The 102,698-nt window shown below is 44.7% G+C and overlaps 2 long non-coding RNA genes across 5 annotated transcripts; both read right to left on the minus strand.

Moving 5' to 3' along the window:
• Window positions 1-42,106: 42,106 nt before the first annotated feature.
• On the minus strand, window positions 42,107-73,463 carry LOC140695480 (uncharacterized). Its single transcript, XR_012071160.1, has 6 exons — window positions 73,339-73,463; window positions 65,747-65,899; window positions 64,882-64,989; window positions 45,712-45,771; window positions 43,739-43,811; window positions 42,107-42,363 (listed from the first exon to the last, which is right to left on the minus strand). It is a non-coding gene; the product is annotated as an uncharacterized lncRNA (long non-coding RNA).
• Window positions 73,464-75,427: 1,964 nt separating this feature from the next.
• LOC140695479 (uncharacterized) lies at window positions 75,428-98,536 on the minus strand. Of its 4 annotated transcripts, XR_012071157.1 has the most exons (13): window positions 98,439-98,536; window positions 96,872-96,957; window positions 96,285-96,405; window positions 95,591-95,629; window positions 94,922-94,987; window positions 94,061-94,124; window positions 92,646-92,712; window positions 90,561-90,692; window positions 89,077-89,184; window positions 87,112-87,222; window positions 86,668-86,730; window positions 84,361-84,445; window positions 75,428-75,677 (listed from the first exon to the last, which is right to left on the minus strand). It is a non-coding gene; the product is annotated as an uncharacterized lncRNA (long non-coding RNA). The 4 variants fall into 4 exon arrangements; XR_012071156.1 differs by lacking the exon at window positions 75,428-75,677 and having other exon boundaries at window positions 84,289-84,445; XR_012071159.1 differs by lacking the exon at window positions 75,428-75,677 and having other exon boundaries at window positions 84,289-84,445; window positions 96,285-96,401; window positions 98,439-98,527.
• Between the last annotated feature and the right edge of the window lie 4,162 nt (window positions 98,537-102,698).

Below are 102,698 nucleotides of genomic sequence, written 5' to 3' on the forward strand. Positions count from 1 at the left end.
CCACACTCAGAATAGAAGAACACATCTTCGTGTGTGTGCTGGATGTAGGGAAACAGTCAAAGCATCTTTCAGGGGGCACATTTATTCCATGGTTGTGGGTTGTAGGTTAAAAACCCACATCCCATGGATAGGCTCTCGCTTATACTTGGTTTAGAGCCCAACCCCCACTTTCCCCCACTCTCCAGCCTAGGCATGCCATCAGGGAAGACAAGCTAAGGGATTCTTTTAGAACCCAGGCGCTGCTGTCATTTGGAGGAGCCTCCCCACAATCAGGATACCTGAGCACGTCTCCGTGTGTGTGCTGGAGGTGGGGAAACAGATTCCACGCATCTTTATGGGGCACAGGTGTTCCAAGGTTGGGGAAGTAGTTTAAAACCCTCCACTCCCCACAGAGATGCACTCGCTAATACTTGGCTTTAGAGCCCATCCCCCACCATCGCTTACTGCTAGGCCTAGGAACACACTTAGGGAAGTCAAGCGAAGGGATTCTATTACAACCCAGGTGCTGCTGTCTGTTGGAGGAACCTCCCCACACTCACAACCCCAGAACACTTCTTCCTGTGTGTGCTGGACGTGGGGAAGCATAGCACACGCATTTTTCAGGGGTCACAGTAATTCCCAAGTTGTGGGTTGTAGTTTAAACATCTCCACTACCCATGGAGAGGCACACGCTAATACTTAGTTTTAGATCCCAAATCCCACTTTCAACCACACACTGGCCTAGGCAAACCATCAGGGAAGACAAGCAAAGGGATTCTATTCAAACCAAGACGCTGATGTCAGTTGGAGGAACTACCCCACCCTCAGGATACTGGAACCCAACCTTGTGTGGTGGGGAGATTTGAAGCCCCACTCCACGCAGATGAATGGGTGCTCAGGTGTTTCCCTTTATGGAGAATTCATCTAAATACTTCCTCAGTCCATCGGGGACACTCGCTACTATTTGGCCTCAAAGCCCAACCCCCAGGTTTCTCTCAGAGTCAGTCCTAGGGAAACACTCAGGGATTACAAGCTAAGGGATTCTATTAGAACCCAGCCGCTTCTGTCACCTGAAATTGCCAGCCCACACTCAGGATAGCAGAAAACTTCTTCATGTGTGTTCTGGTGGTGGGGATACAGAGTCCACGCTTTTTTCAAGGAGCACAGGTATTCCCATGTTGTGGGCTTTTGGTTAATAACCTCCAAATCCCATGGAGAAGCACTCGCTAATACTTGGATTTAGAGCCCAACCCACCCTTTCCCCAGCACTCCGTATCAGGCAACCAAACAGGGTAGACAAGTTAAGCGATTTTATAAGAACCAAGGCCCTGCTCTCAGTTGGAGGAGGCTGCCCACTCTCAGGATAACTGTGCAAGTGTTCGTGTGTGTGCTGGAGGTGTGGAAACAGACTCCACGGATCTTTATGGGGGCACAGGTGTTCCCAGGTTAGGGATGTAGTTTAAACACCTCCACAAACCATAGAGAGGTCATCGCCAATACTTGGTTTTGGAGCCCAAACCACACTTTCCCCCGCACTCCCGCCTAGGCTTTCCATCAGGGAAGACAAGCAAAGGGATTCAATTAGAACCCAGGCGCTGCTGTCAGTTGGAGGAACTTCCCTGCACTCAGAATTCCAGAACACATTCTTAGGTGTGGGAGAGTTGTGCAGCCCCACTGCACCCAGATGAATGCAGGAAAAGGTGTTCCCTTTAGGGACAAGTCCTCTAAGTACTTCCTCAATGGATCAGGGGGCACTCACTGCTACGTGGCCTCCAAACCCAACCCCCAGCTTTCCCTCATGGCCTGGCCTAAAAGAACACTCAGGGAACAGAAGCTAAGGGATACTACTAGAATCCAGGTGCTGCTGTCAGTTTGAGGAACTTCCCCACACTCAGAATAGAAGAACACATCTTCGTGTGTGTGCTGGATGTAGGGAAACAGTCAAAGCATCTTTCAGGGGGCACATTTATTCCATGGTTGTGGGTTGTAGGTTAAAAACCCACATCCCATGGATAGGCTCTCGCTTATACTTGGTTTAGAGCCCAACCCCCACTTTCCCCCACTCTCCAGCCTAGGCATGCCATCAGGGAAGACAAGCTAAGGGATTCTTTTAGAACCCAGGCGCTGCTGTCATTTGGAGGAGCCTCCCCACAATCAGGATACCTGAGCACGTCTCCGTGTGTGTGCTGGAGGTGGGGAAACAGATTCCACGCATCTTTATGGGGCACAGGTGTTCCAAGGTTGGGGAAGTAGTTTAAAACCCTCCACTCCCCACAGAGATGCACTCGCTAATACTTGGCTTTAGAGCCCATCCCCCACCATCGCTTACTGCTAGGCCTAGGAACACACTTAGGGAAGTCAAGCTAAGGGATTCTATTACAACCCAGGTGCTGCTGTCTGTTGGAGGAACCTCCCCACACTCAGAACCCCAGAACACTTCTTCCTGTGTGTGCTGGACGTGGGGAAGCAGAGCACACGCATTTTTCAGGGGTCACAGTAATTCCCAAGTTGTGGGTTGTAGTTTAAACATCTCCACTACCCATGGAGAGGCACACGCTAATACTTAGTTTTAGATCCCAAATCCCACTTTCAAGCACACACTGGCCTAGGCAAACCATCAGGGAAGACAAGCAAAGGGATTCTATTAAAACCAAGACGCTGATGTCAGTTGGAGGTACTACCCCACCCTCAGGACACTGGAACCCAACCTTGTGTGGTGGGGAGATTTGAAGCCCCACTCCACGCAGATGAATGGGTGCTCAGGTGTTTCCCTTTATGGAGAATTCATCTAAATACTTCCTCCGTCCATCGGGGCACTCGCTACTATTTGGCCTCAAAGCCCAACCCCCAGGTTTCTCTCAGAGTCAGTCCTAGGGAAACACTCAGGGATTACAAGCTAAGGGATTCTATTAGAACCCAGCCGCTTCTGTCACCTGAAATTGCCAGCCCACACTCAGGATAGCAGAAAACTTCTTCATGTGTGTTCTGGTGGTGGGGATACAGAGTCCACGCTTTTTTCAAGGAGCACAGGTATTCCCATGTTGTGGGCTTTTGGTTAATAACCTCCAAATCCCATGGAGAAGCACTCGCTAATACTTGGATTTAGAGCCCAACCCACCCTTTCCCCAGCACTCCGTATCAGGCAACCAAACAGGGTAGACAAGTTAAGCGATTTTATAAGAACCAAGGCCCTGCTCTCAGTTGGAGGAGGCTGCCCACTCTCAGGATAACTGTGCAAGTGTTCGTGTGTGTGCTGGAGGTGTGGAAACAGACTCCACGGATCTTTATGGGGGCACAGGTGTTCCCAGGTTAGGGATGTAGTTTAAACACCTCCACAAACCATAGAGAGGTCATCGCCAATACTTGGTTTTGGAGCCCAAACCACACTTTCCCCCGCACTCCCGCCTAGGCTTTCCATCAGGGAAGACAAGCAAAGGGATTCAATTAGAACCCAGGCGCTGCTGTCAGTTGGAGGAACTTCCCTGCACTCAGAATTCCAGAACACATTCTTAGGTGTGGGAGAGTTGTGCAGCCCCACTGCACCCAGATGAATGCAGGAAAAGGTGTTCCCTTTAGGGACAAGTCCTCTAAGTACTTCCTCAATGGATCAGGGGGCACTCACTGCTACGTGGCCTCCAAAACCAACCCCCAGCTTTCCCTCATGGCCTGGCCTAAAAGAACACTCAGGGAACAGAAGCTAAGGGATACTACTAGAATCCAGGTGCTGCTGTCAGTTTGAGGAACTTCCCCACACTCAGAATACAAGAACACATATTCGTGTGTGTGCTGGATGTAGGGAAACAGTCAAAGCATCTTTCAGGGGGCACATTTATTCCATGGTTGTGGGTTGTAGGTTAAAAACCCACATCCCATGGATAGGCTCTCGCTTATACTTGGTTTAGAGCCCAACCCCCACTTTCCCCCACTCTCCAGCCTAGGCATGCCATCAGGGAAGACAAGCTAAGGGATTCTTTTAGAACCCAGGCGCTGCTGTCATTTGGAGGAGCCTCCCCACAATCAGCATACCTGAGCACGTCTCCGTGTGTGTGCTGGAGGTGGGGAAACAGATTCCACGCATCTTTATGGGGCACAGGTGTTCCAAGGTTGGGGAAGTAGTTTAAAACCCTCCACTACCCACAGAGATGCACTCGCTAATACTTGGCTTTAGAGCCCATCCCCCACCATCGCTTACTGCTAGGCCTAGGAACACACTTAGGGAAGTCAAGCTAAGGGATTCTATTACAACCCAGGTGCTGCTGTCTGTTGGAGGAACCTCCCCACACTCAGAACCCCAGAACACTTCTTCCTGTGTGTGCTGGACGTGGGAAGCATAGCACACGCATTTTTCAGGGGTCACAGTAATTCCCAAGTTGTGGGTTGTAGTTTAAACATCTCCACTACCCATGGAGAGGCACACGCTAATACTTAGTTTTAGATCCCAAATCCCACTTTCAAGCACACACTGGCCTAGGCAAACCATCAGGGAAGACAAGCAAAGGGATTCTATTCAAACCAAGACGATGATGTTAGTTGGAGGAACTACCCCACCCTCAGGACACTGGAACCCAACCTTGTGTGGTGGGGAGATTTGAAGCCCCACTCCACGCAGATGAATGGGTGCTCAGGTGTTTCCCTTTATGGAGAATTCATCTAAATACTTCCTCAGTCCATCGGGGACACTCGCTACTATTTGGCCTCAAAGCCCAACCCCCAGGTTTCTCTCAGAGTCAGTCCTAGGGAAACACTCAGGGATTACAAGCTAAGGGATTCTATTAGAACCCAGCCGCTTCTGTCACCTGAAATTGCCAGCCCACACTCAGGATAGCAGAAAACTTCTTCATGTGTGTTCTGGTGGTGGGGATACAGAGTCCACGCTTTTTTCAAGGAGCACAGGTATTCCCATGTTGTGGGCTTTTGGTTAATAACCTCCAAATCCCATGGAGAAGCACTCGCTAATACTTGGATTTAGAGCCCAACCCACCCTTTCCCCAGCACTCCGTATCAGGCAACCAAACAGGGTAGACAAGTTAAGCGATTTTATAAGAACCAAGGCCCTGCTCTCAGTTGGAGGAGGCTGCCCACTCTCAGGATAACTGTGCAAGTGTTCGTGTGTGTGCTGGAGGTGTGGAAACAGACTCCACGGATCTTTATGGGGGCACAGGTGTTCCCAGGTTAGGGATGTAGTTTAAACACCTCCACAAACCATAGAGAGGTCATCGCCAATACTTGGTTTTGGAGCCCAAACCACACTTTCCCCCGCACTCCCGCCTAGGCTTTCCATCAGGGAAGACAAGCAAAGGGATTCAATTAGAACCCAGGCGCTGCTGTCAGTTGGAGGAACTTCCCTGCACTCAGAATTCCAGAACACATTCTTAGGTGTGGGAGAGTTGTGCAGCCCCACTGCACCCAGATGAATGCAGGAAAAGGTGTTCCCTTTAGGGACAAGTCCTCTAAGTACTTCCTCAATGGATCAGGGGGCACTCACTGCTACGTGGCCTCCAAACCCAACCCCCAGCTTTCCCTCATGGCCTGGCCTAAAAGAACACTCAGGGAACAGAATCTAAGGGATACTACTAGAATCCAGGTGCTGCTGCCAGTTTGAGGAACTTCCCCACACTCAGAATACAAGAACACATCTTCGTGTGTGTGCTGGATGTAGGGAAACAGTCAAAGCATCTTTCAGGGGGCACATTTATTCCATGGTTGTGGGTTGTAGGTTAAAAACCCACATCCCATGGATAGGCTCTCGCTTATACTTGGTTTAGAGCCCAACCCCCACTTTCCCCCACTCTCCAGCCTAGGCATGCCATCAGGGAAGACAAGCTAAGGGATTCTTTTAGAACCCAGGCGCTGCTGTCATTTGGAGGAGCCTCCCCACAATCAGGATACCTGAGCACGTCTCCGTGTGTGTGCTGGAGGTGGGGAAACAGATTCCACGCATCTTTATGGGGCACAGGTGTTCCAAGGTTGGGGAAGTAGTTTAAAACCCTCCACTACCCACAGAGATGCACTCGCTAATACTTGGCTTTAGAGCCCATCCCCCACCATCGCTTACTGCTAGGCCTAGGAACACACTTAGGGAAGTCAAGCTAAGGGATTCTATTACAACCCAGGTGCTGCTGTCTGTTGGAGGAACCTCCCCACACTCAGAACCCCAGAACAATTCTTCCTGTGTGTGCTGGACGTGGGGAAGCATAGCACACGCATTTTTCAGGGGTCACAGTAATTCCCAAGTTGTGGGTTGTAGTTTAAACATCTCCACTACCCATGGAGAGGCACACGCTAATACTTAGTTTTAGATCCCAAATCCCACTTTCAACCACACACTGGCCTAGGCAAACCATCAGGGAAGACAAGCAAATGGATTCTATTCAAACCAAGACGCTGATGTCAGTTGGAGGAACTACCCCACCCTCAGGATACTGGAACCCAACCTTGTGTGGTGGGGAGATTTGAAGCCCCACTCCACGCAGATGAATGGGTGCTCAGGTGTTTCCCTTTATGGAGAATTCATCTAAATACTTCCTCAGTCCATCGGGGACACTCGCTACTATTTGGCCTCAAAGCCCAACCCCCAGGTTTCTCTCAGAGTCAGTCCTAGGGAAACACTCAGGGATTACAAGCTAAGGGATTCTATTAGAACCCAGCCGCTTCTGTCACCTGAAATTGCCAGCCCACACTCAGGATAGCAGAAAACTTCTTCATGTGTGTTCTGGTGGTGGGGATACAGAGTCCACGCTTTTTTCAAGGAGCACAGGTATTCCCATGTTGTGGGCTTTTGGTTAATAACCTCCAAATCCCATGGAGAAGCACTCGCTAATACTTGGATTTAGAGCCCAACCCACCCTTTCCCCAGCACTCCGTATCAGGCAACCAAACAGGGTAGACAAGTTAAGCGATTTTATAAGAACCAAGGCCCTGCTCTCAGTTGGAGGAGGCTGCCCACTCTCAGGATAACTGTGCAAGTGTTCGTGTGTGTGCTGGAGGTGTGGAAACAGACTCCACGGATCTTTATGGGGGCACAGGTGTTCCCAGGTTAGGGATGTAGTTTAAACACCTCCACAAACCATAGAGAGGTCATCGCCAATACTTGGTTTTGGAGCCCAAACCACACTTTCCCCCGCACTCCCGCCTAGGCTTTCCATCAGGGAAGACAAGCAAAGGGATTCAATTAGAACCCAGGCGCTGCTGTCAGTTGGAGGAACTTCCCTGCACTCAGAATTCCAGAACACATTCTTAGGTGTGGGAGAGTTGTGCAGCCCCACTGCACCCAGATGAATGCAGGAAAAGGTGTTCCCTTTAGGGACAAGTCCTCTAAGTACTTCCTCAATGGATCAGGGGGCACTCACTGCTACGTGGCCTCCAAACCCAACCCCCAGCTTTCCCTCATGGCCTGGCCTAAAAGAACACTCAGGGAACAGAAGCTAAGGGATACTAATAGAATCCAGGTGCTGCTGTCAGTTTGAGGAACTTCCCCACACTCAGAATACAAGAACACATCTTCGTGTGTGTGCTGGATGTAGGGAAACAGTCAAAGCATCTTTCATGGGGCACATTTATTCCATGGTTGTGGGTTGTAGGTTAAAAACCCACATCCCATGGATAGGCTCTCGCTTATACTTGGTTTAGAGCCCAACCCCCACTTTCCCCCACTCTCCAGCCTAGGCACGCCATCAGGGAAGACAAGCTAAGGGATTCTTTTAGAACCCAGGCGCTGCTGTCATTTGGAGGAGCCTCCCCACAATCAGGATACCTGAGCACGTCTCCGTGTGTGTGCTGGAGGTGGGGAAACAGATTCCACGCATCTTTATGGGGCACAGGTGTTCCAAGGTTGGGGAAGTAGTTTAAAACCCTCCACTCCCCACAGAGATGCACTCGCTAATACTTGGCTTTAGAGCCCATCCCCCACCATCGCTTACTGCTAGGCCTAGGAACACACTTAGGGAAGTCAAGCGAAGGGATTCTATTACAACCCAGGTGCTGCTGTCTGTTGGAGGAACCTCCCCACACTCACAATCCCAGAACACTTCTTCCTGTGTGTGCTGGACGTGGGGAAGCATAGCACACGCATTTTTCAGGGGTCACAGTAATTCCCAAGTTGTGGGTTGTAGTTTAAACATCTCCACTACCCATGGAGAGGCACACGCTAATACTTAGTTTTAGATCCCAAATCCCACTTTCAACCACACACTGGCCTAGGCAAACCATCAGGGAAGACAAGCAAAGGGATTCTATTCAAACCAAGACGCTGATGTCAGTTGGAGGAACTACCCCACCCTCAGGATACTGGAACCCAACCTTGTGTGGTGGGGAGATTTGAAGCCCCACTCCACGCAGATGAATGGGTGCTCAGGTGTTTCCCTTTATGGAGAATTCATCTAAATACTTCCTCAGTCCATCGGGGACACTCGCTACTATTTGGCCTCAAAGCCCAACCCCCAGGTTTCTCTCAGAGTCAGTCCTAGGGAAACACTCAGGGATTACAAGCTAAGGGATTCTATTAGAACCCAGCCGCTTCTGTCACCTGAAATTGCCAGCCCACACTCAGGATAGCAGAAAACTTCTTCATGTGTGTTCTGGTGGTGGGGATACAGAGTCCACGCTTTTTTCAAGGAGCACAGGTATTCCCATGTTGTGGGCTTTTGGTTAATAACCTCCAAATCCCATGGAGAAGCACTCGCTAATACTTGGATTTAGAGCCCAACCCACCCTTTCCCCAGCACTCCGTATCAGGCAACCAAACAGGGTAGACAAGTTAAGCGATTTTATAAGAACCAAGGCCCTGCTCTCAGTTGGAGGAGGCTGCCCACTCTCAGGATAACTGTGCAAGTGTTCGTGTGTGTGCTGGAGGTGTGGAAACAGACTCCACGGATCTTTATGGGGGCACAGGTGTTCCCAGGTTAGGGATGTAGTTTAAACACCTCCACAAACCATAGAGAGGTCATCGCCAATACTTAGTTTTGGAGCCCAAACCACACTTTCCCCCGCACTCCCGCCTAGGCTTTCCATCAGGGAAGACAAGCAAAGGGATTCAATTAGAACCCAGGCGCTGCTGTCAGTTGGAGGAACTTCCCTGCACTCAGAATTCCAGAACACATTCTTAGGTGTGGGAGAGTTGTGCAGCCCCACTGCACCCAGATGAATGCAGGAAAAGGTGTTCCCTTTAGGGACAAGTCCTCTAAGTACTTCCTCAATGGATCAGGGGGCACTCACTGCTACGTGGCCTCCAAACCCAACCCCCAGCTTTCCCTCATGGCCTGGCCTAAAAGAACACTCAGGGAACAGAAGCTAAGGGATACTACTAGAATCCAGGTGCTGCTGTCAGTTTGAGGAACTTCCCCACACTCAGAATACAAGAACACATCTTCGTGTGTGTGCTGGATGTAGGGAAACAGTCAAAGCATCTTTCAGGGGGCACATTTATTACATGGTTGTGGGTTGTAAGTTTAAAACCCACATCCCATGGATAGGCTCTCGCTTATACTTGGTTTAGAGCCCAACCCCCACTTTCCCCCACTCTCCAGCCTAGGCATGCCATCAGGGAAGACAAGCTAAGGGATTCTTTTAGAACCCAGGCCCTGCTGTCATTTGGAGGAGCCTCCCCACAATCAGGATACCTGAGCACGTCTCCGTGTGTGTGCTGGAGGTGGGGAAACAGATTCCACGCATCTTTATGGGGCACAGGTATTCCAAGGTTGGGGAAGTAGTTTAAAACCCTCCACTACCCACAGAGATGCACTCGCTAATACTTGGCTTTAGAGCCCATCCCCCACCATCGCTTACTGCTAGGCCTAGGAACACACTTAGGGAAGTCAAGCTAAGGGATTCTATTACAACCCAGGTGCTGCTGTCTGTTGGAGGAACCTCCCCACACTCAGAACCCCAGAACAATTCTTCCTGTGTGTGCTGGACGTGGGGAAGCATAGCACACGCATTTTTCAGGGGTCACAGTAATTCCCAAGTTGTGGGTTGTAGTTTAAACATCTCCACTACCCATGGAGAGGCACACGCTAATACTTAGTTTTAGATCCCAAATCCCACTTTCAACCACACACTGGCCTAGGCAAACCATCAGGGAAGACAAGCAAAGGGATTCTATTCAAACCAAGACGCTGATGTCAGTTGGAGGTTCTACCCCACCCTCAGGATACTGGAACCCAACCTTGTGTGGTGGGGAGATTTGAAGCCCCACTCCACGCAGATGAATGGGTGCTCAGGTGTTTCCCTTTATGGAGAATTCATCTAAATACTTCCTCAGTCCATCGGGGACACTCGCTACTATTTGGCCTCAAAGCCCAACCCCCAGGTTTCTCTCAGAGTCAGTCCTAGGGAAACACTCAGGGATTACAAGCTAAGGGATTCTATTAGAACCCAGCCGCTCTGTCACCTGAAATTGCCAGCCCACACTCAGGATAGCAGAAAACTTCTTCATGTGTGTTCTGGTGGTGGGGATACAGAGTCCATGCTTTTATCAAGGAGCACAGGTATTCCCATGTTGTGGGCTTTTGGTTAATAACCTCCAAATCCCATGGAGAAGCACTCGCTAATACTTGGATTTAGAGCCCAACCCACCCTTTCCCCAGCACTCCGTAACAGGCAACCAAACAGGGTAGACAAGTTAAGCGATTTTATAAGAACCAAGGCCCTGCTCTCAGTTGGAGGAGGCTGCCCACTCTCAGGATAACTGTGCAAGTGTTCGTGTGTGTGCTGGAGGTGTGGAAACAGACTCCACGGATCGTTATGGGGGCACAGTGTTCCCAGGTTAGGGATGTAGTTTAAACACCTCCACAAACCGTAGAGAGGTCATCGCCAATACTTAGTTTTGGAGCCCAAACCACACTTTCCCCCGCACTCCCGCCTAGGCTTTCCATCAGGGAAGACAAGCAAAGGGATTCAATTAGAAACCAGGCGCTGCTGTCAGTTGGAGGAACTTCCCTGCACTCAGAATTCCAGAACACATTCTTAGGTGTGGGAGAGTTGTGCAGCCCCACTGCACCCAGATGAATGCAGGAAAAGGTGTTCGCTTTAGGGACAAGTCCTCTAAGTACTTCCTCAATGGATCAGGGGGCACTCACTGCTACGTGGCCTCCAAGCCCAACCCCCAGCTTTCCCTCATGGCCTGGCCTAAAAGAACACTCAGGGAACAGAAGCTAAGGGATACTACTAGAATCCAGGTGCTGCTGTCAGTTTGAGGAACTTCCCCACACTCAGAATAGAAGAACACATCTTCGTGTGTGTGCTGGATGTAGGGAAACAGTCAAAGCATCTTTCAGGGGGCACATTTATTCCATGGTTGTGGGTTGTAGGTTAAAAACCCACATCCCATGGATAGGCTCTCGCTTATACTTGGTTTAGAGCCCAACCCCCACTTTCCCCCACTCTCCAGCCTAGGCATGCCATCAGGGAAGACAAGCTAAGGGATTCTTTTAGAACCCAGGCGCTGCTGTCATTTGGAGGAGCCTCCCCACAATCAGGATACCTGAGCACGTCTCCGTGTGTGTGCTGGAGGTGGGGAAACAGATTCCACGCATCTTTATGGGGCACAGGTGTTCCAAGGTTGGGGAAGTAGTTTAAAACCCTCCACTCCCCACAGAGATGCACTCGCTAATACTTGGCTTTAGAGCCCATCCCCCACCATCGCTTACTGCTAGGCCTAGGAACACACTTAGGGAAGTCAAGCTAAGGGATTCTATTACAACCCAGGTGCTGCTGTCTGTTGGAGGAACCTCCCCACACTCAGAACCCCAGAACACTTCTTCCTGTGTGTGCTGGACGTGGGGAAGCATAGCACACGCATTTTTCAGGGGTCACAGTAATTCCCAAGTTGTGGGTTGTAGTTTAAACATCTCCACTACCCATGGAGAGGCACACGCTAATACTTAGTTTTAGATCCCAAATCCCACTTTCAACCACACACTGGCCTAGGCAAACCATCAGGGAAGACAAGCAAAGGGATTCTATTCAAACCAAGACGCTGATGTCAGTTGGAGGAACTACCCCACCCTCAGGATACTGGAACCCAACCTTGTGTGGTGGGGAGATTTGAAGCCCCACTCCACGCAGATGAATGGGTGCTCAGGTGTTTCCCTTTATGGAGAATTCATCTAAATACTTCCTCAGTCCATCGGGGACACTCGCTACTATTTGGCCTCAAAGCCCAACCCCCAGGTTTCTCTCAGAGTCAGTCCTAGGGAAACACTCAGGGATTACAAGCTAAGGGATTCTATTAGAACCCAGCCGCTTCTGTCACCTGAAATTGCCAGCCCACACTCAGGATAGCAGAAAACTTCTTCATGTGTGTTCTGGTGGTGGGGATACAGAGTCCACGCTTTTTTCAAGGAGCACAGGTATTCCCATGTTGTGGGCTTTTGGTTAATAACCTCCAAATCCCATGGAGAAGCACTCGCTAATACTTGGATTTAGAGCCCAACCCACCCTTTCCCCAGCACTCCGTATCAGGCAACCAAACAGGGTAGACAAGTTAAGCGATTTTATAAGAACCAAGGCCCTGCTCTCAGTTGGAGGAGGCTGCCCACTCTCAGGATAACTGTGCAAGTGTTCGTGTGTGTGCTGGAGGTGTGGAAACAGACTCCACGGATCTTTATGGGGGCACAGGTGTTCCCAGGTTAGGGATGTAGTTTAAACACCTCCACAAACCATAGAGAGGTCATCGCCAATACTTAGTTTTGGAGCCCAAACCACACTTTCCCCCGCACTCCCGCCTAGGCTTTCCATCAGGGAAGACAAGCAAAGGGATTCAATTAGAACCCAGGCGCTGCTGTCAGTTGGAGGAACTTCCCTGCACTCAGAATTCCAGAACACATTCTTAGGTGTGGGAGAGTTGTGCAGCCCCACTGCACCCAGATGAATGCAGGAAAAGGTGTTCCCTTTAGGGACAAGTCCTCTAAGTACTTCCTCAATGGATCAGGGGGCACTCACTGCTACGTGGCCTCCAAACCCAACCCCCAGCTTTCCCTCATGGCCTGGCCTAAAAGAACACTCAGGGAACAGAAGCTAAGGGATACTACTAGAATCCAGGTGCTGCTGTCAGTTTGAGGAACTTCCCCACACTCAGAATACAAGAACACATCTTCGTGTGTGTGCTGGATGTAGGGAAACAGTCAAAGCATCTTTCAGGGGGCACATTTATTACATGGTTGTGGGTTGTAAGTTTAAAACCCACATCCCATGGATAGGCTCTCGCTTATACTTGGTTTAGAGCCCAACCCCCACTTTCCCCCACTCTCCAGCCTAGGCATGCCATCAGGGAAGACAAGCTAAGGGATTCTTTTAGAACCCAGGCCCTGCTGTCATTTGGAGGAGCCTCCCCACAATCAGGATACCTGAGCACGTCTCCGTGTGTGTGCTGGAGGTGGGGAAACAGATTCCACGCATCTTTATGGGGCACAGGTATTCCAAGGTTGGGGAAGTAGTTTAAAACCCTCCACTACCCACAGAGATGCACTCGCTAATACTTGGCTTTAGAGCCCATCCCCCACCATCGCTTACTGCTAGGCCTAGGAACACACTTAGGGAAGTCAAGCTAAGGGATTCTATTACAACCCAGGTGCTGCTGTCTGTTGGAGGAACCTCCCCACACTCAGAACCCCAGAACAATTCTTCCTGTGTGTGCTGGACGTGGGGAAGCATAGCACACGCATTTTTCAGGGGTCACAGTAATTCCCAAGTTGTGGGTTGTAGTTTAAACATCTCCACTACCCATGGAGAGGCACACGCTAATACTTAGTTTTAGATCCCAAATCCCACTTTCAACCACACACTGGCCTAGGCAAACCATCAGGGAAGACAAGCAAAGGGATTCTATTCAAACCAAGACGCTGATGTCAGTTGGAGGTTCTACCCCACCCTCAGGATACTGGAACCCAACCTTGTGTGGTGGGGAGATTTGAAGCCCCACTCCACGCAGATGAATGGGTGCTCAGGTGTTTCCCTTTATGGAGAATTCATCTAAATACTTCCTCAGTCCATCGGGGACACTCGCTACTATTTGGCCTCAAAGCCCAACCCCCAGGTTTCTCTCAGAGTCAGTCCTAGGGAAACACTCAGGGATTACAAGCTAAGGGATTCTATTAGAACCCAGCCGCTCTGTCACCTGAAATTGCCAGCCCACACTCAGGATAGCAGAAAACTTCTTCATGTGTGTTCTGGTGGTGGGGATACAGAGTCCATGCTTTTATCAAGGAGCACAGGTATTCCCATGTTGTGGGCTTTTGGTTAATAACCTCCAAATCCCATGGAGAAGCACTCGCTAATACTTGGATTTAGAGCCCAACCCACCCTTTCCCCAGCACTCCGTAACAGGCAACCAAACAGGGTAGACAAGTTAAGCGATTTTATAAGAACCAAGGCCCTGCTCTCAGTTGGAGGAGGCTGCCCACTCTCAGGATAACTGTGCAAGTGTTCGTGTGTGTGCTGGAGGTGTGGAAACAGACTCCACGGATCGTTATGGGGGCACAGTGTTCCCAGGTTAGGGATGTAGTTTAAACACCTCCACAAACCGTAGAGAGGTCATCGCCAATACTTAGTTTTGGAGCCCAAACCACACTTTCCCCCGCACTCCCGCCTAGGCTTTCCATCAGGGAAGACAAGCAAAGGGATTCAATTAGAAACCAGGCGCTGCTGTCAGTTGGAGGAACTTCCCTGCACTCAGAATTCCAGAACACATTCTTAGGTGTGGGAGAGTTGTGCAGCCCCACTGCACCCAGATGAATGCAGGAAAAGGTGTTCGCTTTAGGGACAAGTCCTCTAAGTACTTCCTCAATGGATCAGGGGGCACTCACTGCTACGTGGCCTCCAAGCCCAACCCCCAGCTTTCCCTCATGGCCTGGCCTAAAAGAACACTCAGGGAACAGAAGCTAAGGGATACTACTAGAATCCAGGTGCTGCTGTCAGTTTGAGGAACTTCCCCACACTCAGAATAGAAGAACACATCTTCGTGTGTGTGCTGGATGTAGGGAAACAGTCAAAGCATCTTTCAGGGGGCACATTTATTCCATGGTTGTGGGTTGTAGGTTAAAAACCCACATCCCATGGATAGGCTCTCGCTTATACTTGGTTTAGAGCCCAACCCCCACTTTCCCCCACTCTCCAGCCTAGGCATGCCATCAGGGAAGACAAGCTAAGGGATTCTTTTAGAACCCAGGCACTGCTGTCATTTGGAGGAGCCTCCCCACAATCAGGATACCTGAGCACGTCTCCGTGTGTGTGCTGGAGGTGGGGAAACAGATTCCACGCATCTTTATGGGGCACAGGTGTTCCAAGGTTGGGGAAGTAGTTTAAAACCCTCCACTCCCCACAGAGATGCACTCGCTAATACTTGGCTTTAGAGCCCATCCCCCACCATCGCTTACTGCTAGGCCTAGGAACACACTTAGGGAAGTCAAGCTAAGGGATTCTATTACAACCCAGGTGCTGCTGTCTGTTGGAGGAACCTCCCCACACTCAGAACCCCAGAACACTTCTTCCTGTGTGTGCTGGACGTGGGGAAGCATAGCACACGCATTTTTCAGGGGTCACAGTAATTCCCAAGTTGTGGGTTGTAGTTTAAACATCTCCACTACCCATGGAGAGGCACACGCTAATACTTAGTTTTAGATCCCAAATCCCACTTTCAACCACACACTGGCCTAGGCAAACCATCAGGGAAGACAAGCAAAGGGATTCTATTAAAACCAAGACGCTGATGTCAGTTGGAGGAACTACCCCACCCTCAGGATACTGGAACCCAACCTTGTGTGGTGGGGAGATTTGAAGCCCCACTCCACGCAGATGAATGGGTGCTCAGGTGTTTCCCTTTATGGAGAATTCATCTAAATACTTCCTCAGTCCATCGGGGACACTCGCTACTATTTGGCCTCAAAGCCCAACCCCCAGGTTTCTCTCAGAGTCAGTCCTAGGGAAACACTCAGGGATTAAAAGCTAAGGGATTCTATTAGAACCCAGCCGCTCTGTCACCTGAAATTGCCAGCCCACACTCAGGATAGCAGAAAACTTCTTCATGTGTGTTCTGGTGGTGGGGATACAGAGTCCATGCTTTTATCAAGGAGCACAGGTATTCCCATGTTGTGGGCTTTTGGTTAATAACCTCCAAATCCCATGGAGAAGCACTCGCTAATACTTGGATTTAGAGCCCAACCCACCCTTTCCCCAGCACTCCGTATCAGGCAACCAAACAGGGTAGACAAGTTAAGCGATTTTATAAGAACCAAGGCCCTGCTCTCAGTTGGAGGAGGCTGCCCACTCTCAGGATAACTGTGCAAGTGTTCGTGTGTGTGCTGGAGGTGTGGAAACAGACTCCACGGATCTTTATGGGGGCACAGTGTTCCCAGGTTAGGGATGTAGTTTAAACACCTCCACAAACCATAGAGAGGTCATCGCAAATACTTGGTTTTGGAGCCCAAACCACACTTTCCCCCGCACTCCCGCCTAGGCTTTCCATCAGGGAAGACAAGCAAAGGGATTCAATTAGAACCCAGGCGCTGCTGTCAGTTGGAGGAACTTCCCTGCACTCAGAATTCCAGAACACATTCTTAGGTGTGGGAGAGTTGTGCAGCCCCACTGCACCCAGATGAATGCAGGAAAAGGTGTTCGCTTTAGGGAGAAGTCCTCTAAGTACTTCCTCAATGGATCAGGGGGCACTCACTGCTACGTGGCCTCCAAGCCCAACCCCCAGCTTTCCCTCATGGCCTGGCCTAAAAGAACACTCAGGGAACAGAAGCTAAGGGATACTACTAGAATCCAGGTGCTGCTGTCAGTTTGAGGAACTTCCCCACACTCAGAATAGAAGAACACATCTTCGTGTGTGTGCTGGATGTAGGGAAACAGTCAAAGCATCTTTCAGGGGGCACATTTATTCCATGGTTGTGGGTTGTAGGTTAAAAACCCACATCCCATGGATAGGCTCTCGCTTATACTTGGTTTAGAGCCCAACCCCCACTTTCCCCCACTCTCCAGCCTAGGCATGCCATCAGGGAAGACAAGCTAAGGGATTCTTTTAGAACCCAGGCGCTGCTGTCATTTGGAGGAGCCTCCCCACAATCAGCATACCTGAGCACGTCTCCGTGTGTGTGCTGGAGGTGGGGAAACAGATTCCACGCATCTTTATGGGGCACAGGTGTTCCAAGGTTGGGGAAGTAGTTTAAAACCCTCCACTCCCCACAGAGATGCACTCGCTAATACTTGGCTTTAGAGCCCATCCCCCACCATCGCTTACTGCTAGGCCTAGGAACACACTTAGGGAAGTCAAGCTAAGGGATTCTATTACAACCCAGGTGCTGCTGTCTGTTGGAGGAACCTCCCCACACTCAGAACCCCAGAACACTTCTTCCTGTGTGTGCTGGACGTGGGGAAGCATAGCACACGCATTTTTCAGGGGTCACAGTAATTCCCAAGTTGTGGGTTGTAGTTTAAACATCTCCACTACCCATGGAGAGGCACACGCTAATACTTAGTTTTAGATCCCAAATCCCACTTTCAAGCACACACTGGCCTAGGCAAACCATCAGGGAAGACAAGCAAAGGGATTCTATTAAAACCAAGACGCTGATGTCAGTTGGAGGAACTACCCCACCCTCAGGACACTGGAACCCAACCTTGTGTGGTGGGGAGATTTGAAGCCCCACTCCACGCAGATGAATGGGTGCTCAGGTGTTTCCCTTTATGGAGAATTCATCTAAATACTTCCTCAGTCCATCGGGGACACTCGCTACTATTTGGCCTCAAAGCCCAACCCCCAGGTTTCTCTCAGAGTCAGTCCTAGGGAAACACTCAGGGATTACAAGCTAAGGGATTCTATTAGAACCCAGCCGCTTCTGTCACCTGAAATTGCCAGCCCACACTCAGGATAGCAGAAAACTTCTTCATGTGTGTTCTGGTGGTGGGGATACAGAGTCCACGCTTTTTTCAAGGAGCACAGGTATTCCCATGTTGTGGGCTTTTGGTTAATAACCTCCAAATCCCATGGAGAAGCACTCGCTAATACTTGGATTTAGAGCCCAACCCACCCTTTCCCCAGCACTCCGTATCAGGCAACCAAACAGGGTAGACAAGTTAAGCGATTTTATAAGAACCAAGGCCCTGCTCTCAGTTGGAGGAGGCTGCCCACTCTCAGGATAACTGTGCAAGTGTTCGTGTGTGTGCTGGAGGTGTGGAAACAGACTCCACGGATCTTTATGGGGGCACAGGTGTTCCCAGGTTAGGGATGTAGTTTAAACACCTCCACAAACCATAGAGAGGTCATCGCAAATACTTGGTTTTGGAGCCCAAACCACACTTTCCCCCGCACTCCCGCCTAGGCTTTCCATCAGGGAAGACAAGCAAAGGGATTCAATTAGAACCCAGGCGCTGCTGTCAGTTGGAGGAACTTCCCTGCACTCAGAATTCCAGAACACATTCTTAGGTGTGGGAGAGATGTGCAGCCCCACTGCACCCAGATGAATGCAGGAAAAGGTGTTCCCTTTAGGGACAAGTCCTCTAAGTACTTCCTCAATGGATCAGGGGGCACTCACTGCTACGTGGCCTCCAAGCCCAACCCCCAGCTTTCCCTCATGGCCTGGCCTAAAAGAACACTCAGGGAACAGAAGCTAAGGGATACTACTAGAATCCAGGTGCTGCTGTCAGTTTGAGGAACTTCCCCACACTCAGAATACAAGAACACATCTTCGTGTGTGTGCTGGATGTAGGGAAACAGTCAAAGCATCTTTCAGGGGGCACATTTATTCCATGGTTGTGGGTTGTAGGTTAAAAACCCACATCCCATGGATAGGCTCTCGCTTATACTTGGTTTAGAGCCCAACCCCCACTTTCCCCCACTCTCCAGCCTAGGCATTCCATCAGGGAAGACAAGCTAAGGGATTCTTTTAGAACCCAGGCACTGCTGTCATTTGGAGGAGCCTCCCCACAATCAGGATACCTGAGCACGTCTCCGTGTGTGTGCTGGAGGTGGGGAAACAGATTCCACGCATCTTTATGGGGCACAGGTGTTCCAAGGTTGGGGAAGTAGTTTAAAACCCTCCACTACCCACAGAGATGCACTCGCTAATACTTGGCTTTAGAGCCCATCCCCCACCATCGCTTACTGCTAGGCCTAGGAACACACTTAGGGAAGTCAAGCGAAGGGATTCTATTACAACCCAGGTGCTGCTGTCTGTTGGAGGAACCTCCCCACACTCAGAACCCCAGAACACTTCTTCCTGTGTGTGCTGGACGTGGGGAAGCATAGCACACGCATTTGTCAGGGGTCACAGTAATTCCCAAGTTGTGGGTTGTAGTTTAAACATCTCCACTACCCATGGAGAGGCACACGCTAATACTTAGTTTTAGATCCCAAATCCCACTTTCAACCACACACTGGCCTAGGCAAACCATCAGGGAAGACAAGCAAAGGGATTCTATTCAAACCAAGACGCTGATGTCAGTTGGAGGAACTACCCCACCCTCAGGACACTGGAACCCAACCTTGTGTGGTGGGGAGATTTGAAGCCCCACTCCACGCAGATGAATGGGTGCTCAGGTGTTTCCCTTTATGGAGAATTCATCTAAATACTTCCTCAGTCCATCGGGGACACTCGCTACTATTTGGCCTCAAAGCCCAACCCCCAGGTTTCTCTCAGAGTCAGTCCTAGGGAAACACTCAGGGATTACAAGCTAAGGGATTCTATTAGAACCCAGCCGCTTCTGTCACCTGAAATTGCCAGCCCACACTCAGGATAGCAGAAAACTTCTTCATGTGTGTTCTGGTGGTGGGGATACAGAGTCCACGCTTTTTTCAAGGAGCACAGGTATTCCCATGTTGTGGGCTTTTGGTTAATAACCTCCAAATCCCATGGAGAAGCACTCGCTAATACTTGGATTTAGAGCCCAACCCACCCTTTCCCCAGCACTCCGTATCAGGCAACCAAACAGGGTAGACAAGTTAAGCGATTTTATAAGAACCAAGGCCCTGCTCTCAGTTGGAGGAGGCTGCCCACTCTCAGGATAACTGTGCAAGTGTTCGTGTGTGTGCTGGAGGTGTGGAAACAGACTCCACGGATCTTTATGGGGGCACAGGTGTTCCCAGGTTAGGGATGTAGTTTAAACACCTCCACAAACCATAGAGAGGTCATCGCCAATACTTGGTTTTGGAGCCCAAACCACACTTTCCCCCGCACTCCCGCCTAGGCTTTCCATCAGGGAAGACAAGCAAAGGGATTCAATTAGAACCCAGGCGCTGCTGTCAGTTGGAGGAACTTCCCTGCACTCAGAATTCCAGAACACATTCTTAGGTGTGGGAGAGTTGTGCAGCCCCACTGCACCCAGATGAATGCAGGAAAAGGTGTTCCCTTTAGGGACAAGTCCTCTAAGTACTTCCTCAATGGATCAGGGGGCACTCACTGCTACGTGGCCTCCAAACCCAACCCCCAGCTTTCCCTCATGGCCTGGCCTAAAAGAACACTCAGGGAACAGAAGCTAAGGGATACTACTAGAATCCAGGTGCTGCTGTCAGTTTGAGGAACTTCCCCACACTCAAAATACAAGAACACATCTTCGTGTGTGTGCTGGATGTAGGGAAACAGTCAAAGCATCTTTCAGGGGGCACATTTATTCCATGGTTGTGGGTTGTAGGTTAAAAACCCACATCCCATGGATAGGCTCTCGCTTATACTTGGTTTAGAGCCCAACCCCCACTTTCCCCCACTCTCCAGCCTAGGCATGCCATCAGGGAAGACAAGCTAAGGGATTCTTTTAGAACCCAGGCGCTGCTGTCATTTGGAGGAGCCTCCCCACAATCAGGATACCTGAGCACGTCTCCGTGTGTGTGCTGGAGGTGGGGAAACAGATTCCACGCATCTTTATGGGGCACAGGTGTTCCAAGGTTGGGGAAGTAGTTTAAAACCCTCCACTCCCCACAGAGATGCACTCGCTAATACTTGGCTTTAGAGCCCATCCCCCACCATCGCTTACTGCTAGGCCTAGGAACACACTTAGGGAAGTCAAGCGAAGGGATTCTATTACAACCCAGGTGCTGCTGTCTGTTGGAGGAACCTCCCCACACTCAGAACCCCAGAACACTTCTTCCTGTGTGTGCTGGACGTGGGGAAGCATAGCACACGCATTTTTCAGGGGTCACAGTAATTCCCAAGTTGTGGGTTGTAGTTTAAACATCTCCACTACCCATGGAGAGGCACACGCTAATACTTAGTTTTAGATCCCAAATCCCACTTTCAAGCACACACTGGCCTAGGCAAACCATCAGGGAAGACAAGCAAAGGGATTCTATTAAAACCAAGACGCTGATGTCAGTTGGAGGAACTACCCCACCCTCAGGACACTGGAACCCAACCTTGTGTGGTGGGGAGATTTGAAGCCCCACTCCACGCAGATGAATGGGTGCTCAGGTGTTTCCCTTTATGGAGAATTCATCTAAATACTTCCTCAGTCCATCGGGGACACTCGCTACTATTTGGCCTCAAAGCCCAACCCCCAGGTTTCTCTCAGAGTCAGTCCTAGGGAAACACTCAGGGATTACAAGCTAAGGGATTCTATTAGAACCCAGCCGCTTCTGTCACCTGAAATTGCCAGCCCACACTCAGGATAGCAGAAAACTTCTTCATGTGTGTTCTGGTGGTGGGGATACAGAGTCCACGCTTTTTTCAAGGAGCACAGGTATTCCCATATTGTGGGCTTTTGGTTAATAACCTCCAAATCCCATGGAGAAGCACTCGCTAATACTTGGATTTAGAGCCCAACCCACCCTTTCCCCAGCACTCCGTATCAGGCAACCAAACAGGGTAGACAAGTTAAGCGATTTTATAAGAACCAAGGCCCTGCTCTCAGTTGGAGGAGGCTGCCCACTCTCAGGATAACTGTGCAAGTGTTCGTGTGTGTGCTGGAGGTGTGGAAACAGACTCCACGGATCTTTATGGGGGCACAGGTGTTCCCAGGTTAGGGATGTAGTTTAAACACCTCCACAAACCATAGAGAGGTCATCGCAAATACTTGGTTTTGGAGCCCAAACCACACTTTCCCCCGCACTCCCGCCTAGGCTTTCCATCAGGGAAGACAAGCAAAGGGATTCAATTAGAACCCAGGCGCTGCTGTCAGTTGGAGGAACTTCCCTGCACTCAGAATTCCAGAACACATTCTTAGGTGTGGGAGAGATGTGCAGCCCCACTGCACCCAGATGAATGCAGGAAAAGGTGTTCCCTTTAGGGACAAGTCCTCTAAGTACTTCCTCAATGGATCAGGGGGCACTCACTGCTACGTGGCCTCCAAACCCAACCCCCAGCTTTCCCTCATGGCCTGGCCTAAAAGAACACTCAGGGAACAGAAGTTAAGGGATACTACTAGAATCCAGGTGCTGCTGTCAGTTTGAGGAACTTCCCCACACTCAGAATACAAGAACACATCTTCGTGTGTGTGCTGGATGTAGGGAAACAGTCAAAGCATCTTTCAGGGGGCACATTTATTCCATGGTTGTGGGTTGTAGGTTAAAAACCCACATCCCATGGATAGGCTCTCGCTTATACTTGGTTTAGAGCCCAACCCCCACTTTCCCCCACTCTCCAGCCTAGGCATGCCATCAGGGAAGACAAGCTAAGGGATTCTTTTAGAACCCAGGCGCTGCTGTCATTTGGAGGAGCCTCCCCACAATCAGGATACCTGAGCACGTCTCCGTGTGTGTGCTGGAGGTGGGGAAACAGATTCCACGCATCTTTATGGGGCACAGGTGTTCCAAGGTTGGGGAAGTAGTTTAAAACCCTCCACTACCCACAGAGATGCACTCGCTAATACTTGGCTTTAGAGCACATCCCCCACCATCGCTTACTGCTAGGCCTAGGAACACACTTAGGGAAGTCAAGCGAAGGGATTCTATTACAACCCAGGTGCTGCTGTCTGTTGGAGGAAACTCCCCACACTCAGAACCCCAGAACACTTCTTCCTGTGTGTGCTGGACGTGGGGAAGCATAGCACACGCATTTGTCAGGGGTCACAGTAATTCCCAAGTTGTGGGTTGTAGTTTAAACATCTCCACTACCCATGGAGAGGCACACGCTAATACTTAGTTTTAGATCCCAAATCCCACTTTCAACCACACACTGGCCTAGGCAAACCATCAGGGAAGACAAGCAAAGGGATTCTATTCAAACCAAGACGCTGATGTCAGTTGGAGGAACTACCCCACCCTCAGGACACTGGAACCCAACCTTGTGTGGTGGGGAGATTTGAAGCCCCACTCCACGCAGATGAATGGGTGCTCAGGTGTTTCCCTTTATGGAGAATTCATCTAAATACTTCCTCAGTCCATCGGGGACACTCGCTACTATTTGGCCTCAAAGCCCAACCCCCAGGTTTCTCTCAGAGTCAGTCCTAGGGAAACACTCAGGGATTACAAGCTAAGGGATTCTATTAGAACCCAGCCGCTTCTGTCACCTGAAATTGCCAGCCCACACTCAGGATAGCAGAAAACTTCTTCATGTGTGTTCTGGTGGTGGGGATACAGAGTCCACGCTTTTTTCAAGGAGCACAGGTATTCCCATGTTGTGGGCTTTTGGTTAATAACCTCCAAATCCCATGGAGAAGCACTCGCTAATACTTGGATTTAGAGCCCAACCCACCCTTTCCCCAGCACTCCGTATCAGGCAACCAAACAGGGTAGACAAGTTAAGCGATTTTATAAGAACCAAGGCCCTGCTCTCAGTTGGAGGAGGCTGCCCACTCTCAGGATAACTGTGCAAGTGTTCGTGTGTGTGCTGGAGGTGTGGAAACAGACTCCACGGATCTTTATGGGGGCACAGGTGTTCCCAGGTTAGGGATGTAGTTTAAACACCTCCACAAACCATAGAGAGGTCATCGCCAATACTTGGTTTTGGAGCCCAAACCACACTTTCCCCCGCACTCCCGCCTAGGCTTTCCATCAGGGAAGACAAGCAAAGGGATTCAATTAGAACCCAGGCGCTGCTGTCAGTTGGAGGAACTTCCCTGCACTCAGAATTCCAGAACACATTCTTAGGTGTGGGAGAGTTGTGCAGCCCCACTGCACCCAGATGAATGCAGGAAAAGGTGTTCCCTTTAGGGACAAGTCCTCTAAGTACTTCCTCAATGGATCAGGGGGCACTCACTGCTACGTGGCCTCCATACCCAACCCCCAGCTTTCCCTCATGGCCTGGCCTAAAAGAACACTCAGGGAACAGAAGCTAAGGGATACTACTAGAATCCAGGTGCTGCTGTCAGTTTGAGGAACTTCCCCACACTCAGAATACAAGAACACATCTTCGTGTGTGTGCTGGATGTAGGGAAACAGTCAAAGCATCTTTCAGGGGGCACATTTATTCCATGGTTGTGGGTTGTAGGTTAAAAACCCACATCCCATGGATAGGCTCTCGCTTATACTTGGTTTAGAGCCCAACCCCCACTTTCCCCCACTCTCCAGCCTAGGCATGCCATCAGGGAAGACAAGCTTAGGGATTCTTTTAGAACCCAGGCGCTGCTGTCATTTGGAGGAGCCTCCCCACAATCAGGATACCTGAGCACGTCTCCGTGTGTGTGCTGGAGGTGGGGAAACAGATTCCACGCATCTTTATGGGGCACAGGTGTTCCAAGGTTGGGGAAGTAGTTTAAAACCCTCCACTCCCCACAGAGATGCACTCGCTAATACTTGGCTTTAGAGCCCATCCCCCACCATCGCTTACTGCTAGGCCTAGGAACACACTTAGGGAAGTCAAGCTAAGGGATTCTATTACAACCCAGGTGCTGCTGTCTGTTGGAGGAACCTCCCCACACTCAGAACCCCAGAACAATTCTTCCTGTGTGTGCTGGACGTGGGGAAGCATAGCACACGCATTTTTCAGGGGTCACAGTAATTCCCAAGTTGTGGGTTGTAGTTTAAACATCTCCACTACCCATGGAGAGGCACACGCTAATACTTAGTTTTAGATCCCAAATCCCACTTTCAACCACACACTGGCCTAGGCAAACCATCAGGGAAGACAAGCAAAGGGATTCTATTCAAACCAAGACGCTGATGTCAGTTGGAGGAACTACCCCACCCTCAGGATACTGGAACCCAACCTTGTGTGGTGGGGAGATTTGAAGCCCCACTCCACGCAGATGAATGGGTGCTCAGGTGTTTCCCTTTATGGAGAATTCATCTAAATACTTCCTCAGTCCATCGGGGACACTCGCTACTATTTGGCCTCAAAGCCCAACCCCCAGGTTTCTCTCAGAGTCAGTCCTAGGGAAACACTCAGGGATTACAAGCTAAGGGATTCTATTAGAACCCAGCCGCTTCTGTCACCTGAAATTGCCAGCCCACACTCAGGATAGCAGAAAACTTCTTCATGTGTGTTCTGGTGGTGGGGATATAGAGTCCACGCTTTTTTCAAGGAGCACAGGTATTCCCATGTTGTGGGCTTTTGGTTAATAACCTCCAAATCCCATGGAGAAGCACTCGCTAATACTTGGATTTAGAGCCCAACCCACCCTTTCCCCAGCACTCCGTATCAGGCAACCAAACAGGGTAGACAAGTTAAGCGATTTTATAAGAACCAAGGCCCTGCTCTCAGTTGGAGGAGGCTGCCCACTCTCAGGATAACTGTGCAAGTGTTCGTGTGTGTGCTGGAGGTGTGGAAACAGACTCCACGGATCTTTATGGGGGCACAGGTGTTCCCAGGTTAGGGATGTAGTTTAAACACCTCCACAAACCATAGAGAGGTCATCGCCAATACTTGGTTTTGGAGCCCAAACCACACTTTCCCCCGCACTCCCGCCTAGGCTTTCCATCAGGGAAGACAAGCAAAGGGATTCAATTAGAACCCAGGCGCTGCTGTCAGTTGGAGGAACTTCCCTGCACTCAGAATTCCAGAACACATTCTTAGGTGTGGGAGAGTTGTGCAGCCCCACTGCACCCAGATGAATGCAGGAAAAGGTGTTCCCTTTAGGGACAAGTCCTCTAAGTACTTCCTCAATGGATCAGGGGGCACTCACTGCTACGTGGCCTCCAAACCCAACCCCCAGCTTTCCCTCATGGCCTGGCCTAAAAGAACACTCAGGGAACAGAAGCTAAGGGATACTACTAGAATCCAGGTGCTGCTGTCAGTTTGAGGAACTTCCCCACACTCAGAATAGAAGAACACATCTTCGTGTGTGTGCTGGATGTAGGGAAACAGTCAAAGCATCTTTCAGGGGGCACATTTATTCCATGGTTGTGGGTTGTAGGTTAAAAACCCACATCCCATGGATAGGCTCTCGCTTATACTTGGTTTAGAGCCCAACCCCCACTTTCCCCCACTCTCCAGCCTAGGCATGCCATCAGGGAAGACAAGCTAAGGGATTCTTTTAGAACCCAGGCGCTGCTGTCATTTGGAGGAGCCTCCCCACAATCAGCATACCTGAGCACGTCTCCGTGTGTGTGCTGGAGGTGGGGAAACAGATTCCACGCATCTTTATGGGGCACAGGTGTTCCAAGGTTGGGGAAGTAGTTTAAAACCCTCCACTCCCCACAGAGATGCACTCGCTAATACTTGGCTTTAGAGCCCATCCCCCACCATCGCTTACTGCTAGGCCAAGGAACACACTTAGGGAAGTCAAGCGAAGGGATTCTATTACAACCCAGGTGCTGCTGTCTGTTGGAGGAACCTCCCCACACTCACAACACCAGAACACTTCTTCCTGTGTGTGCTGGACGTGGGGAAGCATAGCACACGCATTTTTCAGGGGTCACAGTAATTCCCAAGTTGTGGGTTGTAGTTTAAACATCTCCACTACCCATGGAGAGGCACACGCTAATACTTAGTTTTAGATCCCAAATCCCACTTTCAAGCACACACTGGCCTAGGCAAACCATCAGGGAAGACAAGCAAAGGGATTCTATTCAAACCAAGACGCTGATGTCAGCTGGAGGAACTACCCCACCCTCAGGATACTGGAACCCAACCTTGTGTGGTGGGTAGATTTGAAGCCCCACTCCACGCAGATGAATGGGTGCTCAGGTGTTTCCCTTTATGGAGAATTCATCTAAATACTTCCTCAGTCCATCGGGGACACTCGCTACTATTTGGCCTCAAAGCCCAACCCCCAGGTTTCTCTCAGAGTCAGTCCTAGGGAAACACTCAGGGATTACAAGCTAAGGGATTCTATTAGAACCCAGCCGCTTCTGTCACCTGAAATTGCCAGCCCACACTCAGGATAGCAGAAAACTTCTTCATGTGTGTTCTGGTGGTGGGGATACAGAGTCCACGCTTTTTTCAAGGAGCACAGGTATTCCCATGTTGTGGGCTTTTGGTTAATAACCTCCAAATCCCATGGAGAAGCACTCGCTAATACTTGGATTTAGAGCCCAACCCACCCTTTCCCCAGCACTCCGTATCAGGCAACCTAACAGGGTAGACAACTTAAGCGATTTTATAAGAACCAAGGCCCTGCTCTCAGTTGGAGGAGGCTGCCCACTCTCAGGATAACTGTGCAAGTGTTCGTGTGTGTGCTGGAGGTGTGGAAACAGACTCCACGGATCTTTATGGGGGCACAGGTGTTCCCAGGTTAGGGATGTAGTTTAAACACCTCCACAAACCATAGAGAGGTCATCGCCAATACTTGGTTTTGGAGCCCAAACCACACTTTCCCCCGCACTCCCGCCTAGGATTTCCATCAGGAAAGACAAGCAAACGGATTCAATTAGAACCCAGGCGCTGCTGTCAGTTGGAGGAACTTCCCTGCACTCAGAATTCCAGGACACATTCTTAGGTGTGGGAGAGGTGTGCAGCCCCACTCCATCCAGATGAATTGAGGAAAAGGTGTTCCGTTTAGGGAGAAGTCCTCTATGTGCTTCCTCAGTGGATCAGGGGGCACTCACTGCTACTTGGCCTCCAAGCCCACCCCCCAGCTTTCCCTCATGGCCTGTTCTAAGAGAACACTCAGGGAACAGAAGCTAAGGGATACTAATAGAACCCAGGTGCTGCTGTCAGTTTGAGGAACCTCCCCATACTCAGAATACCAGAAAACTTCTTCGCGTGTGTGCTGGATGTAGGGCAACGGTCAAAGCATCTTTCAGGGGGCACATTTATTCCATGGTTGTGGGTTGGAGGTTAAAAACCCACATCCCATGGATAGGCTCTCGCTAATACTTGGTTTAGAGCCCAACCCCCACTTTCCCCCACTCTCCAGCCTAGGCATGCCATCAGGGAAGACAAGCTAAGGGATTCTATAAGAACCCAGGCGCTGCTGTCATTTGGAGGAGCCTCCCCACAATCAGGATACCTGAGCACGTCTCCGTGTGTGTGCTGGAGGTGGGGAAACTGATTCCACGCATCTTTATGGGGCACAGGTGTTCCAAGGTTGGGGAAGAAGTTTAAAACCCTCCACTATCCACAGAGATGCACTCGCTAATACTTGGCTTTAGAGCCCATCCCCCACCATCGCTTACTGCTACGCCTAGGAAAACACTTAGGGAAGTCAAACTATGGGATTCTATTAAAACCCAGGTGCTGCTGTCTGTTGGAGGAACCTCCCCACACTCAGAACCCCAGAACACTTCTTCCTGTGTGTGCTGGACGTAGGGAAATATAGCACACACATTTTTCAGGGGTCACAGTAATTCCCAAGTTGTGGGTTGTAGTTTAAACATCTCCACTGCTCATGGGGAGGAACACGCTAATACTTAGTTTTAGATCCCAAATCCCACTTTCAACCACACACTGGCCTAGGCAAACCATCAGGGAAGACAAGCAAAGGGATTCTATTCAAACCAAGACGCTGATGTCAGTTGGAGGAACTACCCCACCCTCAGGATACTGGAACCCAACCTTGTGTGGTGGGGAGATTTGAAGCCCCACTCCACGCAGATGAATGGGTGCTCAGGTGTTTCCCTTTATGGAGAATTCATCTAAATACTTCCTCAGTCCATCGGGGACACTCGCTACTATTTGGCCTCAAAGCCCAACCCCCAGGTTTCTCTCAGAGTCAGTCCTAGGGAAACACTCAGGGATTACAAGCTAAGGGATTCTATTAAAACCCAGCCGCTTCTGTCACCTGAAATTGCCAGCCCACACTCAGGATAGCAGAAAACTTCTTCATGTGTGTTCTGGTGGTGGGGATACAGAGTCCATGCTTTTTTCAAGGAGCACAGGAATTACCATGTTGTGGGGTTTTGGTTAATAACCTCCAAATCCCATGGAGAAGCACTCGCTAATACTTGGATTTAGAGCCCAACCCACACTTTCCCCAGCACTCCGTATCAGGCAACCAAACAGGGTAGACAAGTTAAGCGATTCTATAAGAACCAAGGCCCTGCTCTCAGTTGGAGGAGGCTGCCCACTCTCAGGATAACTGTGCAAGTGTTCGTGTGTGTGCTGGGGGTGTGGAAACACACTCCACGGATCTTTATGGGGGCACAGGTGTTCCCAGGTTAGGGATGTAGTTTAAACAACTCCACAAACCATAGAGAGGTCATCGCAAATACTTGGTTTCGGAGCCCTAAGCACACTTTCCCCCTCACTCCCGCCTAGGCTTTCCATCAGGGAAGACAAGCAAAGGGATTCAATTCGAACCCAGGCGCTGCTGTCAGTTGGAGGAACTTCCCTGCCCTCAGAATTCCAGAACACATTCTAAGGTGTGGGAGAGATGTGCAGCCCCACTCCACCCAGATGAATGGAGGAAAAGGTGTTCCGTTTAGGGAGAAGTCCTCTAAATACTTCCTCAGTGCATCAGGGGGCACTCACTGCCACTTGGATTCCAAGCCCAACCCCCAGCTTTCCCTCATGGCCTGGCCTAAAGGAACACTCAGGGAACAAAAGCTAAGGGATACTAATAGAACCCAGGTGCTGCTGTCAGTTTGAGGAACCTCCCCACACTCAGAATACCAGAACACTTCTTCGCGTGTGTGCTGGATGTAGGGCAAAGATCAAAGCATCTTTCAGGGGGCACATTTATTCCATGGTTGTGGGTTGGAGGTTAAAAACCCACATCTCATGGATAGGCTCTCGGTAATACTTGGTTTAGAGCCCAACCCCCACTTTCCCCCACTCTCCAGCCTAGGCATGCCATCAGGGAAGACAAGCTAAGGGATTCTATAAGAACCCAGGCGCTGCTGTCATTTGGAGGAGCCTCCCCACAATCAGGATACCTGAGCACGTCTCCGTGTGTGTGCTGGAGGTGGGGAAACAGATTCCACGCATCTTTATGGGGCATAGGTGTTCCAAGTTTGGGGAAGTAGTTTAAAACCCTCCACTATCCACAGAGATGCACTCGCTAATACTTGGCTTTAGAGCCCATCCCCCACCATCGCTTACTGCTATGCCTAGGAAAACACTTAGGGAAGTCAAGCTATGGGATTCTATTAAAACCCAGGTGCTGCTGTCTGTTGGAGGAACCTCCCCACACTCAGAACCCTAGAACACTTCTTCCTGTGTGTGCTGGTCGTGGGGAAACTTAGCACATGCATTTTTCAGGGGTCACAGTAATTCCCAAGTTGTGGGTTGTAGTTTTAACATCTCCACTACCCATGGAGAGGCACACGCTAATACTTAGATTTAGATCCCAAATCCCACTTTCAACCACACACTGGCCTAGGCAAACCATCAGGGAAGACAAGCAAAGGGATTCTATTCAAACCAAGACGCTGATGTCAGTTGGAGGAACTACCCCACCCTCAGGATACTGGAACCCAGCCTTGTGTGGTGGGGATATTTGAAGCCCCACTCCACACAGATGAATGGGTGCTCAGGTGTTTCCCTTTATGGAGAATTCATCTAAATACTTCCTCAGTCCATCGGGGACACTCGCTACTATTTGGCCTCAAAGTCCAACCCCCAGGTATCTCTCAGAATCAGTCCTAGGGAAACACTCAGGGATTTCAAGCTAAGGGATTCTATTAGAACCCAGCCGCTTCTGTCACCTGAAATTGCCAGCCCACACTCAGGATAGCAGAAAACTTCTTCATGTGTGTTCTGGTGGTGGGGATATACAGTCCATGCTTTTTTCAAGGAGCACAGGTATTCCCATGTTGTGGGGTTTTGGTTAATAACCTCCAAATCCCATGGAGAAGCACTCGCTAATACTTGGATTTAGTGCACAACCCACCCTTTCCCCAGCACTCCGTATCAGGCAACCAAACAGGGTAGACAAGTTAAGCGATTTTATAAGAACCAAGGCCCTTCTCTCAGTTGGAGGAGGCTGCCCACTCTCAGGATAACTGTGCAAGTGTTCGTGTGTGTGCTGGAGGTGTGGAAACAGACTCCACGGAACTTTATGTGGCACAGGTGTTCCAAGGTTGGGGAAGAAGTTTCAAATTCTCCACTGCCCACAGAGATGCACTCGCTTATTCTTGGCTTTAGATCCCATTCCCCACCATCGCTCACTGCTAGGTCTAGGAAAAAACTTAGGGAACTCAAGCTGAGTTATTCTATTAGAACGCAGGCGCTGCTGTCAGTTGGAGGATCTTCCACACACTCAGGATTCCGGATCCCACCCTTGTGTGTGGGGGAGGTGTGGATACCCATTCCACACAGATGAATGGGGGCACAGGTGTTCCACATTAACGTGAAATCCTCTAAGTACTTCCTCAGTAAATCGGGGGGCACTCGTTGCTACTTGGACTTCAAACCCAACCCCCACTTTCCCCCATTCTCCAGCCTAGGCATGCCATCAGGTAAGACAAGGTAAGGGTTTCTATTAGAACCCAGGGGCTGCTGTCATTTGGAGGAGCCTCCCCACAATCAGGATACCTGAGCTCGTCTCCGTGTGTGTGCTGGAGGTGGGGAAACAGATTCCACGCATCTTTATGGGGCACAGGTGTTCCAAGGTTGGGGAAGTAGTTTAAAACCCTCCACTGCCCACAGAGATGCACTCGCTAATACTTGGCTTTAGAGCCCATCCCCCACCATCGCTTACTGCTAGGCCTAGGAAAACACTTAGGGAATTCAAGCTAAGGGATTCTATTAAAAGCCAGGTGCTGCTGTCTGTTGGAGGAACCTCCCCACACTCAGAACCCCAGAACACTTCTTCCTGTGTGTGCTGGATGTGGGGAAACATAGCACACGCATTTTTCAGGGGGCACAGTTATTCCATGGTTGTGGGTTGTAGGTCAGACACCCACATCCCATGGATAGGCTCTCGCTAATACTTGGTTTAGAGCCAATTCCCAACTTTCCCCTGCACACCGGCCTTTTCAATTCATCATGGAAGACAAGTTAAAGTATTGTATTAGAACCCAGGCGCTGCTGTTAGTGGGAAGAACCTCCCCACACTCAAGACATCTGAACCCAATGCCTTGTGTGTGCTGGAGGAGGGAAACAGAGTCCACGCATCTTTCTGGGGGCACAAGTGGTCCCAGGTTGGGGATGTAGTTAAACACTTCCACTGCTCATAGAGAGGCACTCGCTAATACTTTGGTTTAGTGTCCAACCACACCTTCGCTCACAGCCAGGCTTATGGAAACACTCAGGGAAGTCAAGCCAAGTGATTCTATGAGATCCCAGGTGCTGCTGTCAGTTGGAGGAGCCTCCCCACACTCAGGATACCAGAAAAGTTCTTCATGTGTGTCCTGGAGTTGGGGAAACAAAGTCCACGTTTATTTATTGGATCACAGGTGTTCCCAGGTTGGGGATGTAGGTAAACACTTCCACTGCTCATAGAGAGGCACTCGCTATTACTTTGGTTTAGTGCCCAACCCCACCTTAACTCACATCGCGGCCAAAGGAAACAATCAGGGATGTCAATCCAAGAGATTCTATTAGATCCCAGGTGCTGCCGTCAGTTTGAGGAGCCTCCCCACACTTAGGATAGCCGAAGAGTTCTTCGTGTGTGTGCTGGAGTTGGGGAAACAGATCTACACATCTTGCAAGGGGCACAGGTATTCACAGGTTGTGGATTGCAGTTTAAAGACCTCCACATCCCGTGGAGAGGCACTCGATTGTACTTGTTTGTCGAGGCTGAACCCCACATTCCCCCGCACTCTGGCATAGACAAGTCATCAGGGAAGGCAAACTTAGGGATTGTATTAGAACCCAGTCGCTGTTGTCAGTTGGAGAATCTTCCCCACACTCAGGATCCGGAATCCAGCCTTTAGTGTGGGGGATGTGTGGAGACCCACCCCACGCAGAAGAATGGGGGCACAGGTGTTCCACGTTAGGGAGAATTCCTCAAAATATTTCCTCAGTCCATTGGAGGCACTCGATGCTACTTGGCCTCCAATCCCAACCCCCAGCTTTCCCTCGCAGTCCGGCATAGGGAAACACACAGGAAATACAAGCTAAGGGGTTTTATTGGAACCCAGGCACTGCTGTCATTTGGAAGATCTTCCCCACTCTCAGGATACCTGAACACATATTCGTGTGTGTGCTGGAGGTGGTGAAAGAGTGTCCACGCATCTTCATGAGGGCACAGGTGTTCCCAGGTTTGGATGTAGTTTAAACACCTCCACTGAACATAGAGAGGCACACGATAATAATTGGCTTTAGAGCCCAACCCCCACCTAGGCTCAGAGCCCGTCTTAGGGAAACACTGAAGTATGCCAAACGTAGGGATTATATTAGATCCCAGGTGCTGCTGTCAGTTGGAGGAGTCTCCCCACACTCAGGATACCAGAACACCACATCGTGTGTGTGCTGAAGGTGGGGAAACAGTGTGCTTGCAACTTTCACGGGGCACAGGTATTCCCAAATATTTGGTTGTAGGTTAAACCACTTCAAATCTCGTGGAGAGGCACTCAATAATAATTGGTTTTAGAGCCCAACCCTCACATTCCCCCGCACTCCCGCCTAGGCTAGCCATCAGTGAAGACAAGTTAATGGATTGTATTAGAACCCAGGCCCTGCTGTCAGTTGTAGGTGCCTCCCCACACTCAGGAAACCTCAACCCGTCTTCGTGTGTGTGCTGGAGGTGGGGAAACAGAGTCGACGCATTTCTTGGGGGGCACAGCTGTTCCAAGTTTGGGGATGTATTTTAAACACCTCCAATGCCCATAGAGAGGCACTCGCTCTTACTTTGGTTTAGTGCCCAACCCCACTTTAACTCACATCACGGCCAAAGGAAATAATCAGGGATGTCTATCCAAGAGATTCTGTTAGATCCCAGGTGCTGCCGTAAGTTTGAGGAGCCTCCGCACAGTTATTATAGCCTAAGAGTTCTTCGTGTGTGTGCTGGAGTTGGGGAAACAGGGTCGACGCATTTTTGGGGGGGCACAGTTGTTCCAAGTTTGGGGATGTATTTTAAACACCTCCACTGCCCAGAGAGAGGCACTCGCTATTTCTAGTCTTTAGTGCCCAACACCCAACTTCGCTCACAGCCTGGCCAATGGATACACTCAGGGGAATCAAGCCAAATGATATTATAAGTTCCCAGTTGCTGCTGTCATTTGGAGGTGCCTACCCACACTCAGTATACCAGAACTATTCTTCGAGGGTGTGCTGGAGGTGGGGAAAGAGAGACCACGCATTTATATGGGGGGCAGGTGTTTAAAGGTTAGGGATGTAGTTTTAAAAACCTCCATGCCCATAGAGAGGCACTCGCTAAAACCTAGCTATAGAGACCAAACCCCACATTAGATCAAAGCCTGGCCTATGTAAACACTCAGGGAACACAAGCTAAGGGATTCTAATAGAACCCAGGTGCTGCTGTCATTTGGAGTAGCCTCCCCATTCTCAGGATTCCAGAAAACTTCTTCGTGTGTGTGCTGTTGGTGGAGAAACAGTGTCCACGCATATTCCAGGGGGCAAAGGTATTCCCTTGTTGGGGGTTGTTGGTTAAACACCTCAACTTCCCATGGAGAGGCACTCACTAATACTTGGATTTAGAGCCCAAATCCCACTTTGAACCGCACTCCAGCTTATGCAATCCATCAGGGAAGAGAAGCTTAAGGATTCTACTAGAACACTGGCACTGCTCTCAGTTGGAGGAACTTTCCAACTCTCAGAATTCCGGAAGCCAACCTTGTGTGGCGGGGAGATGTGGAGCCACAATCCAAGTAGATGAATGGGGTCACACTTGTTTCCCATTAGGGAGAAGTCCTCTGTATAATTCCATATTCCATCGGGGGGCAGTTGCTGCTACTTGGCCTCCAAGCCAAACTCCCAGATTTCCCTCTCAGCCCGGCATATGGAAACACTCAAGGAATACAAGCTAAGGGATTCTATTAGAACCCAGGCGCTGCTGTCATTTGGAGGAGCCTCCCCAAAATCAGGATACCTGAGCACGTCTCCGTGTGTGTGCTGGAGGTGGGGAATCAGAGTCCACGCATCTTTATGGGGGCACAGGTGTTCTAAGGTTGGGGAAGAAGTTTCAAATCCTCCACTGCCCACAGAGATGCACTCGCTTATTCTTGGCTTTAGAGCCCATTCCCCACCATCGCTCACTGCTAGGTCTAGGAAAAAACTTAGAGAAGTCAAGCTGAGTTATTCTATTAGAACGCAGGCGCTGCTGTCAGTTGGAGGAACTTCCACACACTCAGGATTCCGGATCCCAGCCTTGTGTGTGGGGGAGGTGTGGATACCCAGTCCACACAGATGAGTGGGGGCACAGGTGTTCCACATTAGCGTGAAATCCTCTAAGTACTTCCTCAGTAAATCGGGGGCACTCGTTGCTACTTGGACTTCAAACCCAACCCCCACTTTCCCCCACTCTCCAGCCTAGGCATGCCATCAGGTAAGACAAGCTAAGGGATTCTATTAGAACCCAGGCGCTGCTGTCAGTTGGAATATACTCCCCACACTCAGGATACCTGAACAAGTCTTTGTGTGTGTGCTGGAATTGGGGAAACATTGTCAACGCATAGTTCAAGGAGCACAGGTATTCCCAGGTTGTGGGATTTTGGTTAATAATTTCCTCTTCCCATGGAGAAGCACTCGCTAATACTTGGATTTACAGCCCAATCCCCAAATTCCCCCGCACTCCACCCTTGGCAAGCCATCATTGAAGACAAGTAAATGCATTGTATTAGAACCCAGGCGCTGCTCTCAGTTGGAAAAACTTCCCCACCCTCAGGATATCAGAACCCCGTCTTGTGAGGGGGAATGTGTGGAGCCCCACTCAACGGATATGAATGGGGGCACAGGTTTTCCCAGTTAGGGTGAGGTCCTCTAAGTACTTCCTCATTGCATCGGGGAGCACTCGATGCTACTTGGCCACCAAGCCGAAACCCCAGCTTTCCCTCAAAGCCCGGCCTCGGAAACACTCAGGGAATACAAGCTAAGGGATTCTATTAGAACCCAGGCGCTGCTGTCTGTTGGAGGAGCCTCCCCACTCTCTGGATAACTGAACACGACATATTTTCTTTGCTGGAGGTGTGGAAAATTGTCCAAGCATCTTTATGAGGGCACAGGTGTTCCCAGTTTGGGTATGTAGTTTAAATAGCTCCACTGCCCATAGAGAGGCACTCGCTAACACTTGGACTTAGAGCACAACCCCAACATTCGCTAACCCTGCGGCCTAGGAAAACACACAGGGAAATCAACCTAAGAGATACAGTTAGATCCCTGGTCTTGGTGTCATTTGGAGGAGCCTCAACAAAATCAGGACACCAGAACACTTCTTCGTGTGTTTACAGAAGACAGGGAAACAAATCCCACAAATCTTTAGCGGGATACAGGTATTCCCAGGATGAGGGTTGTAGGTTAAACACCTCCACTTCGCATGGAGAGGCTCTCGCTAGTACTTGGATTTAGAGCCCACAATCCACTTTTCCTCGCACTTCGGTCTAGGCAAACCATCAGGGAAGAAAAGCTAAGGGATTCTATTAAAACCCAGGGCCTGCTCTCAGTTGGAGGGGCCTCCAAAAATTATGATACTTGAACACGTCTTCGTGTGTGTGCTGGAGGTGGGGAAACAGAGTCCACGCATCTTTATGTGGGCACAGGTGTTCCCAGGTTGGGGAAATACTTTAAACACCTCCACTGCCAAAAGATAGGAACTCGCTAATACTTGGTTTTAGAGCACAACCGCCAACTTCGCTCACAACCCGGCCAAGGAAAATACTCAGGGAAGTCAATCTAATGGATCCAATTAGATACCAGGTGCTACTGTCAGTTGCAGGAGCCTCCCCACACTCAGGATACCAGAAAACTTCGTGTGTGTGCTGGAGGTGGGGAAACAAAGCACACGCATTTTTCAGGGGGCACAGTAATTCCCAGGTTGTGGGTTGTAGGTTAAACATCTCCACTTCCCATGGAGAGGCACACGCTGATACTTGGATTTAGAGTCAAAATCCCACTTTCAACCATACTCTGGCCTAGGCAAACCATCAGGGAAGACAAGCAAAGAGATTCTATTAAAACCAAGAAGCTGATGTCACTTGGAGTTACTACCCCACCCTCAGGATTCTGGAACCCAACCTTGTGTGGTGGGGAGGTGTGGAGCCCCACTCCACGCAGATGAATGGGTGCTCAGGTGTTTCCCTTTAGGGAGAATTCCTCTAAGAACTTCCTCAGGACATCGGGGGGTACACGCTGCTACTTGGCCTCCAAGCCCAACCCCCAGCTTTCCCTCATGGCCCGGCCTAAGGAAACACTCAGGGAACACAAGCTCAGGGATTCTAATAGAACCCAGGTGCTGCTGTCATTGGAGTAGCCTCCCCATGCTCAGGATTCCAGAAAACTTCTTCGTGTGTGTGCTGTTGGTGGAGAAACAGAGTCCACGCATATTTCAGGGGGCACAGGTACTCCCTTGTTGGGGGTTGTTGGTTAAACGCCTCCAATTCCCATGGAGAGGCACTCACTAATACTTGGATTTAGAGCCCAAATCCCACTTTGAACCGCACTCCAGCTTATGCAATCCATCAGGGAAGAGAAGCTTAAGGATTCTACTAGAACACTGGCACTCTTGTCAGTTGGAGGAACTTTCCCACACTCAGGATTCCGGAAGCCAGGCTTGTGGGAGGAGGGGTTTTGTGTATACCCACCCCACGTAGTTTGATGTGGGCATAGGTGTTCCCCTTTAGGGAGAATTCATCTAAATACTTCCTCAGTCCATCGGGGGGCACTCGCTACTATTTGGCCTCAAAGCCCAATCCCCAGCTTTCCCTCAGAGCCAGGCCTCGGGAAACACTCAGGGACTACAAGCTAAGGGATTCTATTAGAACCCAGGCGCTGCTGTCACATGAAAGTGCCGGCCCACACTCAGGATACCTGAGCACGTCTTCGTGTGTGTGTTGGAAGTGCGGAAACAGAGTCCATGCATCTTTATGGGGGCACAGTTTTTCCCAGGTAGATGATGTAGTTTAAACACCTTCACTGCCCATAGAGAGGCACTGGCTATTACTTGGATTTAGAGACCAACCCCCACCTTCGCTCAAAGCCCGGCCTAGGAGAACACTCAAGGAAGTCAAGCTAAGGAATTCTATTAAATCCCTGGTGCTGCTGTTAGTTGGAGGAGCCTCCCCACACTCAGGAAAGCAGAACACTTCTTCACACGTGTGCTGGAGGTGTGGAAACAGAGTCCACGCATTTTCCTTGGGGCACAGATATTCCTAGGTTAGAGGATGTAGGTTAAACACCTCCACATCCCATGGATAGGCACTCGCTAATTCTTCGCTTTAGAGCCCAGCCTCCAGTTTCCCCCGCACTCCTGGCAGGGCAAGCCATCAGGGAAGACAAGTTAAGGGATTGTATTGAACCCAGGTGCTGCTGTCACTTGGAGGAACTTCCCAACACTCAGGACTCCGGAGACAGTCTTGTGTGTGGGGGAGGTGTGCAGCTCCAATACACGCAGACGAATGGTGACACAGGTGTTCCCCGGTAGGGGTGTTCCCTAAATACTATCTCAGTCAAACTGTTGGCACAAGCTGCTACTTGGCCTCCAAGCCCAAACCCCAGATTTCGCTCGCAGCCCGGCTTAGGGAAACACTCAGGGAATACAAGCTGAGTTATTCTATTAGAACGAAGGCACTGCTGTCAGTTGGAGGAACATCCACACACTCAGGATTGCGGAGTCCAGCCTTGTGTGTGGGGGAGTTGTGGAGACCCAGTCCACGCAGATGAATGGGGGCACAAGTGTTCCACTTTAGGAGTAAATCCTCTAAGATCTTCCTCAGTAAATCGGGGGCACTCGTTGCTACTTGGACTTCAAGCCCAACCCCCACTTTCCCCCACTCTCCAGCCTAGGCATTCCATCACGGAAGACAAGCTAAGGGATTCTATTAGAACCCAGGCGCTGCTGTCAGTTGGAGAAGTCTCCCCACACTCAGGATACCTGAACAATTCTTTGTGTGTGTGATGGTGTTGGGGATACATAGTCCATGCAAGTTTATGGGGGCACAGGTGTTCCCAAGGAGGGAATGTACTTTAGAAACCTCCACTGCCCATAGAGAGTCACTGGCTATTACTTGGCTTTAGAGCCCAACCCCCACCTTCGCTCCCAGCCTGTCCTTGGAAAACACTCAGGGAAGTCAACCTAAGGGATCCTATTAGATCCCAGATGCTGCTGTCAGTGGGAGGTGCCTCCCCACACTCAGGATACCAGAACACTTCTTCATGTGTGTGCTGGAAGTGGGGAAACAGAGTCCACGCATCTTTAAAGGAGCACAGGTATTCCCAGGTTGTGGGTTTTTGGTTAATAACCTCCACTTCCCATGGAGAAGCACTCGCTAATACTTGGTTTTAGAGCCCAACCCCAACCTCCTCCCGCACACCGTATCAGGCAACCAAACAGGGAAGACAAGGTAAGCGATTTTATTAGAACCCAGGCCCTGCTGTCAGTTGGAGGAGGCTGCCCACTGTCAGGATATCTGTGCAACTGTTCGTGTGTGTGCTGGAGGTCTGGAAACAGACTCCACGGATCTTTATGGGGACACAGGTGTTCCCAGGTTAGGGATGTAGTTTAAACACCTCCACTAAACATAGGGAGGTACTCGCAAATACTTGGTTTTGGAGCCCAAATCACACTTTCCCCCGCACTCCCGCCTAGGCATACCATCAGGGAGGACAAGCAAAGGGATTCAGTTAGAACCCAGGCGCTGCTGTCAGTTGGAGGAACTTCCCTGCACTCAGGATTCCGGAACCCATTCTTGTGTGTGGGGGGGAGTTGTGCAGCCCCACTCCACCCAGATGAATGGGTACAAAGTTGTTCCCTTTAGGGAGAAGTCCTCTAAGTACTTCCTCAATCAATCAGGGGGGATTCACTGCTACTTGACCTCGAAGCCCAACCTCCAGCTATCCCTCACATCCCGGATCAGGGAAACACTCATATTACAAGCTAAAGGATTCTATTATAACCCAGGCGCTGCTGTCAGTTGGAGGAGGCTGCCAACTCTCAGGATAACTGTGCAAGTGTTAATGTGTGTGCTGGAGGTATTGAAACAGACTCCACGGATCTTTATGGGGGCACAGGTGTTCCCAGGTTAGGGATGTATTTAAAACACCTCCACTAACCACAGAGAGGTACTCACAAATACTTGGTTTTGAAGCCCAAACCACATGTTCCCCTGCACTCCCTCCTACGAATACCATCAGGGAAGACAAGCAAAGGGATTCAATTAGATCCCAGGCTCTGATGTCAGTTGCAGGATCTTCCCTGCACTCAGGATTCCAGAACACATTCTTCTGTGTGTGGGAGTTGTACAGCCCCACTCCACCCAGATGAATGGCGGCAAATGTGTTCCCTTATGGGAGAAGTCCTCTAAGTACTTCCTCAATTGATCAGTTGGCACCCACTGCTACTTGGACTCGAAGCACAACCGCACGAATTCCGTCACATCCCGGACCACGGAAACACTCTTATTACAAACTAAGGGATTCTATTAGAACCCAGGCGCTGCTGTCATTTGGAGGAGCCTCCCCACAATTAGGATGCCTGAACACGTCTCCGTGTGTGTGCTGGAGGTGGGGAAACATATTCCACAAATCTTTATGGTGGCACAGGTGCACCAAGATTGGAGAAGCAGTTTGAAACACTCCACTGCCCACAGAGATGCACGCGCTAATGCTTGTCAAACCCTAACCCGAACCCGAACCCTAACCTGAACACTAACCCTAACCCTAAACCTAACCGAAAACCGAACCCGAACCCTGACCGTAACCCTAACCCGAAGCCTAAACCGTAACCTAAACACTAACCCTAACCCTATCCCGAACCTGAACACTAACCATAACCCTAACCCTAAAACTAAACCATAACCCTAACACTTAAACTAACCCAAAAACTATCACAAACTCCTAAACCTAACCGTAAACCTAACACTAATTCTAACACTAAACCCTAACCCAAACCCTAATCCTAACCCTACAGTTAAACACTAAGCCTAACCCCAACCCTAACTCTAACCCTAACTCAAATTCCGATTTGGAGTCAATGTATTCCTAGTCTGTGATATAGACTTGCAAGTTTTCCAACAGGATGAATGAATGCCATATTCTACCCTACGTCAAAGAGAAATGGCATAAGACTATAACAAAATGTAGCTCTGTAAAAGTGTACTAAGAGCAAAAGAGACAGAATGTAAAGTGCACATTGGGGTTGGTTTCATTTCTAGGAATTTCAGCCCCCATGAAACCAATGGATCCATGTCCTGAGAGTGCGGGTGTTTCAGCAGAAATCAGGCGACGCATATGTATTCCGGGTGTACGGATATTATAGGAACATAAGTCTCCTTTAGTGGGTCTCTGTGTACTGTGAACTGTTAGAAAGTTGAAAGACGTGTGAAACCATCAACTGAAAATGGACACACTTCCCTCCGTTGGTACTGTGCATACAGATCTGAAGAAAAGGAAAGAGGGAAGAACAAAGGCACATGGGACACTAGTGTGTAGAATCACATTTAGCTAAGGAACCTCTCGTCGGATGCAGCCCCTCCCCCAACACTGACAAGATGCGGCAGCCATTGGGGATGGCAGTTACCGGTTGGATTCCAGGTGGAATGTTGGTGTGTAACGCGAGGCTTGTTGTGGCCGGTGGATCCTAGGTAACCGGGCAGAGTTCAGTGGGTGGATCAGTGTGATGGAGGGGCTGCCGCCCTCTGTGGAGCTTGGCTTAAGTGTTTGGTCCAGGAAGCTGTGTAAGTTCGAGATACTGCTGCTGCCCAAAGACCTGAGTTCACGGGTCAGTTTCCAGAAGCTGAAAGGGCAGACAGTGAAAGATCTGCCTGTCATCAGCTTACTGGTGAGACTCCGAGGTAATTTCAGACTTGCCCAGTCCTATTGAAGTCGACTTTATGGGAGACACGAAGAGAAGCTGGCCGAAAAGCTGGCTGCACGGATTGAGGAGAGATGCGAACACATGGATGAGAGATGTTCTGCTACAAAGGAGAATACTGGCCTGGAGACAGCTGTAGAGTATACCAGGCTCAAAAGACATTCATGAGACGTATTGAACCTCGCTGATACTGGCAGAAACATACGGAGTGCCAACGTGGACTTGAGGAAGTTCCTCAATTCCCTGCTCCAAGAACGGGTCCAAGAACCCTGACGTCTAAAAGAGAAGAGATGGCAGAGGTGATCAAAATGCTCATGTTCTTGGAAGAGTTCTTGAGAATCCACACGTCCCAAGGGGCATTTCCAAGCCATTCAGACCAAAGTGCACCAAGCCCAGGTAAGCCTTTTCCCTGGTATGCGCCAAGCTATCAAGTAAACTCTTCCCTCACCTCCACTCAGGCATCCATTTTGAAGGATCAGTACCTGAGCTGCAATGAAGCCAGTACGAGAAGGGCATGCCCCTCCTCGAATCAGAGTTCCCCCAGCTTCACACTCTGTGAACAACAGTGAACTCTTTAAAGTTCAAATAGTCTCGACTGAAATAGATAGGATTTGAATACTTAGCTCACACAAAGAAATGATGGACTTCCGCTAGATTCAGCAAATGCTGGGTTTGTGTCTTCTCTGGGGTGAAGGGAGTGTGGTAAGTGAGGGGAATCTTTGACTGAACTTGAATATGTATCAGGCCTCAGTCTTTCAAGACAGTATAGGTAAATACTATAAGTCAGATAGTGAACTGAACTGTAAAAGTCGCCAATGACATTAAAGACACAGCTTATGTGGACCGTCTTTCACTTGAGTCAAGCCCCCGGGGGCACTATATCATGGGGGTGCAGACTCGGCTGCGTTAAATTGCTTTACCCAACATGATCGGATGATTAAGCGTTCTCAACACTGATAGAAAAACACCTGGTTCTCAATAGCCTAGCATAGTTGCAGCACGGTTCTCAAAGCTACAATGCCTCTAGGTGCTTTTGGATTCAAGCCTAAATGTATATATTTGGTTTGTTTTCTCTTGTATTTTCCTAGAGAGGGATGTTACCCCTTGAAATGCCAACATTGGCCAGTAGGTGTCATTGGGAGTAAAGGGCACCACATGCACAAGTGAATCCAATGTTGGGGGTTATTTCATGTTTCCAATAGCTATTTCATGGTTCCTGTTGGTTTCGGAGGCTTCAACAGGAAAGAGTTGACATGACCCCTTTTACAGTTTGGACTGCTACTTTGCATTCTATCTGTCTATGTTTTCCTTAGAGCTGACAAAATGTTACCGAAATTGACAAGTCTGGCTTCTAGGTCGATTTAGTATGTTTCAAAAACTAACTTCATTTTCGTACAGCTCCCAAAACATGGAAATCAATTCTATTAAACTTTTTAAAGACTGCAAATGAGATATCAACACAATGTCAAAACTGGAGTCTTTGGACAATCCCTCCCACCACGGCTGTATAGAAACCAAGAGGTAAACAAAAATCACATATCTGGGAAGTGTATCTGGAAAGTGTTGATTCATCGATGCCCAGTTGGCAGAGAAGCAGTGCAAACTGCGCTCACTCGCTCCCATGTACACAGCAATGGAAACATCCACTCACCCAGCCCTTGGCATAGGACACTTGCCGAAGAGAGGTCTGTTACTTCCAAAGACAGGATGAGGCCTCAGAACACCTGGAAGCAGGAGAAGGCAAAGCAGGGAATGGAAACCAGTGCAGGGTCTGACCCCTGGTGATGGAGCAGCAAAGTTGAAACTCTGTTGAACTTGGACGCACACTCTCAAGCAGACAGGAGACATGGGATTGAAGGTGATGCGCTGAGTGTTAGAAGAGTGCACAGCAGATGCTTGGCTGACAGAACTCAAAGAAACCAGCGCAAAATATCCCCACACTTGATTCTGAGACCAAGATCTGAGCTTCCAAATTTGAGGTAGCAGAGTCAGCGGTCAGGGAGGGATAGGGCTACGGATGATGGCACACGCTGTGTCTCAGGGACCTGGAGTGCGTTGTGGGATGTGGTGGGTCCTATCAAGAGAGCAAACCGACCTGTGACCCCAATGAGAAAGCAACCACACTGGCGCGCGAGGTTGAGATTATCGATATGTCCCATGGCCACACCCAGTGCATCTGCAAGACCAGGGAACAATTTGGCATTTTGCCAATAGAGCACGTGTGGGGCTGAATCAGAGATATCGTGCATTTGGTCTGAAGGATCCAGGGGGCCTTGGTTTTGATATCAGAATGAAAAGCCTTAGGATCTGCTACATTCATAACCTGGGCTGGGATTATGGTTTGGTTTGAGGCACAGGATGCACAACAGCTCTGTGGTTGTCTTCGTGCACCTGTGCCACAAGAATGAGAGGACAAGGAAGAGTGGTCCAAGTCCACAGCATGAGAAGTTGAAGCATTTCCTTCAGCATTATCTCCAGAATGAAGCTGCTACATTTTGGATGGCACTCTACGGCACCGAGGACACCAAGGTCGGTCTGCGGGATCATTCCAGCAGGCCCTGATGTGTGACATCCATGGATGTGCTTCCACTGGTGTTTCAGTAGACAGAGAAGCTCTGGGAAGCACTGGTTTCATTGGGACATTCCCGTGGCACTGCAAAGCACAAGCGCACTCTCAGTTTGCTGTTTAGGAAACACTCCAAAGTGACATAGAGAAGAATGCAGAGCTGAGAACTTTTTGAAGCTTCATTTCCACAAGAGAAAGTGTCCTGCGCACGTTCAGAATTGTGAGATAAGCGTAATCAAAATGAGGTTATGCTAATCGAAATAGTACGGGTTGTTCATCACAGCAAAGGCAACACCAGCAATTGGAGATATACCAGACAACACACACAGGAACAGGACATGGCATCAGTGTCTAGGAGAAATTGTCCTCACAGTAATCCCATGGAATTGCATAGAGCCAAGGGTCTAAACTTTTCACTTAACAAAGCCCTTGAAGTCTACATTAGATGCCTGATATTACTTGACCAGTTGAAATGTAGAAGTACAGTAAAAGAAACAGGAAGTACCATTTTCAGTTCCATAGGGATTGAAGGCCCAAAAGATAAGCTTTCAAACAACTAGACTGCAAAATGCTACCAGGGCTAGTATTGAAAACGGAGATGAGGGAAACACTGAAGCACAACCGTGTCTCAGAAACACAAAATCAGAATACCAGAAATGTGGAAGATAAAGTCTAAAGACGAGCCAAATTATATCAGAAATCTCAATGGATGGGATAATATCAGGGTTAAATTCAGTCCTAAGTTGACTAGATAATGCAGAGGGACACGTGAATGAATGTGAATACAGGGGAACAGAAATCCCTAAGTCAGAAGCAGACATAGATAAGCAAGTTGAATACAATGAAAACATTGCTGTTGAGTCCTGGGTTAAGTAAAGCATGTAAGACTAGGATTCATAAGAGTCCCAGATGGAAAAGCAAGAGGTAAAAAAAAAAAATTCTGAAAAGATATCTGTAGATAAATTTGACTGAACCTTCCTGAAAACCAAGATAGAATCATGTATATGAATTCAGGAAGTACACAGCATCCAACGGAATTGAAATCCCAATAGACTTACCAGCAGCCAGATGATTCTAATCAACAAAGTTCATGAGCATCCATGTGATTTAAAATGCACCTGGAGGAAAAAAAATGAAAAAAATGCACTTTGAGGAAAGCAACATAATCACAAGGGAACCTCCAGAGCGCTTTCAGCTTGTATCTCAGCAGTAATATTTCAGGAAAGGGAGAAGTGCCAGGATTTAGACCATATCCTGAATGGGAAAATGCTGCCATCTAGGGTAGCCTATGCCACATGACCGCCATTTTTAATAACGGCAAAGCTAGAGAATTCCACAGACCGGCACATCTTAAAAGAATTCAGCAGTTCAAAACTTATCCTAAAAGAATGATTGAGAATTCTTCGCTGATTAGAAAAGCAGCAAGATGAAATGGAAAGAAGAAGACTATTATTGGAAATGCAAGAGGAGCATGAGTTGCAGAGAATAAACAAGAAGAAAGCAAGAGGACATCAAAACCCTATATATGGGAGAGTGAAGCAGGAAATCATAGATGATTGTAAGCACTATCTTAAGTGAATCTGCTTATATGACTCTCTTAAGTGAACGGAGTGATGCATGGCCTAATGTGTTTGCAAAACAAACAAGAAGCAAACAAACAAACAATCAAACAAACAAACAAGCACCAAAAGGGCACGGTTGGCTGACATAAAACAATGGAACCATGAATATTCTCAAGAAAGTACTCAAGGTGATGTCAAGAATCATTCAGCACTCATCGACCCAATATCACAGCTTGCATGTACTCAACACACTTGTATTCAGAAAACAGATGCGTGCATTAATATTCATAAATATTGATTCATAAGAGCATATCGTGACCTAATTCAAATGCCTATTTGGAATAAAATGGATTTATAGTCCGTGATATAAATTTGCAAGTCTCCCAACAGATTGAATGTATGCCATATTATACCCTACGTAGAGAAGAAATGGCATAAGCCTATAACAAAGACAAGTAGCTCTGCAAAAGTGTTCTAAGGGCAAAAGAGACACACAGTAAATTGCACATTGGGATTGGTTTCATTTGTAGGAATTTCAGCCCCCATGAAATAAATGGATCCATGTCCTGAGAGTGCGGGTGTTTCAGCAGAAATCACGCGACGCATATGTATTCCGGGTGTACGGATATTATAGGAACATAAGTCTCCTTTAGTGGGTCTCTGTGTACTGTGAACTGTTAGAAAGTTTATAGACGTGTGAAATCATCAACTATAATTGGACACACTTCCCTCCGTTTGTACTGTGCGTACAGATCTGAATAAAAGGAAAGAGGGAAGAGAAAAGCCCATGGGACGCTAGTGGATAGAATCACATTTACCTTTAGAACCTCTTGTCTCATACAGCCCCTCCCCCAACACTGACAAGTTGCAGCCACCTTTGGGGATGGCAGTTGCCGGTTTAATTCCAGGTGGAATGTTCGTTTGTTCCATGAGGTTTGTTGTGGCCTGTGGATCCATGGAAACTGGGCAGAGCCCTGTGGGTGGATCAGTGTGATGGATGGGCTGTCGCCCTCTTTGGAGCTTGGCTTAGGTCTCTTTTTTGGGAAGCTGTGTAAGTTCGAGATCCTGCTGCTGCCCAATGGCCTGTGTTCACGGGTCAGTTTCCAGAACCTTAAAGAGCAGACAGTGGAAGAAATGCGTGTCATCAGCTCACTGGTTAGTCTCGGAGGTACTTTCAGATTTGCCCAATCATTTAGAATTTGACTTTATAGGAGACACGAAGAGAATCTGTCAGAAAAGCTGGCTGCATGGATTGAGGAGAGATGCGAACACATTGATGAGAGTTGTTCTGCTACAATGAAGAATACTGGCATGGAGACAGCTGTAGAGAATACCAAGCTTGGAAGACATTCATCGACATATTGAGCCTCGTTGATACTGTCAATTACATGTGGAATCTGAACGTGCACTTGAGGAAGTTACTGAATTCTCTGCTCCAAGTACGGGTCCAAGATTTCTTCCGTCCAAAACAGAAGAGAATGTAGAAATGATAGAAGCTCTCATGTTCTTGGAAGATGTCTTGAAATTCCAAACTTCCCACGGGGCATTTATAAACCACTCAGACGACCAAGCACCAAGCCCTGGTAAGCCTTTTCCCAGGGTTGGGCCTTGCTCTGAAGCACTTGCTTTTCCCTCCCCTTCACTCAGTTATCCATTTCAGAGAATCAGCCCTTGAACTGCATTGAAGCCAGTAGGAGCACAGGAAGACCCTCCTAGATTCAGAGTTCCTCCACCTTCACATTTTGTGCACAACAGTGAACTCCTCCATGGTCAACTACTCTGGACTAAAATAGGTTGGTTTGAATTCTTAGTTCACACTGTGAAATGATGACCTTCCCCCAGATTCAGATCATGCTGGGGTTATATCTACTTTGGTGTGAAGGGTGTTTTGTAAGTGAGTGGATTCTTTGCCTGAATTTGAATATTTATTTATCCTCAGTTTTTCAAAACAGTATTTGTAACTATTATAATTCTGTTATTGAAATGAAGTGTAATTGTTGACATAGATATGTAGTGACACATTTTTTGTGGACCATCTTTTCCCTTCAGTCAAGTACCGGGTGCAGGATATAATGTGGTTGCCATATTTGTCGGGTTTAATTGTGTTTCTCAACATAATTGGACGATTAAACATACTCATCTTTCATAGAAGAGCACATGATTCTCAATAGCCTAGCAGAAGTGCAGCAGTGTTCTCATATCTATAATGTCTCTAAGTGCTATTGAAACCAAGCCTATATAAAAATACATTGTTTGGGTTTCTTTGTGCTTTCCTAAATAGTAATGTTGCCCCTTGAATCGCCAACATTGACCAGTATGTGCCATTATTAGGAAAGGGCACCACATGAACAATGGAAACCCATGGTTGTGGTTGTTAATGATTCTAAGATTTATTTCATTGTTTTTTTTAGTGTTGGAAGCACCAAGAGAAAAGTGTTGACCTGCCTCCTTCATGAATTTTGGCTGCTAACTAATATTTTCTGTGTATTTTTCTTATTTTGGTATTTCAAGCTGATACCTAAATATGGCAACTCTGTCTTGTAGTTAGATTTAGTATATTTCTAAAACTATCTTTATTTTGATACACTTCCCATTGTATGTAATTCAATTCTGTTAACTATTTGAAAGTCTGCAATGGAGGTATGTACACATTGTCAGACTTGGAATCTTCGAACACATCCTTCCACCATTGATATAGAGAAAAATAGCTAAACAAGGATCAAGTGTCTGTGAGTTATGTCTAAATTGTGTTAATTTATCCATGCCAAACTGGCAGAGTACCAGTGCAAACTTCGCTCACTCTCTCCCATGTATACAGCAAGATAAACATCCACTCTCCCGGCCCTTGGCTCAGGATCCCTGCTGAATAATGGCCAAACATCTCTTACTTCAAAAGTCAGAAAGAATTCTCACATAACCTGGAAAGAGTAGAAGGCAAAGTAGAGAATGGAAATCAGTGCAGGACCTGAACTTGGGGGAAGGAGCACTAAAGGCGAAACTGTGTTTTACTGGGATGCACACTCTAAAGTGGACAGGTCATTTAAGATGGAAGACGATGCGCTGAGGGTTAAAAGAGTGCATAGTGGACGTTTGATTGACATAACTGAAAGCAATAATCACAAAATTTCTCTGCAATTGATTCCCAGACCAAGACTGCATCTGCCAGTTTTGAGCTAGGAGTGCCTGTGGAATCTGTGTTAGGGGTGTGGCTGATGTCACAAATTTATTCCCAGGGGTTTGGAGATTGTTTTGGGCTGTGGTTGGTACTATCTAGAGAACAGATCTGCCTGGGTCCTCTCTTAATATTAAATCTGCTGGCATATGTGTTGTGGATTAGCTTAGTAACCCAGGGCCTTAGTCACAGCCTTTTCACATCCACAGTATAATTGCTCATTTTCTCCATAAAGGAGAAATGGTCTCAATCAGAGCCATCTTTATCTGGTTTCTAGAATCCAGGGCAATTTCGTGTTGAAATAAGATTCTATAGCCAAAAGATCTGCAACTTTCATAGGCAGGATTGAAATTTCTTATTGTCCAAAGCAGAGGTTTTTGAAATGCTCCATGCTTGCCTTTGAGTTCCCATGCCTTATTGACAAGAGTTCTTGGAGCAGAGATCTGCTGAAAAATAGGAGAATTTGAAGCTTTTCCATCAACCTTGCCTACCACATGCTAATGCAACTATAGTTGTGGTGCTGACCCAGTACTACACTTAGGACCCAATTGTGGCACTGCAGGATTGTTTCAGCAGTTTCTAATGTGTGACATCATTAGATTTGTTTCCACTTTTGTCTTTGTTTGCAGAGAACCTGAGGGAACCCATTATAAAATTTTGACTTTTCCGTGGCAACAGTAAGGACGAATGCACTTTCATGAGTGTATATTGGAACAATTCCCTTTCCACATATCCAGCCTGCAGCCCAGAAATCATTTGGAAACCTCTATTCCAGCAAAAATTAGTAGTCCCAGCACTGTCAGAGCTATGATAAACATTTAACCAAAATGACACTCTGCTAACTTTACTAGAATAGGTTATATTCACCACAACAAAAACCACGGTAGCAATCATAGATATAACAGGCAACGGACACAGAAGGAATGCATGGCATCATTACATACCAAAAACAATCCTCACAGCATTAAAACTAAATGTGCACAGAAATGATTTCACTTACAAAAGCCGTTCAAGTCTATAATAGATAACTGATAATCCTTAACCCATAGCGATAGAGAGATATAATAAAGTTAAAAGAACTATTCCAAATTTTCAAAAGACAGGAGTCTCCTGAAAGAACATCCAATGTATTAGACCCCCAAAATTTACTAGAACATGACTTGAAAAGGGAGGACATAAAAACACTGAAGGAAATCTTGAGTCTATGAATACAAATGCAGGCTAGTATAAATGGAAAGAGAAACACTTTAGATGAGCCAAATATAATCAGAAAACTCAATGGTGAGAATAGCTAAGCTAAAGACAGTCCAAATCGGACTAGATAATGCACAGGAACAAATAAATGACTTAGAAAACAGGATAACCGCAATCACTCAGTCAGAACACGACATAGAAAAGCAAGTGAAAACCAATGCAAGCAATGCAACTGAAACCTGGGATAAGAGAAAACATACCAGTGTATGACTCATAGGGATCCCACATGGAAAAGAATAAAGACAAATGGTTTGAAAAGGTATTTGAAGAAATCAGACTGAAATTTTCTTAAACCAAAGATAGAACCGGCTATCTCAACACAGCAAGCACAGAGCGTCCAAGCATAATGAACCCCAGTAGGCCTACGACAATATATATTCTAATTTAAATGGCAAAAATTGATAATAAGGAAATGATTCTAAATGCACCAAAATAGAAACAAGTGCATTGCAAGAGAACTTTTTAATGTCTTCAGCTGACTTCTCAACAGATAGATTGGTAATTTTTTCTTCCCTCTTTCCTTTTGTGTTGATCTCTATTCCAAGAACTGATGAAAGGCAGAGTCCTTCAGTCTAAACAAGATGAGTTGGCAGAGATTCTTAAAGTGTTCAAGTTCTTGGAAGAGGTCATCAGAATCAACACATCTCAAGGGGCTTTTTCAGACAATACAAGAGACAATGCACTACGCCCTGTTTATCCTTTTCCCAGGAGTGGGCCAATGTATTAAGACTTGCTGTTCCTTCACACTCAACCAGCCATGCAGGTATACCCTCAGTCTGCTACTGCAGGAGAATTAGAGCCAGGTCCAATTTTACCAATACTGTAGGGAGAACCTGAACCTGCTACTGCAGGAGACACAGCACTGTGTCCCATTTCACCAATCTTTCAAGGAGACCCTAAGCCTACTCCTGCAGGAGACTCAGAGCCGAATCACATTCCACCAGCTTTGTAGGAAGACCATCATGCCTTCACTTGCAATGGATCCAGGAATGTGTCCAATTACACTAGCCTTGTAGGGAGACCTTGAGCCTGTTCCTGCAGGAGAAACAGATCTCTGTCATATTCCACCATCCCTCCAGGAAGATGCAGGGCCTCCTCCTGCAGGAGACTCAGGAATTGGTCCAATTTCACCAGTCCTGCAGGAAGACTCTGAGCCAATTCCTGCAGGAGACCCAGGAATGGGTCCCATTCCATCAATCATGCACTAAGACCTTGAATTGGGTCCAATTCCACTAGCCTTGCTGGGTGACCCACAAGCCTGATCCTGCAGGAAAATTAGAGATACGTCATATTCCAGAAGCCCTGCAGGAAGACTGAAAGCCTGCTTCTGCAGGAGACCCAGGAATAGGTCCAAATACACCAGCCTTGCTGGGAGAGCACAAACATGATCCTGCAGGTGATACACAGTGAGGTACAATTCCAACAGCCCTGCAGGGATATCCTGAGGCCACTTTGGCAGGAAACACATGACTGGGTCACATTCCAATACCCCAGAAGGGAGACCGTGAGCCTGCTACTCCAGGAAACCCAGAACTTCGTCCCATTCCACCAAACCTGCAGTCCAACACTAAGACTGCATCTGCAGAAAACACAGTGCGGGTCACATAACACCAGCCCTGTAGTGAGACTACAAACCTACTCCTGGGGGAGACCAAGCCATTCACAGAGAATATGAGCCAGCTCCTGCAGAAGAACAAGAGTTGTGTGACATTCTACCAGCTCTGCAGGTAATCCATAGGCTTGCTCCTGCAGGAGACAGACATCCCAGTCCAATTCCATCAGCCTCTCCAGGGAGAACCCCAGCCTCCTCCTGCAGGAGAGCCAGAACTAGATCCCATTCCACCAACCCTGCATGGAAACACTGAGCTTGCTCCTGCAGCATACCCACAGCCAAGTCATATTCCACAAACCCTGCAGGGAGACACTGAGCCTGCAGTTGTAAGAGACCTAGGACTGGGACCAATTCCAACAGCTCTCCAGGGAATCCCTCACCTGCTCCCATAGGAGACTAAGAGCCATCAGTTCTGGTGGGGTCCTTGAGCCTGCATCTGCCAAAGAACCACAGTGTGGAGTCATATTCCACCAGCCCTGCAAAGAGAACAGAACCTGCTACTGCAGGATACACAGGACTAGGTCCCATTCCACCAACCTTGCAGGGATACCCTGAGCCTTGGACCAAGGAATGGGACAAATTCTGCTAACCTTCTAGGGAGACCATGAGCTTCTCCTGCAAGAGAACCAGAGATGGGTCATATTACAGTATTCTTCCAGGAAGACCCAAGGCCTGCTCCTGCAGGAGATGCAAGAACAGGCCCAATTCCACCAGCCTGAAGGCAGAGTCCAAATCTGTTCTGGCAGGTGACCTAGAGAAGGGGCCCATTCCACCAGCCCTACAGGGAGACTCTGAGCCTACTACTACAGGAGACTCAGGAATGGGTCCCACTAAACCAACCCTGAAGGGAGACACAGAATCTACACTTGCAGGAACCACAGAGCCAGGACAAATTTCATCAGCCCTGTAGTGACCCCTGAGCTGGGTCCAATTACACTATCCTTGCAAGGAGACTCTGTGCCTACTCCTGAAGCAGAACCAGTGATGGGTCATGTTCCAACAGCCCTGTAGGAAGACCTGGAGCTACTTCTGCAGAAGACTCAGGACAGGGTCTGATTCCACCATCCCAGCAGTGAGAAAACTAGCCTGCTCCTGCAAGTGACCAAGGTCTGAGTCATATTCAACTAGCCATGCAGGAAGAACATAAGCCTGCTGTTGCAGGAAACTCAGAACCATGTGCCATTCCAGCAACACTGCAAGGAGACTCTGAGCCTGCCCCTGCAGGAAACAGAAACCCAGTCACATTCCACAAGCCCTGCAGGGATACCAGAGCCTGCACATGCAGGAGACCCAGGCCTGGGCCAATTCTACCAACCCTGTGGAAAGACCCTGAATCAGCTCTAGCATTAGACTAAGAGCCATGTCACATTCCACCAGCCCTACAGGTAATTTATCAGCCTGCAACCTACACCTTCAAAAGACCCAAGAATTGGACCAATTCCAATGGCACTGCAGGGAGACCATGAGCCATGTCCAATTCCACTAGCCCTGCAGGAAGGCCCCGAGCCTACTCCTGCAGGAGAACCTGAGATTGGTCATGTTGCAAGATGAGCCTGCTCCTGCAGAATACCCAGCACTATGTCCCATCCACCAGCCCTGCAGGGAAACCCTGAGACTGTCCCTTCAGGAGAACCACAACAGAGTCACATTTCACTAGCAATGCAGGGAGACTTAGAGCCTACACCTTCAAGACACCCAAGAATTGGAACAACTCCAGCAGCACTGCAGGGACACCATTAGCCAGGTCCAATTCCTCTAGCCCTGCATGTAGACCCTGAGCATGCTCCTGTAGGAGACCCAGCACTGGGTCTCATTCCACAAGGCTTGCAGGGAGAAACTCTGCCTGTTTCTGCAAGAGACAAACAGCTGAGTCACATTTCACCAGCCCTGAAGGGAGACCCCAGTCCTGCACCTGCAAAGGACCTAAGACTGGAACAAAATCGACTAGCCCTGTAGGGGGACCCTGAGCCTGCTTCTGAAAGAGAATCAGAGATGGGTCATATTCCAACAACCCAGCAGGGACAGTCCAAGCCTGCTCCTGCAGGAGATATAGAGCAGGGTGAAATTGAAAAACCTTGCAGGGACACCCTGAATCTGCTGCTGCAGGAGAAAAATGATGGGGTCTCATTCCACAAGCCTTACAAGGATACCCTGAGCCTGGTCTTGCATGAGATCCTGATCTGGCTCCTGCAGGAGACCCAGGACTGGGTCCCATTCCAACAACCCTGCTGGGGAACCCGAGCCTGCACCTGCAAAACACACAGAACCGTGTCACATCCCACCAGCTCTGCAGACTGTAAGACTAGCCCTACAGGAGACCTAGAGCCAAGTTACATTACCAGTCCTGCAGGGAGACCCTGAGCCTGATCTTGTAGCTCCCCCTGAACCTACACACATACTTCTATGAGACCCAGAGCCATTTCAGGCATCACCACCCTTACGGGCTGAGATGTCTCTGCAACCACCAACACTGTCATCTAATTCTAAGAATCAACCCACTCCCAGACCCGAACTTTACTTCCCTTCTCCTGGCATCATTTTTGTTTGTTTTTTCTGTCATTTCCTTGTTTTCTTTCATGTCATTTAGAGTACCATCTATTTTTATGTTTTAAGTTTACCATAATAAAATTTAGATGTTTTTCCATTTTAAATTGTGCAATTCAGGAGCATTAAGTGCATTCACAATGCTGTGTAACCATCGTCACTGTCTAGTTTCAGACTGTTTCTTTCCTCAAAATAAAACCCCGTATCCAAAGCACACATTCTCTTTTATCCCTCCCCCAACCCCTGACAAGCCCTAATCCTCTTTCTCTCTGTGTGTCTTTCCCTACACTGGATGTTCCCTATCAATGAAATCATACAAAAGGTGGCTGTTTGTGTCTGCTCTCATATTTTAACAAGGGATTGGTGTTTTTTTTTTTACTTGAAGTAGCATTATGGTTATTTCAAAGGGAAATCCAGGTGGATTAAATATGAGATATACAAAATGAATATTTTTAGTAACTATGTGCATAATCTCGAGATAGGCACTGCTATTCTATGTGTGAAACCAGAGCCAGGAGGGAGATGCTTAGCTCTTCCTGTGGCAAAACATAACCTAACAAAATAAAAAAAAAATAATAATCAAAATCCATGAAAGACAAACCATAACATGGAAAAATCATTTTTCATAACCTAAAGTCAGAGAAAGGTTTCACATCCCTGTGGTCCAAAAATATCTTGAAACACTGTGTTCTAAACAGAAACAGAACAAACACATGCAATTCCAACAAGTGGCAATGCAGGTGGCCAGTGTATATTAGAGATGCTCGACCTCTCAAGTGAGGATGCACGAAGATGTCCACACTTCGGAGACAGCATTGGTCAACATCACACTGGCAGGCCTTTAGCCTGGAGACAACCAGCTCTAGTGACAACATGAGGAGGCAGAGGCCACAGTAGATCCCCTGGAGGGAAGAGTGAGCAGACTCTCCTCTCTGGGAGAACAGTATGCAGAATGCATCACAGTTCCACAAGTGCACCACTTTCCGAGCAGTGCTGATGCTTAGTGTTGATCATACTAAAATTCTTGCACAATTTTTCAAAGATGTCTTTTCAAGGATGCTCATCACAATCCTGGTTAAACTACTAGGGAAATGGAAGCAACACTAATGTTCATGGAGAGGGGGTGGGATTCATCAGTTCTGATTCACATGGAGGAATGATTGTTGTGCAGCTGGAAAAATGAGTGCTAGGTCTTTACCTGATGTCAAGGAAGCCCTCAGTTTGGATGCCTGTTAATCCATCATCTACATCCCAGATGCCATCTCTATAACCACATATGTGTCAAATCATCATAGATGTAAATGAATCTTTTGGTGTGTGAGACACAGAGGCAGAGAGAATGAGAGAGATAGAGACTGAGAGATGTTCACCAAACCATTAATGACGGTCACTTCTGGGAGTGGGATTTGCAAATCTCTGAACTTTTCCTTTAGGCAACATTTCAAGCATTTATAATGTATCTATATTGCTTTACTAATTCTAAGGTATTAAAAGCATATGTTACTTGAGATTCATTCATATTTCATCTATAGAATAAAGTTTATTATTTTTATTTTAAAATATATGTTACAAGTACTATCAGCATTTATGAGAGTAAAATGATAAATTCTAAAGAATTAAGAATCAGATAAAGAACAAAACCTTTTGATGATTCAGACACAGGCCAGCTAGTTGGCAGTAAATGGCAGGGTGGGACAGGTTTCTCTAGAAGGTTGTGTATGTTCTGAATCAGCATCCAATAGAGGCAAGGAAAAATTACAAGACATGTACGCTGAAAACTACAACAGCTTGTTGAGAGTAATTAAGAAAGAACTAGCCCTATTTTAAAATTTGAAGGAGCCAAAATGGCAGAGTAGACAGACTCACAGCTTGACCTCTCCCACAAATACTCAAAGAATTACATCTACAAAAACATTGATTTGCACAGAAACCTCCTGAACTCTGGTAGAGTGTCTCTTATTTTGAAATACAGGAAGATTCTCACAAAATATGGTAAGGAATAAAAAGAGAAAAGAAAAATTAAGTGCAGGACTGATCCTGCAGGGAAAGAGTAGCATAGGAATAAAGGCACCCTCACACTGGGACACAACCTCTCTAGCTGGGAGATCAGCTAGGAAAGAAGCAGAGCTTCCAAGGTTTGGAGGAGACAGTGGCAACTGCATGGCAGGCAGAACTGGGGAAAACTGACACAGAGGGTCCCTGTGATGACCAGCCCTATACATGAGCTAGAAGGGATGAGCCAGAACAGGCTACTGGAGTCAGTGAAGAGCCCAGGCAGAGGGCTGGGTCACACTGCAGAGAGGCAGCCTCAGGAAACTAGAGGGCAGTGTGAGCTCTGGCTGTGTGTGTGTGTGTGTGGAACAGAAAAGACTGAAACTCTCATAAAAAAGCACCAATTTTGATATAATGGGGGAGGAATGAAACACAGTTGTGCCAAAGTCACTTACTCCACTTGGCTCCATTGCTGGTGTGTTCTCGTGAGAAGAGAAATGGGGCTTGGTGAGAGCCAACACTGCTGAACAAAGGCAGAGCTGAATGTTGACTCCATACCCTGTGCCATTGCAACTTCACAGGCGGGACTGAGATTTGTTTACAGCCCCAGGCAGAGAGGGTGGATTTGCTGTATCTGGTCACTTTGTGGATCCACACCTCTGAGACTTACAGGTAGTGAGTGGAGTTCTTACTCAAGAAGGGTGGCCAGTGAGGGTATTTACAACAGGGTGGTGTATGGTTCCATATGTGAGTGAGGGATTGGGGTTTGAGCTGAACCTGTAGTGGACCACAAATTCATATGTGTGACTGCACACTTGCTAAGGCAGGTCCAAGGGACTGACACTGCTGGATCTGCACTGATGTTTCCTGGGGCTCAGAACCTGAGTGGCACCAGAGTAGGTGGCTGACATTCCCATAGCTAAGGCAGGGATAAAGCCAAAATCAACAAATAGGACTTTGTAAGTCTGCATAACAAGTGACAGGCAACACCACAGAGAGAACTCCCCAGTGAACATCTTCTGCCTATTTTTCTTCACAACTGAAGTGCTCCAACCCTGCCTACTACATGTAAAAGCTCAGAAACGGGTCTAGAAGAAATACATAGAGCCAGAGAAATATAAGTAAAATAAAGAAGCCGAGGAACCACTTTCAATTAAAAGAACAAGACAAATCCCCTGAAAGAACAAGCAGTAAAATAGACTTTGATAGTCTACTAGACTTGAAAAAGGGAATGATCAACTCACTGAAAGAACTAAAAGAGACTATCAATAGAGACAGAAAACTTTAAAATAAAATTTAAACTATAAAGAAGAGCTAGTTAAAAATAGAAAATTCAAATACAGGCAATCAAAAGAAGACTAGATAATGCAGAGGAATGAATAAATGACTTAGGAGACAAGATAAAAGAAATAACCCAAAAAGAACAGCAGACAGAAAAGTCAATAAAAACCAATTAAAGCAAGATAATATAATGTGTGCCAGCCTATGCATAATGGTGAGTCCCAGAAGGAGAAGAAAGAGAAAGGGGGATTGAAAAGTTAGTTAAAGAAATCATGACTGAAAACTTTCCAAACCTTAAGAAGGAAAGAACTATCCAAGTACAGGAGGCACAGAGGGTCCCAAACAAGGAGAAACCAAACACACCTACACCAAGACATATTATAGTTAAAACGGCTAAAGTTAAATAAAATATTCTAAAGGCAGTGAGAGAAAAACAAAGTGTTTGTTACAAGGGAGTCCCATAAGCATTCAGCAGATTTCACTACCTAAAAACTTCTGGCCAGAAGGGAGTGGCAAGATATATTCAAAGTCCTGAATAAGAAAAGGCTGCAAACTAGGTTATTCTATCTAGAAAGACTATCCTTTAGAACAGAAAGAGAGAAAGAATTTCACAGACAAGCAAAAACTAAATGAATTCAGCAGTACTAAATCTATGCTAAAAAAAAATTTGAAAGTTTTAATCTAAATAAAAAATAAACAGGAAGCTATAGAAATTAAGAAACCATAATTGGAAATGCGATAAATACAGTGAGTTGCAAGGGAAAACATGAGGATATAAATAAGTCAGTAAGTCAATAAAGAAAACAAGAAAGCAAACAAGAAAGAGAGAACAGCAAAATCATAAAAGGTGGAAGAGGAGAGCAAGAGAATATATATTTTTTCTCTTTTTTTTTCTTTTTTCCCTTTGTCTTCTTTCTTTTTAGGATGCACTTGAGCCCACATGACTATCAACTAAAACCAAACAGATGAAGTAAGGGGTTACCATACTTGAATGACAAGATAACCACAAATCAGAAGTATATAATAGAGTCATAAAACCCAAAAAGAAACCAAGCTAATAGAAAAGGAATTTATCAAACCACAAAAATAAAAATAATTAAAAGAAAGAAACAAATAAATACCAAAATCAACTGGAAAACAAATTTCAAAATGGCAATAAACCCACATCTATAAAATAACTACTATAAATGTCAATGGACTAAATGTTCCAATCAAAAGAAAAAGAGTGAAGGAGGAGGAAAGATGGTGGAGTAAAAAAGATGCTCAGAGCTCACCCTCTCCCACAAATTCACCAAGAGTGACATCCACAGACACACCCACCACCCAGAACACCTGCTGAACTTTGACAGAATATTGGCTTCTTCAAAAGATAAAATTTTCCACAAATCTGTTGGGAGAACAGAAGAAAAGAAGAAAAAGGAAAATAGTTCTGGACCATTGCAATGGGGAGGGAGCTGCAAAGGAGGAATAGCATTAATACACTGGGTCTCCCCAACTCCAATGGCGAGTTCAGCAGGATGGAGATGGAACATCAGAGGTTCAGATATGTATAGAATAGACTTTGACTGACAGAACTAAGTTAATTGGGCACAAAGGGTCCCAAAGATCCCCAGCCCTAGACACGAACCAGCAGGGGTGGGATGGGACAGGCTGTCTGAGTTGAGCAGAGGACTCGGGCTGACTCTACAAAGGAAACCTTGGGGGACTGCAATGTTCTGTGTGCCATGGCTGGGAGAGTATACAGAACAGCCTTGGTCCCCCATAAAATACAAAAAAAAGGCAAAAAACACTGCTGGTGTGCCCTGGGGGGAAGGGGAGCCATAGCCTTTGTGTCCGCAGACCCACAGTACCATTATTCGAGACTTCTTGGGAGAAGAGAGTCAAGGCTCAGCCATAGCCACCATATTTTCTGGTGCATGGTTCCCAGGTAGAGGAGGGGTTAAAACCCGAATCTCTACCTAGGGGCTCCACAACCTCATAGGTGGGACTGAGATTTGTTTACAGTCCCAAGAAGAAGGGACCATTACACACCTATGCCTCTCTGAGTTGGTTCTTCTAAGAAAAATGCACAAGAATCAGTGTTCTGGAACACAGCAGGGGTGAGGGCTAGTGCAGCTGTTTCCTCTGAGTCCACCTACAAAGCATGGACCTAATGCGGCAGGGGAGCTACCTGCCAACTACCTTGCACAAGTGTGGTCCTGGGACCAGGCATCTGGTGGGGGGTGCAGACCACCCATTTACTGATGCTGGGACACAGACCAGGGGCACGACTAGACGGCCTCTGGAACCAGCAAGTGGAGTTTTCACAGCAGGATATGGGCAGGAGTGTGACAACCACAGGAAAAAAAGTAGCTCCTGCTCAATAGCCAGGGCAGATTCAGGCCACCAGAACACCAGCCACACCACCAAAAAAGGGGATAACAGGCAAAAGGCGTAGAAGGAAGACTTGGCAACCACCCATAGTTAAAAATAACCTTATGACAAAATTATTAAGAGTGTATATTCTTGGAGAAAGGCCAAGATATTGGAGTAGAAGGATGCTTGTATCTTATCCTCTCCAATAAATTCACCAAGACTGACATTCACAGACACACCCATCCACTCAGGACATCTGCTGAACTTTGATAAAACATTGCCATCTTCAAAAGACAAAATGTGCCACCAATCTGGTAGGAGAAAAGGAAAAAAGAAGGAAGAAAATGCAAAATGGCTTGGGGTTGGTCCTTTGAAGAGGGAGCAGCAAAGGAGGGATAGTGCTGGTTGACTGGGTCTCCCTCTTTCCAACGGAGAGGTCAGCAGGATGGACAGGGAACCTCTGAGGCTCAGATGTGTACAGAACCACCCTTGACTGACAGAATTAAGTTAAATGGGCACAAAGTGTGTCAACAACCCCCAAACCTAGAAGTGAATCAGGGATGGGAAGGGACAGGCTGCTGGATCCAGGCAGACTCTGGTTGACTGTACATAGGTAACCCTGGGGGACTGCAGTGTGCTGTGGAAAACTGCTTGGATTGTATACAGATCAGAACAGCCTGGGCCTCCCATAAAATAAGAAAAAAATAAAGCAAAGCAATATTGCTGGCTTGCCTGGGGGAAGGGGTGTTTCGTCCTTTGTTTCTGCTGACTCACGGCAACATAACTGGTGATTTTTCAGAATAAGAGAGATGAGGCTCAGCCACAGCCATCATACCCACCCAGGCAGACATGGGGTTGAAACCTGAATATGTACCTGGCAGTTCTGCAACCTCATAGGTGGGACTGAGACTTGTTTACATCCCCAGACATATAGGACGTTTCTGTCCTGGTGCCTCTATGAACTCACACCTCTAAGACAAATGAACAAGGAGCAAAGTTCTGGCAAAGAGCAGGGATTAGGGCTGGTGTGGCCATTTGCCTCAAGCCCACCCACAGAGTGTGGAACAGATGTGGTGTGGGGAGTAGCACTGAATATGGGAGCAACCGACCCAACTACTGTGGAGGACTGCTGCACCTGGACACGGCATTGGGAAGGGACACAACCTGTCCACCTACCATGCAGGAGTGCAGCACCAAGATGCAGCACTGTGAGGAGAAGTGACATGTCTACCTACAGGCACTGGGAGCAGCACAGACCAAGGGTGTGACCAGAGGGTCTCTGGAAACAACGAGCTGAGTTCATGAAGCTAGGCAAGGGCAGGAGCTTTGACAACAACAAAACAAAGAGGAGTCCCCATTCAATAGCCAGGGTAGGCTCTGGTTAACAGGTTAATGGCCACATCATTAACCAAAGGGATAACAGACAAAAGGCACAGAAGTAAGACTTGGTAACCACACATGTTTAAGAAGGACCTCTTGATAAAATTACTAAGGGCACACAATCTCCAAGGGAACATACTCTTTCCTTTTTCTGTTCCATTTTCTTTTACTTTTTAAATGTTACTTCTTAAATAATTTTTATATTTCTATTTTAATCCCTTTTAAAATTTTCTTTTAAAATACTTTTATTATTATCTTACAATTTGTCCAATTTCAGTTTTATCCTTGTTTTGTTCTTCTGTTGTGATTATACTCTGTTCTCAAATATTTTTTCTTCCTTTAATATTTTAAAAATTCATCCCAACTCAATTGTTATCTTGTTTCAATATGTTCTTCTGTTATTGATTATACTGCTTTTAAAACTAATTTCTTTGTGCTTAGTTTTATTTCTGCATCCACTTTATATAAATAAATAAACTCTTAAAAGACCACAGTAGATAATTGATACTCCATAAGCCATAGTGCCAGAGAGATATAAGCAAGATAAAAAAGCAGAGCAACCTGTCTCAATTAAAAGAACAAGATAAACCCCCTGAAAGAACAATCAATGAAATAGACATTGATAGTCTACTAGATGATTTCAAAAAAGGAGTGATCAAAGTACTGAAGAAACTAAAAGAGATTGTGTATAGAGACAGAGAATATGTCAAATAACGAAACTGAAACTCTAAAGAGGAGCCAGTGAAAATTGGAAAACTCATTTGCTGAGAGGAGAGTTGAGGTAAAGGCTATAAAATGTAGGCTGGATAATTGAGAGGAATGAATATGTGACTTAGAAGACAGGACAACAAAACAGCTGAAAGACAACAAATAAAAACCAATGAAAGCAATATACGGGACCTTTGGAATAACATAAAGCATGCAAACCTACTCATAATGGGGGTCCCAGAAGGAGAAGAAAGAACAAAGGAGATTGAAGAGATATTTGAAGAAATCATGACTGAAAACTTCCCAAACCTAAAGAAGGAATCAGATATCCAAGTACAGGAAACACAGAGCGTCCCAAACAAGGAGGACCCAAACAGACCCACACCAAGACATATTACAATCAGGATGACCAGGGTTGAGAATGGGAAATGATTCTAAAGGGAGAAAGAGAAAAACAAAGAATGAGATACAAGGGAACCCCCATAAGATTTTCAGCTGATTTCTCTACAAAAACAGTACAGGCCAGAAGGGAGAAGCAAGGTGTATTCAAAGTCCTGAATGAAAAAATGATGCAGCCTAGGATACTTTATCCAGCAAGGGTATCCTTTAGAATAGAAGGAGAGATAAAGAACTTCACAGAGAAGCAAAAACTAAAAGAAGCTAGCAACACTAAACCTATGCTAAAATAAATATTGAAAGACCTACTCTAAATAGAAAAGAAGCAGGATGCTACAAAAAGGAGAAAACCATAATTGGAAAGGTGATTGCTACAATGAATTACAACAGAATAAACATGAAATCATAAAAGAGGGCATCTAAATCATTAAGCGTGGGAGAGGCGAGCAAGAAAATATGCAGGTTTCTCTCTCTCTTTCTCTCTGTCTCTCTCTCTTTTTTGTTCTTGGTAGGATGGGTTTGAGCTTATATTATTATCTGTTTAAAATAAACAGATATAGTAATGGGTTAATATATGTACAAAGTAGGGTAGCCACAAGCCAAAAAGTTACAATAGAGTCACAAAACTAAAAAGACACCAAGATAATAAAAAATAAAATTATCAAACCACAAAAAGAAAAAGTAAGGAACAAAGAGGAAATACAAAATGAACTGCAAAACAAAGTTCAAAGTGTGATAAACACATTTCTATTAATAATTACTATAAATGTCAATGGACTAAATGCTTTAATCAAAGGACATAGAGTGCAGAGTGGATAATAAAGCAAGTATCTACAATACGCTGTATACAAGTGACCCACGTTAGGGAGAAGGAAACACATAGATTGAAAGTGAGAGGACTGAAAAAGATATTCCACACAAATGGAAATCACAAGAAAGCAGGAATATCAACAGTGATTTCAAATAAAATAGACTTTAAAACAAAGATTATAAAGAAAGATTAAGAAGGCCATTTTATAATGATTAAAGGAGTCATAGATGAAGATATTACACTCATTAACATATATGAACACAACATAGGAGCACCTAAATATATAACAGACAAAAAGAGAATACTAACAGATAAAAAGGGAAAATTTGATCGGAATACAATCACGGTAGAAGACTTAAACAATCCATTAACATCACTGGACAGATCTTCCATACATAAAATTAATAAGACAACATAGAAATTAAATGATACAATAGAACAATTTGTTTTGGGTAATATTTTCAGAACTTTATATTTCCCTAAAATAGAACATACATTCTTCTCAAGTGCACATACCACATTTTCTAGGATAGGTCATATACTTTGGCACAAAAGAAGCACTAACAATTTGAAGAAGATAGAAAATATTTGAAGCAACTTTTTCTGACCACAATACCATGAAACTAGAAATTAACTACAGAAAAATAAAGGAGAAATAAATGACAGTATGGAGGTTAAACAACATACTACTTTAAAAAAAAATGGGTGGATGATGAAATCAAAGAAGCAATAAAAAACACATTGGGACAAATGATGATGAAAACACAATCACACAGAACCTATGGGATCCAGAAAAGGCAGTGCTTAGAGGGAAGTTTATAGCGAGAGAATCAGGTCTACCTCAAAAACGAGGAACAACTGCAATAAACAATCAAACTTACCACCTAAAAGAATTAGAAAAAGAAGAGCAAAAATAACAAAAGTAAGCAGAAGGAAGGAAATAATAAAGATCAGGGAGGAAAAAAATAAAATAGAGATATAAGGAACATTTGAAAAAATCAAGCCAAGAGATGGTTTCTTGAAAGAGTAAACACAATTGACAAAATTATGTTCTATGCTGGAAATTGACACAACAATGCAAACTGACTATAACTCAATAAAATAAAAATTAAAAAATAAATATATTAACAAAAGAAAAAAGAAAAGGTAGTTTCTACTCACCAGACTGGAGGAGGGGACTGCAACCTATGCGGGGTCACACCACATGGGAAAGCCTGGGGTCAGGATCGGAGGAGCAGGGTGCTGTGGACATGATCTGTCACAGGGTTTCTGCAGGAGGGGAGTGTGAGGCATGTGAGCAGGCTGAGGACTGGCCATTTGAGTAAGTTCATGGGCTCTGGAGTGGAGGGGCTCCCCCAAGTGTCTGGACTTGACTCTGGGTGAGTTGGGCAGGTGGACAGTGGCTCAGTGTGAGTCCAAGTCCAGTGGAGGAGGTAGTGAGTTAGATCTAGAAGGACTCCTTCTGGGGTGGGAGGGCCCAAAAGGCAGGCAGGAGGCCAAGTCCAGGTGACTGAGAACAGGGTGTGTCCTGCATAGGGCTGCAGGGCAGATGAAAGCATCCAGTCTACAGAAGGTGGAAACACGGTCCATACAAGGGCTCAGCTCAGATGTCACCTCCTCAGAGGAGCCTTCTCTGCCTGCACAGTCTACAGGGACAGCCTCCTCCACGCACATCTCCCCAGCAGACACCTGCTCCATTTCCTGCATAGCACTCAGGAACTGGGCCCCTGCTCCGTACCCAGCCATGGTTCCGCTGCCCTGAGGAAAAGCTCTCACAGGAGCCATAAAGCCCTGCACGACCTGGGCCCCACCTCTCTGTCTCCTCTGGCACCACTGTCTCCACCTGGCCCTCTTCTCCTCCACTCCTGCACTCCTGACTTCCCCCAGCCCTGTGTGGTCTCCAGAGCACATGTCCCTCCTAACATGCTGTGTGTGCTCACTGTGTCTAATCCACTGCATGCCTCCCACCCAGGTCAGTATCCAGCACACAGTAGGGCACAGTAAGTAGAGAATGAATGACTCTTACCATGACTGCTGGGAAGACTTTTGTCTGTGGCCTACAGTGATCACACACCCGTCACACAATTTCTGAGGTCCTACTGTGTGTTGGGTGGGTTCCAGATACCGGGCACAGCAGGTAGTGAAGCAGTCAGTTCTCCATCCTCATGCAGCAGACAGCCTGGTGTGGGACACAGAGAAAATTAAGTAAAATATACACAATGTCCAGAGGTGATATGTTCCATGGAGAAAAATAAGGTCAGGGAGGACATTTGAGCAGATTCCTGGAGGTGTTTAAGAAGCAGGCGGAGAGAGATCCTGGCTGGAAGAGCAGCCATCGCAAAGGCCCTAAGGGCAAAGTGGGATGTATGTGGAGGGTCTTAGTTATCCGTGTGAGTTCTTAGTCCTGCCTTGAGTATGTATGTTGCTTTTATTTGTAAACCTTGATTTCAGCTTTATAGCAAATTAACCTGCATCATCAATCTGCATAATTTAGCCAACTCTGTTTCAGGTGTTGTGGGCACAATGGCAGGCTAATTACTTGGGTTGGTAAAGAAATACCAGCGTCTGAGAAGGGTTTAGGAAAGTTCAATAGGGACACTGCTATAGACAACATCAGGCCACACAGGTAAGAGGTGCCTACACGAGCGCAAAGGTTGAGTGTGTGGGGTCTGTTATTGGGGGGGTGCTGTGCACACAAGGAGGAGGGGGCTGCATGATCAATTCATGCACAGGTACCTGGTTGGTTATGAGATCTGACAGGGGCTTCTCTGAACAAAAGGCTTTACCACTTTAATAAGGGAAGGATGTGAGGCCTCTCTTCCTGGGGCAATGAGGTTTCATAGGGTAAACACACAGCAAGAGAAGATGTTTTATAGCTTGTGGAAATGCAGGTGTGCAAAGGGTCCTGCAGTGTGGAGTGGGAGGTAAGGGGCCACTGGGCTCTAGGCACACAGAGAGCCCAGGGGTGAGGGTGTATGACTCTGAAGAGTGCCTGCTGGCTTCACACCAGGGACTTTATGTGGAAAGAGCAGAATCTAGGTTATCGGCACGTGTCTACTCAGTGACCTCCCTAAGCCTAACTCTGTCAGGCACCAGGTGGCTGTGAAATGAACATGAAGGTCCCCACCCTGAGGACCCCAATGAATGAACATCTTGATATCCTCAAGCCCCTTCCCCTGCACCACCGCCCCACCTCATCTGGGTCTCAGGATTTGACCCTGACATCAGTGGCATCTTCGTTCCCTACATCCAGCTCCTCTGGACGTCTCTGTGATGAGCTGTTCCATGTCAGCAAGCCCCAAACTGAGCTCTGCCTTTTCCCCATGATTGCTTCCTCCCTGTGAAGCCCCTCGTGAAGGAGCCACCACTAGCAGGATCCTACAGCTCTGAGGCTCTGCCTTCCCCACCCCTCCGATGACTCCCAGCCCATGATCCCCTCTGGAGGTCCCTATTATCCTCTCCCTCCCACTTCAGTCTTGGGCTGCACACCAAATCCCTCTTCAAAATCTCCCACAAGACAGGTCCAGGTCCACTTGGGGACACTGAGGTGACACAGGCGGGTGTTCCTCGGAATGAAGAGCAGGGGAATGAAGAGCAGGATACTGAAGCAGAGGAGAGAAAAGGGCTCCCAATCCACCAGAACACACGCTAAAGTGGTGGCAAGACACCCATAAAGGGTGAGGCAGGCATCACACTGCAGCCACGCCCTCTGCTCCCCCAGGGTGCCCTGCGTTTCCTGCTTTGGCCTAGGGGACTCCCCCCTCACTCTCTGTCAGAGGGGTGCCCATTCATTCATTCACACCCTCATTAACCATGTACATGGGTCCTGCTCAGTGTCAGGCCTCAGCTAGATGACAGCTCATCCTTGGGGACACAGCTCAGATCTCACCTCCTCCATGAAGCAGTTCTGGATTCCCACCCCCCCCAAAGCTCCTCTGGCCTCAATTGGGACCACTAGGGCTGTGACCACACTCTGATTACATCCCAAGTCTGTGATCTCTGTGAAAGCCCTGGGCCCAATGTAGAAAGAGACTCAGAAAAATGGGGCCAAAACGGGTTAAGAGAAATGTTACTATTCTCTATTACAGAGAATGGCACTGAGCAGAGGGAGGGCAGTGTCCAACCAAAGCCACAGAGGAGGGTCTCAGTGAGCCCTCCCATGGCCCTGTTACTAGTTCTCTGTTACAGATGAGGACACTGAGCCACAGAGAGGGAGCAGAGCCCTGTTATAGCCTTGGCCCCACGGCCTGTGTCCTTTATGACTAGGTCCATGCTGCCAGCAGGGATGTAGGCCTGGAATGGACGTTGAAAGCAGCCTGACCCCCAGGCCCCCTTCATACACAAAGTCAGTCTCAGGAAACACCCCTCAAGACCTACCTTATACCCCTGGGATTGGGACCTGATTGCTGTTCCTGGAAGCTGGCTGGGCTTCCCTGTGAATTGCCCCAGGAGATGCTTGGGACAGCCACAGGGCCCCTGAGGCTTCCTGTCCCCAGCTGAGCATCTCTGGTCCCCGTGACTGTCCCTGGCCCAGGCCTGATTACACGGGGTTTTGGCCGGGTAGCCAGCTGTGGAGATGAGGAAATGGGGGCAACATGCAGGTACATGCAGAGGTTCAGGTATTCACTCAACAATCACTGATTCAGGCTTTGCAGTGTGGCTGGCCTGGGCCCAGGCCTGGGTGTCCAGTAGTGAATACAGTCAACCCCTTGAGCCTTCTGGGAAAGCAGTCCTCAGAGAAACGGGCCCTCAGTGCACCCATCCTGCTCCCCATGAACAATCACACTGAGATGAGGCTGCGGCCATGGGTCCCAGTGGTGGATGAAGGGAGGAGGAAAACCCAGAGTGGGCACTGACCATGAGCCTGGACACTGGAACCAGATGACCTGGGCTCTGTAATCTGGGGTGGTCACCTCAGCTGTTCTCTCTGTGCCTCAGTTACTTCTGCAGAAATGGGTGATAATGCCTGTCCCTGCCCCACAGATTTTCGTGAGGAGTCAGTGAGCTTCTCTAAGGCGTGTAGGACAGTTCCTGGCTATGGGTCAGGATCCTGCTCACCTCACAAGAGTCTGTCCCACTTTAAAGATGATAAAACCAAAGCTAAGGGGGTTATGAGACCAGCCTGGGCTAGCCCCCTTCTCATGGTCTGCTGTCCAGGTCTCCTGCTTTTACATCATACCTCTGCCCCCATACCCACCCAGCAAAGTAGGTGCTGAGAATCTGAGCAAATCAGAGTATGAATGGAGGCACACCCTCTCCCCATCTTGGGCTCTTGGGGTGGTGGGCAGGTTGGGGATATCGGTCTCCTCCAGACTGTCCAGGAGGCCCAGCATGTCGGTCACCTCATTTCCACTCAACACGGAGTAGGTGTGTGTCCAAGGGCCAGAGGGCGCTGGAGTAACCCAGGGTGGGTGGATGCTAGGTAGGTGTGGGAGGCACAGAGTGGCCCCTGGAAGACAGTGTCTAGGCAGCCAAGGTGCGATGAATGAGGGTCCCCAAAAGGGGCAGAGGACAGAGTCCAGCCTGGACACCACCCCCTGCTGGACCCTGATCTGGGGTGAGAATTGGGACAAGCCAGGGCCCCGCTGGGACTCTACATCCAGCAAAGAGGTGAGGAAAAGTTAAGGAGACCGTGCTCCCTGTGTGAGGGTGCTGCTTCCAGGATCCTGGAGGTTCCTTAGACCCTTGTGAAGTGGCTGCTGTTTCCAGCCCCATGTGGGCAGAAGAACTGAGGCAGGGAGGACAGAGTGACTCAGGACAGAGCTAGGATTCATCCAAGAGTGTGTGCTGAGCCTCTTGCTAAGAGCAGCCTCTGGGCATCATGGACTCAGGAAGTGCCTTGTTGTCCCTCTTAAGGCTCCTTGCATGTTAGGCAGGAAAGGTCCCAGTGCCCATACCTGGGCCTCTCTGGGTGATTCTGACATGTGGGATCATGATGGTCCTGGGAAAGGAGAGAGAATGTGGGCTGGGCGTCAGGTCTGCATCAGACCCTAATGATGCGCCTAATGTTGTGTGACCTGGAAACTCCCTGACCTCTCTGTGCCTGGCTTTCCAGCCCTGACTCAGAGGACTGCTGTGCTTGGCACACAGTAGGACCTCAATCAAAGGAAAAAGCCAGCCCTTCCCCAGTAACCTCTCCTCTTACATTCCCAAAGCTAAGCCCATGTTCCACAAATCACCAGAGCTGAAACTTGACACACAGGGCAAGTGAAATCCAGCAACTCCTCCCTCCTGCCTGAGGCCCTTCGCTCCTCAGTGACAGTGGCTCAGAGCAGGTCTCTGCACCCCAGAAGTCTGAACTGAGCCTTGTGACCTGGAGGATTCCCTGTTCCACACAACTTTGTTTCCAGGTCCTTCCAACAAGACACAAGAGCACCTGGTCTGTGTCTTAGCTGCAAGGTCCTCCCTTTGCAAATTGCCCCATCACATCCGGGCTAGTTGGTGTGAGTTCCAGAGCACATGAACATCCAAATGATGACTTCTGGGAAACATCCCTGCCCACACTGCACTCTTCAGAGCCCACCTTCTAAAATAAGGGGTAGTGACCCACGGCTGTGCACACTTTTATCAGAACACAGCCCTCACCCAACCAACATTGGAAACACGTGAGAAGCAGAGATTCCTAAGTGCCTGGACCCCTGTCATCCAGAAAGCAGAGGGTAGGGTAACAGACAGAAGGGGAGAAAGTACTTTCAGACTATATATCTGATAAGGGGTTAACACTCAAAACATATAAAGAACTCTTACAATTCAACAGCAAAAAAAAAAAAGCAATGTGATTTAAAAAGTGGGCAGAGGAACTGAATAGACATTTTTCCAAAGAAGGCACACAGATGTCTAACAGGTACATGAAAAGGTGCTCAACATCACTCACCATCAGGGAAATGCAAATCAAAACCACAATGAGATACCCCCTCTCACCTGTCAGGGTGGGTGTCATCAAAATACAAGAGATAACAAGTGATGGTGGTGGTGTGAAGTAAAGGGAAACTTGTGCAATGTTGGTGGGAATGTAAATTGGTGCCATCACTCGGGAAAAGAGTAAGAAGGCTCCCCCAAAATTTAAAATTAGAACTTCCATATGATCCAGCAAGTCCACTGCAGGGAATATATCCAAAGGAAATGAAATCACTATGTCAATGAGACAACTGCACCCTCATGTTCACTGTATCATTATTTACAATAACCAAGATATGTAAACAACCTAAGTGTCCATCAGCAGATGAATGGGTACAGAAAACATGATGCATATATATGTATATAAAATGGAATCTTATTCAGACATTAAAAAAGTGAAATCCTGCCATTTGTGACAACTTGGGAGGACCTTCAGGGTATTATGCTAAGTGAAATAAATAAGACAGAAAGACAAATACCTATGATCTCATTTATATGTGGAATCTACAAAATAAACCGAAACACATAGAAACAGATATCAGGTTGGTGGTTGCCAGAGGTGAGTCAGGGGATGATTGAAATTCGGAAAGATAATCAAAATGTACAAACTTCCAGTTAGAAGATAAACAAGTCCTGGGGACATAATGTACTGCAAGTTGACTGTAGTTAACAGCACTGCGTTGTGCATTTGATAGTTAAGAGAGTACCTCTTAAAATTTCTCATCACAAGGGAAATAGTGTGTGACTTTGGGTGATGACAGACGTCAGGTAAACTTAATGCACTGATCATTTCACAATATGCACATGTAACAAGTCATTATGCTGCACACCTAAAGCCAACAAAGTTATGTGAAAATTGTATCTCAGGAATACTTATGTCAGGAAGCGGGGGTGCGAGACTGGACTACCTACTGCAGGAGCTGTCTTTGCCCTCCAACAGCAGAGGGTGGTAGTTGTGACAGGGACTGTAGGTCCCTCAAAGCCTAGAATGTTTACTGTCTGGACCTTCACAGGGAGAGAGTGCAGACCCTGCCCTGGAAGACAGTGGTCATGGCAGCAACAACGGCCTGCCTGTATGCAGGCTCAGCCCAGACAGCTCCTGTGCTCTGCTGTCACCGCATTTACTTCCCTCCACACCCTCAGAGGGAGAGGCTTCAAAGTTCTCATTTTACACATGAGAAAACTGAGGCTCATTTGCTTTGAATTATTGACTAAGTGGTGGGGGAAGCTTTGAACTCCAGTGTTCTGACTTCAGAGCCACATCTCAGTCCTGATTTTTAGAAGGTGGAGGTCCAGGCACTGGGGACCCTCCACCTTCCTCACTTGTAGTCGTACTCCAGGGCTGCCACCCCCAAGGCGTCTGGGTGAACACAGTTAATCCACTTATTCTGCACCAGCTGAGCCCTTGGCTGCCAGTCTGTTGTCACTGCCTGAAACCAGCTGAGGTTTTGCAAGTGAACCATCACCCCCTGCCAGCCCACCTGCCCTGCCATGTGGGGCAGACCCCTCCTAGCCTGGACATTCTAAAACCTTAGATCACACATTTGCACAACTGCATCAAAAGGGCCCTACTCCCTGAGTGGAGATATCGACAAGGGGAAGGGAGGGGAGTTTGGGGTGGCCGCTTACTGTGAAGGTGACACATGAAAGGGACATGTTCATGTCCATAATGACACTCAATTTGAAGTTAAGGACATGGTCACAGCGAGGGGTAAAAGCTGAGTGGCTACAAGGCTGCCTAGAAAGGGGCTTGACTATTGAATTGTAAATGTGTAATTTAATTTAAAAATTAGCCCCCTGGGTGATAAGAATTTGCCCCTAAGGCCAGAATTGGCCAACTGACCCCTGGGAACCCCTCAATTCCAGGATGTAATCATCTGAGCAAGGAGGGGCTTAAATTGGAGTGTTGTCCTCTCAGTCATGGTGCACCTGCCCACGTGTGCACCCATGATCTGCAGTGCTCACACATCAAGGAGGTCCAGGTCATAAGGAAGGGATGACAGACTGTGAGGTCACACGTGTGCCCCTGCAGGGGTGAATGTTGTATAGAGAAGAGCCCCCCACTCTCACCTCCAGGAGGGGTGCTGGAGGAAGCAGGACTCCTGAGCCCCTAGGCTTAGCAAGCATCCTGGCTGAGGGTGGGGAGGCTGTCCACTCTGAAGTCATAGGTCAGAAGGTAGATTGGGGTCCCACCCCCACATCTCACCAGTGAGACCGTCTAGTCTGTTTTCTCTGTAAACTGGAACCCAGTCACCCTCACCCTCAGAACTGGGGGCAGCCTGTGTAAATTACTACACAAAGCCCTGGGCTGTTTCAGGTGTCCGGGGGTGTCCAGCCCCCCTAGGCCCGGCAGGTGGGAGAGGAGAGGTGTGGGTTAGCAGGTGTGACAGCAGAGCTGAGACTTGGCTGAGTGCATGCACTCTAATATCCAGGAACTGGGAGCTACCAGTAGCAAATCTGTTCACTGAGGCCATGTGTACTCTCCCTTGTCATTTACAATCTCCTGTTTGAACAGACGCCTCTGGACTCTATTAGCCACATTGTTGCCTGTCACCTCACTGTTGCAGTTCCAGGGTCTCCATTTAGCCAGCTTGAAGGAATAGTCAAACTTTTTCTTAAAACCAGTGACAGAAAACCAAAGTGGCTTAATGAAGCAAACAGGGCAGGAGAGAATGACTAACTGAGACGTCCACAGGGGGATAGCTTCAGGCAGGTCTGTACCTGGTGCTCAGTGACATCAACAGAAGTCATCCTTCCCCACCTCTGGGCTCTGCCACTGGTGTCATCTTCACATGGCTCTGCCTTTATGTAAGCAAGATGGTCACCAACTGCCACAGGCTGACATCACCACCCCTCAACTCCCAACTGAAATAGAACTTCTCTGCTCCCAGGATTCCAGCAACTAGGCCTGACCTCCGTGGAGCCTGATTGGGCTGGTGCCCAGCCCTGAGCCAATCACAGTGGCCAGGGAGGATGGAAAATGCTGATCGGCCAGATCAAGGCCATGTGACCATCCTCTCCAGGAAACCTGTGAGCTGTTCACGTGTTTCCAGCTTGGGAGAGTGTGATGTCTCCCAGAGGATCCTGCTTCTAGCACAACCTGCTGGTGGCACAATGAGCTGGAATGAGCCTGTCTGCTTGGTGACAAGTGACAGGTCACTTAGTGGTTCCTTGCTCCAGGGAGGGAGGCATGTCCACACAGTATTCGGGCTTCAGAGCCAGAATGTAGTAGAAAAGCCTCCTGGTCTCCCAAAAGGTGGGAAAGTGAGCAGTGACACTGGAAAGGCACTCCTCTCTGTGGCCCTTGGCTTTCTCCTTGTTACAGTGGAGAGTGCAGTGCTGCCCCTGACAGCCCACTTCCCTGCTGGGAGGCCTTTGCAACAGGTGGAGAGTGCTTGGAAAAGCCCATTTATTCTGAGGAACTGTTATTGCTCCTGGTGGGATCATTATTTTCATGTCACTTGTGAGGTGGGCCCTGAGGGGTCCCTGATCTGGGGGCACAGACACCCACAGAAACTTGGCCCAGTATTGCTGTTCATTCAACAATGACTTACCAAGCACCTACTGTGTGCCAGATTCCCAGGGTAGAGCAGTGATGTTGACAGCACAGGTCCCTGCCTCACCTCATCTCTGCATCCCAGGTGGGGTCACCAGAGTGGGAGTTCAGGAAGCAGAGGACGTGGCCGAAGCCTTGTGGGAACCCCTGGGTTTTTCTCTGTGCTGAGGGCCCTAGCAGCACACCGATTGTGGGACTCAGTACCCGCAGGACCCAGCATTGATGGGTAAAGGAGAGGGGTATTTCTACAAGCCCATCCTCACTAACCCCAGTCTCTGAAGAGCAGCTCCAGTCTGCTCAAACCCAGGGGGCATCTGCCGCCATCCTGATCACCCTCTGGTATTACTCCCCGCTAAGATGCAATTTTCCCTGTGGCAGCTACACTCAGAATATGTGTTTGTTTCTCTCCCATGTGGTTAAGTGGACTTCAGATGCATGATAGCGATGGAGTGGCTAAGCCTCTGGGCAGATTGCTGGGTGACCCGCGGAACTTGCTGCACATGGTGAGCTCCCTTCTGCCAACCAATGGGCCAGGCCCCACCACTGTTCTGTCTGTTCTACCTCACTTAATCTGCACAGACACTCTGTGCGGGACATCCTGTTATCCCCCATCTCTGCTGACCTTGGGTGGACAAAGCTTGGGTTTGAGAAAGTTGCCCAGGTCACATGGTTGACAAGTGGGGAGCTGGGGATTTGCACCCTGGTCCCAGGGGTCTGGATCATGGAAAGGCCTGGGTGGGGCAGCTTATTGCAAAGGGAAGTCCTGCCCAAGCCCCTCCCATGAGAGCCCACCCAACAGCATATCTAGCAGAGTCAGCATTTCCTGGACAAGATGGACAGAACCTCAAAACTTCTTTGCAGATTGTTTCCATGTTCTTTTGCAAGCACAGAAAGGCCGCAGGCCAGGGAAGAATAAGGCCAAGAGTGTTTTCATTGGGAAGAGTGAAGGACAAGTGTGAAGACACACAGCACTCCCAGCAGCCCTCTCGGCAGAGAATGCCACTGGGTGAGCAGCTACCGTGACTACCTACCATAACCCTGTGAGGTTCATGCCTGTACAACTCTGCCTGTGAGAAGAGCAAAGTGAAGCTCAGAGAGGTGTGGGGACATTCCAAAAACAAACAGATAAGGTGGGATCATCACCACCATGCCATGCTGGGACAGACAGTCACCTGTCACACTGCTCAGGCATGGCCTGCTGGGAGTAGTGAAGGCCTGATAGGAGCACAGGAACACTGTGGTGAAGGTGACGTTTCTACCTGGGACAGCTGGTACCGGGGACTCTAGCTGGTTCTTCATTGTGCCTGCTTTGAGTGTCAGCATGTTGCAGCCTCATGTAGGGGAAGGGCTGTCTCCTTTCCACACCGGTGCAAAAGGAAGAGCATGTACACAATGGCATCACCATAGACCACCGGCAGGATCAGGATCTGGAGCTCAGAGCAGAAACTGCCAACACCTCAGGAACTGGTGCAAGAGGAGGACCTGAGTGCCCCCTGAAACATTTCTAGATTTAAAAACATACTTCATTAGGGGGAAGTGATAAACTGTTGATCCCTTCAAAATATTCTGTTATCCAAGGAACAATAGCACATCAGCATTGTAAGAGGATTAACTCAGTCGTCAATAACCATCACTATAGGTATGAGAAAACAGAGTGTTAGGAGTTACAAAAGGTTCTCAAGATCATGCAGGTCAGAACTGAGAACCATTCAAAGCATGTGCTGCATGATAGCCTCTCTAAGCTACCTGAGGCTTGGTCTGCTCCTGACACAGGGCAGATGGTTCTGAGAAAACCACACTCCTCAGGGGACCCCAGGGAGTTGACAGAGTTGAGTTTGGGTTCCTGGTCATCTTCTAAGTCTGGAATTTTGAGATTCTTCTGCACCTGTCCTTCCTCCAGAACAGAATCTGATTCAGGCAGGATTCCAAGGACTGAGGCATGTGCCAGGCAAGAGAGCAGGCATAGCTGGATGAGAGCATCACCAGTGCCATTAAAAAAGAGGCCAGGGCACTGAGATTTCCAGTGATTTAGCATCATGGCTGGGAGGGGTCATGTGTTCTACAATGAGTTCCGAGTATCCTGCACCGTCCTCGAGGACCTGCAGGGGGTGCACGAAGCCAGCGTGTCTTAGGTGGCGGTGCGCATGCGCAGTCCGCGTCAGCAGCCAGCGTCTTCCCTGGGGGCGGAGCTTGCTTTCCTCAGGGCTGAGAGGGCGGCGCCAAGGAGGCTCCAGGACATCGCTGCCTGCGTGTCTGCGGGAGGATGCTCCCCGCTCTCTGTCTGAAGTTACGCTGGTTTCCCACGGCCTAAGCCCGCTTCCCGCCGGGGTGTGTGTGGACCTGACCGAGCTGGGGCCCCGGCCAGCAGGGCAGGAGGAGACGGGTGCGCTGGCGGGCCCGCTTCGACTATTCTCCTCGCCCGCCGGGAGCGGGTGAGTGTCCGTGTCCATCGGGGCCGCTGGGGTGTCCGCGCCCCTGGTCCTCACCGCCCGGGTCCCCCCTTCCTCCGTGTGAACGGAGGTGTGTACACCAAGGGTCAGGAGCGGGGACGCGGGTGTAATGGGAAAGGGGCTGAGAAAGTACTGAGAGTTAAAGAGAAGTGTGTAAAATTACATTATGTTAATTTTTATATTTTAAGTGTGTCAAAGTCAGAGTTTATCATGCTTTTACTTTCTTGTCTTTAAAGGAGTGCTATCATTTAGTTTATACTTAAAATATGCTTCTCAGCTTATCTCATTTTCAAGTCAAAATACTGCCACGGTTGACATTTTCTCATAATACAGTGACAATCTTAAACATTTGTGAATATAAACTCATTGAAAAAATCTTGCAGTATTCCATGATGAGTTGTCTTGTTAAAAATAATATCCAGGCCATTACTAAATTATTACAAAAATATAAATTTTTTGAAGCACTTTTAGAAGTTCCACACACAGTGGTATTTTTAAAACGCCAACCACTGCATAGTGCTTAAGATCATTTAAGATGAAATATATTCAAACCTAAAACTTTAGAATACTCAAAAGGCAGGGTAATGGCTGCTTTTTCATTGCAAATACATTTTTTTCTTCATAAGTGCAAAATACGAAGGTATTCAGCTAAATTTTGTATATCTTTATTCAAAAGGTGAAATTAGAATATAATCTCCTTATTTTTGATTTTAAGGCTATTTCCCATAAAAATTAGTATTTTTATCTGTAGGACCTTAATTGTCTATTCATTTGTTTTTTTCTTTTCGTTTATTTTCTTTAACAGAGAGTGCATTCTTGTGTCTTGTTAGAGTTTTTAATTCTCCTAACTTATTCCAAGACTTTCTGACACTGATAGTAAATAATGGGAGAGGCCTTATAGTAACTGTGCATCTTTTCATGTAGTCAGGATTTTTTTTTTTTTTGGATAACTTTTTTTTTTTACAATTTCCACTTGGTTCACAATATTATCCCATTATGACAACTCAATAAAAAATTGTAATCTGTTTACACCAAGACACTTATGTCAGCAAAGTGCTTTTGCTGATATGATTTTACGTTAGATTATAATATTTGATTTGATTTACATATAGACTAATACCTATTTTATATATTTACACACATATATGAATATCTGCTAAATGCCATTAATTTGCATGGGGTGGTAGCTGATAATATGTGATCTGTCTGACCATTGGCTATTCTTATGTGTGTCTAACGTACTTCTTAAAACAGATACTAGAACATCACACCTCTCATTATACAGTATTTTAAAGGTTATATTTTATTTTACTTATTTTTAAACATTTTTTATTGAGTAATAGTCATTTTACAATGTTATGACAAATTCCAGTGTAGAGCACAATTTTTCAGTTATACATGAACGTACATATATTCATTGTCACTTTTTTTTTTTTTGCTGTGAGTTACCACAAGATCTTGCATATATTTAAGATTCCACACATGAGTGATCTCACATGTGTGGTGTGATCTCTTTCTGTTCTGCTCCATGTGTGGAGTGATCTCTTTCTGTTCTGCTCCACCTAGAATAACATTCTTCAGGAGCATCCATATCTCTGCAAATGGCGTTATGTAGTCAGTTTTTGTGGCTGAATAGTATCCCATCATATAAATATCCCACATCTTTATCCAGTCATCTGTTGATGGACATTTTAGGCTGTTTCCATGTCTTAGCTGTTGTAAATAGTGTAGAAAAATCAGCTGAAAACCTTATGGGGGTTCCCTTGTAACTCACTCTTTGTTTTTCTCTTGCTACATTTAGGATCATTTCTTTATCCTTGAATCTGGCTATCTTGATTAGGATATGCCTTGGTGTGGGTCTGTTTCGGTTCTTCCTGCTTGGGACCCTCTGAGCCTCCTGTGCTTGGATATGATTCCTTCTTTAGGTTTGGGAAGTTTTCAGTCATGAGTCCTTCCCATACCTTTTCAACCCGCTTTGTTCTTTTTCCCCTTCTGGAACTCCTATTATGCATACATTGGCACAGTTTATATTACCCCATAGGTCCCATATATTGTTTTGTTTTTCATTTGTTTTTCTCTCAGCTGTTCTGATTGGGTGCTTTCTGTTGTCCTGTCTTCTAGGTCACTTATTTATTCTTCTGTATTTTCTTGTCTGCTTTGCACAGCCTTTAGGTCAGCTCTCATCTCAGCCAATGAGTTTACTAATTCTACCTAGTTCTTCTTTATAGTTTCTATTTCATTTTTGATACATTTTATATACCTAAACACTATTTCTTTTAGTTCCTTCAGTACTTTGATCACTCTTTTTTAAAATCTTGATCTAATAGACCATCAATGTCTATTTCATTGATCATGCTTTCAGGGGTTTTCTCTTGAATTTTTCATTGGGAGTGGTTTCTCTTCTTCACATTGCTCATATCTCTCTGGCACCGTGGCTTAAGAAGTAGCAGTTACCTACTTATCCTGGAGATGGTGTGCCCTTAATGATTTTATCGAGAGGTCTTTGTGTCTTTGCCCTGCTTCACAAACTCAGCTTGCTGTTTCATAGGCCTTCTGTTGGCACCCTCATCTGTGCTGCTCTCAGTGGCTGTTGGCCAGCAGATTGTGTCCCCTCCTAACACTAGGTCAGGAACTGAGCTCTTATCCAGTGGGTGGGCAGGTCACTCCCCCTCCTGATGCCACAGTCAGATGCTGTGCTTGGGGGAAAGCAGGTGGGCAGATCACACCCCGCCCCAGCACCGTGGTCAGGTGCTGTGTTCCTGCCAGGAAGGTGGGTGGCTGCCCACCTGCCCTCTCCTGGTGCTGGTCGCTCTGCTGCTCTGTGCAGCAGCCTGCTCTGCCTTGGGTAGGCGGTCTGTAGGTGGGCTCAGGGAAGACCACGGAACAGCCCCGCCTACGCTCTGTGCCAAATCTGAGCTCCTTGTTTCCCTTGGCAGCACAAGTTCTCTGAGGTGTCAGGGTAGAAAAATCCTCTCTGCCTCAGGCTATAAACAAGTCTCAGTCCTGCCTAAAAGGTTGTGGAGCCCCCATGTGCAGATTCAGGTCTCAGCCCTGCCCCCACCCGGGCACTATGCACAGGAGGAGATGGTAGCTGTGGCTGAGCCCTGCCTCTCTTCTTGCGAGATGTGCCAGTAATGGCACAGGTCTGAGGAGGCAAAGGCTTCAGCACCCCTCCCCCCAGGGCACATGCCTGTTTATAGTTTTGTTTACCTTCTGAGTTAAAATTTACCTGACAATGAAATGTATAAATTAGGCTTTTGAGGTTCATCCTTGTATCAGTAGTTGATTCTTTTTTATTGTTGAATTGCATTCCATTGTTTGAATATACTATCATTTGTTTTATCCATTCTCCTACTGATAAATACTTAGGCTTTGGATATCTTTTTTTGCAAGCATACATTTTTTTTTTAAAATGCAAATATAATATACATGCTTACATGTGAACATATCTTAAGTATACAGCTCAGTGATTTTTCACAAAGTAAACACATCTATGTAACCTTCATCCAGTCAAGAAACAGAACATTGCTGTTCCACTTTGGGTTTCTTCCCAGATACTATGGCACCCCTTTGATGGATTCACCATCCTAAATTCAGCCACCATGGATTTTTTTTTTGCTTTTGAAAGTTTTAGTCCCTTACATTCCACTCAACATTATGTAAGATTCATCCACTAGTGTTTTCTGTAAACTGGTATATTTATTTTTATTGCTTTAAAGTATACAATTTGTATGCATGTGCCACCACTTATGGTTATGTATTTATTGTTGACAGGTGTTTGGGTCATTTTCTATTTGGGGCTATAACAAATAGTGATTATGAGAATTTTCTGGATGTCCTTTTGTGCTCTGATGTAGAAGCTTCTGAAGGGTACACAGGGAGTGTGTGTGTGTGTATGTATGTATGTGTATGTGTGTGTACATATATACACACACACATATACATATATAACTTTCATTCAAAAAGCCTACTTTCAAAGTATTTGAAAGAATTTATATTCCCACTGGCCATGTGTAAGAGTCCCCATTGCATGTTACCCTCACCAATGCTTCATATCACTTAACAACTAACTATTCTAGTGGATGTCTAATGGTGTTCCAAGTGTGGTTTTAGTACGTATTTTTATTATTACTAAAGAGGTCAGCCACTTTTCATAGCTTATTTGGATTTTTCTTTTTGTGTGTGAAGCACTTGTTCAATTTTTTTGCACATTTTAATATTGAGGTTTTGCCTTTTTCTCCACTGGTTTTTGTTCTCTATATGCCCTAGATACAAGTCTTTTGTTGGATATAGGTATAGCAAATATATTTTCCCACCGTGTGGCTTTTCACTTTCTTAATGGTATCTCTTGATAAAAATAATTCTTAATTTTACTGAAGTCTAACTTAAAACTCTTCTTTTATGTTTAGTGCTGTCTCCTGTTTAAGAACTCTTTGCCACTTCAAAGTCATTAAAATATCTCCTACACTATTTCCTAGATGCTTTATTTTGGTGGGGGATTAGGTTATTTATTTTAATGGAGGTACTGGGAGTTGAACCCAAGACCTTATGCATGCTAAGCACACATTCCACCTGAGCTTTACTCTCCCCCAGATGCTTTGCTTTTTGTTTCAAATTTATTAGATTTATAATCTATCTAAAATTACTGTTCATGTATGGTACAGGGTTTAATTCAATACTGTTCCATTGGTCTATATGTCTAACTTTAGGTAGTTATCACATAGAGTTAATATTGTTTTATAATAAGTTCTTTAACATTGTTCTTTAATATCATCTTGGCTATTGTTGGCTCTTCAAGCTTCTCTATGTATTTAGAATCAGCTTGTCAATTTCTACAAATAAACAGTAACAACAATTAAGTTTTGGGGATTTTGATGTGCACATATAAATCTTTGAATCAGTTGAAGGGGAACTGACATCTTTAAAATGTTGAGCCCTCCAATCCATAAATTTGGATTACCTCCCCTATATTTATTTTTATCACTGCTGTAACAAATTATCACAAATTTTGCAGCTTAAAGCAACACAAACTTATTATTTTATGGTTCTGTAGGTCAAGTGAGGAACATGTATCACTTGGCTAAAAATCAAGATGTCAGTAGGGCTGTATGCCCTTCTGTAAGTCAAAGGAAGAATATATTTCCTTGTCTTTTCCGGCTTCTAGTGTTCACCCACATTTCTTTACCCATGGCCCTTCCTCTATCTTCAAAGCTAACAGCTTTACAGCTTTCTAATCCTTCTTCCAAAGTCATATCTTTCTGACCACATCTGGGAAAGATTTTCAGTTTTTAAGGACTCCTGTTGTTAGACTAGGCCCATGTAGATAATCCAGGCTAATCTCCCTGTCTCAGAGTTCTTAACCTGATACATCTGCAAAATCCCCTTTGCCATGTAAAATAACATATTCACAGATTTCAGGATTAGAACATGGATATAGGTAGGGGTCAGTGTGGTGAACTGTTCTGTTTATCAAACTGTTTAACATTTCACGCTTTCTGACAAACGTACAAGACAGAAGATCCTGATCATGTTTAGAATGCTTCCTCTGCAAAATATTGGGCACTGAGTTTATTTGAAAGGACTGAAAATAATATTACCACAGGAATGGTTTCCTAATTCTACTGACATTTACTTACTTTATACTTAAATACCCAAAATGGTCAGCCAGGAGTGGGATCTTGGCAAATAAAATAAAAGAATAATTCAAGCTTTTATCACTGAATTTATTAGCTAATTCTATTTTAGAAACAGACAGAAAATAAAACAATTTAGAGTAAGTCTGCTTACTTATATATTAAGTGAACATAAAGTTTTAAAAGCATGTCTGAATATGGGATAAAGTGAGCATCATAAAATGTAATGTTAATATTTAGTACCTCCAAATCTCAAACTCCCAAGTCATAAACAAGTTCATACTGTATAGCACAGGGAAATATATCCAATACTGTTTTGTAGTAACTTATGGTGAAAAAGAGTATGAAAATGAATATATGTATGTTCATGTATGACTGAAGCATTGTGCTGCACACCAGAAATTGACACAACATTGTAAACTGACTACATATATATATATATATATTTGAAAGGACTGAAAGGAGTATATATACAAAGAAACAAATGAGATTGGTAACCAACAAGAAATCTGTCAGTAATATAATGCTAGAAACCCTGAGACACAAAAGAAAATTTCAGGCATAAATCTGTTTATAGAGTCATAGAAAAAATAGTGCCTATGCAAGTCCCTGATAAGCATGAGAAAATAGGAAAGGCAATATAAAAGTTCAAAATGCTTTGCTATGTAAGAGCTGCCAGATGACTCAGACACAAACTTAAGTGGTCAAAATATCTATATAATTAATGATAACAAAGTAATTGAGGGCATCGTTTTAAATGAGATAAAAATAGCTGCTCAATTTTCATATTACTAAGCAAGTCATTCCTGTTTATAGTAGGTTTATATTATTTTTACATGTATTTATATTCTATAAAGACATCAACTTAGATCCTGACAGATAACTGACAGTGGAGCAACTGATTGATTTAAATGGGCATCACAGGCTTATCAGATTTCATATGCTTTAAATATACATTAGTTATTAGCTGTCAGGAAGAGTTCAATTTTCATTTATTCTAACATAGCTGTGCCACAGGCAGGTTACTCTGTATTCACAATGGAGGATCATGATAGATATGAAGATATCAAGCCTTATTGATCTTCATAGGGGTGCTTTTATAAGAAAAGGAGAATAAAATAAGAAAAATGTAAAATACTACTTTTTTTTATAGTGTTCTAACAGTTTTATCTTTTATTTTTTAACTGAGTTATAGTCCATTTACAATGTTGTGTCAATTTCTGGTGTACAGCACAATTTTTCAGTCCTTTATGAATATACGTATATTTGTTTTCATATTTTTTCACCATGAGCTACTACAAATTCTTGAATATATTTCCCTGTGCTATGCAGTATAAGCTTGTTTATCTATTCTATATATACCTGTCAGTATTTACAAATCTTGAACTTCCAGTCTGTCCCTACTCACAGCCCTCCCCCCTGTAAAATACTATTAAATCAACATATATTTTTGAAGAATTATGAAAAATGGGAAACTATAAGTTGTTTCTTTAAATTGGAGCAAAGAGAACTACTTTAACTGGGAAAATACTTAAAATCTGGCAAGTTTTATGATTTCATGTTCACCCCTGACAGCTTTTCTTTCCTCCTTTCTCCTTCAATCTTTATTGGACCTTCTAAAGAATTAAATTACAAAAAAGAAAGAAAGAAAGAAAGAAAATTAAGAAACAGCTCTGCATCTAAAATAACCTCCTAACTGGAAAGATGGTATACTTTGTGAAAAATTTACAGCTGCCAACTTATGATCTATGTCTCTGTTCACACTGCCTTACTTGTTAGGGAGGGTCTTAAAAAAAAGTAAAGAAAAATAGCAAATTATAATGGCTTTTTCATTTTAAATTCTTTTTTATGTGTCTACAATCTGCTCTATCAAGAGTAATTAAGATAGACATTATCAGCTATACTCTACTTTCCTATCATGCACATTGTGACTCTGAGAAGCAGGCACGCTCTAACTTACCATCTGCAGGTGGTGTACAGGTTAATGCAGTTCTTTTGACAATATATGGTTTTGTAGTCTAGTTGTCTAACTACTACATAATGGAAAAGATGTAGAACTACTGGTACCACTGCCCTCGGTCTCTGTTATTTACCTTAAACATACCTGGAAAAGTAGATTAAAAAACTCATTGGCAAGAACATTTTTCACAGTCCAGATCTGATATTCTTCTAGAGTTAAGATGGCCATTCTGAAAGAGAAACAATATTTAAGAATATCTTAAATCTTCATTTTCTTATATTATTTGAATTAAATTTGTTTTATTAAACTTGCAATGGTCATTTGTCTGAAAGAAAACTAATGATTTAATGTAGATGTTATGTATTCATCTGAAAGTAGGCCAGCAAGAGTAAGTTCAAAAGTAACCAAACTCTGATGTAGTCAGTCATAACGTGGGCAATTTATCACCAAAAATCTTCCTCAAGTAAGACCTGGGAAATAACTCTCAGTATCTTCTGGCTCAAGGTGAAGTTTACTAACAGAACCCACAAAAGGTTCTGGGTAGAGAAAAAGGACTATTTACTAACTTTGAAAGCATTTTTCCAAACTCTTTGGATTATGCCCTTTGACCCTAACAATTTTCTAAGATCTTTAAAACATCTGGCAATATTATTAGACTTCTTAAGAGATTTAAAAAAACTAAATATATATAATAAATGAGTATCTATATTAACATTTCCTCAAAATAAAATTTAACATTACATTCACAAGTTGAGTAAAGCAGTATTTTTTTTTTGGTGTCAAAGTGTACCAAAAATTACATTTATATACAGCAGACAATATTTCTTGGAAGGCAAAAATATAACCAAATGCTTCTTACTTCATGTTTTGAACAATCACCTTAACAATCCTAGATGAATAATAATGTTCTTAGCTTTTATTACTTAATTATATTTTTATTATCTAATGATTTATTATTTAATGATATATAATAATATTTATTATTAATGATATTCATGTATTCATTCAATATATATTACCATTTATTATAAGGAAAGATTTTAAAGCACTGTGATGGTAATTATTGGCTTTCATGATGCAACTTCCATTGAAGTATATTAACACCAACGTAATGGTACAAAATAATGGGTAATATTGTCACCGTCTAGTCACCAGTGAATATGGGTAATAGGTTTGGTTGAAAGGTCCAAATTCTATTCTAAATTTTTACCATTTCATTATTATGGTTACATGGAGATGGAGTAGCTAAATGATCTTTTCTTTAATGTTCAAAAGTACAGCCATAAGAAGAAACTCGGTCTTATATAAAAATAGACAGCAATGATAACCTTCATACTTATCAAACACCCAGAAGAAAGGCGATGGAAATTGTATCTCTACATAAGGTATTTCCTAGTAGAAACTTTCCTGTGTTTCTGTTTTCATATATACCAAATAGAAATGGCTACCTTAGTTTTGGGCAGAAAAGTAAATGAAGACGGTTATCTCAATTGCCAAACAAAGATCAAGCCCTGAAAAATTCATTTCTATTATTTATTTCTATTGAGTGTCAGTTAATAAGACTATGATGATTTCTTCTGGATTTGTGATTGAAAAAAATGTTACTTATTTTTCTAAGCCTGTGTAAGGCCACTATGGTCTACGTCCTACCATCTGCAACTTTGTACATGTCAACATTTGAATAGAAAGGGTCAAATTAACTCATATGTGTCTCACATATATGGATTATCTTCAGTTTCACAGGGATACATAGACATTAAGGCAAACCTATTATAATATTTTTAATAAATGTTGTGAAACTAAAAAAATTCAAGGCTTTATTCTTTGTAAAGTACATGCTTGTTTCTGCTATTATACACTTATTCTGGCTGCTATTAAAAACTTAGGACAGACCCTCACCAATATTATTGAAAAAAAATTTTAAAAACTATATACACCACCCAGATTGAGATAAAAAATAATTTCCATCATCCCAGATATCCTATGGTCCTTCTCAGTTAAGTCACCCATCTCCAAAATCACTATTGTAACACTTATTAACATTAGTTCTGTCTCTGTTCTAGAACTTCATATAAATTAAATTGTACAATGTGTTCTTTTATTCTGTGGCTTCTTTTGCTCAATATAAGTTTTGTCTTACCATAATGTATTAAACTGGGAGAAGTAAAGATTATAAACTACAGATGGCAAGGGTTGTCTCTACTTAATTTTTACAAAATGCCTAGCTTATAAAATATAATGTTTTTATGTAAATAACACTTAATGGAGTTGTTTAAAGGTCGAATGGGCTTTCCTTAGGGACAACTTAGAGTTATTGTAACCACAGGTCCAAATAAGCATTTAGCAGGGATGATGCAGAAGAGATTCAAGTATGTATATGTAAGGTATGTATACCAATTCAGAATATAATGTATTTTTAGAAAAGAATAAATTAGTCTCTGCTAGACTCACCTTTGTGGTGTCATGTGCATTCTATGTGTCTTCTACAATGTTGGATAGATCCACAAGTAATTCCTTTAAAACCAGAAACCCAAATCAGTAGTTAGGAAAGAGAAGGTATCATTTTTATTAGCCAGTAGCTGAAGTATAAAATATTTTTTCGGTCAAGTTTTTTTTTTTTTTAATTCCAGAAATAGATTGCTCGTTTACCTTAAAAATTTATGACAATTTTCCAGTGGTTTCATTTTTTTTTTACATAATACATTCAGTTTATTAAATTTTCTAAGGCAAATTCTCTTCCCAATTTTGCATCTTTGGCTATGAATATTTTGAGTAGCATAGTATAGAACCTAGAAGTAGTAAGAAATCTTTTTCTCAACCTCTTTTAAAAAATTCTTCACTCTATGTTCCTGTTGGAAGTTTACATGCAAGAAGATGTATACAATCAGACTTTACCAGGGTATCATCGGTGCAGTTGTCCTTCCAGACCTCTGTGCAACCACGTGTCTCTCAGTTCAACCCTAGAAAGAACTCCATCACCGTCAACATCAAATACCTTGAAGCAAACTAAAGAGAAGAAACTCTTATGGAGGAAAATTACTTTTATATTCTGAAGTATAATACATTTTATTACAAGCTGCCCTAGTGAAATTACTTAGTTCCTCAAACAACTACATTCTGGATTAAGTTCTTATTTGGGGGAGATTGTGTCATTACATTCCTTTGAACTTGTAGGAATTCCTGTACACTTCACAAGTCTCTCTCCTTATATCATTAGCCAGCTGTGAGAACTCTATCCTTCACCTAAACCTAAAGTTAAATTTCTTGCAAACTGAAAAAGAAGGGCCAAGTTACTATAGAATATCTCACAGATTTTGAGAAGGTAATTCAAGCTTTTAAATTAATTTCTAATATTTATAACTGATCACTTCAGGGTTGATTCTTACAATGCTGAAAATATTCCATCTACATTAAGAATCAACAAAAAGCTGCTACAATCAGCTCCCCGTATCCATTGGTTCTGCATTCACAGGTATAAACAATAGATCAAAATATATATATATATATAAATTTTCCCAGAAAGTTCTCAAAAGCAAAACTTGAATTTGCTATGCACTGACAACTATTCACATATCATTTACATTGTACTTACAAATAATTACATTGTATTAGGTATTACAAGTAACCTAGAGATGATTTAAAGTATACAAGAGGATGTGCATAGATTATATGCAAATACTATGCCATTTTACATAAGGACATGAGCATCCATGGATTTGGTATCTGAGGGGGTCTCAGAACCAATCCTCAGCAGATAATGAGAGATGACTGTATAACGATTTTGCCTCTCCAATGTAATTAATGTGCACCCAATATTTTTGCCTAAGAACAATTTCAAATCTTCAATGAAGTTTATATACAACAAGCTAAAAATCCAAAATATCAGCACTTTGCTAATTAACATCAATATCAGCAAAATTGCTAGTTAGTCTAGTTGGTTAACTTCCACTAGTCCACTGGCAAAAAAATAAATTTAAAAAAAATTTAAGACAACAATTAACCTCAATTGAGAAACAAAGACTTCAGCCTCTTTAATACCAGAACTTTAATGTGAACAAATAATCTATCACAAAGCCAGGTTAGAGTAATGTTATACTATCAGGGAAGATAAAAGAAATCTAAATTTTTAAGATTAAATAATTATCTACTTCACACACCCATGTAATAATTATGCTATTAAATTAAACTGAGTGCATCACAGTACAACATTACTAAAGAATATTGAACTATTAAGTATCATACCCAAAATATGCAGTATTTGTGAAGCTGTATTTTAGAAAGATGCAGAGATAATGTCCCTAGTGAATATGTAAGAATTATGTTCCAATTAAATGTAAACTGCTGCATTTTCCTAAACAAATATGGTTAAGATTTAGGTATGTAATATGCTTATAAATTATGCCATAATATTTTAGATAGGTTTAAAAGATAAATTTAGTATTTAATAAAATTGTTTTATCATAAATTTAATTTTGCTAATAAAATATCAATATACACAGTGATAGAAAATAAGTTGGAATTCAAGTTAAGCAAGACAAATTTTCTATATAGACTACCAGAAAATATTTTCTATATGCTTAACATTTTTAAACACATCATGATTGATGTAGTTCATTTATCATGAATTGTACATTTATCTGGAAAATCAACCATTATTAATAACAAAGATCTTAAATTACTCCACAGTAAAAAAGAATAGATGATTGAACCTTTACACTGACCTCAGTAAAACCTCAGCAAGAGATTGCTATTTGCCAAAGGGATGAAAATTCAAGCCTTAATCAGATGATTTTTTACATGAATGGATGCTATGTTTTTCTCTGTATAGCTTCCAAATTTTGTGATGTTTAACACACTTACATTTCTGTCTTTCAGCCAGAGGTCCTCTGCAACAAGCTGATAGCCCACAGGATATCTCCTTAAAATCTATGTGGCTGTCATGATTTCCACCAAAAGCATTAAATAAACCTGTAAAATAGGAACACAGACAGAATAAATCACAGCCAACAAACTTCCTGTTAATAATGACATGCTTATGAAAGGAGGCATGACTCGCATAAACTGATTTAGTTTTTAAAAGTTATCAGTAGTTTCCACTGTCTTAGGAAGTTTATTTTTTTTCCCCTGGCATAATTATAACCAAAATTTAACTTCCTAGAAGAAAATACTATCATTTAGTGTTTGGTTTTGTCTGCATACCTATCTCTATCTTATATTAATTCCAAAAGTCAAAAGTGATTGTAGAATGTAAAAAATAAAAATGTATTTTAAAAATTTAACTGGAAAAAAGTCAGAGACCACAATTATCCTAATTTGGAAAGACTAAGAAGAAAAAGGAAAAAGGAAGAAGAAAAGTTGAACTCTATCAAAGATATACTGTGTTGTTATTAATGAGCTTCATACGGCTCCTTCATGAAGCAAAGAAAACTAACACACTATATTATAAGAGACAGAAATTCTGTACTGCAGTCTTCATTGTACCACTTAATCTGTACAACTAAATATATTAAATTTCAGAAATAACGGACAATTTATAATCTAATCCTGTGGTTTTTAAACTTTTCATAAAAAATAAAAGGAATCATTTTATTTTCAAATGAAATGATTTCTCAATCTCTAATTATAAAAAGGTAAAAACATAACTGCACTGAAGTGGAAACCCTGTCTGTTCTAGCTCCCCTAACAAATAAATATTTCTAAAACACACTAGAAACCTGAAGAATACAGACTGTCTATTTCAAGAATCTAATTCTGTGCCCTCAAAGAGCAGAAAATTGGAGCTAAGAAGTAGTTAAATGACTTGCTAAAAGTGAGAAATATTTTTAAAAAGGTCTGAATCAGAAGAAAAACCCAAGCTTTCAGATTTCAAATACAGTTTTTGGGATTATCACCCACAACTGCTCCTTGTAAACCTCATTTAAAATAAATAAATAAATAAATATATATATATATATATATATAGTAGTGAAAAGTTTAGAGCTAAGTGGGGACCTTAAAGATGGTCTAGTGGTTTCTTAATTTTTTAAGGGTGGGGGAAGGATACAGCAGTGGAACCTTCTTCTATATAAAAGAAATACAATAGACACTCCTCAGTTGAGGAAGAGGTGGGGTCATGTGTGGAAGCTAGAGCTTTGCCTATTCAGTGTCCACCACCCTGACCCTGCACCAGATGCTGAGGCACCGCACTGAAGCACACTTTCATAATGATTGTCTTGGTCAAACTGATTTTATATATGAGAATATTCAAGTGCAGAAAGGTAAACCGACTTACACAAGGCTCCAAAGGTGGAACAAGGCTCACGTGTTTAGCAAAGAACATTTGTAGAAAATAGAAGGATTCCCACCTTCACTCAGAGATGGACGAATTGGTGGTGAAGCCAATGGGCCAAATGTCTCTAAATCAAATCATCCAGTTTGGGATTGAGCCCTCAGCAACCAATAGCATTTCTCCAGATGAATGATGTCTGATTCTTCCACTGACAATCAAATCAAACAAGATTATAAAATCTCACTCTTCTCTTCTGGACAATTAATTAGTTCATCCTGATAATGTAACTTCTAAATATACATTTTAATTTCCCAGTTAAACTGTTAAAATCTACCTAAAACAAAAACTCTGAAAGACAAATATATTGTATCTAAAGTGGCATGAAAATTAAATTCAAATTAACATAAAAGAGGCTTTAAAATGGGAAAAAAATTTGCAATTTCCCATTAAGCAGGCTGTTTAATTCCAACATGTAAAATAATAAACTAAGATACTTATTTTTTTGCTTCCCAAACTTTTATCTGTATTCGCGTTGGTGATTTTAATCTCTTATCTTGGGTTTGAAAATTCTTGATCATAGTCTCTCCTGGCTACACAGGTAACACACTAATAGAAACTATGTTTGATTTATCCTGTCACTATGGTAACCACTTACACACTTAATACTTATTAAATAAATGTACAAAGGGGATAGACCTAAGCTTCTCCTTCTTGGCCCTAAAATTCTTACTACCCCTCCTATAAAGGCAGGAGCCTCCTCTGTAGGACAGAGAGTAAATGTATCTCCTGAGAAGGATTCCCCAACAAGGGCTGTCTTTTCAGCGTGCTTTTAGATGTTTTTATGGGACATTTCAATAAAAGGATCAAGGACCTAAGCTTCCCAGTATGGTGGGAGTTGTGATGGGCATGGGAGGATGCTCACTTGGGAGGATGAGATGTTAAAGACACTAACAGTGAAAAGGACAGGGCAAGATGAAGGGCGATTTGGAAACAGGACCACAGAGATGTGACATCTACTTCCCACTGTCATCTAAGTGATACCTACTTGAAAGAAACATTTCTACAGTTAAATTCTATAATGGGGGGTTATTTAAATGAAGCACACATATACTCAATGAGTAGATCACATAATTTTTAGAGATTCAGAGTGCAGTAGCATTTTCAGAGTACTTTTTACATCAATAACTAGTATTTATAAATTCCTGTGTGCTAAATAAGTATGTGGAATTATTTCCATTTTGCTTTTAGACTTACTACAGCTTAACCTATTCACTGCACTGATACAGAGTAATTTTTCTAATGAATAAAAATGATAATGTACAACCTTGTTAAAGATTCTTTAATTTCACCATCACCAGATTTATGAACATTTAGGCCTATGTGTCAGGCCCCATTTCTTACCAGCTTTTTCACCAACACCTTACATTTAGGTTATATTGCATTACCCAGAGGTCAGGAAATGTTTTTCACACATCCACATCTTTATTAGGTCCTGTGTCCTCTGAGGAGAAACATTCTCCCCACTTTCACATCCTTCCATTTTACAGCCTAACCACTAATCCTTCTCTAAACACCTTCTAATGCTTTCCAACCTCACCAGCTACCCCAGGATTTTAACTTCTCTCTTCTGCAACTGTCCTCCACTGTATATAGCATCCAATATTCAAGTGAAGTATGAGTCCTCATTTACAGGTCTGTGGCCTCTCTAGATTACAAAGTATTTGGATTCAGTAACCTTGTCCTTTTATCACTGTTGCTGCTAGAGTTCCTTTCATAGGACCTGATACATAGTAACCACACAATAAATACTTCCTGAATGAATGAATAAATGAATGAATAGCCAAGGCAATCTTCACAGCCAAGGCTTCCCCAACCCAGGTCAGTATTCTTTCTGTTATATCAAAGAGACTCTGCCGCATGAAACAATAGACCCTGCACATTTTAACAAATGTATACAATTATTAGGAACTATTATTAGAACAGAGACTAGCACTACTGTTCTCATAGTTATGTCACATAAGTAGTGTATTAAAACTCGTTCTGATTTCTTGTTTATACAAATCAGCTGTCTGTCACCAGTTTAAATATTAGTAATTTAGAAAACAAAAGATATTGATTTATCTACTCATCAGAAATCATTAAGAAAGATCTACTTACATACCTCTTTTGTCAGTTTATATACCAACTGGAAAAGAAGGGGTGTACAGTCAACTCTGAGAGTATAATTCCTGCAAAATAAATAAAAGAGAATCTTAATACCTCCAAATGGACTACAAACCTGTATTTAATTCTAACTTTATTTTCTAATTATAAACAATATATAACAGATTTCAAATTGAAGGCATCATTCCTGGAGAATTAAAAATAGGGTGGACCCTACAGATTATCATATTCAGTGAAGTATGTCAGACAGAGAAAGGCAAATATCACATTCCTTCACTTATATGTGGAATGTAAACAAACAAAAAAAATGATACAAATGAACTTATTTACAAACCAGAAATAGACTCATGACATAGAAAAGAAACTATGGTTACCCAAGGGGAAAGGGGGAAGGGAAGAGATATGTTAGGAGTTCAGGATTAACAGATATACACTATTATATATGAAACAGATAACCAACAAGGACCTACTGTATAGCACAGGGAATTATATTCAGTATCTTATAATAACCTATAATGGAAAAGAATCTAAAAACATGTATATGTATATGTATATGTATATGTATATGTATATGTATATAACTGAGTAACTTTGCTGTACACCTGAAACTAATATTACAAATCAGATGTACTTCAGTAAAAAGAAATAAATAAAATTTTAGAATAGATAGATAGGTAGGGAGATAAATAGACAGACAGACAGACAGTCTGGCTAAAACTAAAACACAAGGTGGAAATAACTCTTCAGGAGCCAGAGAGGCTGCAGCACACACTCAGGATAGGAGACTGCAGAGGCAGACTCTGCTGCTAAGGCTGCAGCTCCTGCAGTAACAGTAAGGGTCATTGCTCATTACGGCAGCAGTACCTAGGGGTCTTTGGCAAAGGAAGTGGTAAGGCCATAATGTTCATGTTTTTATTCATTCATTCAATTCAATATCAAGACTTTAGACTAGAGCATGTCAGTAACTAACATTTGTCCTGTGACACTTACCTAGAAATAACCATAATACGATGAAAGCCTACAGATGCACATGCCACATGTCAGGGTCAAAAGGAAGTCTGTAGTGGGTGCTTATTTGAGTTGTTCCAATACATACAGGAACTATTTCTGTATGAAATATTTTAGCCCAACTTTTAAAAATAGCTCCACAGGAAGAATGTCAAAAGTACTAAAGTTTTAAGTAGTAATCCAAGATACGCAAATGGTAAATAGACTAAAGAAATTAGGATCAATAGCTTAGTTATGAATCATATTGATTCATTTGAATCATAATAATGTTCTCTCTGGTAAAATGGAGAAATGGAGGTATTATTGAGGCATCTCATAGAAAGAGGATAATCCTAGTTTATGAGTTGGAGTTGATAGACTTAAATACTGGTATACTATTTAATGACAATCTGAAATAAAATTTACCTTCTGTGTATGAGTCTGCATTGATATATGCAACCTCTCTCTCCTGGAGTGTTTTCACATTCTCCTGTAGTTGAAGCAAAGCAGTCATTTAACTCACAGCGTTTACAATTTTGGAAATACAAGCAAAACAAATTAATTCAGTAAAAGAGTGGTTTGCAGATACCATTATAAATCAAACACCTATGCTTTTGACCATAATTTTAAGAAAATGCTATTAACTGGTTGATAATATTAATGCAATTAAAACAAGAAAGAAAAATATTAGTGATGCTGTAACCACTGTTCATAGCAAAAGCAGGGATACCCAGAGGAAAACTGCCCCTGATCCCCTGCACCATAATATGAAGGGGGAAGGCTCGGAGATGCTCAGCCTCACCCTGGATCTACTGGAAGAGGACTGCTCAAAGTAAGGCCTGGAAATCTGTATTTTTGAAAGGTGTCCCTGGCAATCCTTACGGACATTAAAGTATGAGATCACTTGATGTTGGGGATCCAAGTAACTTTACCATATTAAAAGTGAGGAAGTTGGAAATTTGATTTATCAAGAATTTTTTGAAAGAGAAGATATTGATGAAAAAGAAAAATATAGGAGGGGAGGATAGAGAAAAAACTAGAGGGAGAGAAGAGTGGCTATTAGGACAAAGACAAGACATTTCTCACACATACATGCACACACGCACACACATTCTAGAAAAATACAGCAGAAGAAGACTAATGCCATCACACACATGGGAATATGCAGAGAGAACTCTTTTCTTCTCTCTGTTTCTCTCTCTCTCTCTAGCTTGCTACCTTATAAAAGCAGTTACAGTAAAAACATTTAAAGCTGTGAGTGGTCATCCAACAAATGAGAATTCTCACCTCTGCACTTGACCACATGGGATAGATAACAGCTGATTCTGCTGCAGAGTTTCCATTATGACAGAGCTACAGTAGAAATAAAAAAGATTCCTTAACTATACGTAAATATAAATGTGCTGCCGAATATGATCAAGAAGCTAGTAGAAAATGGGAAACAATATTCAAATTGTCTTTTAACTCACATGAATTTAAATTAATGCAAGGCATATTATCTTGTATCTTGGATTTATTTTATCTGTATTTTAAGCTGCTTAAATTATAAAAAGACACATGTATTTCTATATACATGTATTCACAAGAAACTACATATTTCTAAAAGTAAATGGCCTTAATGAATAAGCTCTGATTCATCTAAATAAGTGTATTATGAAATGCATGTTCATAACACCAACATAATAATAAGACTTTGCCATATAAGTGGAATCAAATGTGATACAAGTAACTGTGATTTTATTCCCATACTTATTTGATTCATATTATTACTTTAAAGTATGCAGAAATGAGTCAGAAGGAAAGCATTTTAAAAACCATTCACAATAATAAGAAAGATATGACATTCTTTAAATCAATTCTATAAAATTTGGACTCATAAATGATGAACAAAACAGAGGATAGTCACAGGAAAGTGCTTTTTGGTGCACCTGCCTTTAAAAAAATACACAAGCCTACCTTGAACATGTAAGAACTTAGAGTTACTGGACAGAGAGCCTAAGGGAAGAAGATGAAAGAAGGGGGTCTATGAGAGACACTTTAAAATAAAGCATTAAGAGTCAGTGACAAATGAAAATTAATCATAATTGAATTAAAAATAAATCCTTGAAATTTTAGAGTAATTCAATTTACAAAATCATTGTACTATACTTCCCTACCAGACACTTTTGTAAATGGTAAAATATACCTATGGTTACAATTTAGTATGGAATCCATAAAGGAGAGACTATAATCAGAGTATAGTCATCTAAAAAGAGCATGTTGTTTTCCTGGATAGAAGAAATCCGAGGAAAGTGTAAAAACTTGAAAATTAATGCCAAAGATCTAAATCAGATTTTCAATAGGCTAATTCACTTGTCAGAAGCAGCTTCCTAGGTTTGACTATTTTCTGAGCTTACAGATTTTACTTACTTATCACAAAACAAATATAAATAGAAACTAAAATATTTTAAAAATAATGAAAAAGTTGGTTTGTGCTTAGTAATTAAGAGGTTGTTCTGTTTTGCCAAACTGATGTAAAAGCAAAACCAAACTCTATTTCTTAAATTTTCTTGTTTTTATCCAAATTAAAACAGTATCAGGTAATGGAACACATCTGTGATTACCCTGAGATACATGTTGACCAAGAAGATATGTTTACTGTCTTAGTTACCTCAGCCCATTTGTGGAACCCAGAAGTCCAAATTTTTCTGCATCCCAGCTGGCAAAAATGGCAGTTCTTCTCAGTCTCCAGCTTGTAATCATTGTTAACATACATGGTTAGGTACATCTGCCTAAAAACAAAGGAAAATTCACTGAAGTCACTTTCTGTCATCACTTGCCAAGGAAACATTATTTACCTCTACTAATCAGTTTTCCAAAATTCTGGACAACTTCTTATAAATCAGCAGTTCCACTGGTTAGGTCAATACCTCCAAATACCCAGAGGTCCTGATGATCACCCAGAATAACACATCTGTCTGGAAAGGAAGGCATTCAAAAGAATGACAACTTAGAATGTATTATAAAGAGCAGTAATTTATGTTTTTAAATTAAACTTCCTCCTGCTTGAGTTTCCTCCATAGAAAACCATCAAGGTAGTATCTCCTTTTAAAATTTATCTTTTTTCCCCACATTTAATTATATCACATCAACCAGGAAAAAAATATTAAGAGTTGATTAAGATTTATCTTCTCTTACTCCTGTAATCTTTGTAAAAACAAAATGTTTTAAGACATTTTAAAAAATTCACCAACTCACCAAGTTTCACAGATCCTCAGGTAGTTCTGATTACATCGTAAATGCTTGTGATTTTCTTGATGTTATGAACATGCATTTTAACCTTCCTAGAATTTCACAAACGGAACAAATTACTTCACATAGAGCATTATGTCTAACAGGTTCCTCCCAATGTTTTATTATAAGTCTCAGAAGTACAGAAAACTGTTTAATAGGATGATAAATTCCCATATGCCCACCACCTAAATTCAATCATTGTTAATACTGTTGAACTATTTGCAAGCGAGTTGCGCAAATCATGACAGTTCTCTCCTATGTATTTAAGAATGCACCTTACGGTGAAATAAAAAAAAAATCAGTATTTTATATTTTTCCTCCCTCATAGCTCTATTGTTGGTATTTATTTAAACTCCAAAATTATTATTCAACATGAAAAAGAATCTTGTTCTTAGCAATTTTTTTTTAAAATGTGTATTTGTCCATTTAGAGCTCAAATCAATTAAGAGATATAAGCCCCAGGTGCTTTTTTTGATATTTTGACCAGGGAAAATTTCTGTTTCTGACTTTTCTCTTAAACTGTTACTGAAGCTACATGCTCTGTTTTCCTTGTGTCTGTATGTATCTGTTTATAAATCACATTTTTCATTGTGTACCTCTAGAGGGTATTAATACATGAGATAATAAAGTCTCCTATGTTAAAGGAACTCTGTTCTAATTGAGTTAAATAAACACTTTTTAAAAATTCTTATAAAATAAAACTGAACTTCTAATACCTTAAGAGTTCTGAAATTTTAAAACAAGCTTCTTACAGAACTTGTAAAATACTTGCAGAATCCAAATTCAAATTGCTAAGGCAAATCATTAATCAACAAGGCTCATTCAACCATTTTAGTTTAATAAAAAACAGCTATCTCCTCTCTGATTCATCAGTGTGAAGTTTCCCTTTCCCTCTACATTTCAAGCCAGTCAAACTAAAGTTCTGATCATGCCATGCTATTTCCCAGCCCTGCACATGCTGTCCTCTGCAGCTGGCGTTTACTGCCTGTCTTGATTCCGTGGAAATCTTACTGTTTGTGTAAAATTAAGCTCAATGAGCACATGTTCTGTGGTCATGCCTCCTTAATACCAGGGCTGTCCGGGGTTAGTAACAGTAATGACTATGATGGTAAGCGCACGGGGCCATGTAGCAGTTAAGCGTTCACCACTGTGACCACCTAACCCACCCCCACAGAAGTGACCGGTGAACTTCGCTCCTTTCCCCCTTCTCTCCTACTCCTTCCCTTAAGTTAACCTAGTATTTTGCATATACAGTGTTTTGACAGTTATCTGAAACACTGTTTTAAACCGTCAGTTGAAAAGGGAAGACAAAATGTTACACCTGGCCCAGAGGAGGAGAGGGGTGGGGAGTGGCTCAGAGGAAGTCAAACAGGACGCGCGGCCTCGGATCACAACACAGACCCGTTCCTTCCCGAGTTTCGCAGCCGGGAAAGCAGAGGCGTGGGGCCCGGACCGCTTCGGGGCCTTCGTGGGAGGCCGAGGGAGGGACGGAGACCCGCGCAGCGCTGGGGAGGGGCCCGCAGGGATTCACCGTCTGTGCAGCGGCTCCTGACCCATAGCTGGGAGGGCGGCGGTGGCGGTAGAGGCTGCGGTGCCGGCTGAAGGGGCTGAGGCGGCATCGGCGGCGGTACCGGCTGACGCGGCGGCGGCTGCGGTGCCGGGTGAGGGGGCTGGGCGTTCGGCGGTGGCGGTTGAGGCTGTGGTGCCGGCTTAGGGGGCTGAGGCGGCGGCGGCTGCTGGAAGGACTTGAGGCACTCGAAGGCCTTCGCCAGCTTTTCCAGGTTCACCATGGCGGCCTCCCGCCACGCGGGGACAGCCCCCGGAGTCGCCGGGCCGACCGGCGGCTTCGGTCAGCAGCGGTGGCAGTGAACGGGGCTCGGGGACGCCAGCAGGTGTGGACCCCAAGCGCGCGGCCATCTTGGAGCCGTCCCGACAGTCCCCGCGGCCCCGCGTCCTGCCACGCTCGGCCGGTGGGGCGGGGCCGGGCCGCGGGATTGACAGCCAGCGTCAGCGGCCTCCGCCAATGGCTGCCTCGCTCGCCCCTTGGGCTCAAAGAGCCGCCACGGCTGCTGGAGTTACTGCCGTTCTTCCCGGCGAGGAGCGGGGGGTACTGCACGGGGATCGGGAGGGCGGTTCGGGGGCGGGGTTGCAAGGCACGGACAGGAGGGTGGGGAGGGCGGGTGACTTGTGATTGAGGGTCTCTCTTGGCGAGGGGCGTCCCCGGATGACGCATAGCATGTGGCAGGGAGGCCGGGCAGTGGGCTGGGAGCCCGAGACCCCTGCGGGGCGCTTGCCCACCCCGCGGCGCGGGCGGAGGGCCGGCTCGCCGGACAGCCTGCTATAATATGTTGACTGTTACATGTTTGGCCTTACCCTTGTTAGTAGCCTCAAATCACTCCTTGTTCACCTTCAGGATCATTACCATAGATATACTTCTGACAATCCTCGTACTTAACTATGTTCCCTCATGCTACAGGGGCATGCACATGCTATTCTCACTCTTAGAAATAATCTTTTACAGATCAATCCCCTACTCCCCTCAAGGGATTTGACTATCTAATTCCAATCACTCTCATTGCTCAGCTAATTTGTGAATTCATAAAGCCCATTACATTAACATAATTCCTTAACACCATGTAATTCTCCTTTATCACAATTATTAAAGTATACTTTATAATAACATAAAAACGCTTCCATGCATGAAGGTTGATATTCAACAATTAAGTTCACTGTATGAAGTTGTAAGTACATATACTGTATATTATGAAAAATGTTAAGGAATTACATACTATAGTTAAATTCATTCATATTTTTTCATAGAAATATGGAAATATTTATTCCAAGTTGGATCATCACTATATGTGTGTGTGTATATATGTATATATCTTTCATCCTTCATTCACATTATAAGTTCTGATAAAATATTGCCAACAATTAACTTTTATACCAAGGAAGGAAGGAAGGAAAGAGGAAGGAAGGAAGGAAGGAAAGAAGGAAATGGAGGGGTTTTAGAACTCTTGAGATTGAGACATATTAGATAATAACTCAGATCTGTACATTTGTATATGATAATTATTTTCCTGAAATTATATAAAAACGCATAAAAAAACTGAAAGCTAAATATAAAATTATTTACAACCCAAATTTGAGGTTAATTTATATCTTCAATTGATATGCATTTTTTTAAATTTAATACTGCACTGTTCCATTGCTATAATCAAATTCATAAACAGAAAACTATATATGATATATAATCCTCTCACCATTTATAACATCTCCGAAAGCATTTTTGAAGCAGAATATTTTATATTTAAAGTTTTTATCATTAGAAAGGCTGTGAATAATTTAACACCATTAGATTTAATTTACTTCATCGTATTATTTTTTCAATACATGTGAAATAATATCTTATATGGTTTTGAGTCATTCTTTAAGTAGTTTGTTAATATTGTGTAATAAGTGAATTCATGGAATATTGTTATAGAGTTAGACATTTTTATTTGAAGATGTCATCTTTTGTAGTATAATAGTAAGGCCATTATTGTAGGAATGTGAAGGAGTTTGACATTGCTTTTAGTAAAATCATCACTCTAACGGGCATATTGGCAATAGCAGCATGTGGTTAAGATCATGTCAATTTTTTGTAAATCTTTAACAAATTCTGAAATCACTCTGGTTGCTTGCAAATTTATAAAACACAATTACTTAGTGGAAGAACAATGCTGTAGTCAGTGCATGACAAAGGAATGCTGCTTAATAAATAAGTGAGAAGAATTAAGTTTAATTCAAGGAAAGCAGCATTCTTAAAATATTTTGAATTGATTCGAGAAACAGAGATTTTATGATTATTTAGCAGAGTTTATATAGACATTTATGTGTGTGTGTGTGTATCCTTCATCTCTGTATCAATTCAAATAAGATTTTGCCAAAAAAATTTTAGAGCCAAAAATACCAATCAAAAAGAAAGAAAAGAAGAGGGAAGGAAAGCAGGAAGGCAACTTAACATCAAAAAATTTCATCATTATTTAAAGTAAAGATCTATATCAACTAAGCATTTGTATTGTGACCTCCACATTACACTAAAACTTATGCCATTTACCTACAAATATAAGCTTTTATTTGCTTCTACAATAAATAATACATAAATTTAATGAAACTGCAGCTCAAAAGACGGAAATAGCATTAGAAATCCAGTCATCCAGTGCAGTAGCTAAAGCATGGGTATGACCTGACTCTAAGCAATCAGAGAACAACCAAGAAAATGTGCCAAACTGTTGGATATCCAGATTTGTTCCCAGGGCAGGGAAATAGGCCTATCAAGATAAGTAAAAGAATATACCATGTTTAAAGCTTAATTATAATGCAAAATAGATATATATCTATATCTATTTCAAAATGTTAAATTTAAAAGTGGACCAGAAAAAAAATAAACAAAATTACTTCTATAGAGAAAATAAAGAATAGCCTTGTCTTCTTCTATTAAAGACTGACTAGCCACAAAATATTATGGAAATAGCTATAAAGCTTTGAGAGAAATTATTATAATTCTATAATTGTGTTACCACTAATGTTGTTATGTTTGTAGTTAAGCCAAAGTAATACCAAGACATTCAAAGAATCAGAAGGAATGGTAACTATATATTTATCCTAAAAAATAAATATAAATACTAAGAAAAGGATACATTTTTTAAAATTTAAGAAGTACGATATGATTATATAAATGCTATGTTAAAGGGTATTGAGTCTACAGGTAGACAAAATAAGGATCACGTCTATTTTGAAAATATTTCAAAATAAATGCCAATAAATAAAAGTAATTCTTAAAATGATACTTCCGTCTAACTTGTTTGATTTTGTAAATGCATGTTACTTTATATCAATTTGCATTATTGATTATTATATGGTTAATAACACAGATACAATTAAAAGAAAATTATAAAAAAGTTGAGATAGCAAAAATAACTTTCTTTTCTAATATTTACAAATAAAAGATTAAACAGTGAATTTTTTATCAATCATAAGTCTTTATATTTTCAGTAAAATATAAAATTATAATGGAGAAAAAAGTAAGCAAAAATGATTCAAATAAAAATGTTAAGGGGAATAATCGTTTATAACATTTGACATCTACCTCTGCTTGGTACTATAACCAATCACAAGCCACTGTAGCCACTGACCTCCAACACTCCTTAAAAGTTCACAGTGGAGATCAGGAATGGAGCACATTGTGCTGTGGGAAAACTGACAAAATAGAGCTTCAGATAGATGTTTTCAGGAGAAGATTTTATAAGCCCCAATTCTTGCATCTCCTTATATCGAGAAGAGCACTAAATTCATTAATGGTGATGTCTGCTCCTCATATCTGGCAAAAGAACTCAATGTGTGTGTGATTGCACGTACTCCCCTTCACTAAAATTACATATATAATATTGAATTTCCCCCTGCCTCTTCAGAAAAGGTCCTCAGAGCCATCTGAGGTGCTGTCTCCTAGATTATAGTTCTCATTTTGCCCCAAATATAACAACTCTCATGTTATACAATTTTATTTTAGTAAACAGCATGTATATTAAAATAGTTCAAAACATTGATGTAACAATTGGTGAAAAGATACCTCTGCCTATATAATTTCAAATTGAAATAAAAAAAAAAACTGGGCCACCATGATAATGAATCTGTGTAAGGAGAGACATTTTCAGCATGATGAAGGGAAGATAAATCACTCGAAGCTTAAAACTATGCATCTGGACAAATTAGCAGTTGTGAGAGTAATAACCAAATATACTTCTAGAAA

This window comes from Vicugna pacos, unplaced genomic scaffold, assembly GCF_048564905.1.
Source record: "Vicugna pacos unplaced genomic scaffold, VicPac4 scaffold_239, whole genome shotgun sequence".
NCBI lineage: Eukaryota > Metazoa > Chordata > Mammalia > Artiodactyla > Camelidae > Vicugna > Vicugna pacos.